The 144,179-nt window shown below is 37.2% G+C and overlaps 1 protein-coding gene and 1 non-coding gene across 3 annotated transcripts; one reads left to right on the top strand and one right to left on the bottom strand.

Moving 5' to 3' along the window:
- The first annotated feature begins 82,908 nt into the window (after nt 1–82,908).
- LOC119511041 lies at nt 82,909–83,012 on the top strand. The gene has a single exon (XR_005212129.1). It is a non-coding gene; the product is annotated as a U6 spliceosomal RNA (small nuclear RNA).
- Nucleotides 83,013–86,391: 3,379 nt separating this feature from the next.
- On the bottom strand, nt 86,392–135,112 carry RAB11FIP2 (RAB11 family interacting protein 2). 2 transcript variants are annotated; one of them, XM_037805012.1, is made up of 6 exons: nt 134,309–135,112; nt 127,503–127,560; nt 127,118–127,253; nt 125,896–126,364; nt 96,714–96,759; nt 86,392–90,913 (listed from the first exon to the last, which is right to left on the bottom strand). In XM_037805012.1, the coding sequence occupies exons 1-6, from the start codon at nt 134,656–134,658 to the stop codon at nt 90,686–90,688; spliced, it is 1,287 nt and encodes a 428-aa protein (XP_037660940.1). In that variant the 5' UTR covers nt 134,659–135,112; the 3' UTR covers nt 86,392–90,685. The 2 variants fall into 2 exon arrangements, with proteins under 2 accessions (XP_037660940.1, XP_037660939.1); XM_037805011.1 differs by having other exon boundaries at nt 127,118–127,560; nt 134,309–135,109.
- Nucleotides 135,113–144,179: the final 9,067 nt, after the last annotated feature.

The following is a 144,179-nucleotide window of genomic DNA, read 5'->3' as shown; positions in this document are numbered from 1 at the left end:
TAGAAGTTCCCCTCTTTACAGGAATTTTAATGCCCCCTTGACTCCTTAGGAAACACAACTTCTCCCTCTCCCAGGTGCTCCCCCACTGGACTTAGAGCAGATAAGCCTCTGCCCCAGGGCATCTGATTCAATTGTTTCTTACACTGCTTTCACTGTCTGAAGATGCTTTTGCCTGGAGGACAAATTTGGGGGGTGGGGGGACCAACCAGAGGAGAGTTTCCTGGGTCATTCTTTCTCAGCTAGAAGGAGTCCAGGAACCCATGAAAGGGGTGCTGGTCAGCCCCACACTGTCCTGGGGAGGGCTGTGGAAAGGGCCAGCAAGGGTACCAGGAGCTTCTCCTATGGCTCTTTGAAACTGTGTTTTCTTGACTTAGCACTTGCCCAATAAATGAAGCCCTTTAACTGTTTTCATAGCTTTGAGGAAGGGTACAATCTTTAAGACTGTTCTGCCACTTTTGCTCAAGGTGTAGCTGTCCTCAGAGCCAGGCCTCCAGCGATCTGAAGTAGCTGATCAAATGCAGGTGTCAGTGACCAGAATGAACACCCCTGGATCTTTGAGAATAGGTCTTTATATCCCAGTGTGGCACCAGCAAGCTGCACCAGGGCTGGGTTTCAGGACTTGAGGACCCTACTGCTGCTGGTCATGAGACTGGGGGATAGGCAAGAGTAGCTGCTGCATGGAGAATGAAATTCACTGCTATTTATCATAATTCACCAGCCTCCTACGCCCTCTCTTCCCTGGATGCTGCACAGTGTTGTACTAGACTCTGGAGTTTTTAAATAGTTGACTCAGACAGGTTCTTTCCTGTTTAATAGTCATTCAGGTGGAGGGACCAATTCCTGGAGCTTCCTACTCTGCCATCTTTCCACAATCTTCTGAGTCTTTTGACTCTTAAATACACGTAGTATGCTGGACACTGTGGAAGAGATGTTAGCTGTGCTCTAAAGATTCGTTACCTCTTCCTTAGGTGTAGACTGGCTTCTGGGAATTATTTGATCATCCAGATATGATATGTCTCAGCCTCCCTTGCTACTAGGTAGGGCAACATGACTGATTTTCACCAGTGGAATGTGAGTGTGACACATTTCTTTGGACCAAGATAGTGAAGAAGTAGGTGTGTCTTCTCCTCCGTCTTTCCCCATCCACTGGCCGGACATAAAGTACTCCAAGGCCTAAGGGAAGGGCAGAGTCACAAGATGGAAGGTGTGTAGGCTGAATCATTATGTGGAATGTCAGCTGCCAACCACTTGCATTGGATTGTAATATAAGGAAGAAATTGACTTATGTTGAATTAAGCCACTGAAATTCAGAGCTTTGTTAGTTATAGCTGCTGATGTTTACTTTAACAAATATAACTACTTTTGTAGTTTCATAGCTGATAAAACAAATACTGTTTGATGGGTTGGTTAACAGCAAGAATTTATTGGCTCATGGTTTCAGAGGCTAGAAGGCTTACTCTCTCCTGGGGTGGTATCTTCTTACAGACCAGCAATCTTTGGGGTTCCTTAGCTTTTCCGTCACATGGCAGTGTATACAGCGGCATCTTCTCCTTTCTCTTCCAGGTTCTGTTGACTTCCAGTTGTTGGCTGCTTCCCCTGGGTTCTTCTTTCCATGTCCAATTCCTTTGCTTTTGAGAAATTCAGGCATATTGGATTAAGGACCACCCTCATTCAGTTTGGGCACGCCTTAATTAATAATGTCTTCAAACATTCTATTTACAAATGGGTTCATACCCACAAGACCATGAGTTGGGACCTGAACATGCCTTTTGTGGGGGACATGACTCAATTCCCAACAACCAACAGGAAAGCTCAGGTTGGGCCTCATCAACTCAGGTCCAGTTTCTTTTCATGATCATTCTATCACCATGATGACCAACCCACACATCATTCCTGCAGTTGTCCAAGTCTTCAGCCCTGAAAGCCTGTGAGCTTGCCCAAAGATGCATGCTTCTCCCCAAGAACAAGCACTAAGCTAAAAGCACACCCATTCTGTGAAAAGAAACACATCTCTGTGCAGAAGTTCTTAGGTCCACTTTAGAAACAGTGAGTTTTCACTACACCAGTTGTAATCACATTTAGCATATACCTCTGAGGAAAATTAACCTACTTCTAGAGTTAAATAACTGTTTTATTTTGTTTTGATTTTCAATTTTTTATCAAACTTTCAGAAACCCTAAGATGGAAACTGGGCAGGACTCTGATTCATTCTGTCTTTGGCAGAGACATTCTCATCTTGGCTGCCTACTCTGTCCACAAGCTTGGTAAGTATATTAGTTTCCTATTGCTGCTGTAATCAGTTACAACAAACTTAGTGGCTTAAACAACACAAATTAATTGTCTTACAGCTCTGGAGGTCATATGTCCAAAATGTGTCTCACTGGACTAAAATCAAAGAGCCTGCAGAACTGTGTTCCTTCTGTAGGCTCTAGGAGAGAATCCATCCTTTTTCCTTCTCCAGATTCTAGATGCCACATGCATTCCTTGGCTCATAGCCCCCTCCCTCCATCTTCAAAGCCAACAACAGTGGGTGGAGTCCTCAGGCCGCCATCCCTCTTGTTCCCTGAAGGACTGTTCATCTGCTTTTAAGGACTAATGTGAATAGATTGGACCCACCTGAATTATCCAGGATAATCTCTCTACTTCAAGGTCCTTAATTTAATCACATCTGCAAAGTACATTTTGCCATATTAGGTACCATATTAATAAGTTCCAAGTAGTAAGACATCTTTGGGAGGCTATTATTCTGCTTAACACAGTGAGTTTCTACACTCTCACATGCCTTCCTAAGCCAGTTTGTAAAACCCAAACCAAACCAAACCAAAACAAAACCAAACCTCTTCTATCTGTTTCAGAAGATGTGGCTCTTCCTTCAATCAGTCGTTTGTGCCTTAATGTTTCACAGGACCTCACCTCATTTACATTTTGTGGACCAGTAATATGTCACACAGCCCCTAGCATATGCATAGAGAGAATCGGGCTGGGGTCATGGGAAGCATGGCCTGGTGAAATAAAAGCAGATGTAGGGAAATGAGTCTTGGGTGGACTTTCAGGATTGATAGTTGGGTTTCCTTGTTTTTAAGATGAGGAGGCAGAAAGGGTTTACTCAAGACCTCCAAGGCCTCCTTCTGCTTTAGCATCCTACAGAGTCTGTGATGTGAGTGTTTCGGCTCTGTTTTCTTCTAATTACTCTATTCTTTCTACTCTCTCTCATCCTAAATGGCTGCTGCCATGGACGCGCATTCTTGGGGCCTGCCTCTGTCATTCTACTCTCATCTTTCACTTCTCAATTCTTTCTTAAACTCGCCTCCTGCCATGGATTTCAATATCATCCCCTGGAGTCATTCCTTACATTTTTGTTTTCAGAATCCCTTCTGGGATTTAGACAGTCACTCATTTCAGGTGCCTGGGTCATTTGAGACATGATCCCTGTATAATTATAATATGCCTGGGCTTGTGCTTTCTGGTGATTAATCAACTTATGACCTTGGCAACACAGTCCTGTCCCAAACTTTTATAAGATACCTGGGAGTTCCAATGCTATCTGGGGGAAAGGTATAAATAGGAATTGTTCATTTAAAAGTCCCCCCAGGTGTTGAAAAGCAATCACCCAGTAACACCGAGGTACATTATTAATATTTTTTCTGGAAAGACTATATTTCTACTTGCAGATTTACAGATTTCATACTTTGAAAAGCTGGATAGAAGTCTCCATACTCATGTCAATCAACACTTATCTTTCAAACAGCCTTCTGGACCTGGGTCAGTGGAAAATTAATTTCCTAATAGAACCAAGCTTTCTTCTTGGGAATTTGAGATGTTTGTTCATTGCCAAGAGTATGGAGCTATAAAAGATACTCCCTCATGTAACAGATCCTACTTCATAAACATGAGGTCATGGTAATCCTTTAGTATTTGGGGAGATACTTCCAAAGCGGTGGGGCAAAGGGCCACTGCAGAGCCTCTGGGTGATTGCCTTGGGCAGCAGCACGCAACTGTGGCAATGACTCAGCATTTTGATCCATGCTTGCCTATCCCCAACCATCACCAGGCATCCATGTGAATTCCTTCTTTCAATATTTATTGAGAGCCTACTACGTGTTCAAGATAGTCACTGAATTGAGTATTTGGTCACCAAGTCCTGTGGTTTCTACTCTGGGATGTCCCCACTTCTCCACCTCTTGCCTCCTGCCTGGTCTCCTTGATGGACAGCTTTAATTGCTCCAGTAACTTCATCCTCCTGGCTACCACCTGCTCCCAGAGTGGTCTCCCCAAAACACTAATGGGATAAAAGCTGATGCTTCCCCATAGTCTCCCTGACAATGTTCAGATTCCTGAACATGGGCCATACCCCTACCCAGGGGCTCTCACCTGTAGCACAACCTGGCCCCCACCCTTCTTCAGTGCCCTGTAGAACCCTAGGCTTGAGACAGCAGGAAAACCTACTGTTCCTTCCTATGCCCTGCGCCTTTATATCTACCTGATCTTTGTCCACATTATTTACCCTACCCTCTTCTTTACCTGCTATAACCCTGGTATCCTTCAAGACTGCTGCCTCTCTCATGTGGAAGAGGAGAAAGAGCAATAGCTCTTTATATCCAGCTCTTCATATCCAGCTCTGCCACACACTGACTATGTGACTAAGGCAATTCACTTCCCCTCTGTAGGCCTATTTATAGGTTTTGAAAGCGGGATGAAGTGATCTGATTCCTTCTGGGGATAGCATTTATGCTTTTATTTTCCAAGGCCCTTCAATCTATTTGCTACCTCCCCAAATTCTTTACAAAATTAAAAATACATACACTAATCCACAATCCTACTACTAGAAAACTATTCCTAGAAAAAAAGAAAGAACTCCAGGATTCTTATTATGAGATGGTTTACACGTACACAAAGTGAATGCTGATAAGTGGTGGAATAGTGGAATGAATAGTGGAACACAGAATATTATACAGTCCTACTAAATAGAATGAGTTGGGTCTATTACAAGTTGATGTGGAGGGATCTCTAGTTTGTAGTATTACAAACAAAAAACCACACATGCATACTCAGACACAGATAAATGTGGAAAATATGGCCAAAATTTTAGCAAAAGAGCAAAGCCCCCAAGCCCTGATTTACATGTTTGCATAGATTATAGAAACCTAGATAAGGAGGTAGAAAGATACATGCTGGATTGTTAGCATTGATGACTTGGGTGCAGGGATGGGGAGGAGGAGGGAAAAGAGAGAGAAGAAACCAAAAATAAAGGAGCATGCATTATTTATAATCAGAGTAATAATCACGGCTGAAGCCCAGGGTGTACTGTCTCTGTGCTTTAAGTGCTGTATATGGAATGACTCATTGAAGTCTCCCAACTATTACCTGATGACATCAGTACTATTATTGTCCCCAGTGAGAAACTGAGACACAGAAAATGTCATTAACTTGCCTGAGTCACACAGCTCCTATGTGGTATCGTCAGTCTGGCTCCAGGGGCAGAGGTATAAACACTAAGCAAAACTTTCTCCCTAATTATAACAGGACACAAATGTCATCTTCATGATGGGAAAACAAACACCCTCCCTTCTGGGGGTTCCCAGTGGCCCTGGATCTTTCCCTGCCGTCCACTTGCCTGGCGCCTCCTTTGAGTTACTGAAGGGCAGCTTCTGTGGTTTGTTCATTTCCCCCTCCAAGCCTGGGTAACAGATTTGGTTCCAGTGAAAGTTTACTGAAGCAGGATTGTTAATCCCCACTCTCTCCTTCCGACAAAACAACGAAGCTGGGGAAAGAGATTGAAACAAAAAAAAATATCTTTTGGTTATGAATGCTCATTTGCATGAGGAGTAAAAAATTTATTTCTAATATGAACCTTATTCAAGTTATTACTGTACCTTAATTTGCATTGTGAGAATGAAATCCAATGACTAGAAAAAATTATTAAGCCTCTATATAGAGTAGAAGTAGTAATTTTTTTTTATTAGGGAAGTTGTGAGTTTACAGAACAATCCAGCATAAAACACAGGGTTCCCATATACCAACCACCCTATTATTAACACCTTACATTGGTGTAGTACATTTGTTACAATTGTTGAAAGCACATTTGTATAACTGTACTATTAACTGTAGTCCATGGCTTAGTTTAGGGCTCACTGTTTATGTTGTGTAGTTCCATGGATTTTTAAAAATTTTTATTCTAGTAATATATATACAATCTAAAATTTCCCCTTTTAGCCATATTCAAAAACATAATTAAGTGCCAGTAATTAGATTCACAATGTTGTGCTACCATCAACATCATCCGTTACCAACACTTTTCCATCAACTCAAATAGAAACTGTACTTTTTAAGGCTTAACTCCCTATTCCCTACCCCATCCCATCACTGGTAACCTATATTCTAGTTTCTGACTCTATGAGTTTGCTTATTCTAATTATTTCATATCAGTGAGATCATACAATATGTCCTTTTTGTCTGGCTTATTTCATTCAACATGATGTCTTCAAGGTTCATCCATGTTGTCACATGTATCAGAACTTCATTGCTTTTTACAGCTGAATAATATTCCATTGTGGGTATATATCATTTTGTTTATTCATTGGTTGAAGGACACTTGAGTTGCTTTCATCTTTTGGCAGTTGCAAATAATGCTGCTATGAACATTGGTGTGCAAATGTCTGTTTGAGTCCCTCCTTTCAACTCTTTTGGGTATATTCCAGTTCTTTCAGGATTGCTGGGTCATATGCTAATTCTATACTTAACTTTCTGAAGAGCTACCAAACTGTCTTTCATAGCAGCTGCACCATTTTACATTCCCACCAGCAATGAATGAGTGTTCCTATTTCTCCACATCCTCTCCAACACTTGTAAGTTGTTATTTTTAATGCACCCTCTCTGTATAATATACATCCCAAATTAGACCTGCCAGAGAAACTGACTGCTTTACAGTTATTATTTGGGCTGACTTTAAGGAAAAGCCAACTTTGCAGTTCCTGCTTGTGTAGAGGCTGTCTTCCACAGGGCAAACTGTTAGCTGCTCTCTTACAAGTCGTAATTAATATTAAAAAGAGTCTAAAATTATCACAATTTATATGATAATGAATTAGTAGGGAAACCCATGAGTAGCTTCACCACAAGCATTATGTGGAACCATATTTTGTATTAGTCACTGAATAATGTGCCCATTAGAAAGATGCTTGGGATAAATCAGAATTGACTGCATCCATGAGTTGCAGCAAACTGAAACCAGTCTGGTCAACTTACAGGTTGAGCTGCTTGAGAAGTTATTTTAATACTGTGTTGGAACCTTAAGCAATGGGTGCTTTTGATTGCTCATTTTTAATTACAGGCATATCAACAATGATTTAGAAACTGCAATTGAGGTTTCTGGTTCACTTTTCATCTCTTTGGTGGGTTTTCTCTTTTTTTCTCAAGGACTCCCTGCATTTCCTGCTATTTTCATATGTTGGTTCAAGTAGGATTGTCCCAGGTCATCTCTTTTTGGTGCCCCTCCATTCATTCTAACTCAGAGCCTAAAATCCTTGGTACTTCTGGGGCTCTCTTCCCTTCCCCTCAGGCCCCATAACCAATCCATCACCAAGTCATCCTCTCTTCATCACATTCTTCTCCATTGTGTTCTCATGGCCACACACACACCCAGGCTCCTTTTACTGTATAACCGGGTTATAGTAACCTCTTCCCAGCTCCTCTCATTCCTGCCTTCCTGCTGGATTCAATTTCAAGACACAGGATCACCCCTTTCCCACCCCATCTTACCAGTCAAAATTCTACAGTGAGTCAACTGACAGCTTCACCAAGACACATGTCTGTGTCCCATTTAAAGCCCTGCATCGCCTGGCCTCAAGCTGCCCAGCTAGTCTTGCCAGCCCTCCTTCCCTCCTTCCCTGGTCATCTCATATCCTCTTCTTCCACCACCCCACTATTTCCATTCTAACCTCAATGCCTTTAATTATTTAGATTCCATTTTCTTGGAGCACCATCCTATTTCCCTCTGCTTTCCCAACTCCTGTCCAGCATGGTCTAATGGAAAGCATGCTAAATTAGGAACTGAAAAACTCTGACTCAAGTCCCAGAACCACTACTGTAGCAATTACCTATTGCCTAAAACAATAGCTATTTCATTGTCTCATGGGTGTGTGTAGGTCAGGATTTGGGGGCGTGGCTCAGCTGGGCAATTCTTTTACTCACCTGGCATTGACTGAGATTACTTAGTATATTCAGCTGGTGACTGGTCTGGTGTGACACGTTCAAGACAACTTCAGCTCATACAACTGGCATCCTAGGGGAAGAGTTGGAAGGCTGATCTCAGCTGGGATTGTCAGCTGGAGCTCTACAACTAGTCTCTCCAGCACGGTGGTCTCAGTGTAGTCCAACTACTTATGTGGGGTCCCAGAAGTCTCAGAACATCACGTTTACCATTCTATTGGTCTAAGGCCAACTCAGGCTCAACGGGAGGGGAGTTAGGCTCTATCCCTCAGTTGGAGGAGAAGCACAAAATTTGAGGCCATCTTTAGTTTACCACAGTCACTAGTTATATCATGTTAACAAGTCTCAGCCTCTCTGTAGCTAAATGTTCTCACATAGGAAGCAGAATAAAGGAACGCCATATTAACTGAGAAGCATCCCAATTTCAGAAATATTAAAATGCAAAATACGCATCTGGGGGTTGAGGTTTTTGGTAATAATAACGCAAATTAATTGAGCACTTATTGCATATTATGTCCTGTTTAAGCTGTTCCCCTACAGCCTTTCACTGGCTCTTCACAATTACTGTAATGGACAGGCATCATCATTTCTCCATTCCACAGATAAGGTAATAGGCTCCAACAGCCTGAAGATTTGTCTAAGGTCGCTGTGTTCATTTTCTATTGTTATGTAACCACTTGCCACATACTTAGTGACCCAAAACAGCACACATTTAGTATCCCATAGTTTCTGAGAGCCAGAACCCCAGGTATGAGTTAGCAGAGTTCTCTGCTTAGGACTCATCAGGCTGAAATCAATGTGTCTGCCAGGGCTGCCATCTCAACTGAGGCTTGATCCTCTTCCAAGCTCACTGATTGTTGGAAGAATTCAGTTCCTTGTGGCTGAAGGCCTGAGGTCCCCATTGTCTAGCCTCTAGTCTCCTAGAGTCTGTGCCCAGGTTTTAGCCACTGGCCCCTCCTTAGGAAGTTCATGGCATGGTTGGGTGTTTCATCAAAGCCAGCAGGAGAATCTGTCTCACTTCAAATTCCTCTTTCAAAGAAGGCCTGGACTATCTTTAAAAGGGCTCACCAGATTAGGTCACCCTTACCCATGAGGATCTCGCTTTTCATATACTCAAAGTCAACTGATTAGGGACCTTAATTATATCTGCAAAAATCCCCTCATTACTGTAACCTAATCAAGGGAGTGAAATCCCTTCATATTCACAAGCCCTGCCCGCACTGAAGGGAAGGAAATTATACCAAGATGTACACCAGGGAACAGGAATCCTGCCTACCACAGTCACCCATTAGGAAGAAGCACTGCTGTGATGTGAACCCTGGCCCACTAGGCGTCTAGGTCTGGATTCATAAAGACTCTGGGAATCTAAAGAATAAAGGAATGTTTATGAATGTATACTGCTCACAAAAAGAGCTGGGGTCTGGAGGCTGGGACTACCATTTCTCATCCATCAGGACTCAGCTTGAGGCCCCTCCACCACCTACCACATAAAGACCTTGCTGATCTCTGGAATCCCCCTTACCCCAGCCTTCCCTGAATCTTTCCCCTTAGTTAGTTACCTTGGTACCATCTGGTACCAAGCAGTTCACTTTGTCCTGTGTTGGTTTTGTCTCCTCATATGTCTCCATAGTAGGCTGAATGATGACCCCTAAAGATACCAGACTGTAATCCCTGGGACCCATAAATGTCACCTTATCTGGAAAAAGCGTCTTTGTAGGTGTGATTAAGTTAATGATTTTGATACAGGAGATTATGCCTGATTATCCAGGTGGACCCTAAAAGAGAGAGAGGCAGAGGGAGATTTGACACAGACACACAGAGGAGAAGGTGATGTGACGATGGACCAGAGAGAGGTTTGAAGATTCTAGCCTTGAAGATAGGAATGATGCGGCCACAAGCCAAGGAACACTGGCAGCCACCAGAAGCTGGAAGAGGCCAGGAACAGATTGAGGGATGGCAACTCTCCCAACACCTTGCCTGTAACCCAGTGATAGTGATTTCAGACTGCCAGTCTCCAGAAGTGTGAGAAATATATTTCTGTCATTTTAATCCACCAAGTTTGCAGCAATTCATTATAGCAACCACAGTAAACTCATAGTCTTTTAGAGTCTTGAGAGACTTGCCAGAATATTGTGTAGTCATTAAAAATATTCATCAAGACTTTGTAACCACATAAAAGAAAGACCTTGTTCCTGTTACAATGTTCTCCAAAAAGCAGAGTTAAAAAAAAAAGTTGTTTGTATTATGAACACAGTTATGTAAAAATACATAGAAAAGGTATTGGAGAGAATGAGAGGTAGTAGTCTAGCTGATTATTTTTCTTTCTACCTTATTTTTTCAAAAATTCTATAGTACAATATTCTTTTATTATGGGAAAAATTTTAATTTTTTTAAAAGGAGATGCTCCTAGTAGCTTATTCCAGTGCTGCTCTTTGCCTGGTTATCATATTGGGCAATATCAAAGATTGAGGAGGCCTGGACTTTTAACTATGGACTATGAGTTAGACTGTAACAGGAACTGTCTATCTTGTTTACTTCTGTGCCCTCTGTACTTAGGATAGTGCTGGGCACATTCGTTGATTCACAATTGACCACAGAACAAGCGTTCAAGACCCTGAGTGCAGCACTAACTTCCCTGAACAACAGGGCTGAGCGGCAGAATGCCTTGCACCGAGATGGCCTGCCTTCAGAAGGTGTCCATGTTGGCAACGGCAGGGAATGGGCACACGCGCAAAGTTGCCACGTAGGAAAAATGACCTGGGGGAGAGAGGGGATCCTTTCCCGACATGTAAAGCTCATCCCAGTGCTGGAGGGAAGTATATATGTGAAAATATAAATGCATCTCCTCCTTCCTTCAGTTCTCTTTGGAAATCAAAGGCTTGATGCTCACGGAGTGATAGGGAGTAAACTACATGACTGGAATTAATGAAAGAATAAATGACCAAAATTCTGAGAGGAGTTTTATAAAACACATGAGGGTAACAAACATGTCTGCCTGTTCCCCTATTATATCCCCAGCACACCACAGTGGCTTGTACGTGGAAATGCTCTGCAAACGCTTATTAAATGGATTAATGAAAAGTCCAGGAAGTCCCCTGAGCTGTGAGGGAAAGGGATATACGTCTCCAGCCACTTTCCTACCTGCCGGGGAGCAGGCATATCTTGGGTGTACAAAGAGATTTTGGGCAGGGGAGAGTCCACGTGCAGCAGCAAAGGGCTGAGCCCCATGTCCCCCCTCAGCCTCCTCCTCCTCGGCCCTTCATTCCTGCAGGGCTGTAGGAGGGGGATGTTCACCTCAAGAGCTCCCAAGCCCAGGGCCCCAGTCACCCAATGACCCCAGGAAACCACTTAACCTTTCAGCTTTTTGGCTTCCTCACTCAAGGAGTAAAATGGGGAAATTAACAGTGAGCTCCATCCACAGCTATTACGGGGATTAACTAAACAAGACTTGCAAAGTGCTTTTAAAATTCAATTTTCAGGGCTGAGAAGGTGGGCTGCTGTAGAGGGGACGTGCTTTACTGCCTTGGGCAGTGGGGTCACACATGGGGATTTTGCCAGTGAGGACAGCTCCCAAAAGTACTTCAATTTTGAGATAGAGATCAGGAAGGGTCAGACAAAGGGCATCACAAATCAAAGCTAGGGAAAGCAAGGAGTACAGTCCTGGAATGGACAGAGGAAGCTGAGGACCTTATTTTGATGAGAGGGAGGCAGGACACCCAGGTCCTAGTTCTGCTTTGATGCCGACTCAGTCAGGGACCTTGAACCTCAGCTTCCCATGTGGGTGAAATGAAGTGGTTGGATCACATACGGCTAAGAGCCTTTTCAGGTTTACATAAAGCATCTCTAGCTTCTGGGGTGTACATTTTCCCAAAGTAAAGGGGAGCACACTTTTGAGCCATGCCACATCCTAAATTGACAGATCTCTTCTTTGGCTGGATAATTTAGATTTTCCAAAACTATGATTTGGAAATATGAATAGTTTTGAAAGCAATTATTTCTTTTAAAACAAAGACCCTGGAATTAATATAATTCTCAAATTCATTATCCTTATCTTTCTGCTTAAAACAGAACAAAAACCCAGCAGAATGGGAACAGACAGCTTGATAGCCTTTATTGAGCCATGAACTTGAGGGTTACCTGGATGATGAAACTTTGTCAAATTCTCAAAATTCACCCTTGGTAGCATTCTAGCATCAAAGAGTGTGGCTTTAGAACTGTGTTCATAGCCATTGATGAGCTGTGTCACCTTGGACAGATCACCACTCTTTCCTGCCTCTTACTTTCTTCCCCTTTGACATGTTGGACCAACACGAGGATGCAGGTAAGTACTCAATCCATTATTCTTAGCATTATGATATTCTTATTAATAACAGCACAACAAAAGTACATGGTTCTCAAAGTGCAACAAATGTAAAAGGGTGAAATTTCTAATGTAGAGACTTCTAACTCTTAACTCCTCGAACTCCAAGCAAGACAAAGGCATTAAAACAACAACAAAAGGATTTAATCCTGGATGTCCACGTAAGGTTCTGAGTACCCAAAAAGTCCATATTGCAAAAAGATTTTTTCCCATCTTCAGTAGAATTCAGCTCCAAGTGTGGTAGAATTCTCAGAAAATTCATAGCAGGGTGGAAAAGAGAAAAGAACCATGGGCTGGCAGTTGCCCAGATGTCACCCCCACGCGTCAAAATCCATGATACCGTAACACTGAGTTGGTAAAAAAAAAAAAAAAAAAAAAGAGGCCAAATGCTTTTAGTTGTTATTGGATTGTGTGTGTGTGTGTGTGTGTGTGTGTGCACGCGTGTGTTTCTTTTGCCCCTAGTTCACATTAACAACAGAACGGAATAACCATTTAAATTACCTGAAGGCCTTTTCTCCTCCCAGGAAACTCAGAGCAGGTCACTGAGGGGGAAGGGAAATGAGAGTGTGGGCAACAGGGAGAAAGGAGAGAGGGCAAGCCACACCGGTGCAGTCAGCTTCAGATTAGCCTAAATTAAGTCGGGTGGCCTGCCTAGGGGTCTCTGCCTGCAGGGCAACCTGATAGCGAAGCTAGAATCTCAGTCTATCTATGCACTAAATTGATGGCAGTGAAAAGAATCCTCCCCAGGCACAAAAGTACACTTGTTTTCAGATTAATGTACCCTGAATGTAAGCTTTTCAGCCCCTTCTCTGAAGGAGTTAACGCGTGCTTGCCTCAGGCAGAGGCAAGGCCTCGGTGGTATTATTTTAAAAAGGATTTGCTCACAGGGGTGACCTGAGCAGTGGCTCAGGAAGACACTGAAGGGCTATTCTTTCCCAGCATCTCGTGATGCAAATTCACAAGAACACCAGAGAGTTTGTTTAAATTGGTGACGACCCAAGGACAGCTCAGAATGTAGGCTGGATGGACGTGACATGTGTCCCCCTGGCAAAGTCTAAAATCTTCTTTCCAAGGTCCCCCATTTCCTCACTCCACTTGCTACAGAGCAGCTCAGTTACTTCTGTTAAGCATCTTGCTCTTATCGTTGTGTAACCAATGCCTGTTTCTCTTTTTAAAAATGACTAACAGGAATTCAGGGTATTGTAGCGAATTTTAATGGATTATTTTGTTTCTCTTGTACTGGTTTTCTAAAAGCCCCAATAGTGGTTTTCTCTCTCCTGCTCCTTTAAAAATAAGATCTGCGGGAACTCTCTTCTCTGATGACATTGAGAGTCAGCATCTTTCAAACAGCCAGGGAGGCTCAGTGGTATAAATTTTGGAAAAAAAAAAAAAAACACACACACACACACACTGGAACCAATATTTTAGGTTCCCCTCTATTTGAAAGTAAATTAACATATAAAATGTGAAATTAATATATGGGGTTTGCTTGACGTCAGAAAGCATACACGGCCAGGGAGTCCAGCCCCTCCCCTCTGATTGTGTTCTAGCCTCTTCCCTGGCAAATGGTAAGCCCTGCTAGGTGTCCCCTTGGCGGGAAATGGCACTGCGTGAGTAACAAGATGAATGACTACATACTTTTCATTGAAGCCTTCTCTAGGCTTTTGAAACTGGTGGAGGGCAAATGCAGTTTATGGAAACATATGAGCCTAAAGGTTTTCCTTTTCTTCTCTTTCTCTCTGTCTCCTTCCTTCTTCCTTCCCTTCCTCCTTCCTTCCCTCCCTCCCTTTCTTCCTCTCTTCCTTTCTTTCTTGAGGAATTAAGTTCAGAACTTTTGTCTTTTTCTTTTTTAACTTGACGATTCATTTTATTGAAGGTTAGCACAGAGAAGTCACCATCTTGGGGACCTGAACTTAAAGCTAGGAGTTTTTACATGGGCTGTTACTTATGAAACAATGGTATGCCCTGCAAAGCACATTGGAAAAAATCCCTTTTATGCAACTGACTGATTATGGAATAGCTGCTCCAACTCAGCCCCCATGGTGGAGCCAGGAGCTTCAGAAACGTCCTGCCAAGTTCCCTTTGCTCTGAGTTAGCCATGAAGACCCAGTTGTCCATTTCTAAATACCAATACCAGATGCTGCACATTTGTGGAGCCCTCGTTATAAGCATAGATAGTATCTAAACTCTCATCATCCCTCTTGTTTAATTTTGACTGTTTAAACCAAATGCTATTTTCTAGTTTAATTTCCCAATGACCTAGTGTGAAAGGCTTTATAGTACTGGTATTAGGTATCAGGACTATTGTCTTCTACTTTTTTTTTTTAATTCAATTGTGTTGAGATTGTTCACATACCATACAATCATCCAATGTGCACAACTGCCCATGGTACCATCATACAGCTGTGCATCCATTAATCCAGAAAAGAAACAAAAACAATAAAGAAAACGCAAATCCTCCCGTATGCCTAACCCCACCCGCTTCATTATTGACTCATGATATTGTATGGTACATTTGTTACTGTTGATGAAAGAATGTTAAAATATTACTAACTGTAGCACATAGTTTGCAATGGGTATATTTTTCCTTATATACCCCTCTATTATTAACTTCTAGTTATAGTGTCATACATTTGTTCTAGTTCATGAGAGATTTCTAATATTTGTACAGCTAATCATGGACATTGTCCACCATGAGATTCATTGTTTTATACATTCCCATATTTTAACCTCCAGCTTTCCTTCTGGGGACATACAAGACTCTAAGCTTCGCCTTTCCACCACATTCACACACCATTCAGCACTGTTAGTTATTCTCACAGTAATGTGCTACCATCACCTCTGCCCATTTCCAAACACTTAAGTTCAACCTAGTTAAACATTCTGCTCATAATAAGCAACCGCTCTCATTCTTTAGCCTCATTCTATATCCTGGTAACTTATATTTCATGTCTATCAGTTTATATATTATAATTAGTTCATATCAGTGAGATCATACAATATTTGTCCTTTTGTGTCTGACTTATTTCACTCAATATAGTGCCCTCAAGATTTCTTCATCTCGTTTTTTGTTTTTATTTTTTTAAGATGGTTTTGTTCACCCACCATACATTCTGTCCTTAGTAAACAGTCAATGGCTCCCTGTATAACCGTGTATTTATGCATTCACTACCATCACCACTATCTATATAAGGACATCTCCATTTCTTCTACAAGGGAGGAGGAAGAGTCAAAGAAGGTAGAGAGACAAAAGAAAAAGAAACAGAAACATTAAAAAAAAATGACAGCTAAAAAGCAACAAAAGGAAAGATAGAATTAAACTAAAGTACAATAAAAGAGTCAGACAACATAACCAATGCCAAGAGTCCCATACCCCTCCCTAATATCCCCCTCTTATAGGCATTTAGCTTTGGTATATGGCCTTTGTTACATTAAAGGAAGCATAGTACAATGTTTCTGTTAACTATAGTCTCTAGTTTGCAGTGATTGTATTTTTTCCCCAATACCACCCCATTTTTAATACCTTGCAGGGTTAACATTCATTTGTTCTCCCTCATGTAAAAACATATTTGTACATTTTATCACAATTGTTGAGCACTCTAGGTTTCTTTCCTCTTCTGGTGCCCCACATGCTCCTAACCTTCCTCTTTCAACCATACTCACAGTCTTCTTTGTTCAGTGTACTTACATTGTTGTGCTACCATAACCCAAAATTGTGTTCCAAACCTCTCACTCCGTCTTTTCCTATCTGTCTGTATTGCTCCCTGTAAAGCAGGTATCTTGATAACAAGCTCTATCATTGTCTGTTTGTCAGAGAATATTTTAAACTCTTCCTCATATTTGAAGGACGGTTTTGCCGGACATTGGAGTCTTGGTTGGCAGTTTTTCTCTTTCAGTATCTTAAGTATATCACCCCACTTCCTTCTTGCCTCCATGGTTTCTACTGAGAAATCAGCACATAGTCTTATTAAGCTTCCTTTGTATGTAATGGATCGCTTTTCTCTTGCTGCTTTCAGGATTCTATCTTTGTCTTTGATGTTTGATAATCTGATTATTAAGTGTCTTAGTGTTAGGCCTATTCACGTCTATTCTGTTTGGGTTATGCTGCACTTCTTGGATCTGTAATTTTATGTCTTTTATAAGAGATGGGAAATTTTCATTGATTATTTCCTTTATTGTTGCTTCTGCCCCTTTTTCCTTCTGTTCTTCTTCTGGGACACCCATGACACATACACTCATGTGCTTCAAGTTGTCATTCAATCACCTGAGACATTGCTCATATTTTTCCATTCTTTTCCCTAGCTGTTCTTTTGTGTGTAGGATTTCAGGTGTCTTGTTCTCTAGTTCCTGAGTGTTTTCTTCTGCCTCTTGAACTCTGCCGTTGTATGTCTCCAATGTGTTTTTCATCTCTTGTGTTGTGCCTTTCATTTCCTTGGATTCTGCCAGTAGTTTTTTCAAACTTTTGATTTCTATCTTATGTTTGTCCAATGTTTTCTTTATATCCTCCATCTCTTTTGCTATATCTTCCCTGAACTCATTGACTTGGTATTGGTATGATTTAGCATATTTCTTTGAAACTCTTTAATTGATTGTTTCACTAAAGTGAAACAATATCTCAACTCTATCTTAATTGAGGTGTAAGTTTGTTCCTTTGAATGAGCCATATCTTCATTTTTCCTAATGAAATTTGTAGTTTTCTGTTGTCTAGGCATCTGGTTTCCTTGGTTACCCCAATCAGATTTTCCAAGTGTATTAGTTAGGGTTCTCCTTGGAAACAGAATCAATGAGAGATGTCTCTTATTATCAAATTGTAAAAGTGACTCATGCAACTGCGGGAGCGCACGAGTCCAAATTCTGCAGAGCCGTCAACAAGCTGTTAACTCCAAGGAAGACGTCCGACGAACTCCTCGGGAAACGAACCGGCAACTTTGAAGAACTCCTCAGGAAACGAACCGACAACTTTGACGAACTCCTCAGGAAACGAACTGGCAACTTCGACGAGCTCCCCAGGAAAAGCTTCACTGAGCAGCTGAAGAAGAAGTGAAGGTTCTCTAACCGTCCGGCTTATAAGCCTCCAACTGATCACCCGGACCAAATCCAGCCAATTGCATTCTCTCACTGTGGAAGCATGCCCCTTGATGAGTCATCAGTCAGCTGCAGTCAATTGACCAACCAGCCTCAAATAGCCTCACAGGAATCGTCAGGCCAGTGCCCGCTTGACCAGACAGCTAGGCCACCTAGCCAAGTTGACACATGAACCCAACCATCACAGTCCACCCCTTGTCAACTTGGCAGTCGTACACATCACCTAAGATAAATCTGTCCTGTTGGCTAATGCTGCAGAATGCAAAACACCAGAGATGGACAGGCTTTTATAAAACAGGGGTTTATTTCACTACACAGTTACAGTCTTAAGGCCACAAAGCATCCAAGGAAACACCTCAGCAATTGGGTACCTTCACCGGAGGACGGCCAGTGGTGTCCGGAAAACCTCTGTTAGCTAGGAAGGCAGCTGGCGTCTGCTCCAAAGCTCCGGCCTCAAAACGGCTTTCTCCCAGGACGTTCCTTTCTAGCAAGCTTGCTTCTCTTCAAAACATCACTCCCAGCTGCACTCAGTTAGTCTCCTCTCTCTGAGTCAGTTCATTTATATAGCTCCACTGATAAGGGCCCACCCTGAATGTGCGGGGCCACGCCTCCATGAGAACATCTCATCAGAATCATCTCCCACAGCTGGGTGGGGCACATTCCAAGCAAATCCAACCAGCACCAAAAATGTCTGCCCCACACAAGACCACAAAGATAATGGCATTTGGGGGACACAATACATTCAAACTGGCACACCAAGACCAGGCTGCGTTCAGGTCTCAGAATGGGGCTATATTCAGAGTCAAGTTTCCCTGAGGGTGTGTCTTAGAATATTGACAGATTTTCCTGTGATGTCTGTAGCCACTCTGGTGCCTGTCAGCCTGTCACTCCTGACTGGTGTAAAGAGGTGTGCCCCCTTTAATTCTTAACTTAGATTGTTTCTGTTTTGACTGTTTTCCCCCAGGCCCTGGGGTCTGAGTTCCTCTTAGGGAAGATAAATCCCCTAGGGAGTTAGCTTCTACATTTCAATAGTTTCTTTGTCTCTCTGATTCTGTCAACTCCACCCTTGTCTGGGTCAGAGCACTGTGAACTAAAAATAGCTGAGGCTCCACTGAGCCATTCAGGTTGAGAGAGAGAAAAAGGGAAATAAAACCCCCCTTCAGAGCCAGTCCACAGCCCCCCAGTTTCGCCTGTTGGTCAGATAGAGCACCTGGTCTTCTGGGCTCCCCCTCCTGGGGCACAGGTATTTTCTGGCTTTCTAAGGTTAGTCTCTAAAAGTCTCTGTATTTTTTTTCTTTTTTTAATTAATTTTTTTCCTCTTTGTCAGCCCCACCTCCTTGCCACTGGGAGTGACCTGAGGGTATTTTGCTGCTTGTGTATGTTTGTAGCTTGTAGCAGTCCATATTTGTTAGTTAAAACCCCAGTTGGAACTGGACTGAGCTATATTCACTTGCTCTGAGAATGCTGCTTTCTACCACAGTGAGGTCCTGCAGCTCAGCCTGCTGTTGGGCGAGGGGGCTCCCGGCATGTTTCCGCCATTTTTACTTACAGATTTTATGCTGCAATCTGAGCCTTTGCACCCAATCCAGGTTGGTGTATGATGTGTGGACAGTCACAGTTGTCCCCCAGCAGTTGTTCCAGATTATTTACTAGTTGTTCCTGGTTGCTTATTAGTTATTCCAGGGGACTAACTAAATTCCACACCTCTCTATGCCACCATTTTAGCTCAGACCCAGGACTTTTCTCTTTAGATTTCAATAACTTTCCAGATTCTATATCACAAGAAGGAGTCTATGTCCAATGGCCTTGACTTCGATTGAACTTGGTGTGAACCACGCTGAGGTTCCCATGGACAATTATCACATTTGCCAAGACCACCAGGAGGGATTGTGCTCTTTATGGCACACATGAAGCATAATTTTACTCTGGACAGAATTCGGTCTTATCCTGCGTACAAACTTCTTCAATTTTTAAAGAAGCCATGTGATCCTTCTGTTTTTAAAAGTTGGGGGCAGTAGAATTAGCTCTTCAAAAGGCAATTCTTTAAGGCTTTTACATAGTTGGAATATACTCTACAATGATGGTTTTAGGTGGTGAACCAGCCAGTCTCTTTGTGCTTTCATTGCAAACCATTGTATTGCTGCTAGGTAAGCTATCACACCACTTTAACACCTGCATAATTTTTCTTGTTGCTCAGAAATTGGATAACTGATATTTTGGACAAAAAGCAGTTTGTTTCCAGAAACACATCCTTCATTCATTGAACAAATAATTATGAGGAGCATTCAATTCTCAGGTTCTATTTAGAATTCTTTCTATTTTCCATGAACTTGTATTGAGTCAGCACCCATCCCGCACAAGTGGTAAGGAAAAGGTTGCTGATCGAACTCTTGCCTGGACTATTGTAGTAGCCGACATTCTCTCTGCCCCAATCTGAGACTCATTCCACACACCACATCAGCTACATATTCCCAAGTCATGAGTCAGATCTAATTCATTTTCTGGCCAAAAATTTGCATTGGATTCATCCACTGCTAGAAAATAAGTAGAAAGACTTCTGCCTGGTTTTTAAAGCTTTTGCAACATGGTCCCAAACCACCTTTCCACCGTCTACCCCCTCTTCCTCAATTCTAGTATTGTATACTCTGAAACTGGACTCTTTCTTCCTTGAAAATGCCCTGTACTTTCTATCTGCATGTTTCTGTTTACATTGCCCTTTCTAATAGAAGTCTCCTCTCTACTCATAGCCTCTGCCTGCTGAAATCTTCCTACCCATTCTTTAAATTCCTTTGGTCTATGGAAGACTCTCTCATTCTCCTCATGGATGTGACTTTTCCTTACTTTTCCAGTACACTCCTTCCTTGATCCTGCCCTTATAGCCATTTGTCCACTGGAGGGGCCACCCCTACTAATTATACATTTGAAAAGGCAAAGTCACTGTCATTTTTGCAGGCCAACAATGCTTTGCATTGAGTAGGCACTCCTTATTTGTCACATTGAACTAAAGGACTGTTAGTGCCACCTTTGAACACCAAAGCTAGAATCACAGATTTATCAGCACATGAAAGGGCCCTAATTTTGCCCAGTGCTTCATGCTTTTATTGTATCAGAATCACTGGGGGATTTTTCAAAACACCACCATCCAGGACTTACTCAGATGTCTTAAATGCAACTTTACAAAACAAAACAAAACAAAACAAACAAACAAACAAACAAAAAATGTGAGGGGGTAGGTGAGAGAAGGAGAAAAATGTAGGTAATGGGTGACAGAGCCCTGATTATGACCAGTGGGTTATAATGGAAAGAACATGGCTTTGAAATAAAAGAGACCTTGATTCAAATCTTGATCCTGAGGAAGTTAATCTCTCTAAACCTTAGGTTGTTACCTTATACATTTCGGGAACCTTAAGAGTTGTTATAAGAAATAAGTGAGGTGATACATGTAAAAGCATCTAGTGTGTTAGGTGGTACATACTAGGCACTCTAATAAATTATAGTTCTTTCTTCTTCCCTCCCTCATGACTCCAAGTCCAGTGTGTGACCACAACACGATGCTATAAGACCTAACTGAACAAAACCAGCATTCATTCATTCACCAGAATACATTGGGAGTGTCTATGTATCCTGCACTCTATTCACTGTACTCAGTATATCCCATTTAAATTCAACCATTCTAACATAGTTTAACAATGGATCTGAAATTATAAAAAAATATGTCATTTTTCGAAAACAAGTATCAGATGACTTCTATCATAAACCACTCCACAAAGGATACTTGTCAGAATATCACAAATTATTACTGTTGGTTATTTCTTGCTCTTGTTAATCTATGTTAAATTATAGTGACATAGACAAATGGCTTTTACAGTAGAATTAAGGGCATGATATAAATTCTAATATTCCAGGGAAATAGGAATTTGTTTTACCAATTGCAATTTAATTATTAGCTTTGCATGCAGGCTTCCATCTTCTTTTCTTAGTGTGGTATTTAATAAAAGATTCTAAAGTTTATGGGTTTCTGTTCTCAGTTGGGAGAGCGGAATAAAACTGAAATTGCCATTTTGGTCAATCCAATATGCATATGTAAATAGATTGCATGCATTATGACATTACAGTGTGTTTTACAATTAATATCTATTTTCTTTCATTGCTCTATTTTCCTGTTCACATTCAATCTGTTTCCCTGGAACTTAGTTTTCAAGAATGTATTGTTTCAAGAATATATTTTACACTATGGTTGTAAGTAACTTGTAAAATCAATAAAATGTTCTCTGTTAAATGTTCCACTTAACTGGCTGTTGAGAATTACTCCCACGGTTGTCAGATACAGTCATAAAATAACTCTAAGTGAGACAAGTAAAACATTTTTGCAAAGACAATGTGGAGGAAAGAAATGTCTATTGGGTTGAGTCATCGCCACACATACCAGGAATTAAGTGAACATGATGAGCCTCAGTCCTAGGCCACCTCCCTTCTCTGAAATACCAACTGGCCTGCAGGAGTGGCCACAATAACAGTGATGACGGATGGATAGGGCTCTTTGCATTTTTCAAATGCTTTTATGTCTGTTAACTCAATTGGTTATCCAGTGACTCCACAAATACTTGAGCACATATCTGTGTTTCAGTTCTGTGCTAGATGCTGGGGATTCAATGGTAAGAGGGAGAAAATTAGAATGATCCCTCCCTTCATGGAACTTGGTCAAAAGGAGGAGAAAGAAACGTATTAAAAGATCACTTAAGCCCCACACGAGAACAGTCTATTGATGTTTGACAAAAGTACAAAAGCAATTTAATGGAGGAGAGAGAGTCTTTTCAACAAATGGTTGGAGCTATTGGACAGTCATAGGCAAAAAACAACAACAACAGAAACTTGACCTAAACATCATACCTTACACAAAAATTAACTCAAAATGGATCAAAGATCTGAAACTATAAAATTTTTAGGGGAACACTTAGGAGAAAATCTTTGTGACCTAGGGTTGGGCCAAGAGTTCTTAGACATTATATCAAAGGCATGATCCATAAAAGAAAATACAGAAAAATTGGACAGTCAAAATTAAGAACTTCTGTTCTGCAAAACATTCTGTCAAGAGGATAAAAAAACAAGCCTTGGACTGGAATAAAATAAAGATATTTGCAAATTACGTATCTGACGAAGGACTTGTATCCACAATATATAAAAAACACTCTAAATTCAACAGCAAGAAAACACACAGCCCAGTTAGAAAATTCGTAAGATTTGAACAGACACTTCTCCAAAGAGGATATACAGATGGCAAATAAGCACGTGAAAAGATGTTCATTTAGGATAGACAATTTAAAGCTATGATGAGATGCCACTACACACGTATTAGAATTTCTAGAATTAAAAGCACTGACAATACCAAGTTCTGGTGAGGGTGCAGAACATTGCTGGTGGGAATGTAAAGTGGTACAGCCACTCTAGAGAGCAGTGTGGCAGTTTCTTATAAAGTTAAACATACATTTACCATATGACCCAGGAATGGCACCCCCGAGTATTTTCCAGAGAAAATAAATGGTATGTTCACACAAAAACTTGTACACAAATATTTATAGAAGGTGATTTTTAATAGCTAAAAACTGGAGACAACCCAAGTGACCTTGAACAGTTGAATGGATAAGCAAACTGTGGTACTCCCATACAATGGAATACCACAAAAAGAGAATGAGCTATTGATACACCCAACAATTTCTATGGTTCTCAAGATGATTTTAAGTGGGGGAAAAAAGCCATTCTTAAGGGGTTACCTATCATATGATTTCATTTACATAAACTGAAAAAGTTATGGAACTATAGTGATGGAAAATAATCAGGTTGTTCATGGGTTAGAGCTGGGAAAAGTGTGCAACTATTAAGTAGTAACACAAGGAAGAGTCTTGGGGGTGAAGGAACAGTTCTGCATCCTGATTGTGGTGGTGGTTTCTAGAATCTAAAGTTTTATAAAACTATACACCAAAAAAAAGAAAAAAAAAAAAAAGTCATTTCAAAACTGTTGACATCCAAATAAGCTTTGTATCTGAGTGAATAGCATTGTACCAGCGTCAGTTTCCTGGTTTTGACAATAGACTGCGGTTCTGGGAGATGACCTCACTGGGACAAGCTGGGTGAAGTGTACACAGGAATCCTCAGCTCTAATTTTGCAACTTCTTGCAAGTCTTAACTATTTCAAACTAAAAAGTTATATTAAAAATAGCACATAAGTACATATAAATTACAATTACATTAACTGCTACAAAGGAGCAACACATGATGCAATGAAAGCCTGTGATACAGGGCTTGCCCTGGCCCTGAAGGTCAGGAAAGGCTTGAAAATGAGCCGAGATCTAAAGGAAGGGTAGAGGTTAATGAGGTGAAAAGGGCTGGGAGGTTGAATCCAACTCCCTTGTCTTCAGAAAAGTTCAGTAAGGTTCATACAAAACACAAATGAAAATGAAGCAAAGCAGTGATTGGCTCATCAAAGATGGGAGGGAATGAAGAGTCCTGGGGCCTAGAACAACCCTAGACTACTGGGCAAATGAGAAGGGCAGGGGGAAGGAAAGTGAGACAGCTGAGAGAGGGCATGGGGGCATATCCCAACGAGTAGACTCAGGAGCCCTGGAGCCAGGCCCAGAAGTCACTGCAGGGCTTTGGGGGTATGTGCAGACCCATAAATCCCCAACCACCACTGCTGGAGGAATTTCCCATCCATAGGTGTCTGCGGCAGGTAGAGTGGATCTCTGGGGAGCAGTGTGTGTCAGTGACTTTCCTCCAACTTTGTCGAATGCTAGGGGAAGAAAGATGTCACTTCTTCATCAGCCTTCCCTTTCTCACATCCCCCAGCCTGTGCCATCCACCCCGGGAGTCCCAGGCTCTGGGTTTCCCATCCAGCAAATCACTGTTTCTCTGTGGACTACAGATTGCTCATCTAGACCAAGAGACCTCTCAGCCTAGCAGTTGATGATTCTCTGACGTTTTGACACCCACATTCAAATTGCACTTTAATTTTTACCTAATAGCTCACCTTTATGAGCATCTAGCTGAAAAGTGGGGGAAATCAGGCATATTACAATGGGAAGCTTCTTTTTAAAGCCACCCTTTGGCTTGAGAGAATTAAACAGTAATCTGGAAACTCAGCCTGTGTCTGTGGATCCCTGGAAATGATCTCGTAAGGTCAGATACAAAGAACCATTTCACTCAGTTCCAATGAAAACAAGAAACTGGATGTACTATTACACAGCCTTCCCACTAAGGGAGAATTTAAATGCTCTCTTAATAGTTATTTGACTGAGCCAATATTTATACGTTTAATAAAAATGTCAACATTTTAGTTAAAATGCTATTTTTACAGTAGTCCTCTAATCAGAATGATTTAAATTATGTTCATTAGTGATGTCATATTCTATGTCTGAAGCCATAATATCTGAGTGAGTCCAACTGATAGAAATATATTTGCTTAAAAAAGGAGCACATGAGAAAAAGTTGGGCATGAATAGGAAGGTTTTTTTTTTTTTTTGAAGGCTGACATTTTTCTGCTGATCTTCCTTCCAAGCAAATTATTATGTACCTTTCCACCCAGTCTGATAAAATAATCACAAATATTATGAATGATGCATTGAAAGGTGGATTTAGAGCATTCAGTCCTCACAATAGCCAGGTCTAGGGGTGCAGAATGATTATGTGTAGTTGCATTTTAACTCTCAACCAACCAAAACATGGGTGTTTTATCTTTAAGCCTGTGGAGCAGAAGCATCTAATTGAGCCCACTTGGGAGACAGACTGTGAATAATGGGCCATTATATTTTGACGAGACACACAATTGCCTTGAACTTGTCGGGAGTTCAGGTATGGGGATCCAGCTACCTGGGGCCGTGGCTGGAATGTGATGGTTTGTGCGTTCCTGATCACGCATCTGCCCGCTGCAGCCCTTGTAGGGCCCGGCTCCATTTCACTGGAATAACTCACCTATTCATGAACAATGAGGTTCAAATTGTACTTTTCTTTAACACAACATTAACTCTCAAAGAGCTGGAAATTCAGTATTCGGTTCCGTGAGCTTAGATTGCAGATCAGTCGCTGAGAACATTATATGAGCAGTAATCCCATTAAATATATCATCTTGCAAATATCTAAATCCAGTTAATTAACTTGTATTGCAAAAGAGCTGGGAGATAGAGTTTTCAGAGAGCAACCATACATTTTAGGGCCCTAATTATACCTAAAGCAAATTTCAAGCTCCACTTTTTATACAAAATAGGTGGGAAATTGCCTTCTCAGGAAAAAAAAAAAAAAAACTGATTGGTAGAGGGCTACATTTATAAGATTTGAACAGAAAAGATATCAAACATCTCAAAAATTAACTGCTTTTTTACATAAACTTTTCATTTGCATTGTAGGGAGCTTTTTAAATAAAAGGATTAAACAAAGTCTGCCACTTAATTAAAATTCATGGCAATACGTCACCTTTACAATGGTTGTAAAAATTAACTAGCTCATGGATTTAGTTATCTTTCAGAGTTCATAATAATTTGACTTGAGCATTATACCAAAACGCACAAAATGTGTAGATTTAAAAATCACAGCAAAGAATTAAAAATAAATAAAATTAAAATTAAAACATAATTAATTCTACCTAATGAAAAGCCCATTTCTGAGTTAGAAATATATGACAACAATGGCTTAATATTTTTTCAATGGTCAACAATTTCCTGGGATGTGTATGAAACTATACCACTATCTGAGATGAAGCAAATCTATACTCCCCCCCACACACATACACACACATACACACACAGGCATATATGTATATCCATACATATATGTATCTACATATACATTTGTGTATGTAACCACTTCCATTCAGAGTCAGCATAGAAAAACTAAAGTTATCAAGAAGGAAGAAACTGGGGAGGTTTGTAGGCAAGAGTCAAAAGCAGCTATTTTCTGATGATTTCCTCTCCCATCCAGCTTGCCTTGGACTAATACTATACCACACACCACAGTGCATCTTCTGTGGTATTTGTCAGTAAAATAAATCCTCCCAATATATGCTTTTCATTATGCTTCATGAAAAATCCACTCCCTCTAAGTGTGAAATTCAAGACTGGCTTATTTTGAAATATTTTAAGTTATGGTTTCTCTAGACTATTATTCATATACATACATATATGTGTTTGCTATTCTAAAAAGAATAACAATAAAGTATAGGAATACTTTAAATACAAATAGTCCTTTTCTTCCAAATAGCTCAAATTCTCATCCTATGTGTAAATCCACGTAAAATGTATGAAAAATATGACAGAAAATCTTTTTTTTTTTTTAAATCTCAGTGCCAATTGAAATCTGGGGCAGAGACAGTTTTTAAAAGATGGCAACAGAATTGGATTTATTCATGCTAAAATCCATGACTCCATTTGGGGCATCACAGTTCATTGTCCTGAAAAATAAAGTCCTGAAACTATTCAGAGAATCTTTCTAACAATATTAAGAAAATGTGCCTGTATCAGGTACTTATACCAAAACAGCTTTGAGGAGGAGCTTGTTGTAGTCAGAGGCAGACTTAGAAAATAAAGAATTTAGTTCATCAACCAACCTTTTTTAGTCACTTTCCAATTGGAATCTACAGATAGTGACTTAGCATCCTACCCCAGAAGTAGGGAATCAATTAGGCAGGTTAATGTAACACAGGCAGGCATTTCTGATTGGTTGGTGATTACAGGAAAATATAGACTGGCGCTAAGAAAACTTAGAGAGACCACCACTAACAAGCATTTCCAAGTGTTTGCTATATATCTCTCAAGCAGTTTTTGGCACTGCACATGAATCATCTCATTTATTCTCTCTAACATCCCTGTGAGGTAGCTGCTATTACTACCCGCAGCTTACAGATGAGGTAACCTAGGCTTAGAAACTTCAAGTAATTTACCCAAGACACAAGATCCAGCAAATTATGAAGTTGAGAGGAGGCAAACCCAAACCCACCAAACACCAAAGCCCGTACTTTCACACGCACAGCTGCCCTGCCCCATGGACACACTGCCCTACATAGATACATGCTTAATTCCGCAGCCCCCAATTTTGACGTTGTAAACACACACTGGAATTAGGAATACTGAAGTACCGTTGTCTGGTTATTTGTTACTCAGTGGCAGAATGATACACACCACAGGGACGATGGTTGGGGCACTGAGTCCTTCCCTGAAAAGTTTTCCCACGGCAACACACACATTGCTTGTGTTAACACTTTAAACGTGCCCGGTGGGAAGAATGTTGCAAAACAAGTGAAGGACTCTTGGGTTCGACTTTGAGGTCTCAAGCTGCATTATGACTAGCGAAAGGGTTAAATGCCTCCCAGGCCTCCCTGCTTTCCCTGTCTCCTGGATCATGTTGTCTAAAAGCAAAGCTTCCTGCGCCCCAGCAAACCGAAGACGTATCCTAATGACAGTATAATTAGAAGTATCATGGTGGTAATGACTCTTTTCATCTGGAGCACAGGCTGCACAGAAAAAGCCTCTCATTCAGCTGATTCCACCTGCCTGTCCTGTTGCCTCTCCCTGACTTTTTCCCCTAGGTCAGCAGCACAGGGTTAATACCAGGTGTTTGACAAGTGCTCAGACTTGGAGCTCATCAAACTAATTAAAGAGAAACACATCCAAATTCTAGTGAATTATTTTACTTTAAAAAATGCTTCCCATTCGTCTGGCTCAGTAGGTTTGATTAATGGGAACGACAAAGGGGCCCTTGTTCCTGCAACCCACATCCACTTGGTTCGGGTTCAGTGGGTCCAGGGAGAAGCACCCATGCCTAAATCTGGTCTTTTCTTTTCTACTTAAAAATCCAAGGGGTAGAGGAGTTTCTGATTTTATCAGACCCCGCCAAGGCAGGAAAGGAAAAACAAAAAAACTCTTGATCCACTAACCTGAAGCAGCCAGAATTCGTTTGTTTAACTTAAATACCCCTTAGAAGTCTTTCATTGTTTATCTGCCACACACAGAATAATCTAAGACATTAGGAAAATACTAGATTCATCAATATATTTTAATATCCCTATAACTAATAAATTCCAGAAGGATGCCCTTTGGAGAAACCTTTACAATACCTATCTCCACCCCCACTCAACACTCTCCTACACCCCCAACGCCCACCTCCATCCCCACCCCAGCACTCTCCTGTGCTGTCACCGTCCCTCTGAGCATATCCCCCATCAGCGGTATTTATAGTGATCAAGGACATTTTAGGGTCTGAATTTGGAAAAAGAAAATAGAGTTTCTGATTCTTAATGGGAATGATTTTTTTAATCAAAGGATTTTTAATTCTTTTGGATAATTAGGCATCAAAAGTACATCTTGGATGGAGTTGTTTGCTGCATTAACGAGACATCTCTGCATAATTAACTAAGTAAAGCATTTGAAGATAAATTTGAGCATTTAGATTAAATTTAGATTAAAATGCATATGCTCCTGTCAGGTTAAAAATAAAATCCAACAGACAACTGTACTAATAAATTTAATATATTAAACAAAGCACAGATATTTGAGATGTAGCTTTTAATAAACGTTAACCAAATTCATCATGAGATTATGGTTTTAAAACTCCATAAGCCATAAATACCGTAAGTTTCCAAACCCTAAAATGCCAAATTATCCAATTTGATATCTACCCATTTGGTGTTGAGCAATTAAATGACTTTTTAGCATATCCTTAAAATAATTATTTAGGCATTTTGAACATCACTTTTTTAATTCCTTCATTTATTTGAACCTAAGTTTTAAAAGAGACATTTTATATCAGTAAATATCTCTTAAAAATGGGGATCATATTTTCTAAAACTTAAGCATATTGCTAATTAAAATTGTTTAATGAAAAACATCCCTTCCCTTTCAGGGCTGAATGCAAATCCAGTCTTGTCAATACCATTTCACCAGCTTTAACTAACAATAAAAAGTGCTTATCTGAGAAATGAATTCATACCTATGATGCTCAATCATTTCCAAGTTTTGGAGTTTCCATATTTCATCAGTAAGTATATATTCATATGATTCTCTTGTTTATCTAAAACGAAGAGAAACTCAGCAAATACATGGTAAAGGGGTAGGAGTGGGGTCACTTACAGCAATGTTTCCTATGGGGTTTTGAGGAATGTTTACTCTGTAGGAGGTTAATAGTATTATGCAACAAAAAAAATTGAAACATAAAATTGTTTTGCTTTGACCCATTATTATAAACATTTTTAAATATATACAGAAATGCTAAAATAGTAAACAGCTTTTTGAAAAAAACCTCCAGTATAAATAAAGTTAAGTTCCTTCACTACAGGACTTCTTAGGGCCTTTATGCCAACAAGCAATGGCAACTTCTAAGATGAGAACAAACTTATTTGCAGCATCTTGCACATTTAGTGACCTTTCTAACATACTTGGGAAATGCTGGTTGAGGACAAGTTTACTCTACTCAAAAAAATAGGAAGGCTGGTACAAAACAGTTACTCTGTAATATGAAAGATGCTTTGGAAAATCATGGTTTGAAAAATTCACAAACAGTTGAAAGGGCCACAGAGTAAAATTTACAAGGGTTTAGAAGCAGATTATCTTGCAGTTAATTTAAATATACTACTTTGTTCTGATTTGCTAACCTCTCCTCTCTCAAATGGACTCATGTTGTTGTAAAACCTAGGCAAGGATTTGAAACTGGCAAGAAAATAATCCAAATGAAGAAAGGTCATGTTTGTCTTTAATCCTGCCATTACCTTATAAAGTCCTTTAAAATGTGAGAAGTAGCAAGTTTTGTTTTTTTTTTTTTCCAATATAATGTGAACACTAAAAGTAGAATTGTTGATGTTAAGTTAGCTAGAGGTTTTTTGCAAAAATTATTCTGAAATCCTCATTTGATTCTGGTTCAAGAATATGAATTGCAATCAGTGCAAAATGACAAGTCCTGTGTTACATTTCCCTGCTTCCTTTTTAATGTTAAAAATTGGATTTTTGGTATGCATGGGTTTTTACATGTTAATGTTGAAATCAAATTCATTGGCGAGTTCGTTGTAAGACACAAAAAGAAAATTATTATCAAAAGGCAGTTGTGGAATTAAGAAGACCAAGATGGCAGCGTAAGACACTCCAGAGTGCTTGTTCCCCCAAAGAATCTTTGAACAACTAGCAAAAGCCAGCAAAGCCATCTTCCTCAGAACTCTGGAAAATAGTTGAAGCATTGCAGCAACTGACCAAGTGCTGAATCAAAAATGCAGACTTAAAAACAGTGGGAGAAACTTCTGGTGCCCTTGCTAACGTCTCCCTCTGCCCCTTTCCCTAGCAGTGTGGAGCTCATTGTGGGTCTCTGACCCTGTTCCGGAGGGAGCAGAGTAACCCCTGTGCACTGAGGTGCCTGTATGTCAGTGCCAAGCTCTAAGTTTGGTAGCCTTAAAGACTGAAACAGGAACTTCATCTTTGGATTGCCCTCTCAGAACTTCCCCTGCAGGCAGAAGCAGCTTGTGGACAAATAAAACAGTGTAAGAAACAATTAAGCTAAAGCGTCCTGTGGCGAATGATTACCTGCTTTAAGTCATAGAATAGGGCACTCAGGAGGGGGAGAAAGTCAATTTAATAGGGAGTAGAGGGGGCATTTGAATTCCTATAAACAGGAAATTCCTAAGACCAGGAATAAGTACAAACCCAAGACAAGGCACAGCCTCAGAAAAGACACAGAGGATCCTGCACTTCACATTTGCTGATCTTCTTAATCAGAGGACTAAATACTGAATGAGAGCACCAACCAATGCAGAGCCAATTTGCAAAGGCTATGACAGGGTTTTTTTTTTTTTTTTTTTGCTGGTTTCTTCGTTTTTTTAGGTCCTGGCTCTCAAGGAAATCTCTGTCATATCTCTAGTTGGATGCAAACTTATACAATAGACAGCTCAGTGACTAAATCCCAGAGTTAACACTTTAAAATATTAAAATGTACAGTGCGCAGCAAAAAAATTACAAGATAAACAAAGAAATGAGAGATGATGGCCCATCCAAAAGAATAAGATAAAAATCCAGAAACCATCAATGAAGGAGACTAGACATATGGGACAAAGACTTAAAAAAAAAAAGATCCTCAATATGCAGAAGCAGATAAAATAAAAAACACAAAGAAAGAATTAAAGAGTGTCAGGAAAACTATGAGTGAACAAAATGAGAATCTCAGTAAAGAGACAGAAATTATAAAAAGGAACCAAATAGAAATACTGGAGATGAAAACACAATCAATGAAATGAAAAATGCCATAGAGGGTTGCAACAGTGGATTGGAGCTGGAAGAGGAAAGAATCAGTAAGCTCATAAAGGCAAGGCAATTGAAATGATTCAGGCTGAGGAGCAGAAAGAAAAAAGAATGACAGAAAGTGAGTAGGGGCTAAGAGACCTGTGGGACACTGGCAAGCATACCAAAGGTGCATTATGGGAGTCCGAGGAGAAGAAAGAGAGTAAGAGGCAGAAGGAATATTCAAGTAAAAATTGGCAGAAATCCACAATATAATGAAAGATATGAATATGCACATTAAAGAAGCCCAATGAACCCTAAGCAGGATAAACTTGAAGGATAAACAGCTAGGCACATAGTTGTCAAACTGTCAAATCCCAAGGACAAGCAGGGTTCTGAAAGCTGCAAGAGAAAAGCATCATGTTATGTACAAGGCAGTCCCAATAAGATTAAATGCCAATTTCTCATCAGAATCTATGGAGGCAAGAAGGTACCAGGACAAAATATTTAAAGCATTGAAAGAAAATAACTGCCACCCAAGAATCTTACATCTGGTGAAGTTGTCTCTCAAAATGAGGGACAGATTAAGACATTCCCAGATAAACAAGAGCTGAGGGAGTTCATCACCACCATACCTACACAACAAGCAATGCCTAAAGGAGTTCTTCAGACCAAAATGTAAGGACAAGAGTGGATTGAACTAGCCTTTATGCTACTCTGGTAAATGCTCTAAAATGCAAATGCATGAAAAGTAATGACAAATCTGATTTTGGACCTGCAATGTATACAGATGTAATTTGTAACAAGTATAACAAAATGTTGGAGTAATGGAAGGGCATAGGAACAGTGTATTTGTATGCTATTGAATTTAAATTGGCATCAAATAAAATATGATTGTTATGGATATAGGATGTTAAATTTAAGCCCCATGGTAACCACAAAGAAAATATATGTATACAGAAAGAAAATGAGTAGGGACTCAAAATGGCACACTACAAATAATCAAATAAGTATGAAAGAAGGCATTAACAGAAGAATTGAGTGAATTAAAAAGGTATAAGACTTACTAACACCAAATAGCAAAATGACAGAAGAAAGACCTATACTATCAGTAATTATATTAAATGTAAATGGATTAAACTCTCCAGTCAAAAGGCAGACACTGGCAGAATGGTTAAATGGCACAACCCAACTATATGCTGTTAACAAGAGACTCACCTTAAATTCAAAGACACAAATAGGTTGAAAGTGAAAGGATGGGAAAAAAATAAACTATGCAGATACTAACCAAAATAGAGCTGGGGTAGCTATACTAATAATAGATAAAATAGACTTTAAGTCAAAAACTTTTATGAGGAACAAAGAAAGTAACTATATACTGATCAATTCAACAAGAAGACATTACAATTACAAATATATATGCACCTGATGTCAAAGCCTCAAAATATATGAAGCAAACACTGACAGATTTGAAGGGAGAAACAGACAGTTCTACATTAGTAGCAGGAAACTTCAATACAACACTTTGAATAACAGACAGAACATCTAGAGAGAATATCAACAAGGAAATGGAAAGCTTGAAGGATACTGCAAATCAATTAGACATAAAAGACATATGTAAGATTTCACCTGACAACAGCAGAATATACATTCTTCTCTAGTGCACATGGATCATTCTCCAGAATAGATCATATGCTGGGTCACAAAACAAGTCTCAATAAATTCAAAAACACTGAAATAATACAATGTGTCTTCTGTGACTATAGTGGATGAAGCTAGAAATCAATAACAGAGAGAGAAATGGAAAATGCACATGAATGTGGAAATTAAACAATAGACTCAAACAACTAATGGATCAAAGAAGAAATCACAAGGGAAATTAGGAAATACCTTGAGGTGAATGAAAATGAAAACACAACATACCAAAACTTATGGGATGCAGCATGGGCAGTGCTGTGAGGGGAATTTATAGCTCTAAATGCTTATGTTAAGAAAGAAGAAAGATCTCAAATCAGAAACTTAATCTCAACTGGAAGAGACAGTAAAAGAAGAGCAAACTAAGCCCAGAGCAAGCATAAGGAAGGAAATAAAAAGATAAATGAAATAGAGAATAAAACACAATAATGAGAATCAATGAAATCAAAAGTTTGTTCTTCTAAAAGATCAATAATATGACGAAATTTAGCTAGACTGACAGAGAAAAAAAGGAGGATGCAAATAACTAAATTCAGAAATGGGGGGCATTACTACCAACCTCACAAAAATAAAAAGGAACAACTGTATGCCATCAAATTAGATAACCTAGATGAAATAAATTCCAAGAAACACAAAAACTACCTCTCCGACTCAAGAAGAAATAGCAGTTCTCAACAGACTAATAACAGGTAAAGAGATGGAGTCAGTAATCAAATATCCTCCCAACAAAGAAAAAAACCCAGGACCAGATGGCTTCACAAGGAACTTTACCAAACATTCCAAGAGAATTAACAGCAATCCTGCTCAAACTCGTCCAAAACATTGAAGAGGAGGAAACACTGTCTAATTCATTCTATGAGGCCAACATCAATTAATAGCAAAGCCTGAAAAAGATACCACAAGAAAAGTAAATTACAGACCAATATTCCTTATGAGTGTAGATGCAAAAACCCTCAACAAAATGCTAGCAAACTCAAAATCCAACAGCACATTAAAAGAATTTTACACCACCATCAACTAGGATTTGTCCCAGGTATGCAAGGGTGGTTCAACATAAGAAAATCAATTAATGTTATAACATATTAGGTAGAATGAAGGAAAAAACAACAAAATCATCTCAATTTCTGCAGAAAAGGTATTTGACAAAATCTATCACCCCTTTTGATTAAAAAAAAAAACTTAGAAAAATGGGAATATGAGGGAACTTTCTCAACTTAATAAAGGACATATATGAAAAACCCACAGCGAACATCATGGTCAATAGTGAAAGGCTGAAAGCCTTCCCTCTAACATCAGGAACAAGACAAGGACACCCACTGTGCCAGTTTGAATGTATTATGTCCCCCAAACACCATTATCTTTGATGTAATCTTGTGTGGGCAGACCTATCAGTGTTAATTAGATTGAAATTCTTTGAGTTTTTCCATGGAGATGTGCCCCACCCAACTGTGGGTGATGACTCTGATTGGATAATTTCCATGGAGGTGTTGGCCCGTCCATTGGGTGGGTCTGAATTAAATTACTGGAGCACTATATAAGATCAGACAGAAGGAGCAAGCTGCTACAGCCAAGAGGGACACTTGAGGAAAGCACAGGAGCTGCAGATGAGAGACAGTTTGAGGACGGCTGTTGATAGCAGACTTTTGCTCCAGAGAAGCTAAGAGAGGAAAAACACTCCAAGAGCAACTAAGAGTGACATGTTTGAGGAAATGCAGCCTAGAGAGGAATGTCCTGGGAGAAAGACATTTAGAAACCAGAACTTCAGAGCAGACGCAAGCCACGTGCCTTCCCAGCTAACAGAGGTTTTCCGGACACCATTGGCCATCCTCCAGTGAAGGTACCCGACTGTTATGTGTTACCTTGGACACTTTATGGCCTTAAGACTGTAACTGTGTAACCAAATAAACCCCCTTTATAAAAGCCAATCCATCTCCGGTGTTTTGCATTCCGGCAGCATTAGCAAACTAGAACACCCACTGCCACTATTTTTATTCAACATTATACTGGAAGTTCTTGTCAGGGCAATTGGCAAGAAAAAGAAATAAAAGGCATCCAAATTGGAAAGGGATTTGCAGATGACATGTTCCTTATACAGAAAATCCAGAAAAATGCATAACGCTACTAGAGCTAATAAACAAATTCAGCAAAGTGCCAGGGTACAAGATCAACATGAAAAATCAGCAGTGTTTCTATACAATAGTAACGAACAATCTGAAGAGAAAAGCAAGAGAAAAAATCCATTTAGAATAGCAACTAAAAGATTCAAATATCTGGGAATAAATTTAAGCAGGGTTATAAAGGACCTGTAGATGGAAAATTACAAAATATTGCTAAAAAGAAATCAAAGAAGACCTAAATAAGTGGAAGGACATTCCACATTCATGGATTAGAAGAGAACATTTTGTTAAGATATCAATTCTACCCACAATAGGGAGTTAAGGCTTAAAATGTTCAGAGTTTCTCTTTGGGATGATGGAAAAGTTTTGGTAATGGATGGTAGTGATGGTAGCACAACATTGTGAATATAATTAACACTAATTAAATTATATATTTGAATGTGTCTAAAAGAGGAAATTTTAGGTTGTATAAATGTTACTAGAATAAAAAAGAATTTTAAAAACCCACAGGACTGCACAAAAGAAACAGTGTTCTCTAAAGTAAATTATAGAGGATAGTTAATAATATAATTATAATAATATTGTTTCATCAATTGTAACAAACAATGCAAAATGTTAATAGGGAAAACTTCATGTTTGAGGATGGTATACGGGAAGTATATTTTCTGCACAGTTTTTCTGTAAACCTACAACTTCTCTAATAAAAAAAGAGGCAGCTATAAACCTTTAAAAAATTTTATCATTATTTTGTTTCACTTCTTGCTATAATTCAAACAGGCACAAACTCAACCCTCTTAACCAGCCTCCTAAAGAAATTACTAATATCTAAAAAAACAAATCTTATCTTGCACTCTTTTTTTTTCCTGTACCAAAATAGTTCATTATTTTTTTTTCCAGAGTCTTATTTTACCACCTAGGGAACAAAATCCCAACTATGGATTCAAAATGACAGATTTTGTGGGTTTTACTTTTCAGAGATGATGTCATTTGTGGGGAATTGTTGGGTAAACCATACACTCTTTTCAGAAACCTGCAATTACCTCTCTGAATAAAGACATCAATGTCATGTTTCTAGAAATAATGGCTAATGATATGTCTCCCAAAAGGAAGTGGCGTTATTAATTACCTCACTGTGAACACACAGTTTATAGACAGCTCAGAGGGCCACTCGCCCAATTAAGTATAATGACTAAAGCTTCGGTTGGTCCATCTGTACAGCCTTCTAGATTAACAAGCCTGCAGCTTTACAAGACTTGTAAGGCTGATACACTCGGTGAGGAGAGCTCAGAGGCAATACCTGGGCTGCCTTGGAGATTTCACGTTATTACACAGCAGGAGGGGAAGACCTACACCTCTTATTTTTTAATCACCCAGCTTTGTTTCAGTGTGAGCTGGGGTGGTATTGACCCCCCAATTTCCATGCCAAGTTGTGTTAATTTAGTATTACACATTTAAATACGTAAGTGTGTATTAAATATTTATTTAAATATATATGAATATATAAAAATTTAATACTCTACTTATATAAACTATATAAGTATATACAATATAATTTATACATAATTTATATTATACATTTATAAATAAATTAAGGGGTACTTATATAAGTATATATTTACATACTTATTTTTAATTCGGTAAATAAAATATATTAATCCCCATTAACATATGAAGGTGAGAAGGACAACACACCATAATCCAAGGGGGCCATTGATAAAAACCAGAATTTACCTCTGTCAAGAATAAAGGCCTGAATATTTTAAAATAATATATTAAAAAGCAAATCCATACACACATACATACATATAAACACACATACATTATTATTAATGCTTTTGTTCTTTCCAGTACTAACACAGGCTGATTACAGAGCACTTACACATGAATCAGTATTTTAAAATTAGTTGTAAGTTTTTTGAAGGACATAACGTTCCTTTCTATCACTGCATCAACATAAGCTATTGTGACAGCCGTGGTTTGCTGGTTTCTCTCCTAATTGGTTACAGGGGTTGCATGCTGAGCTCTGCGGAAGGAGACATGATCCTTAGGGGTGGACTGGGAGGCACCCAAAGGGCCGGGACACCTGGGTGCTGAGACCTGGGTCTGGTTCCCATGCGTCCCATGGCCTTAGGTGAGTCCCAGAATCACGCTCCGATCGGCTGCAGCTGGACTCCGGGCCCACAGTTTGGGCTCTGAAGCACTGAAGATTTCTCAGCTGCCCTCGGCTACACAGCCCCACAATTTATGGCTTCCACCATGAATCAGCCCAACCCTCCATCCCCAACCTGGAGATAATACCACCTCTTCCCCAGGGCTTGGGTGGATTAGGATTCCTCTTTGTAAGTCTCTTTGAAATCCTGCAAGGAAGAACAGAGGGACGGCCTGATGTCTGGGAGCTTCCTGAGCAAGCACAGAATGGCCGGTGCTGTGACCCACCTGCAGGGAGCCACATCTGCCCTGCCAGCTGTTGCTTCGCTTAAGGCCACTCAGAAGGTCAGAAAATGTGATGATTCACCCAAGACAGGTGACTGTGCAGAGCCCAGTTCATTCTCTGTGGCAAAGACACCTCAACTATGTCCAACCTGCTCTCCAGCTCTGCTGCCCAGATCCCGTCCAGGGTACAATGTGGCAAGCACAGCTTTTGGCTAATTAAAACCGGATACTTGATCCTGCCAGAGTTTTCATTTTATTAAGGCCTAGTTGCCCATTCTGGTTTTTTATTTCTCCATTCACTCAACAAATGTTCACTGAGCACCAAAATGTGCCAAGCATTATTGCCTAAGAAATGATGCAGCAAGATTGGAATCCCACCCTCACCACCTACTCACAGTGACCTTGAGCAAATGACTCAAACTCTATGGGCCTCAATTTACCCACCTGTGAAGTGGCAAAACAATACTTCCGATATCAACGGGTAGCTGTGATGATTACATAACAAAATACTACATATGAAATACCTGACATTTTTCTTGATATACGTCAGGTACTCAATAAATGCTTGTTGCCTTCATCCAGCATCAATGCAGTGTGGCTATTTTGTTACCAAAGAAGCAGATATCACACGCCACAGCTCAGGAAATAATGGATTCTCCATGGCTCCAGCCTGGGTCAGAAGGGACACCTTCCTTACAGGTAGGGAGGTAGCTGGTGTTACAGAGGAGGAATTAAGAATATTATATGTCTGGGTGTCAAATGTGTTGTTAACCCCAACTTGACTGCCAAGGAATCCATGAAACTTTAAAGCATTTTAAAATGCTTTAAACATTTATATGCCTTCATTATAGAACATGTGGATTTAAATGATCTAGTGCATTTGAGCATGTATAACATGAACATGACCAAACTAATTTCACTAGAGAGGTCCTTGTAGGTGTACACCAGAAGCAGGGACAAAATGCTCATAGCAGCATTGTTTGTGCAGCAAAATTAGAAACAACTGAAATCCCATCAATAATATAATTGATAAAAAAACTGGTATCATTATTCCAAGGAACACTATACAGCAGTAAAAAGTAACGATGTGCCCCATGTATAAATCTTAGAAACATAATATTTGAATAAAAGCATGTCACAAAAGAATACATAGGGTATGATTCCATTTATATACAGGTCAAAACATGCAAAATGAAAATATGCATAAATGTTTTTAGAGAATAAATGCACAAATGGTTAAACTATAAGAAAAGCTAAGGGATGCCAATCACAAAATTCAGAATAGTGATTATCTCTGGAGGGAGAGATCAGAACAAAATCAGTTGTGGATGGAGGGCGTGGGATACAGCAGGGGAGAAGTTTCACATAATTATTCCCTAATTCGTACTTAAGTGTGTTAGATATACTTATGTGTGTGCTGTATTTCATAATAAAATATTTTGTTTCCCATTATATTTGGTTCTTAGAAATCAAGAATTTCCTAGAAGAACAAATATGTACACAAAGATATACATAGAAGGATATTTGTTACAGCAAAATTTATTGGAGCAAAAGTGGAAGCAACCAGAACATTCCAATATGGAAACAAATAAATTACTATCATTTTTGGAAACGGTTTGTAAGAATAGAAAGTTAGAAAACTAATGAAGCTGCCACCTTCCAAATATCACACAGGAGAGAGACTAGACTAGAAAGTAGGACGTGGGATTCCTCTTGCTTTTTTGGGCTATTTAATGATCAGAGATGTTCATTTAAATTGGCTTCCTGCCATGACCTCTAGCCACATAAGCACAATGGCAAATAACACTAAGTTCACATTTTCTAAAAATGTGAGTAATTGCTGGAAGAGACTTTTTAAAGGCTTTCTTGCAAAACTTATGTAAACAAGGGATGTAGACTTTGAATCAAGAGTCTTCTGTAAGACATACGGCAGCTGCATCTCCCACCAAGATGCAAGTTGTTGGGAGCACAGGAAACCCTAAGCGAAAGAGAGAATCAGTGAATCTCCTTCCAGATCTTCCACCCAGAGTGCCCTCCTTGGGTACTAGGTCAAGTAGTGATTCTCCAGGGTCTTGTCCTCCACATGGCCCTTTGTTTTCTACACTGCTGCCAAGTGTCCACTGAGGCCAGGCTGGGAACTGGGACTGTGTAGGTGTTCATCATTTTGACCCTTTCTGGTTCAAGCATCTTTACATCACTCAGCAAGGATCATCAAATCTTTCTTCAAACTGTCAAGCCTAACCCCCCATTTCCCCTTTCTACTCCCAAATTGGCAGTGGACCCTTGATTATGCAGTCCAACAGCCACCTGCTGGCCAGCAGGCGAGACGAACAGCACCTCCTCAGTGTCCCTCGCTTCCCCTTTGAGGTCTAAGGCCGGTAGTAAGCTCTTCCAGATGGTGTGGAATGTCTCAGACTCAATAAGACCACAATCACCATGAGCAGAAGGAAGCAACTTTGGCTTGGAGTGTGGCAAGGCCAGGCCCTTGGAGATTGGCCCTGACTTAGGAAACACAACAGTGGTTCATCACAGGTCCAGGCATTCACTCACCCACTCACTCAACAAATCTGTATGGAGCCCCTACCACATGGCATGCACTGGTATACAATAGTGAGCGGGGCTTAGTCTCTGACCTCATGAAGCTTTTCAATCTAGCAGAGAAGAGAGAGAAAAAGCAGAGAAGCAAGAGTAAACAAAAATGACACTTGACGTGGCACAGAACTTGGAAAGGAACAAATTAGAAGTTGAAATACAGAATAACCTGGTTGGAGAACACACTTTGTATAGGAGGATAGAGAAATTCCTTCCGTCAGTGGTTCTTTAAATTAAGAAGGATGAAAAGAAGCAGGCCATGCAGAAAAGGAAGGAAGGATGGTTTTCCCAGAATTAGAAAGGGAATGGAATCATCTCGAGACGGGAAAGTATCTGGCATGTTGGATAAATTGTGCGAAGTCCAGTGGGAAAGAGTGAGCAAGGGGCAGAGTGGGAAGGCAGCCATGAGCCAGATCCATGGTATCAGGTGATGTGGACTCACATCTGAGAACCAGTTCTCTATTTAGACTCAGAGAGAAGCTGCTGGAGATCCATGGCAGGCTCTGCTGCAGAAGGGATGTGCCTGGTGCTCGCTGTCTTACAGGTTGATGGGGGCCCTGCCAGCACACTCACAGACCCCACGTCATTCCAGAAATGTCATCTGATTTGATGAGCTGATGTTCAAGTAAGACAGGTAGATCAGCCAATACCTGTGGTCAGCAATCCTCCATGCTCCTAATAACTCACATAAATTCCTGCTACGGAAACTGAATGGTCAGAAATCGTCCAATAATCTCAGGCCATTCAAATAGCCTTTCTCTTTGTGAAATCGGACTGAGGCCCAGTCCGACTTCTGATTCATCTGGCCAGCTGGGGATTAGATAATTCCAAGAATGCAGAGCTGTGAACAGAGGGGAAATGAAGGCTGGCTTGCAGGGCAGATGGAGAAAGTCATGCTTTTTCAATCATACTCAGACCCTCCTGCTCTCTGGACTTGGGGCTGAAATCCAGCGGTCAACTGAGATGAAGTTTCCTGGAGCTAAAGTTCTGGATGAGGAGAAGCTAATAAAAGCTTAATGGCAGCTTCAACTCTTCTGATTTTTAATTACAAAAATAATTACCACGTAAGATAAGCTTTTAAAACACCTGTAATTTCACTACCCCAACACAAATAGTTCTTTCTTTCTATAGTCTTTTCCCTTAACTTTTTTACATAATTGCAAGTATGCACACACATCTTTTTAAAATGTTATGATATCATTAATGCTCATCCATATTCTGTATAACCTAAGAGTTAACATTTTAATAACTGCATTATTATACTATCAAGTAAATGTTCTACAGTCTAGCAAAGCAATACCTTTCTTTTAGACATTTATATGATTTCAGTATTTTACTATTATTGGATAACCCTGCAATCAATATTTTTACACATATAATTTATTTCTTTAAAATTTTGTTGGAAATTAGAAATTATTGAATTTTTAATATATTTGTTCACGCCTCTGTTACCTTCTTTCCTTTTCAACTGTCAATTACTTTTCCTAGAGACATTTCCAAGTGCAAGCAATTTAGTGTAAAGCGGCTCCATTGATGGACAACAGTGTCTCATAAGGAACTGGTGATGCTAAAGATATGGATGTTGTTTCCAGCAAACTTCCCATTCAGACTCATCTTGGATGCCCTGTGCTTTTGCTTTGTGGAAGAGAATTTGGGGTAAAAGGTAATCTCTAGTCTCAGTTCTTACAGTGATCTTTTTTCCCCCTTCCATCCATCTTCTCTTCCTAGGCAGCTCCACAGAGTGAAGCTCATGACCCTCCCTTGAGAGGGACAGAGTAGAAAAGGGACCTGTCATTGGATAGCAGTGGCCTGGTTCCTGGAAAGGAGCACTGGCTCAGGGCAGAATGATGGACCATGCAAGGTGGAAGTCCCTCCAGCCAGCATGGTGCAGCCTGTGAGCTCTGCCTGCCAGGGGACACCCTGCAGGTACCCTTTCTTAATCTGCTGAGCTAGAGGCATTCACCCATTATGTGAGCTCAGACAATTATGAGCAAACGTCACTACTTTTAAATCTCACCCTTACCATGTGCAAACAAGGGCACAAAAACAGAAGTATTCCTAGCAGTGTTGCTTAGAGAGTTTTCCCTTCAGATTATTTTTTTTTGTTTGAAGTTTAAAAAAATAGGGCAGAGGAGATTAAGGGACACAAAACACAGTTCTCAAAAGTTTTGAGAACTGTGTTAAGATTACCTACTACTATTTCTAGTTATCCTAAACAAATGGGGTAAGAAATTGCAGCTGTGGCAACTTTTATAAATCTAAAGAATGACACTTCTGAGAATGACTTTTATTAATCTATCCGTAGCTATCAATGGAGAATTCATGTTACTATAAGATGAAAATGCCAAAGAATCCACTTCTTTACTGTCAAGTTGAGATTTGATGGAAGAAACAGCCAGGCAATTAATTATATTTAGGAACCATGCATCTTGGCTTTGAAGTTAAATGTATTTCCCTGTGGCTTTATATTGAGAACAGCTTTTATTAAATTCAATTACTTTTCCCTCTGGCCTGCTCTATAAAGGTGTACTCATAGAGGAGGATGGCTCTTAACAGAATTATTTCCACTGGAAAAGAAGGTGATCAAGAGGGTTTGGTCATTGACAAGGGCTGGTCCTTTATAAGCAAAATAACAGATGATAGGGTTGGGTTTCTGGTGGCCTTCAGGTTTTACCATTTTCTCACCAGCAGCAAAACAAATATAGGAAAGGTAAAAAATAGAAGGACGGCCTTGTTCTCCATTTTGCTTTCTTTCTTGCATACCTCCTAATCTAACATCCTACTCCTCCCCAGAAGGGGACAATTCAACTTATCTACGAACTCTTGGACCAAATGACTCACCTCAGAGTTACAGCTGTTTGGCATTGACGCAAGTCAAGGTCACATGGTCTGAAAGGATCTTTGGAATAAAAGTCATCAATTCTAGACCCACTTCTGACTCTAGCCGTAGGAGACTTGATCCTTTCTGGTCCATGAACCTCATTATCCTCATCTGACCAGCAGGCAATATTTTGACCTCCATCTGACAGAGCTGTTTTGAGGATCAAACATGATACTGAGATAATAAAGAAGGTCTAAACTGTAAGGCATTGGTACTAGTGTTAATAATAATTTATGAACTAGCAAGTTTCCATTTTCAATGTCATTTAAATAAACTGTGGCTTTGTTTAATAATTTTCTCATATCTTATTATACACAAAGAATTGTTTTCTCTCCCTTTAGTCACACAAGCAAAGATGCTTTAAAAACCCAATATGTTATTTGGTTAGAAAGTGACAGCAAAAGTCGACTGCATCACCAACCAATCAGGTGGCAACGCCCAAGCAGAGGATTTTCTAACTAAAAGTGTAATGTATTTCTGTAATAAAATAACCAATTTTACAAGTCCTGGGCATTGCTTAAAGAATATTGTATCAGGATCAAAAGCTTCAGTGCCATCTGGGACCAATAAGGTGGTCTGTTTCCTTCAGAAACATCACCTATTTCAGCCCCAATTCTATAGTTCTGGCTTAGTGAAATTAAGAAGCATAAAAAACACAAGGCAAGCCCAATGAGCTCGTAGAAGATTTATGTAGGTAAAATTCAATATTATGGGCAGGTTAATTTTCCTTCAAGTTTGTCACAGAAAGGAGCCAAGGTTATAACTAAAATGAGCATGCATTTCGCCAATAAGGCACTTCCAAAGTTGGATTCAAAAGCAATGCATCACAATCTATTAGTGACCTGCCTCTGTAGACTTGCTAAATACCACTGAATTTGGTTATTCTGAGCCTATGTTGTTCTCCGTCATTTTTCATCACTGATGCTGTTTGAGACATGAGTTTCAGGGAGAATCAGTTTGATTGATATATCACTACCATCATTTACAGAGAACCTCCTTGACAACAGAAGGTCATTAAACTGCCACATCAGGTCTTCAAAGTGGATAGCACATATTTTCTGGCACTTTCTTTGGATTCACTGGGCTCAGATATTGTCTAAAATATCTTTTAGATACTCTCTAAAAGAAATGAAAAACTCAGACATCCAGATGTATTAGTATAACAGCACATTAATTAAATCACTGACAAGTACTGTGCAGTGGTTGAGACAACAGGATCAAAATGGAGCATAGTAGAAGATTCTGAACTTAATTGGCTTACAGTATGTCTGACATGAAAGGATAAAAAGACATGCAAGGTGGTCTTTCAATATTATCAAATGATTATATTGATTGCCTACTATATGAAATGAGTTTATCTAGTTTATCTAGGACTCTGAGGAAGGATATAAAGAATCTGCTGACTTGTAAGTAGCTTTAGGGTAAAGGCCATGTCTGTCATGTTATTTATCAGTACAGAGAAGCACAGGGTCCAGCATGTAGTAAATGCTCAATAAATGCTTTTAAAAACAAGAATTAGCAAACTCCTGGTGTTCAAGATGTGAGGTATGGGTACTCAGTAAGATGGTGACATAATTACAGGTGTTTAACCATGCCTTCTCAACTCCAAATATCAAAAAATACTAAAAATGGTACACTTGCTTTGGTTCTGGAAATGAGGAAGTCTGCTGTTCCTTTACCAAAATTGTCAAGGTTTCTCTTGCATGGAGAATACTAATAAGATTGGACAGAAGGAGCAAGAAAGTTGCAACCTCTAATTCCACTTCATGTGAGAAAACACCATGACCAGAAAGGAATTTGACAGGCCTTAATACATCCCTATTGATATTCCACAATGTGAAGGGTCAAGAGCTCATCTTGGTTTCACAAGAGCACTAAGCCCAACAAGAAGATAAATGTCACTCCACAAAGGATGCTGGTTAGAGGAGACTGACCCTAAAAAAATCTGATAAAATATCTCTCTCTAATTGAGATTTTCTGCAAGAAACAGGAAGACGCTTGAGAAAAGTTCATATTAAATGAAGATTCAAGGGGACACTGAATCCATGAAACTAAAACATTAATGATGAAGTAACAAGCCAAGATCAGCAAAGAGTGTAGGGACATGAAAAACATTAAAGTCTCATTGCAAACTTTAATAGAAACATTGAAGCAGCACAGAATATAAACTCTATTAGAAGCCTCAAGAAAATCCAAACTACCCTCCACCTTCTTTTAACTTAAAACTAGCTTGATTTAATTTCTGCTATTGCATACAAAAGATTCATGGGAAAAATCACCTACAAAGAAACAAAAATCAAGCAGGTGGTAGAGTTTTCCTCTGTATCACTAAATTCAAAAAGGAAATGGAACAATGCCTACAGATATTTGATGGAAGATTATCAACTAAGGATTCTACATGAAGCAAAGTTGTTCACTTATTTTTTAGATCATCAGAAAGATATTTGAAATACATGAGGATTCCAAAAATATATTGCCCTAAATGAAATGTGGTATCCTACATTGGATCTTGGAATAGAAAAAGTACATTAGTGGAAAAACTGGTGAAATACAAAAATGGTCTGGAGTTTAATTAATAGTAATGTACCAATGTTGGTTTCTTAGTTTTGACAAACATACCATGATAATGTGAGATGTTAACATTAGGGGAAAATTGGTGAGGGGGTATATGGGAACTCGCTGTATTACCTTTGCAACTTTAAGTAAATCTAAAATTGTTTAAAAAAAAGTTTATAATAAAAAGTATATTATCCACATGACTTTCCAGAAATGATTACTCTATGATGTACACCAAGAATTGAATTAAGACAAAGAATGCAAAAACAGGAAAGCACGATATAAAGAACTATCAGTGAACAATGAAACCAAATAGAATTAAGATCAAATAATTGTTTTTAAGGTGGTTACAAAGTGATCTCACACACACATACATAATTCTTAAAATGGAAGCTATACAATTTTAAAAGAACAATAATAATTTAGTAATATTTTGGATATAAACATTCCATATTATATTGAAAAACCTGGAAAGTAACAGTGAAGGAAATGAGAAACATACTAAATTTCTTAAGTTATCTAGCAGAAATATCACAGATGTTGCTTCATTCTTGACATCAACACTTAGAGAAAAATAGGTCAGATATTTAAAAAATATATATTATGAAGGCTTAACACATTTTTCATTACAAAATCAAAACATTCATTTGTAAACATTTATATATAAAACTAAGTAAAACAAAAATTAGCAGCACCCCTTTTACTCCCTAAAACCTCACCCCTTACGCTCACCTTCTGAGATAACCACTTCTAATAGTTTAGTCTATTTTTTCCATAATTTTTCTTATTGTGATTTTATACAAATGAGATCATTCTAACATAATTCTAACATTCTAATACATTAATACTTGCATTTTCACTTAATAGAATATCATTACCATCTTCCTAAATTAAAAAATATGTATATATTTTTATTTCTAATTGTTGCATAGTATTCTACGGTATTTGTAATTTACTCAACCATTCCCCTATAATGGACACCTAGGACTTTCTAATGTTTTTCTATTGCAAATAATACAGCAAAGAACATGTATTAAACCCATGGTAAAGATTTCTAGAAGTGGGATTTCTAGAATTAAAAACATGTGCATTTTTTAATTTTAATAGCTACTGGCCAATTACACTCTTACTACCAAAGTATTAAAGTCCTTGATTACTGAACAATCATCTCAAAATTTATTAATAGCCATAATCATTAATCGAATACAAATCACTTTAAAATTCAGCAGAGCATATATGTAAAAAGATTGAAAAGTATTAAAAAATATAAAAACATGATACTAAAAGAACCAAGTATGTCAGTTTTACCAGTAACAGTGAATAGGCTCAACTTCTCTATCAAAAACTAAAGGCTCCCGAGAAATCCCAGAGTAATTCAGGCAGCGAACAAGAAAGTATTTACACAGCCCCCTTAAGGATCTGGGGAAAAAAATGTGGAAATATTAAACTTACCCACCTGGGGAATTCCTTATATTTTCACAAGCATTGGGGACTACAATTTAGTAGGCCAATCCCTCGATCTTAGGGCTTGCCCTTATGAAGCTTGTTGCTACAAAGGAGAGGATAAACCTCTTTAAAATTGTGCCTATGAGTCACCTCCAGAGGACCTCTTTTTTTTTGCTCAGATGTGGCATCTCTAAGCCAACTTGGCAGGTGAACTCACCGCCCTCCCTCCCCTATGTGGGACATGACTTCCATGGGTGTAAATCTCCCTGGCAACGTGGGACATGACTCCCGGGGATGAGACTGGACCTGGCAACATGGGATTGAGAATGCCTTCTTGACCTAAAGCAGGGGAGGAGAAATGAAACAAAATACAATTTCAGTGGCTGAGAGATTTCAAATGGAGTTGAGAGGTCATTCTGGAGGTTATTTTTATATGCTATATAGATATTTCTTTTTAGTTTTTAGTGTATTAGAATAGCTAGAAGGAAATATCTGAAGCTGTTGAACTGCAATCCAGTAGCCTTGATTCTTGAAGATGATTGTATAACTACATAGCTTATGCAGTGTGACTGTGTGATGGTGAAAACCTTGTGGCTCATACTCCCCTTATCCAGTACATGGACAGGTGAGTAGAAAAATGGGGACAAAAAGCAAATGAATAATAGGGGGATGAGATGTTTTGGGTGTTCTTTTTTACTTTTATTTTTATTCTTTTTTTTTTTTTAAGTAGTGAATGTGTTCAAGGGCTGATTGTGGTGATGAATGCACAACTATATGATGGTACTGTGAACAACTGAGTGTATACTGTGGATGATTGTATCTTATGTGAATATATCTCAATAAAATTGCATGGGTAAAAAAAATAATAAAGGAGAATGAGAGTTCTAAAGAAAAAAAACAAAACAAAACAAAGGTTCTCAGATTGAGTGAAAAGTAACCAAACGCCAACTATACCTTGTTTAGAAGGGTGACACCTTACCATACCTTGTTTATAGGAGATTACCTTGTCATTTCAGAGATCAATTTCTTTTAAATTGGTCAATCATGTTGTTCAAATCTCCTGTATGTTTACTTATTTCTTGGGGTGGTTTTTCCCTTACTTCAAAGTTGTCAGTTAATATCTCCAACTGTGGATTATCTATGTCCCCTTTTAGTTCTGTCAACATTTCCCTTACATATTTTGGAGACATGTTATTAGGTGCATACAAATGAAAGGTTATCATAGCTTCCTACTGAACTCCTTTTAAATCTCTATTATATTTTATCTTAAAGTATACTTTAATATTAACATAAGCACACAATAACTTTTGGGCTATTTTTTAAAATATCTTTTCTATTCTTCCAATCTATCTGTGTCCTTATAATTAAATTGTGCTTCCAGTAAACATCATATATTTTGGCTTTTTAAAAATCCAGGCTCCAATAATTTTCCAACTTATTCCATATTATCACCTCTATTTCATTTTATTATTTATTTCATTATCAAAAATTTCAAGCATACAGAGTTGAAAGAATTATACAGCGAGCACACAAATACCTCTGACCTACACCTCACAACTAACATTTTGTTTTATTTGTCTCATCTCATAGCTATCCATCTAGCCATCTGCCTATCCATTCATCAATTCATCTTATTTGAAAATGGATTTTTAATTAACTTGCAAACATCAATACACTTCACCCCTAATCACTTCAGGATGCACAAAATTAACTAGAATTTAACATTTGTTTACAGTTCTTTTGGTTAGGTAAAAATGCACATACAATGAAATGAACAAATATTGAATGAACCATTCAACAAGCTTTGACAAATTCTGCACCTGTGTAACCCAAACTCCTAACCAAAGAGAACATGTATCATTATCCAGAAAGTTTCCTCATGACCCTTACCCTTCCCAATCAATTCCCACTCTAACCTTCCCAGAGACAACCACTATTCTAATTTTGTTTCTACCAGATTGGTAGAAATTGGTTTTGCTTATTCTAGAATTTCAAATAAAGGGGATTATACAATAAGTAACCTTTTGTAAAGGCTTATTTCAGTTGGCACAACATTTTTGAGGTTCAACTATGTTGCTGCATCTATCAGTATTTGTTACTTTTCACCTCTTAGTTATATTTAGTTGACTATGCCTTCTATTAGTTTTGTAGTTATATATTTTGCATTATTATTTTAATGATTACCCTAGACATTTTTAAATTAACTTGTTTATTTTGAGATAATTGTAGATTCACCTGTGGTTGTAATAAATAACACAGAGAGACTCTGTGTACCATTTACCCGGTTTCCCCAAATGGTAACATCTTTTAAACCTAGAGTACACTATCACAGTATCAATATTGATATTGATACTGTCGAGATATAGAATATTTCCATCACCAGAAGCATCCTCATGTTGCTTTTATAGCCACATCCACCTACCCCCTACCCCTCCTTGAACCCTGGCAGCTACTAACCTGTTCTCCATTTCTATCATCAAGAATGTTCTGTAAATGAAGTTATACAGTACATAACCTTTTGGTATTGGCTTTTTGCACTCAGCATAATTCCTTTGAGATCCATCCAGGTTGTTGTGTGTTTCAATAGTCCATTCCTTTTTATTGTTGAGTAGTAGTCCATAGTATAGATGTACCATAGTTTGTTTCAACTTTCACTTGCTGAAGGAAATCTGGGTTGTTCCCAGTTTGTTATGGGACATTTTGAATAAAGCCACTATAAACATTCATGCACAGATTTTTGTGTGAACACAAATTTTCAGTTCTCTGAGATAAATGCCCAGGAGTACACTTGCATATTTGGTCTGTGAAGAAACTGCCAAAGTGTTTTTCAGCGTATTTGTAACATTTTACATTACCACTGGAAATGTATGAATGACCCAGTTTCTCTACATCCTCACCAGCATTTGGTGGTGTCACTACTTTTTATCATAACCATCTGACATCAGTGTGGTAATAGCTCATTCTGGTTTTAATGTGCATTTTCCTAATGGCTAATAAAGTTGAACAACTTTTCATGTGCTTATTTGCTTTCTGTATATCCCCTGTGGTAAAATGTCTCCTTGTACTTTTGTTTGCTTTCCAATTTTCTAATTGGATTGTTGCATTGCTTTTGTTTTAGTTTTTTATGTTGAATTTTAAGACTTCTTTATATATTCCAAATTCTAGTTATTTATTGGTTATGTAGTTTGCAAATATTTTCTTCTAGACTGTTGTGCTGGTTTGGATATATTGTGTCCCCCAAAAGGCTATTATTTTTGATGCAGTCTTGTGTGGGCAGAAAACACATTGGGGTTGACTGGGTTGGAGACTTTTGATTGGATGTTTCCGTGGAGATGTGATCACTCAACTGTGGGCGAGATCTTTCATTGGATAATTTCCATGAAGGCGTGGCCCCGCCCATTCTGCCTGGGCCTTGACTGGTTTACTGGAGCACTGTATAAGCTCAGACAGAAGGAGCATCCTTGCTACAGCCAAGAGGGACACTTTGAAGAATGCATAGGAGCTGAGAGAGGAGCTGCATGTGAGAGACAGTTTGAAGATGGCTGTTGAATGCACACTTTTGCTCTGGAGAAGCTAAGAGGACAAATGCCCCAAGAGCAACTAAGAGTGACATTTTTAAGGAACTGCAGCCTAGAGAGGAATGTCCTGGGAGAAAGCCATTTTGAAACCAGAACTCTGGAACAGATACCAGCCACGTGCCTTCCCAGCTGCCAGAGGTTTTCCAGACACCATTGGCCATCCTCCAGTGAAGGTACCTGATTGTTGATGACTTACCTTGGACACTTTATGGGCTTAAGACTGTAACCGTGTAATCAAATAAACCCCCTTTATACAAGCCAGTCCCTTTCTGGTATTTTGCATTCCGGCAGCATTAGCAAACCAGAAAAACTGTATTTTGTGTTTTAATCATCTGAACTGGATACTTGGCAGAATAAGAGTTTTTAATTTTGATGAAGTCCAATTTATCCATTTGTCCTTTTATGGACTGTGCTTTTGTTGTCGAGCGTACTCTTATCTAGTACTAGTTTGGAATATTTTCTCCTAGGCATTTTTTCTGAAACTCTTATAATTCTACATTTTACATTTAAGTTAGTTAAATTTGAGCTAATCTATGTATAAGGTGTGAGACTTAGTTCAAAGTTCATTTCTTTTTGCCCATGGCTGTTCAATTGCTCTAGCACCATTTGTTGTAAAGGCTATTTTTCCTCCAATGAATTGCTTTTACATCTTTGTCAAAATCTCCTGGGCATATCTGTGTCAGTCAGTTTCTGGGGTTCTTTGCTCTGTTTCATTAATTTATGCACCAATACCACCCAGGATTGATTACTATAGCCATGCAATGTCTTGAAATCAGGTAGATTGACTCCTCCCAATTAATTTTTTCAAAATTGTTTAAGCTATAATAGTTCCTTTGCCTTTGCATATAAATTTTAGCATTTCTATTAAATTTAGAATCTATGTATACATAAAAAACCATGCTGAGATTTTTATAGGAATTGCATATATCAACTTGAAGAAGAGACATTTTTATTATATTGAATATTCCAATCCATGAACACAGGATGTCTCTCCATTTAGTTTGAGTCTCACCACTGAGTATAATGTTAGCTGTAGGTTTTTGTAGATGCTCTTTTTCAAGTTGATGAAGTTCCTCTCTATTCCTGTTTTGCTGAGAGTTTTTATCATGAACGGGTGTTGAATTTCCTCAAATACTTTTCTGTATAAATTGATATGATCATGTGATTTTTCTTCTTTAGTCTGTTAATATGGTAGATTACACTGATTGATTTTTGAATATTGTACCAGCCTTGCATCCCTGGAATAAACTCCTTTGGCCATGTTGTATAATTCTTTTTATGTATTTCTGAATTCTATCTGGTAACATTTTGCTAAGGATTTCTCCATCTATATTCATAAGGGTTATTGATCTGTAGTAATTTTGTACACGTCTTTGTTTAGCTTTGGTATCAGGGTAATGCTAGCATCATGAAATGAATTGGGAAGTGATATGTCTGGTTCTATTTTCTGGAAGAGATTGTATAGAATTGATGTTAATTCTTCTTTAAACTCTTGATAGAATTTTTGTGAAATCATCTGTGCCTGGAAATTTCTCTTTAGGGAGTTTTTAAATTACAAATTCTATTTCCTTAGTAGTTATAGAACTATTCAAATTATTTCATATTGGGTGAGTTGTGGTAGTTTGTGCTTTCCAGGGAAGTGACTCATTTCCTCTAAGTTGTCAAATTTACGTGTGTAGAGTTGTTTGTAGTATTTTTATTAAAGATATCTTTTTTGGTACCTGCAGGGCCTGTAGTGATAGCCCATGTTTCATTCCTGATACTGGTAATTTGTGTCTTTTTTCCTTCGTCATTCTTGTTAGGGGTTTGTCAATTTTACTGATCTTTTCAAAGAACCAGATCTTTGTTTCAATTATTTTCTCCGTTGTTTCTATTTTTAATTTTATTGATTTTCTGCTCTTATCTTTATTATTTTCTTTCTACTCCATAATTTGGGATAACTTTTTTAGTGTAAATAGAGTCAAATATTGGCTCAAAATGTATCCAAAATTCAAGTTTAACTCGGAGTTTTGTATTTTTATTTGCTAAATCTGGCCACCCCACTAATTACCTAGGAGGTTCCCTGAATCTCAAACACTGCATCTTGCTTGTTTTCTTCATGCACTTACCACAGTGTTAAAGTATATACTGATGTGTTTACTTTATTGTCTGTCTCCCCACATAGGCTCTAAGCTTTTTCAGGGCAGGGCTTGTGTCTTATTTTTTAAAATTTGTTCCTAAGTAATGTCATGAGTTTTCCCTTTCTAAAAATACACTTCACAGACCAAAGCAGTAGAGTATGCAATCATAATCCATTAAACTCAGTAATTAGAACTTAATGCAACTAAGTTCAGCTGATGGTGAATTGAGGCGTTTGGGTGTTGTGTAATGCTAACACTACCTTGACATCTTTCCAAATGATGAAACCTCTGGGAAAAAAATAATGGGAGGAAAACAAGGAGAAAGAGATTCATAAAGGAGAACTCGTAAGAGGAGAAAGTTCAGCTGCAGCAGGTCAGCAGTTCAGAAGCAAAGAAAAGCAAATAGTGATGCCAGTAAAATAGAAAACAGTGTAATCCAGGCAAGGAGATATCTGAAAAGAAGCTTAAAACACTGGGACAAAGCAAAGATTACAGAGAAACTTTGCAGAGGCAAAGGTTGATAAGAAAAGCAAAAGTCCAAACATAAATGAAAACTGCATGGGGGTCCTGATAAATATAAATTGTCACATCCAAAGGGGAGGTTGGCAAAGGAGCTAGGGGGTTGCTAACAAAGAGAATCTTTCCTGTCTAAGCTAGGTGAAGAGTTTGGTTTTCAGAATTTGACTTGCTTACTTGTTTATAAAAGGAAGGTGAGCACAGATGTTCAATGACATCAATTTCCCAGGTGCCTGTTTGCATAAGCCATAAATAAAAATAAAGAAGACTCGCTAAATTCCTGCCCTATTTTATTGTACCTTTCAAGACGGGGGAAAAATGCTCCAATAGAATTAATGCATCAAATGCTGTGAAATTTGTTTTTGAAATGTTATTCTCACACTCTATTATCTGATTAATGTGGAATTGTTTTTGTGGTCTGGAGTTTATCTACTGTGTGCTTATAAGAACTTACCTCTAAGAAGGAGTGTGTCCAAAGTCACCTGGAAGGAGGAGTTCATTGCCAAATGTGTTGCAATCTTATGACTCACCAATGAGGCATGGCACATACAAATTTGGTATCTCTGTTGCTTTGAGGAGGCTTTTGAATCACTTTGATAAATTGAAAAGCAATCAACAACATTGTAACCCCATCAGAAAAAAAAAGGATCTGTCATTATAGGAGTGATATTTTAAAGTAAGCTATTCCCTAGTAAAGTGTGGGGCAACATCAAACCCTACCATGAGCTCAGACCACACCTTTGCCCTCACCCTCCTGGGATTACAGAGATGAAATTAAGCTAGAATGAAGATCAAGAATGGCTTTGCCATAGCCAACTGATTTTTGACAAGGGTGCCAAGTACCTTAACTGGGGAAAGAATGGTCTCTTCAACAAATGGTGCTGGGAAAACTGGATATCCACATGCAAAAGAAAGAAGTTGGATCCTACCTCACACGATATACAAAAATTAATTCTAAATGGATCAAGGACCTAAACATCAAGGACCTTAAAACTCTTAGAAGAAAACAGGAGGAGAAACCATCATAGCTCTGGATTTGGTAGTGATTTCTTAGATATGACACCAATAGCACAAGCAACAAAACAAAAGATAGATGAAATGGACTTCACCAAAGTGGAAAATTTTTGTATGTCAAAGGAATTACTAAAAAGTGAAAAGACAACCTACAGAATGACAGAAAATAATTGCTGATTATATATATATATGATAAAAATTTAATATCGAGAATAAAGAACTCCTAAACTCAACAATAAAAAGATAATGACTTCCCCAATAAATTAAGGTATTTTGAAAATTCATTTTTAATTTTACTGAAGTGTTTCATTTTAAATAGATAAATCACAAATTACCCAATCAATTATTCTAAATTTAGAGGAAATACAAAAGAATCCAAGATCTCCACAACATAGTATTCACAATGTCCAGAACACAATATAGAATTACTTGACATACAAAGATCCAGGAAAATGTCATCCATTCTCAAAGTAAAATATAATCAGCAGAGACCAAACCTTAGATGACCTAGATATTGGAATAAACAAAGACTTGAAAATAGCTATTGGAACTATGCTTAGTGAGGAAAAGGATATCCTTGTAATGAATGAAAATATAGGAAATCTCAGTAGAGAAATAAAAATATGAAAGAGAATCAAATGAAATAAAAATACCCTGTTTGAAATTAAAATGTCATTTGGATGGGCTTAATAGCTGAATGGAAATAGTGGATAAAAGAATCAGAGAACTTGAAGATATTTCAAGAGAAGTTATCCAAGCTGAAGACTAAAAAGGAAAAGGATTGAAAAAATTAAGTGTCATCAACCTGTGAGACAATATAAAAATGTCTCATATTATGTAATTTAAATTCTAAGAGATGAAGAAACAGAGAACCAGACTGAAAAATATTTGAAGAAATAGTAGACAAATTCGTCTTAAATTTGGTGAAAGATTTATATTGAAAGATTCGAGAAACACAGCAAAACTAAAACAGGATAAACAAGTATAAAACCAGATCTAGGTACTTTATCATCCAACTGATGAAAAGTAAAGATAAAACAAAAATCTTGAAGTTGGCCAGAGAAAAATGACAAATTTCATAGAAGAAACCAATAATTCAAATGAGTGCAGATGTCTCATAAAAAATTATGGTGATAAGTAGAACAATGTCTTTAAAGTTCTAATGGAGAAAAACAGTTCAACATCAAATTCCATATCAAGTGAAGATATCCTTCAGGAATGAAGATGAAATAAAGATATTTTTGGATAAAATACAACTTACAGAATTTGTTGCCAGAATTGCTGCTACAAGTAATGCTACAAAGAAGTATTCAAGGTAAATGGAAATGACACTACAGAGAAAGTTGGATAATCAGGAAGGAAAGAAAAGCATCAGAAATAGTTAATATTTGGGTAAATATATAAGATTTTTTTCTCTTAATTACTTTAAAATACATGACTGTTTAAAATGCAAATTATAATCCTGTGGAGTTTATAATGCATGAATATGTAAGCATGAAAATTATGGCAAAGTGAATGGCAGTTAGGTGGCAAATTAACCAACTGCTTCAAGATTTCCACCTTTTACATGAAATTGTATCATTGTAACTCCACGTAGACTATAAAAAGTAAAAAATGATTTCATAATCTATAGAGCAATCACCATTAAAATGAAAAGGGTTATAGCTAAATACCCAATAGATAAGTTAAAATGGAATTCTACAAATACTTTAATTCAAAAGAAGGCAGAAGAGGGGAAACAGAAGTTAAAAAGGGGAAGGCGGTGACCATTAGAAAACAAATAATAAAATGGTACACTAATTTCAGTTATATTGATAATTACATTAAACTTTAATGCACAAACACTGTACTTAAAGGCAGATATTACCAAGAAGAATAAAAAAAGAAAACCCAATTATATGCCGTCTACAAGTTACTCACTTTAAATACAAAAACATGAGTGGGTTAAAAATTGAAGAATGTAAAAAATATGTATAGCACACAAACAGTTAAGTATAAGAAAATTGGAGTGATTATATTGACAGCAGACAAAATCAATTTCAAGACCAAAGAGTATTTCCAGAGATAAAGAGGGACATCTCATAACGCTAAAAGGGCCAATTCATTAGGAAGACATAATGATCATAAACATGTTCTCACCTTATGATTAAGCCTCCAACATACAAGAAGCAAAAATTGATGTAATGAATTAAAAGGAGAAATTGCAATGCCACAATCATACTAAACTTTCAACACCTCTCTCCTAGCAATTGCTAGAACTAGGCAAAAATATCAGAAATATGCAGACAGTATAATCAACATCATCACACACCTTAACTTAACATTTACAAAAAGCTACACCCAACAACTGCATAGCACACCTGCCTTCCAAGTGCACGTGCTACTTTCACCAGGGTAAACATAGGTCATAAACCAAGACTCAAGTCAATTTATAAGGACTGGAACCAAACAGAGTATGTTCTCAAACCTCAATGGAATTAAAACTAAAAATCAATAACAATAACAATAGGAAAACACCAAATATTTAGAAATTAAACAACACACTTCTAAACACCCCATGGGTCAAAGAAGAAATGACAAGGAAAATAAGAAAACATTTTAAACTAAATGAAAATAAATATAAAACATTTCAACCTATGTGGGAGAGCTTAGAGGACAACTTATGTCTTTGAATATTTACAAAAGAAGAAAGGTCTAAAATCAATGGCATAGGGTCAATCTTAATAAGCTAAACAAAGAAGAGCAAAGTAAATCCAAAGTAAGTAGAAGGAAAAAATAAATATAAAAGCAGAAAACAACAACAAAGTAGAAAATAGAAAGTAAAGTAATAAAAATAAAGGTTGTTTCATTGAAAATATCAACAAAATTGTTAAACCTTTAGCTAGATTGATTAAGAAAAAAGAGGAAAAAACTACAAATTACCAATATGAGGAATAAAAGAGGAGTTATAATTACAGACCTGATAGATATTAAAAAGATAATAAGACAATATTATGAAAAATTTTAAGCCAACACATTTGAATATTAGATGGAATAGAAAAATATCTTGAAATATACAATTTATCTAAACCAACATAAGAGAAAACAAAAAATCTAAAAAATGCTGTATCAATCAAAGAAATGGAAGTTCTTATCAAAAACTATCACACAAAGAAAACACCTGGCCCAAATGGTTTCACTGATTAATTCTATCAAACACTAAAGGAAAAAAAAGTAACATCAATCTTCTATAAATATATTTAAAAAATACAGGAGGAGGGAACACTTCCCAACTTGCTTTGTGAGGTCAGCATAACCGGAAAGCCAAAATCTGAGAAAGGCATTATTCAAATAGAAACACAGATGCAAAACTTTAAACAAAATGTTAGCAAATTGAATCTGACAATATTTAAAAGGAAATGTAATCCTAATGTTCTACTTGACTCAGTAGTGAACACTAGTTATATAATCATATTAATTAAAAGATTAAATATGAATTTAACCTAAAATTTGGTGTACTTATTTTGTGAGGATGGGAGGGAGGAAAATGGAAGTATAAGATAAATTTGACCTTATCTTCCATGACAGGAACCAAATAGAAAATGTCTAAAATAGATTACGCAACACTGTGCACTATAAATGGAACTGAGAGAAATGGAAATGAATACCAGAAAAAATAAATAAAAGAGGGCTTCTTGAGAGCTAGAATAAGGGGGTAGAGAGGGCATAGAACTTCTATTTTTTTTACATGTTGCCTTTAGCTACTTTTGACATTTTATATTATATGCATTTATTACTTTGATGGAAATTCACTGGGGGAATAAATAAAAGACATTTTGAGTGACTGCTCAGTTCGTTGAGAAGAAAATCAAAGACGATAAATTTGTTGTATGCTCTCACATGCATATTTTACACACATATTTCCCTATTCTAACTACTATATAGATTTCCAGTATTTCCATCTGCATTTTCACTGAACCTGTTCATTGTCATTGTTACTGATTTTTAAAAATCTGCCTATTTTTGAAAATAATAAATATAAAAGAGTATGGATGGTTGCAGTCTTGATGGTCCCCTCCCCATCTACACTTCTCTTTCCCTGCCAAGAGGCTATCCAAGCCCTACATGCTCATGAAAAATATCTTGTATTGTTTTGCATATTCTTCTCAATAGTTATCAATGCTACTAAAATATAATACCGTTCTGTAGCATGCATTTTGCACTTAATATTATGTTTTTTAGATTCTCTCTATTTGTCTATTGCTCTAGAGCCCACATAAAAATAGGCTTCCTGGTCTCATTTCAAATTTATGGTCACAAATCTCCAGTGGCCATTCATCATTGCCCGGGAATTCTCCTAAATTTCATGATTCGTTCACATTCCTCCTCTCAACAGAGACTATTTCACACCTTCCCCTTCTTCAATCCTCCTTCTCTTCTCTATTTCCACACTTTCCTTGGGGGATCTCATCCAGGTCCATAACTTTAAATACCACATTCATGTCAATGACATCCAGTTGTTTACCTCCAACCTTGACCTCTCTCTAGCACACTCACATAAGCCCTGTCTATTTAACTTCGCTACCTGGATGTCTGACAGGCATCTGAAACATTCATGAGGAAAGAGGACTCTTGAATTTCCCCCAAAGGCTGCTTCCAACCCAGTCTCCAGCATTTCAGCAAAAGGCCCAAACATCCACCCAGCCTGCATTCACCAAAATTGTAGGAGTTAGCCTTGCTCCTCCCTTTCCTTCAGTGGATCTGGTTTAACCAAATCTCTGGGTGGATGGGGGTGGTGGTGGTGGTGGAGGGGTGGTCAGGGGGAGGCACTGACTTCTGTGTCAGTCAGAACCAGATCAGGAGTCATCAACTCAACTGCCCATTGGAGCCAGGTAGGAAGCAGAAGAGGGAAGGCATCTGGTTTAACCCAGGGTGCAATGGCAAGCAGCAGCTGAACTTCTGCTTCCATCCAGGATGGACTGGGGTGGGGACTTTGCAACTGAGCATTGATGTCTACAGCCCAAGTTTGTTGGGACTTCCAGATTTTTATTAGTAGCTGCAGACCTGGATTTTTATATGAAAGCTCCTGATTTTAAATGTTGGCAAATGATTGAAACCATTTTTGTGTACTGCACTAGCTGAAAAAAACAGATGAAGACCTGATTTGACCCAGGTGCACCAGTTTGCAATCTCTTCTGTGCATGTGAGTGTATCTATTTAGGGGAAGGAAGTTTCTTTAAATGCCAAGATTTGAGTTTATCGTACTCAGTTCACAATATACTATTATCATTGTTCCATGCAAGGCTCCTTTTTCTCCTTTTTTGTATTTTTAAAATTACACAATTTATTCCCTTTTATTCTCATTCCATGCTCCCACTGGCCAACCCCACCATAGGCGACCACTCCAAATGACCAGTACTTTTTGTTTGTAGGCATTGTTGTAAAATGCTGTCTTAGTTTGTCAGATCTGCTATCACACGTACCACAAACTGGTTTTGGCGTAACAGCAGGAATTTATTGGCTCATGATTTTGAGGCCAGAAAAAGTCCAAAATCAAGATGGTGGCAAAGCTTCCTTTCTCCCGGAATCTGTAGCATTTTGGTTCTGGCTGCCGGCGATCCTTGGGGTTCCGTGGCTTGTAGCTCTGTCTACCATGACATGGTGATGTTCTCTGCTTTCTGGCTTCTGTGCTCTTTATAGGACCGCCAATAATATGGATTGAGGCCCAGGCTGATTCATTTGGCCACATCTTAACTAAAAATAACATCTTCAAAAGCTCCTATTTATAAACAGGTTCACACCCACAGGGATGTGGGTTGAGATGAAGAATGTGTTTTGCTGGGATACATAATTGAATCTACCACAAATGAATATTGTTTTGTGTGCGAGTTTTTTAATGTTACATAAATGGTGCTGTTATGTAGATCTTATTCTATTTCTTCCTTTTTTAAAGTCAGGACTATGTTTATTCATGTCAATCTGTTTATTCTGTCACTTGCAGTTGCTGCATGGTAGTGCCCACCATGTGTTATGTGTCCACTCTCCCTGGTTGCTTCCAGGTCCCACTATGAAAAACAATGCTGTGATGAACATCCAGTACCAGTCCCTTTAGGAAACCTTATGAGCATCCCTGTGGGATAAACCCTGAAAGGCAGAACTGCTTAGTCCTGGGGTATGCATGCTTAACGTGCACAGCCCTGCCTTCCACCATCTCACTGGCCGTGCTGGACAGTCCCATATTCCCACATCCCCACCAGTGCTTGAGCATCATCCAGCTTCCTACTTTTTTTCCAGCCAAACAGAAAGCAGTATTTCATTGCTCTGTGAATCTAATGTCTACTTTCAGAATTAACACAATAAATTTTCTTGGAAACATCAAAAGACTTTTAAGTCTTTGCACTCATTCTCAGACCTAGAAGGCAGGCAATTCTCCCATATTATAGTTGATTCATTATGGGCTGAAAGGCAAGGCCAAAATCTTTTCCTACCCAGTGCCGAATGCTTTGGGACCTTTCCCTGTTAAATCTTGTGCCTTCTGCCTACTGACAGGGAGGGAAGGATGAGGATTGCCTTTCTAGCCATCTTATTCCTCCACCTCTTCAGCTCAGCATTCTAATCACTAGAACATACTTCTTAGAAAGGGAGGGGAAAATAAGACATGTTTTCTTCTATGGTATTTTGTCAACTTCAGAAATGAAAGTTGCATAAAGAGAAATTCAGAGCATAGTCTGTAGAGCAAACCTTCTCAACTGACTTTTTTTTTTTTTTTTTGCATTTTTTTATTGTGATTTTTCACATACCATACAATTATCTAAAGATCCAAAATATACAATCAATTGCTTCCGGTACCATCATACAGCTGTGTATCCATCAGCACAATTAATTTTTTTTTCAATTTTTAGAACATTTTCATTACTCCAGAAAAGAAATGAAAACAAAAAAAGGAAACTCAAATCATATCACTAACCACCCCCCACTGCCCATATTGTTGACTCATGGTATTTGTATAGCACATTTGTTACTGTTGATGAAAGAACGTTAAAATACTACTAACTGTAGTATATAGTTTGCAATAGGTATATTTCCCCTAATGCCCCTCTATTATTAACTTCTAGTTATAGTGTCATATATTTGTTCTGGTTCATGAAAGAGATTTCTAATATTTGTACAGTTAATCACAGACACTGCCTACCACAAAGTTCACTGCTTTATATGTTCCCATCTTTTAATGTCCAACTTTCCTTCTGGGGACATGCGTGACTCTGAGCTTCCCCTTTCCACCACATTCATGCACCATTCAGCACTGTTAGTTATTCTCACAGTAATGTGCTACGATCACCTCTGTCCATTTCCAAACACTTGAGTTCAGCCTAGTTGAACACTCTGCTCATCATAAGCAACCGCTCCCCATTCTTTAGCCTCGTTCTATATCCTTGTAACTTATATTTCATGTCTATGGGTTTACATATTATAATCAGTTCATATGAGTGAGACCCTGCAATATTTGTCCTTATGTGCCTGACTTATTTCATTCAATATAGTGCCCTCAAGGTTTCTCCATCAACCCATTTTTTTAAGATGGTTTTGTTCACACACCATACATTCTGTCCTTAGTAAACAATCGATGGTTCCCTGTGTAGTCACGTATTTATGTATTCACCACCCTCACCACTGTCTATATAAGGACATCTCCATTTCTTCCACAAAGCAGGAGGAAGAGTCAAAGAAGGTAGAGAGACAAAAGAAAAAGAATGAGAAAGAGAGAAAAAAAAACGTGATCGCTAGGAAGCAAAAAAAAGGAAAGATAACATTAAACTAAAGTAGAATAAAGTCAGACAACATTACGCATGCCAAGAGTCCCATACCCCTCCCTTATGCCCCCCTTTTATATGCTTTTAGCCTTGGTATATTGACTTTGTTACATTAAAGGATTATGTTACATAAAATACAGTGTGTCTGTTAATTATAGTCTCTAGTTTATATTGATTGTATTTTCCCCCCAATACCTCCCTATTTTTAACACCTTGCAATGTTGACATTAATTTGTTTTCCCTCATGTAAAAATATTTTTGTACATTTTATCACAATTGTTGAATACTCTAGGTTTCACTGAGTTATACAGTCCTAGTCTTCATCTTTCCTTTTTCCTTCTGGTGTCCCACATGCTCCTAACCTTCCTCTTTCAACCATATTCATAGTTATCTTTGTTCAGAGTACTTACATTGCTGTGATACCAGCACCCAAAATTGTGTTTCAGACCTCTCACTCCTGTCATTTCCTATCTGTCTGCAGTGTTCCCTTTAGAATTTCCTGCAGAGCAGGTATCTCATTCACAAACTCTGTCAGAAAATATTTTAAACTCTCCCTTACATTTGAAGGACAGTTTTGCCAGATATAGGATTCTTGACTGGCGGTTTTTCTCTTTCAGTAACTTAAGTATATCACACCACTTCCTTCTTGCCTCCATGGTTTCTGCTGAGAAATCTGCACATAGTCTTATCAAGCTTCCTTTGTATGTGATGGATCACTTTTTTTCTTGCTGCTTTCAGGATTCCCTCTTTGTCTTTGCCATTTGATAATCTGATTATTAAGTGTCTTGATGTAGACCTCTTCAGATCTATTCTGTTTGGGGTATGCTGTGCTTCTCGGATCTGTAATTTTATGTCTTTCATAAAAGATGGGAAATTTTCATTGATTATTTCCTCTATTATTCTTTCTGCCCCCTTTCCCTTCTCTTCCCTTTCTGGGACACCCATGACACATACATTCTTGTGTTTCATGTTGTCATTCAATTCCCTGAGACGTTGCTCATATTTTTCCATTCTTTTCCCTACCTGTTGTTTTGTGTGTAGGCTTTCAGGTGTCTTGTTCTCCAGTTCCTGAGTGTTTTCTTCTGCCTCTTGAGATCTGCTGTGGTATGCTTCCGTTGTGTCTTTCGTCTCGGATTGTGCCTTTCATTTCCATAGATTCTGCCAGTTGTTTTTCCAAACTTTTGATTTCTACCTTATGTATGCTCAGTGTTTTCTTTATAGACTTCATCTCTTTTGCCATATCTTCCCCAAACTTTTTGAATTGATTTAGCACTAGATGTTTAAATTCCTGTACCTTAAGTGTAAGTTTGTTCCTTTGACTTGGCCATAAATTTGTTTTTCTTAGTGTAGGTTGTAGTTTTCTGTTGTCTAGGCATCTGGTTTCCTTGGTTACCCCAATCAGGTTTTCCCAGACCAGAACAGGCTCAGGTCCCAGAAGGAAGAAATATTCAGTATCTGGTTTCCCCGAGGGTGTGTCTTAGAGGACTGACACACACTGTGAGGCCTCAAGCTGCTGTGCTTTTCTGCCTAGCAGGTGGCACCTGTCAGTCTGTTACTCTGGACTGGTGTAAGGAGGTGTGGCCCATGGCTATTTTCCCCCAGGCTCTGGGGTCTGGTTCTGAATGGAAGGCAGGCAGTAGATCTGGGCACCACTTCTTTCCTCTTAGGGAAGATATGCCCTCTAAGGAGTTTTTATTTGCATATAAATAGGTTTTTTGTCTCTCTGACTCTGCTGTCTCTTCCTTGTCTGGGTCAGAGTGCTGCGAGCTGAAAATGGCTGATGCTTTCTCTACTACAGAGCACTGAGAGCTGAAAATGGCTGAGGTTTTCTTCACTGAGCTGCTCAGTTTGAGAAAGAAACAAAGGGACAGAAAGCCCCCTTTCAGGGTCATTCCACAGCCCCCAGTTTCACCTGTCTGCCAGAGAGAGCACCCGGTCCTCTGGGCTCCGCCTCCCAAGACAGAGAAATCCCCTGGCTCTTCAAGGTGAGTTGTCACTAAAAGCCTTTGTCTACTTGTTGGGGATTTGTAGCTTGCATTGATCAGTCCATATTTGCCAATTAAAACCCCAGCTGGAGCTGGACTGAGGTATATTCACTTGTTCAGAGAGTGCTGTTCTCTATCACAGTGAAGTTTTGCTGTTTGGGCTGCCATGGTGGAGGAGGGGGGACTCCCAGCTCGGATCTGCAGTTTCTACTCACAGATACCATGCTCTCATCTCAGGCAATCCTTCCAATCCAGGTTGGTGCACAATGTGTGGACAGTCATGCCTGTCCCCCAGGAGTTATTCTAGATATTTACTAGTTGTTCCTGTTTGTTTATTAGTTGTTCCAGGGGGACTAACTAACTTCCACTCCTCTCTATGCTGCCATCTTCTTCCATCTCCCTCAACTGACTTTTAAAAAAGAAAAAGTCACTGTCCTGGTTTGAGATGAAGTACACTCTGGGAATCGAGAAGTTATTCTAATAAGAGATTCATACAATTATCCGGTCCACAGTCTTGACTGATGGTGCCTTGTCATTATATGTTATTTTCTTCCTTTTTAGTATGGCATAATGTAATCCCCAAATATTTAGGTGCCTAAAATCTCTTTTCTGCCCTAAAGCAAGAGTGATTATCCTGAATGATAAGTAATTTGTCAGGATTAATGCTCCCAAGAAACTTCCATCAACTTACTTGGAGATCTGGCTGCAGGCTAGCCAGGCACCACTGACATACAGCTGCAGGGCTCTGCAGAGTGGTGGTTGGATGTGTGGTGTATTTTCTTTTCCATGCTGACTTTGCAAGAATACAGTGTGTAATTTAATATTTGCTAAAATATTGAAAATCCTTTTAACTGAATAAATTTACTGAAAAGCTTCATAGTTTTAAATGGTTTTACAAGTCATTTACTAGAAAAAAATGATTTCTTCAAAAGGCTCCAGCTGCAACTTGCCCAGAGCATTGTAGAAATACTTTTAGGAGAACTGATGACTTTATTTTTCTGTCAGTCTAGTCAAAAATGATACTCGATAGTTTTATTTATCAGTGGGGAAAGCTTGTTTAAACACATTCGGAATGCTGCTCCTGTTTTTATTGAATTTAAGCCTTCTGTTTCCCATGTTAAGAAGGTTTAAATATAAACACAATCAAATTTGTTCTGGATGAGCTGCTAACGTCCTACAGTAAAACAAAATGGACCAAAATAGGACAGGATGATAATGCCTAAAGAGATCAAAACAAACGTGAGGGAGAAGTCTGCTCACAATTAAGACTAATGAAATTGAATTTCATAATTCTAGACTGCCAGTCCTCAGGACTGACATCAAGTCTTCAACTTCTTTATAGACTCAGTTCAGTGCGATAGAGCCTGGCCTACTGTAGGCAAATGTTGATTGGCAGTTGGAGTTGCAGTGGCTGAAAAATAATAACCCTTTCCTCCCAACCTGAGAGACACACAGATGTCAAACAACTGAAGACCAAAAATACCTGATTTATTCAAGATAAAACTAAATTAGAGGGCATGGATGCACTGTGCATGCACAGTGGGCTTCTTAACCCTCCATCCTGAATTAGATGGAGCTGGCCCCCTGAGTCAGGGACAGCTCTGGCCAGCTACAGGGCCAGCTACCGAGATGTCCCAGAATGCATGCTTCCTGCGGAGAGGCTGGTTCTGAACCAAGGATGCCAAGTTCCCATCCCAGACCCACCAATCTGGTAAACCACACCCCTCCTGGTGAGGGAGGGGGCAGAGAGAAGCTGGAAGTGTTCCACACGCATTTCCCTTCTGGGGCATAGAATGGAAATTGTTGCCCCTCTATGGGAACATACAGTCACGGAAATGAAGATTTAGTAAAATGGGGGGAATGTGGCTTAAAAATCATACACTTTATTATTCTATATATTTTACTGGGGCAAGAATTCTTAACTCTCTTCTTTCAGTGAACTGTAAAACTCTTGGCAAATGTCCCTCTGACTAACTTTAATATCCATGCCATTGCTTAGATCTGTTTTAAAGCAGCCTTTTATTTAGATTAAATTTTATGATTGTCAAAGGAATAATTTGATTCATACTTTCGTTTGTATGTGTGCATTTTCCTTCAGTTCTCTGCCATTATTTTGTATGCTCTTTTTGTAACCTGTTGCTGGGGAAACAGTGATTCTGAGTTTAGGCAATTCTTTAAAATCAGGAAACGGTTCTTTAATGACCTTAATTGGCAGGAAATAAAAATCCTTGTTATAGTGTACTTTGAGTTTTAGCATTTCCGGATGTGTGACAAATATTAAACAAATGATCACTTTGATTTGGGGATTCAGACTCAGATCAAAGGTACCCACCATCAAACACTTTATCGAGAGGTAATGACATCAACCTGGCTCTGCAGTGGAGAACGCAGCCGCTCAGGCATGGCGCCCCAAGTCGCTTGCAGAGTGGCCTCTCCAAGACTGAGATCACGAAGGAGGACACATCGGTGTGGACATATTGCAGGTGTCTCCACATGCTCAGGTCTTTGATTGCCACAGGGTTCTTTTTATATTATCCTAGCCCTGGGTTCGGATCAGGCTTGAGTGTTCCAAACTGAGTTATTAGAATTATGAAAATACAAAGACCTCTCAATGTTTAAAAGGTGTTTCCTAAACAATATAGGGGAAAAGTATAATAAACCCCAGACCACTGTATTTTACAGTCATGGATTATTAGGGTTAGGGGAGACTTTAGAGATCATAAATTCAACCCCTTTCCCAAACCCACTTCCCCATTTTACAAAATGAGGAAGAGAAGCAAACAGAGGTTTAGTAACTTGAGCACAGTCACTAAGTGCATCACTTTTGAAAGTCAGGGCTAAATTCAGTTTTTATGACCCTCCATCTCTCTTTAGTAATCTGTACTCCTCAAATGTTGGATAAGGAAAAAAAAAAAAAACCCAAGGAAAGTAGGCATACTCTTATAGTGGGAATGCTACCTAGTGACCTGTATTCTGTGTATAGTGCTCATTTATTGAAGCATTAACTAAGGTCACAATAACCTGTACATCTCATGCTCTAGTCCAAAATATGACTGCCCCTTGGTTCACGCAAGTTTTCAGTGCTCAGCAGCTTTAATTTCTCTTCTCAATATGTTTTATACTGCAGTCACTGAACTAATAGGGCAACTCCATTGACAGATGATAGCTTGAATCTGGGAATTCAGGTAAGGACTAATCCATGGGGTTACTTCTTGCTTGAGAAGGCCCAGAACCTAAATAATGAAATTGGTCTCAACTGTCTAGGATTTATTTGTTTTGGGAGTGTGTATTGTTTGGGGAGCTTGGGGGATCCAGGTGGAATGGCAGGACCAGTTTGAGCATCACTTTTTAAAGTGTGAAAGAGTCAAAACAAAGGTGAGGAAAGGCCACCACTAAGGAAGAGACCAATAGCAGCTCTTCCCGCCACTCAGGCCACTGAGAACTGAGGAACACAACCCCAGGACAGTGTCCCGGCTAGAGAAAACACTCGTGAATGATTAAAAACACCTACCCGGTCATCCAGGTTTGGATCTGAGTCTGGAAAGGCATCAGGGCAGTCTCTGCTGGGCTTTCCTCGTTTCTTAAAAGGCCATGAGCAACTCACATCACAGCCAAGAACTGGACACCTGGGGAAACCGCAGACCCAGTTCACGGAAAAGGAGGGCAGGAAAGGCCAAAGATGCCGACAAGAAACTCATGACAGCCCCAGAGGGGGGAAAGGAAAAAAGACCCTCCCAAAGAGGCCCAGGAAGGAAGACTGCCAGGTGGCACCACTTCAGTTTAATTAGACAAAGGCTTGGGGGGAGGGGGTGGGGGAGGCCCAAAAGCAGAGACACCTGGGAAGCAAAAGAGACTGGCGATGGGGGCAAAGGTTGAGAAAAACAAGCCACCTGGGACCACTGATGGAAACACTACCCTGGGACGGAGTTGTAAAGGAGGCAGGTCAAGGAGACTCATAGAAACTGAAGCGGAGACTGCCCGCGAGGCGGCCTGCTGGTAGTCAGAAGAGTTCAAATGAGCTAGGAAGAAATGACAACACTGACAGGATGTCACCGAGAGAATGTCTTCGCCTGGGTACAATAAGGGATAAATGTCAAATCAGGAGGTATGGCAAAAAAAATGTAGGGATCTAAGAAGTCTTTTTTTGCTTCTTTTAGAATTTTTTGCTAAAAGTATCTGTTTACTAACAGCATGATTTTGCACAAGTCAAATTAGATTTTTCTTTTGTCTCCCTATCTTTTCTCTTTGAAAGTTTAAAACTTTATAGAAAAGTTGAAAGAAAAATGCACTCTACACCTATATACCTAGACACAGATTAACATTTTGCTGCCTTTGCTAGTTTTCTAGCTATATACTTTTCTTTTTCTGAATCATTTGAAAAAAAAAAAAAATGCAAACATCAACACATTTCACTCCTAAGTACATTAACATGCACTTCCTAAGAAAAAGGATTTCTTCTTCTGCCTGTCTGTTAATTATTTTCCTAATGGTTTGTCTTTTTCTTATGGGGGTTGACATAATAGTCAACATAACTTGGAAAATTAACATTGTTATCTAATATATAGTTTTCAATTTTCTAAATTGTCCCACAAATGTCTTTTTTTTTCCCTAATCCAGAACCAATAATCATTTTGCAATGCATTAGGTTATATATTTTTAGGCTGTTTTCATCTGGGACAAAACCACTGTTTTTCATGACACTGGAGTGTCTGAAGAAAATTGGCTAGACTGTACCACATTCCAGATTTGTCTGATTGCTTTCTCTAGATTCAAATTAAATATCTTTAGCAAGAATGCCACATAGGTGATATCTTCTTTCCTAGAGGGAAAGCATACCCTAAGGGTATCTGTCTCACCTACAAAACAAAAAGTTCTCACCAGAGAGGCATTGAGCCTTTACGTTTCTTTACAATTTATGGTTGATGGTTACTCCCCCCCAAAATTTGTCTTGGTCACAACCAGATTACTAAAATAAAGTTATTAGCCAAACAATTATGTACTCAACACTGAATTTGCTGCTAAGATTCCAGGCAAATAATATGGTCAAGACAATGACTCTAGAACTTAACTGTCCAATTTATACAGAAATTTCAAAAAAATTATCTTGAGAAACCTTGAAAAACGTGACGGACAGCACCTTGCACTGTGGCTCTCCAGCAGAGGCAGTATCAATCTTTTGGTAGAGCCCAAGTCACAGGGATTCTGTGCTCTCATGGGAAGGGCCCCACAGGTTCTGGATGCCAGATGTGCAGCAGGAAGCTGACAGTTTTGAACATGGAGCAGCCTGACTCCTATTGTTGACCAGATGGTGAACCACTCACCTCAGCAGGGTGGAGATTTTACTTAAGACTTTATGCTTATTACTTTCCAGATATAGACCCAAGATTATGCAAAGAAAGAGCAGATCAAAATATCTAAAACCAGATCAAAATATTAGCCAAATATTCCTGAAATTGACCAAAAGATATATCTATTTCTGAAAATGGCACATTCATATGAAGAAATTTTAAAAAAAGACCAAAAGGGATTTATGAAACTTTAATCTGTCTCCTATGCAAATACCTATTCCTATTCTTCAGAAATAACCACCATTAGTCTCTTACATGTTCTTCCAAGAAATGTTCCATGCAAACACATACATACATTTATGTATTTTAATATACAAATAACTGGAGCACACCAATATACTTTCTGTTGCCTTTTTCTTTTCCCTTAACGTATCTTGGATATTATAACATATCAGCTTTTACAGATCAATTAAACAACTTTAACTTGCTGCATAGTGTTCTATAATTGGATTACCAAAAAATTCGTTTGCCTATTTCCAGTTTTTTTTGTTATTATCAATGCTAAAACCAACATCCTGGCAAAAAGCACATATGTATACATGTCTCAGAATATTTATAAGTCAAATTCTCGGTCAAACTGCTGGGTTAAAAGGGGTCTGTTTTTAAGATATTAGTAGATGCTGTGAAATTACCCTCTGAAGAGCTTGTCTCCATTTATGCTCCAAATCAGCCATGCAAGCACCTGTTTCCCTTCCCCATTGCAAGCCCAGAGCATAACAAGCTTGACCAATCTAATGCGTAAAACATGGCATCTTCTTTGTTTTTTCTAATTTGCAAATGTTTATAAGGCTACTTGGATTTCTTCTTCTGCCTGTCTGTTGACTATTTTCCTAATGGTTTGTCTTTTTCTTATGGGTGCATAAAGGCTCTCTGTGTAAGAGAAAAATAAGATCTTGTCTGTCATATGTGTTACAGTCTTTTCCCCATTTTGTCATTTGTCTTTTGGCTTTGTGTGTAGTATTTTTTGTTGTCCAACATATAAAAAATTGTACATAGTCAAATAGTTCTAGCTTCTCATTTAGAGTACTTAGGTTTTGTGACTTGAATAGAAAGGCTTTCTCTGCTCTGCGGTTATTAAAAAACAGAACAAAACAGAACATAATCTCCTGTGTTTTATTTGGTACTTCCCATATTTTATGCTTAAACTTTTAATTCACACAACATTTATTTTGGAAAAAAGAGTGAGGTATGGATCTGAATTTATATTTTTTTTCCAGATGGCCATTCAGTTGCATCAAGACAACTTATTGATTGATCTTTTCACACCGATCTGAAATAATGATAACAAAACTACAACTACTACTTACTCCAACAGTAAAAGCTCGAGTTCTTACTGTGTCAAGGCACAGTTCATATAATGGGTTACATGGTTTGTCTTATTTAATTCTCACAACCACCCTTTGAGGTAAGTACAGGTTAGGAAACTAACTTAATAACTTGTAACATTCCCATAGGACCTTGAATTCTCTTCTGGATTCCCTAGTATGTTCCACTAATCTCACTGTCAATTCCTGTGCCAATTACAAACTTCTTTATGCTCTAATAATGGGTAGGCTTCTCCCTCCCTGCCCTCCCTCCCAACATTTTGTTTCTTAAGACAATTCTTGGTATGTGAATTTTTCCATATGAATTTTAGAATGAGCTTGTCAAAAATTTTGATTTTTAAAATTAGGATTACATTGCATCTCTAGGCCAATTTATGAAAGAAAAATGACATCTTTATAATAGTAAATTTTCCTATCTAATAATGAGTATGTCTTTTCAATAATATTCCTCAATAAAATTTTAAAGTCTTTATATAGACCATATTCTTTCTAGTTAAGTTTATTTCTAGGCATTGTAGTTTTGTAGTTGTTGTACTGGAACTGAAATCTTTCTCTCACTAGAGTTTCTAACTGGTAATGTTTAAATACAGGAACTCTACAGATTTTTTTAATACTATTTTCATTACCTGCCACCTTATGAAATTCTCTCATTGTTTCTAGAATATTTCAGTTGGTTGTTTTTAGTTTTTCATGCCCTCTTCAAATAGTGATACATTTATTTCTTCCTTTCCTATTTTTATTACTCTTTTTCCTCTATTAATTATATTAGATTTCAGAAAAAGTAAACAAAATTGGTGATAATGATCTTACTTGTGTTTTTTCCTAACTTTAAGCAGAGATCGTTTAAGGTTTCACTATTCTCATCATGAATATGAGTTGTATATTTTATGTTAAAAGAATAATTCATATATTTCTACTGCTGCCAGTATTGTGGAATAGAGGTCAAAATGACAGAATGTTTCTATACGCTAGTAAAATAACAATGTGACATGACAGAAATGTTTCCATATACTAGTAATGAATAAGCTGAAGAGGAAATCAAGAAAAAATTATCTAGAAATGAATTTAACCAAGAATGTAAAATATTGTAAGGAAAACTACAAAACATTGTTGAAAGAAATCAAAGAAAAACTAAATAAATGGAAAGGCTTCCATGTTCATGGATTGGAAGACAAAATATTAAGATGTCAATTCAACCCAAAACAATTTACAGATTCAATGCAATTCCAGTCAAAATTCTAACAGCATTCTTTGCAGAAATGGAAAAGTCAATCATCATATTTATATTGAAGGGTAGCGGGACCCCAAATAGCCAAAACCATCTTGTAAAAAACAAATGAAGTTGGAGGACTCATACTTGCTGATTTTAAAACTTACTATAAGGCTTTAATAATCAAAACAGCATGGTACTGGCATAAGGACAGACATATAAATTGGTGAAGCCAGGCAGAAGCTAAGTCTATCTGGCTCCAAGGCTGCTCTTTTCCTAAGCCCCATATTATCAAATAATCACTCCCCCAACACTTGAATATTCTTCCAGAAGAAAACGGGATATTTATTGGGGAAGGAAACAGAGTGACTAGGAGGGAGATGTCTTCTGGGAAGCAAAACGTGATTCAAGGATACTGCACAACATTCCCATTTATGGCTGTAGGAAGCTCTTTGAGATGGAGGTGGGTGGGAGATAGCTCTAGGATCAGGGATGGCAAACCCTACCAGGCCCACAGGGCTGGACAGTGGTATAAATGAGTGAAGCACCAAAGGCAAGGCCTTTGCAAAGGAGCAGTGACACACCTATCTACGGGAGCAGTTGCTTCTTGACTCTCACATTTTTACAAGGTGGATATGGGTGCCCAAAGGGCCACATCTATCAATTTCTCAAGATAAGCTATGTGACATATGGCAAAAATGGCCACAAATTCCTGCCCTCCCACCCAGAAGTGGAGTCTATTTCTTAACACCTTGAATCTGGGCTGGCTCTATGACTTGCTCTGGTTTACAGAATGCAGTGGAAGTGACAATGTGTGATTTCTGAGCCCAGGCCTCAAGAGCCCTTGCATGCTTCTTCTCTTGCTCTTAGCACCCAGGACCGTGATGTAAGCAAGCCCAGGCGAGCCTGCTGGAGAATGAGACCAAGCAGAGCAGAGTGAGTCAACCCAGTCAAGGCATCCTAGACCACCTAGCCCCCAGCTGATCAGGCAGCTGCCCACAAACACGTGAGCAGGCCCAGCCAAGGTCAGCAGGACTGTCTGACTGAGCCCAGCCCAAGCTGCTGAACCAGATAATCGTGAACTAGTAGATGGTGGTTACACAGAAACTGTTAGCTGATCCAAGCTGGATATCTGGATTTAAAGAACATAATATCTCCTGATTTTAAAATTTTGGCAGTGTATTTTTAAGAAAGAACAAAAACACCTTTGCAGGAGGAACCAAATGTTTCTGAGTTCTGGATGGGGCCCCAGGAATCATCAGTTTGGAAACAATGCTGTTAATCATTGGTTTGCTGCTTACAACAATCTTGGCACATGGAAATCTTAGCCAACTTAAATATTAACTGAATGTTAGGCTTTAGAGATGATTTATTGTGACTACTGTCAAAAGGCTTCAGTATATTTGGGTTTCCTCCTGGGATATGGAGTTTCAACTTTTGTATCTGTGGGATTTTTGTTCAAGATTAGCTCTGGTCCTGATGAAAAATAGAACCTTTAAGCTTCAGTAAATGTATTAAACAAAACAAAACAATACAATTGAGCACGGTACTGGCACAAGGCAGACATACAGACTAGTGGAATCAAATTGAGAGTACAGAAATTTATGGCCAACTGATTTTTGACAAGAGCACCAAATCCACTGAATGGGGAAAGAATGGTCTCTTCAACAAATGGTGCTGGGAAAATTGCATATCCATATGTAAAAGAATGAAGGTAGCTCCCTACCACACACTGTATACAAAAATGAATTCAAAAGGGACCAAAGACCTAAATATAAGAACCAAAAACTATAAAACTCCTAGAAGAAAACATGGAGAAACATCTTAAATACTTGTGACAGGCAATGGTTTCTTAGACTTTACATCAAAAGCACAAGCAACTAAAAAACAATAAATGGGACTTCATCAAAATTAAAACCTATCATTTGTTAAGTATACTAAAGAGTTGGATTTGTCCTGGGAAGGTTGAAATCAAATTTCTCTATCAGAGTTTCCAATTATGGTGTGTTACGCTCAAAGGTAGGATGTGGTTCAGTTTGTTACTGATATAAGTAACAAAGTTTGCAAGAGATTTTTCTTTAGAAATTAGAATGGAGTAAAAATTATTGCTAATACAGTGTTTCTTACATTCTGTTAGGCTATTCTGAATGACAGAAAAGTATATTAGAGAGTGCAAGTTATTTGCAGTTCTCAGCAAACTTTCTTAATTGTAGTATAGCTGTTAAGACAGGACTTGCAAATCAGACATTTACAGAGCTAGGCAGCTAAGGTAAATAATAAGGCAGGCTAGGCATACAAGAGAAGAAGTCACTGGAGACAGTAGTGTTCTAGAGAACACATTTTCCCCACTAAAAGGGGGCAGCAGCTGTTCAGTTCCAGCTCATTGTTGCCAAATGGGAATGACTGCAAAGGCCAGGGTTGCTAAACCTGATCTTTCTAGAGAAACTGAGAATATGGATTTTTATTTGAAATCTGATTTCTGCATGTTAGCAAGAATTCAATATTTTTTTCCAGCAACGCAGGCCAAACAGTCTGAGGGCCACCCGTTTGCGGTCTCTTCTTTAGTCACTATTTTTGATGTGCCATCAATAAAAATAATAATAATGGTAAGAACAATTTAGATTATATTTATTTTTCACTTTCTCCACAAATGATTTTGTGTTTAATCAGAAAACTGGGTTGGCTGAGGAGCCATGTGGGTTATGTGTGCAATGTAAGGCTGTGAACCACAGCTCAAGACTTCATCCAGCATGCCTGTCACTAAGCCTGTGTAATCGCTTTTAAAAGGAAAAACAGTATATAGCCTGACTTACAGTCTGAGGGCCACTGCTTTCATGTTTTAAGCATTTTAGAATGTTATCTCAGGGTCTTTTACATTGCCTTTCTGAGGTAGCTGTGAATTTCCAATATTTTATTTTTGACACTTTTGCTTTTTGGTAAAAATTGTGTAAAAACCATTAATGTCCCAAAGATCAGCTTAGCACATAATACTGTCTTGTGTTAAGGTGAAATCACAAATGGTATATGAGTTTTGAGTACTTTAAAGTTAATGTGTATTTTCAAAGTTAATATGTATTTTTAAGGCATTAAATACATAATTCTATTAAGATATAATGGTCATTTAAGTCGATATTTTGATTTTGTACATCAGTCATATAAAATTCTACCATACTTTTTGATCCCAGCCAGATCAGGAAAAATGGATTCTTCTCAGAGGTTCTCAAAATGTTGTCCCCAGAGCAACAGTATCAGCATCATGTGGATACTTGTAGGAAATGCAAATTTTCAGGCTCTATCCTAGACACACTGAATGAGAAACTCTGAGGGTTGGACCCAGAAATCTGATTTAGCAAGCCTTCCAGGTGATTCCTATACACACTTAAATTCTCTCCTTTTATTAATTTAATGTAGTTTAGAGAACACATTTCTTGGCTGACTGTAATTTACCTTGCCATTTTCTAATTTAATTTCTGAATATATTTTTTTAATGAAATGAATATTTTATATTTTTAAGAGACTTTATCTTCAAGTATGATGAAGCTTCACATAGGAAGATGATCATGAGATATATGCAATACATTATGCACAGTAGATACATCGTGAGTACTTGTAGATTCATTGGTGTGATGTATTTTGTTTGTGTGATAAAATTTTGTATTGTGATTGAGAAGAAAAAATACTTATGGGCCTTAATGTAAAACTACCAGAATGTTCTAGTTGGTCTGATTTGGTTGGCTTTGCCACATTTGGCCTTTGAGGTAAAAGATACTAGCATGCAAAAGGAAACATTAAGTCTAGCCACATATGAAATTTGGTAGAATAAATGTCTGAAATTGTGTAATGGACATTAATATAACAAGTGAAGCAGCCTGGTGACATTGGGTGAGAGGTTTCACTTAACGGCCACTTTGTAACTTGGCTACAGTGTTACTCATTTAGTCAAATAATGTATTGGATTATAAAAAGCTTACATTCTTCTTGCAATCAAAAGTGGGTCAAGTTCTTATTTTAATTTGCATTGAGACCTTTGGCCAGGTAATGGCAACCTAGGGAAATTTAGAATGAAATTAGAAGTCTTGTTAGGACTTGCATCAAAGATCAGAAATATTAAATGATTAGGAAAAGGTCATTATGTATTAGGTTAAATAACAGAATTCAAAATAAGGGTGGTATGAGAGAGAACATCCAATAGGAGAGTTTTTATTCCTCAGTGGAATAATGCCTGGCACATTAATACATTAATAATATGAAATGGGTTCAAAGACATTTGAAACACTGTCAAAAGTTGAGTTTGGATGTTTTTGTTTTTTTAAGTCATCATACAACACTCAATGAAAATGTCAATGCCAAACATTAGATTAGCCTGTCATAGAAACCTAATATTAGGGAGCTAGAGAAAACAGATTATTAAAATCACAGTTAATTGAGAATCTTCAATTTGATCCTGTAGTTTCAAATGCTTTCACCAAAATTTTGCTAAAGATAGTTTGAAGAGTAGCGAAAGTGTCATATGAGTTTCATTTCCTTTCCTGGTTATGAGGAGGAATTAATGAGGGGAAAAAAAAAGCAGGAAAGCCACAGGAGTTGGCTGGAGAAAGGAAGCATGAGGCCAGGCTAGCTGGCAACCAAGATGTCAGCCTTGGGTTAATTTAGGTTTTATTTTGTGAGACCATACAGGACAAACAGTTCTTTTAAGAAATAGCACTTATTCAATAGAGTCATATAATGTTTTATGTTTACTTTTAAAGATTTTTTATTAACATGCTATTATTGAACATCTTTCATGATTTATAAGCTGTAAAATATTTTAATCCTTGACTCATTTGTTTTGCAAGCTATTTATTTAATGCTATATTATATGTAGCACTTGAGCCATCTGTTGAGAGTATTTGAATAATATGCACACTATGAAGATATGTACAGCAAATAAAGCACAAAATACATGAAATATTCAGGAAGAGTTTGTGATGAAGACAATCCATGTATTTTAATTAAAAAATAAAAGGTCTGAAATCTAGTAAGTCTTTCCAAAAATGAAGCTCTCTTCTTCTGGGCAAATTGCTGTGCTGCGATGGCATTAAAATGTCATTTTGACTTTAAGTGGGACAATTTTAAATTAAAATATTTGAATTAATGCTAATTAAATTGTGCTTTATTCGAACTATTTCATCAGTGTGAGAAATTATTGCAGAGTAACTGCAGCAGTTGCATGGGAACAGTGATAAGAGCATGTTTTGAGAAGCAGGCCAAGGAGGGAGGCTGTGACTAGGGGACAGTTTGGGTGTCTTGGAGTCATCCCTGGAGGCAGCAGTTTGGGGAGAGCACCAGGTTTAATTTGGTAGTCTTGGAAACAGATCTGTGTGCACTGACTCACTACTGAGTTCTAGGCCTTGAAGGATACTTTAATCCTATTGGTGACTGAGGCTGTTTATTTCTTTCTCTGAATTGGTAGTGGTGGTGGTGGTATGGAGAGTGACACCATGTGTGGTCTCCCAACTACGTCTTCCTGCTCCCAGAGCAAGGGACCTTGGTGTGAAAGATTGAAAATTAAGGTTTCCTAGGTCACTCAGCTGCCTATAGACTCCTGGATTCTTAGATCCATCTACGTTTTAGCTGTGAGTGATCCTAAGGAGCTTCACCCACTCCTGGTAAAGATGTCCTTCAGGGTTACAGAACTACATGTTCATCATAATGCCTCCTCTAAGAATATGCCAGAATGGTGTACACACGGAGGAAAATCTGGTTCCTGCTAGACTTACGGAATGCCTGACCCATTGTAAGTCTTACTCCTCGTACTTATTCTTCAGTTGTGCCTTCCCTAACTACTTTCAGTTTCTGTGTTTGATTCCTATACCAGAACCTCTTTGGAATTAAATGTGTCCTATTTTTTTAGTGCCTGTTTTTTATTGGTCTCACAATATGTAAGACTTGTGGCTGTCCCTCAGACTCCCAAAGTACATCTTGTCAAAAGCCATAAGAAGATCACACTTAATTTTTGATCGGCTATTTCATATACATCCCTGTATTGGGATATTAGCTTATCATCCCAACCTTTTGCCCCATCCTTACTCTTTCAACATTATTACAGACTGCGTAAGTGTTTATTGTTATTCTCCTAAAAGAATCTGGGACTCTTCTGTCTATTGATTCCCACAGACTAGTCAATCATTTTATAAATGCCTTTCAGTTGTCTTTACACTGAGCTCGTCCTATTTGTTGAGTGAATCAGTGTATTTAACAGGGTTCACCTAAGTTACTCTTCAGTTTTGTGTTTGGCATTCTCTAGTAACTATAAATGAATTTCAGTAGGCGTCTCTAAATGGTAAATTTACTCCTATTATTTGCATAGCCATACTTCTCTATCCTGGCTCCATCAATTATTTATTTCATCATTTTGAATTGTATATATTTTTATAAACCACCTCAGATCTTTTGTGGGATGGGGCATCATACAGATAAATTTTTCATCTGGCATTTCTTACAATCCTGCTCATTCCACTCTAAGCAGAGTTCCCCATCTGATCTTTGTTGACCTCTAGCAAACTCTCACCTTTCCCACTTATTTGTCCTTGTTTCTATGTCTAATAGCAATTTTTAAAAAATACACCAAGAATTTCTGGCAAAGCGTTTGAACCTCTAGTCATGGTAGCACTAACAGCAACCCCTAGCACAGTACCTGGATCTCAATAAATATTTCTAGAATGAGTGATCAAACTATTTTTTATTAGACCCATAGGATTGTTATGAAAACCTTTTATAAACAGTGATGTTATATCTAAAGGAACCCCCTTTGAAATGAATAAAAATAGGTTTTTAAATAGGCAGTAGGAGTTGGATATAGAGGAGAAAGAAGTACCACAAAAACATTGCCAGAGTAACTGGGACCAGGCAGAAATAAATGTTTATCTCAAATTACAGGCAGTCTTCCAAAATTTGAGGAGCATGATTCCTTTATTTTAATGAGAGCTTGTCATATTCTATAGTTGTTTACTTGTCTTTGTGCCCTTCTCATCTGTATGCATATTGAACGGAACAAATTATTTGTTCACCTTTTCTTCCCCACGGTGTACAGGTGATATGTCACATTCCAGAGCCTCAGTAAAGGCATATTAGAGAAAGGAAGGAGGGGAGGAAGTTTAGTGGCTGGTTCTTTGAAATAAGGTGTAAGGTTTTACTTTTTTGTTGTTGGATGGCAGCATGCTGAGATTTTTAATTATCTGCACTTTAAAATATTACAGCATGGTTGTTACAACACACTTTCTGTTGTCCTTAATGAAGGGAGGAGCTCCCATTTTAATTTGACTTATATTTGTAATTAATGAGAAAGAAAGAAATCTTGAGTGGTCCCTAATTGAAACAGAGAGTACATTGATTTCCTTTCTTTTTTTAGGAGTCTTATAGAAACTTAGATATAAAAAACTGGTTTCCCAATTATATCACAATGCAAAAATAAATCATTTTGGTGAGAACACTGAGCAAGATAGGCCACTTTGATGAAAGTGCTTTGTTTAATACACGTCTTCCACTGGTTAGTCAAAAAGAATGAGTCCAGAATAAAACTTTAGTCCAGGTAGGTAAATAGAGTTCATCTTGATGCTAATTGACACATCAGCAGTTGCTGCTGTTTTGTAGAGGTTGGTGAGGCCTCATTTGGACTCTCCCATCCACCCATTGATCCCATCCAATATATATCCATTCATCCTTTCTTCCACTAAGCAAATATGTACTGGAGACCTGCTGTGTAGAAAGCACTATTCTACGCACTAATGATACAAAGTTGAACAAGATGGACAAAGGGAAATAGTGTCATGTTCAGTTAGTGTTGTCACCTACAGCTAATGAAGTACTTGCTGTTTCTTCCATTTTTAGAGGTATGTATTTTAATCTTTTAAGGCCTACCCAAGATAAAGTAACAAGTTAAGAACTCTTGAGTTAATCACAACTCAACTCACAAAACTTGAGTGTTATCTTCTTGTGAGGATGGAACTTCATGTCACTTAATCCAAGGCAATGAGTTTATGATAGATGTACCTCATAGCATAAAGAACTGATTCTGAGCTCACATGGAATTCATTAGTTAACCTGTGAGTTTAATTTTGAACAAATACAGTTGAAACCTGGTAAATGTTTCCAAGCAAGACTGAAAAAAAATACTGAATTATCTCCAGTATAGGAACAATTCTTGAATAAAAAGTAATGATGCAAGTGAACTACTGAGATCGCTTTCCTGCATTACAGAGAATTCACTATCATTCTCCAGTTGGAATTGCAGCAATAGCATTTAGAAATGAAAGGTGAAAGAAAGTGAATTTTAAGAAACAAACCATCTGCTGACCTCTGTGTATAACTTGGTCAGTCTCTGGAACTTTGGGTATCTGCGTGACAGCTGAAACTCAGAGCTAGACTTCGGCAGCTATGAATGTCAGTATTACCTCACACAGCAAATGTTAAAAAAAAAAGCTGAAAAAGAGTCCAGACTTCAATTAGAGATATGAATGAAGGAGATCTAGTTAGGACTAAGGCAAATCAGGCCAAAGGGTAAAGGATGTTATTGACTGTGTTTTAAAACTTCAATTTCTGTGAGAGACCAAGGGAAGAGATGTTTATTTGGTGCAGGATTTATATTTTCTGCAGCACACTAAATAATTTAACTTGTACAGTCAGTTCATTCAAACAGAATAATTACATGGAACTTTGAATAGGAAGTGAGATCTGGTAGGTTTGTACAGGTTAGTGTGAAATCCCGATACATCTTCCAAAGTAATTTGGGCAGAGAATAAAAATATATTTGCAGGGCCCCCCGTGAGGAACTGGGGAAAAATGCAGAAATGGACTTCCCCACGTGGGTTAGTACTGATATTCTCACAAACATCAAGGACTAACAATTTAGTAGGCTGAGCCCTTTATCTTGGGGCTTGCCCTCATGAAGCTTCTTGTTACTGTAAAGGAGAGGCTAAGTCTACTTACAATTGTGCCTAAGAGTCTTCCCCCAGAGAACCTCTTTGTTGCTCAAATATCCCCCCACCCCCCAAGCCCATGCGGCAGGTGAACTCACTGCACTCTCCCCTAGTTGGGACATGACTCCCAGGGTATAAATCTCCCTGGCAACGCAGGATATGACTCCCAGGGATAAGCCTGGACCTGGCATTGCGGGATTGAGAAAATCTTCTTGACCAAAAGGGGAAAGTGAAATGAAACAAAGTTTCAGTGGCTGAGAGATTTCAAATGGAGTCGAGAGGTGACTCTGGAGGGTATTCTTATGCACTATATAGATACCACTTTTTAGTTTTTAGTGTATTGGAATAGCTAGAAGGAAATACCTGAAACTGTTGAACTGCAACCCAGTAGCCTTGATTCGTGAAGACGACTGCATAACTGTAGCTTTCATGGTGTGACTGTGTAATTGTGAAAACCTGTGGCTCACACTCCCTTTATCTAGTATATGGACAGATGAATAGAAAAACGGGGACAAAAACTAAATGAAAAATAGGGTGAGATGGGGGGGATGGAATGTTTTAGGTGTTCTTTTTTACTTCAATTTATTTATTTATTTTTGGAGTAAGGAAAATGTTCAAAAATTGATTCTGGTGATGAATGCACTACTACATGATGGTACTGTGGACAATTGATTGTATACTGTGGATGACTGTAGGGTATGTGAATATATCTCAATAAAACTGTATTTAAAAAAAAAATCATCAATATTCATGACCCAAGAGTTTGTAGGGTTGAAGAAAATAAATTCCAAACAGCTGTGTGGATTAAGAGTTGTACATAAAAGGAATTTTTTTTCAGTAGCTTCTAAATTGAATAAAACTAGTTGAAAACTTTTCATGCCCAGTATCTAATAATGACTAGTTTGGCCATTTTGTTGAAAATAGGAAACTTCAAAAGATGAAATAGAAACATCTTCTGTAGTACACAAGGCCATGCTCAGAGCCCTGTTGGCCTATCTGAATTCTTACTTACTATCACTAGTAAACATTATATTTAAATGTGGTTTTTATTGGTGAGATTTTATATGATGATTGATTCTTGAAAGGCATGGTGGGAAATAACTTCTAAACACTTGAATAACTTAATTGCATTTGGGATGAAATTTAATACTTCAGTGAATTTCTGAATAGACGTACAGCTTCTCTTAACCCTTGAAAGAGATATCATTAAAGCTCTAGATACAAATAGATTGGATTAAACTATAAATACCTCGTTTTTCCTCTTTTAAGAGAACAAATAATAACACTCCAACTGTGTCTGGAAGACTTGATGTCCTTGACATTTTTCAGTCTGGTTTCTAAAAATAGTAGGCATGAAAGGGAGATATGGTTTTTAAAAGTCAGGAATCTTTCTCCAAATAACATGTACTGGGCATACTTTCTTGATATAAGGAATTGTATTAAGAAAACCCATTGATAGTGCTCACTTCAGCACACACGTTCTAAAATTGGAACAATACATGAGATAAGCATGGTCCCTGCTTAAGGATGACATGCAAATTCATGAAGTGTTCTTATATTTTTTAACTTGATAACTGTACTTAAAGTGGTTATATAAGTGAATATCCTTGCTCTTAGGAAATGTGCATGGAAGTATTACATATTCAAGGAACATGATATATACAAGCTACTCTCAAATGTTTAGAAAATAGACTGGCAGACGGATGGACGGAGGGACAGGTTGAATGGACTGAAAAAGAGACAGAAAGAAAGAAAATGATACGGCATTTGCAGCAACATGGCAGAAGTTGGTGGATCTGGTATCTAGACTGGGTGGAGAGGGAGTTCTGTTTGGGTTTTGTATTATTTTTGCAACTGTCTTAAGTTTGAAAGTATTTCAAAATAAAAAGTTTTTAAAAAACCTATTGAAAAGTTTTTAAAAAAACCCACGTGAAAGTGTTAATAGAATAGTCAAAGAAGTTAAGAATCATGCTTAACATCACAACTTTTAAGATTCATTTAGATGTTTATAGGATGAATGCAAAAAGAAAAATTGAATAATATCTATAAACAAGCCATACTCAAACATCAGGTACTATCCTGCTTTTAGCACATACATGAATATTCAACATATTTTGTTAAATCTATAGTTTGGAGTTTAGATATTGGATGTTTACATCAGCTGCTCAGATGCTGTTTACATTATCTCCTTAAAATTCTGACTGCTCAGATATTGTTTACATTATCTCCTTAAAGTTCTGTACTATGTTTCATTATATTTTGAAGCCAAGGAGAAGAAGCAGGGTGAGCACTGAATCTGTTTGAAAACTAAGCAACTAAAGGAATTGTAGACAGAGTAGTAGAATAGAATGTAATGAATTATACATTGAGGGGTGGAGAGGAAGTGAGAAGGAATGTGCTGATTTATCTTTTTACTGAGGAAATAATTGATAATGTTTAAAACTGATAAACCAAGTAATAGTGGTTAAGCTCTGTTCTTTAAAAGAAAATGCAAAAACTCTAGACCATTCTCACCTAGTATTAACGTAAAAATGCTAAAGCAACTGCAAAAGTAAATAGTCCATTAATATGTTGGCCAAAAGGGATTAATTCCACCAATACAAAGATATTAGGAAATGTATTACTCTGGTCATATTACTAGGTCAATGGAGAAATGTCATAGAATGATCTCCAATGATGGTGAAAGGTATTTGGTGAAATTTAACACCCACTCCTGATAAAACCATTAATAATTGAAAATAGATGGATACTTTTTATAGGGAAGATTATGTAGCACATACAAAAAAGTTTATACAGTATATAAGTATAGTTTGAAGAGTAATAATAAAAACAGATACTTGTGCAGGCACCACTTAAGTAATAGAACATTAGCAGTACCTTAGAAACCCTCTACCATAGGTTTTACCCTTGGGAAGACGGTTGCTGCAAAGGAGAGGCTAGGCCTCTCTATAATTGTGCCAAAGAGCCTCCTCCCGAATGCCTCTTTGTTGCTCAGATGTGGCCCTCTCTCTCTAGCTAAGCCAACTTGAAAGGTGAAATCACTGCCCTCCCCCCTACGTGGGATCAGACACCCAGGGGAGTGAATCTCCCTGGCAACGTGGAATATGACTCCCGGGGAGGAATGTAGACCTGGCATCGTGGGATGGAGAACATCTTCTTGACCAAAAGGGGGATGTGAAAGGAAATGAAACAAGCTTCAGTGGCAGAGAGATTCCAAAAGGAGCCGAGAGGTCACTCTGGTGGGCACTCTTATGCACAACCCTTTTTAGGTTCTAAAGAATTGGGGTAGCTGGTGGTAGATACCTGAAACTATCAAACTACAACCCAGAACCCATGAATCTCGAAGACAACTGTATAAAAATGTAGCTTATGAGGGGTGACAATGGGATTGCGAAAGCCATAAGGACCACACTCCACTTTGTCTAGTTTATGGATGGATGAGTAGAAAAATAGGGGAAGGAAACAAACAAACAAACAGACAAAGGTACCCAGTGTTCTTTTTTACTTCAATTGCTCTTTTTCACTTTAATTATTATTCTTGTTATTTTTGTTTGTGTGCTAATGAAGGTGTCAGGGATTGATTTAGGTGATGAATGTACAACTATGTAATGGTACTGTGAACAACTGAATGTACGATTTGTTTTGTATGACTGTGTGGTGTTTGAATATATCTCAATAAAATGAAGATTAAAAAAGAAAAAAAGAAATTCACCTGGGAACCTAGGGTCTCTTACCCCTTCAGAAAGGCTTCTTGACCAAAGCCACATGTTTCTGCCACATAAAGTAAACCCAGTAGATGTACATTGGTACCTCCGTACTCATCATTAATTGGTTCCAGGAGGCATGATGAGAACCAAAAATGATGACTACCAAACAAATTTTTCTTATACAGAATAATGTAAATAAATTTAATGTGTTCCCCCCCCCAAAAAAAAAAAGAAAAGAAAAGAAAACTAACATCACAAACTAGGGTGTGAGGAGTGTAACAATGACATCAAGAACTCCCAATTCATGTAATTAGAGGCATATAATAATATTGTTATGTGTTAACCCTGTATAATCAAAAAATATGTGAAACTATGAGATTTTTATTGTCATGTAAATTATTTAGGGGGAAAATATAAAATGTTGGGCATCCAGGACACAAGCCTATTACTGTGAAACACTAAACAGAAATATTTCAGAGAAAGGCACTGCACTGAGACAAAACCTATGTGAAAAGTGGCCACTTTAACACAATAATAATAGCTCTCCACTTCCAAATTACTCCTTTTATCTTTTTGTCTCATTAGACTAAGGAAAAATACATATGTGTTGGGGATAGGCAGAAAGGGTAATGATCTGGAGTAGAAAGACTGGGGGAAGTGGAGGGATGGGATAAATGGACCCTTCAATCCGGAGGACTACCAGAGGACAGGGAAGTGTTCTGGCCCACAGAGAAATCTCTTGTTTCAAATGTGTGTGACTTCTGTCCAAGATTACATATGGATGGCATCTCATAATCTAGAATAGTACATCTGCCTAAGACACCGCCAGGGTGCAAACACACACACACACACAGAGTGTGTTCAGAACACCCCAGACCTGTAGCCCTTTTTCCTCTCAGTCTCTCAGGTGGACGGTTGTGTACTTGAATTGCTATGTTGAGAAGACTAGATATAGTGATCAATTAATGAAAAGTGCTGACAAATGCTATGGGTTTGCCAATCCTATTCTATTCTTTCTTGAGATCCACAATGGTTTCTTCATTAGTTGTCTTAAATTTCTTCTGAAAGCTTGTACAATCCTTACCTTACAGGGTTGATGTGAGGAATAAATGAAATAGTGCATAAGTACATTAAAAAGACATAAACCTTAGTCTACATACAAACACTCAGATGTCGTTTTTACCAATTCACAAGCTCCATCCCCACGAGGCGATGTCTGGATTCCTCACTACTTTATTCGCAAGTCCTAAGCAAAGTGCCTTACAAGGGAAGGCATTCACAAATTTGTTGAAAGGACATTCACTACTCTCCAAATGACTTTTCAGAACCATTTTCATAGTGAAATGAGTGTGTACATGTTACAGAATATTTGCAGCAATACATATAATAAAAGGCAGCCTAAGTGTTCATTAAGAGACAATGAGAACTACATTATGGTAACACTGTTGTATCTGCAATAAGAAATGCTGACAACTGAATTAAGATTAAATGCTTTAATCAACTATAAATCAATCATCATATACTATATAAAAATCCTGATTCATGCATCAGATTACATAAATTATACAATTATCACATTATGCAATGATTACTTTGACTTTGTACCTCCAAAATGTATGTAAGTTTCTAGAGCATTTACTTTAAGATAAGTAGAATACTCTTCAGTTATAAATACTATTTACATCTTTCAAATACCTCCTAAATATATACATTTCTAGATCTGCAGCATTGTTTTGTACCTCAAAATACAAACCATCTGGAAGCTTCCAAGATTAATAAATCCAAATGTATCATTTGTCACAGATTTCAATTCCATTGTAGAGATTTTCTAACATAGAATATAAATGAAATAAAATGTCAACTCTACTCTAATGCTTGAAGAGCTTCTATACTTCTTATTTAATACATCAGAGAACCCTTCATATGCAGATTAATTAGTTAAGTTGCTACCTATTGCATATTAAATACTGCTGATTGCACCTGGATTATTAAAGTTATAAATCTGTGAAAATGGGGGCTTTCCATGTGTGCTGACAGACCCTTACATCTACCATGAACCAGCAGCACCACAATGCTTTACCTCCTACTTCAAAGAGATCGAGTGAATGCACATGCTTTATACTTCACTTACACATACACAAGTGGCACTACGGTATATCTAAGACATATGAGTACATGAACATCAAAAAGTTTCAGCTTGATTTACAAATCCAAGGTAGGTTGCTTTTTTTTTTTAAAAAGCTACACAGGAAAATAAAAGTTCTAGTGTAACAATTTCTGTAGATATCTTAAAGACAGCAACTTTTATTTCCTTTAAGATTCTTCTTGTTAAAGAATAAACACCCTTATTCTTTTTTTGGGGTGGGGTGGGGATTGAAGAGGGGGTTTGGGGGTGGGGGAATAGGTGAAGGAAGGACATGAGGAAAGCAAGTTTGTCGGTAATGAGCTTAATTTTACTTAGGTTTCCATTTATGAAACCGTTTTAAATACAAGGCAACATTCTCACAGCTGGAAAATCACAACAAAATCCTGACTTAGTGCCAAAAACAATAGACGTAGTTATGTATAATCTACGGATAATACTATATTCATGGGTGGATGGCAAAACTAGGTTCAATGCAGAATATAGCAGCAAAAAGCAATACTTAAACATTTTTCATGAATGGATGACACATTATTTTATATACAGTTCTAAGAAGTGACTCTGGTATTCAATAAATGAAACTTGAAGCAAAAGTGGGAGGACAGTATATTCAATATTTTTAAAGCTGAATTTTAGAACTGGGAGGGTTAACTGGTCATAAAACAATACTGTTTCTTTAAAATAAGACCAGAAATCTTTTAACTATATAACAGAAGCATGTAGGTGAGACATACATCAATTTTGTGATTTTTTTAAAAACCTCTCTGTGGCTGAAATGTTTTTGAGCACGCATTTTTTTTAAACATAAAAGCAGAAGCAAAATCTGTTTATAAGTCTATCCTGTGCATTATTTAATGAGCATTTATATTTAATTTCCATTTCTAAGCTACTAACAAAATATACCACTGGAGTACTTTTGGAGAAGTAAACTAAGGTGATCTTTTTGGTTTTTTATTCTACAATGCTAGAAATTAAAACTACTCTGTTTACACTTCTACCAAAACACAGAAAATACTGATATCTTTACTTGGGAATTCATTTTTACTTTTTGTTTTTAGTTTATTATATTTACTGATTCTTAAAATACGTACTAAGTTATCCTCTACGTCATGAGTGAAAATCCATTAACATTGGAACAGAAAATTTTCAGGCAGTGGTAAATGTAGATTTGGTTTTCAATACAATACTTGTCTCAGATTTAAAGACAGAAATATTGACTCAGTTATAACCAAATCACTCACTATGGACAAATCTAATCCTTAATAGTTTTTATGTAGGCAAAGAATCTCTCCTTAAAACTGAATTTTCTCATAAAAATAATAGCAATGCTTGAACCATACTTTTTAACGAACCATATTTTTTAATAGAAAACTGACATCTTGGTTCATCTATAAAGAACAAATTTGGTCAAAGCATATCAAAATATCTGAAGATATCTGTCATGATACTGAAAACACATGGATTTTGTATTTTTAAAAGCCTAAGAGCCTCAATTATATGAATGGAAAAACCAAATGCTAAAAATTTTGTAATATTTAATAAACGTTAATTAAAAATGTCACTATGTTAACAAAATACTAATCATCAAAACCTCAAATGGGAAAATAAAATTCTACTCTAGATTTTGAGGTTTAATAAAGAACTTTATAACTGGAAGGAAAAACTGGCAAGTGCTAATTTTCCTTCTCCATTTCTTAATTTTAGAAAATCATTACTTTTTTTACTTGGAAAACATTTTCAGAATTTTAAAACTGCACGTTCCCCCAGGAAAATTAAAGAAATTCAGAAAATACAATTAACCAGGGATTTTAGCTTATGCATATAAGCTGGGCCTAGTATTATCTGATTCAAAACATTGAAATGAGCAGATTATCATTCCACTTTTTATTTTACTTTCAGTGAAGTTTTATTAGAGATAAATGTTGGAAAATATGCAGTTTGTTAAAAGATTGGGAGACTTCGAAAGTCTCCATTTACAGACTAATTTTTCATTTTAAATTCAGAAAGATACAGGTACTCTCAGTGTTTCATACTTCAGGTGTTTAGAGTTGAAAAACAAGCACTAGATGATTAGTCACATTTTCATACCATTGTTTCTCACTCTAAACTTCAGACTAATTTTGTACAAATATATAAAGATACCCATGGAAGTAATCAACATTTTGGGGGAGTGGACTTAAGAAAAAAAGAAATACAATTTCAAGATAAATCAATTCTTAAAGGGTCGATGTAGAGTAATGTATAATGTTACGCCTGTAATATCTGCTTTAAAACCTTAATTTCACAACTCTTATTTGGTTCAAGACCCAAAGGCAACCATCTGTTCTATTATTTATGTAACTTGAAACCAAGCCTAATTCTTCATTCCTAGAATTTGCACACTGCTCTGAGTTATCAGGCATCAGACAATCACCTACATTTTTTTTTCCCCTCAAAATTGTCTTCAGATTAAACTTGCTAATATTTTCTCTCTAGTGATTTAAACGCATGCAGAATCCCTACAAAACAAATTATCTTATTTTTCTGCTTACAGCTTAAACAAAACTAAAAATGTTAAGACAAAAAAAATAATTCAAAGAACTACATGCTGATGTGAAGTTAATAGGTTCCTATAGTATGTCATTCTTTAGAGGATTTGGGGCCATTACTTTAGGGGAAAAGAGCAAAAATTTGATGCTGGAATGAGATATAGCAGCTCACTTTGAAACCAAGCTTTACATAGTCAAGAGTGATTTGAAGCAGCTTCTGTAAAACAAACCGTAATAGTAGTTAACGATGATTTGTTTGTGTTGATAGAGCACACAAATATTTTCAAATTAAGAAATTGGTATCCCAACCTTAGAGGCAATCAGTCTTTTTATATGTTCCCTAACTCATGTATATATGAGGTATATGCATGTATTTTATATGCAAAGACACATGAACTTATATTCATGTATATATGTATATAAAAGACGAAGTTTTTTCAGTAGTGTTTATAATGAGCAGTGTTCCTGCAGCTAAATATGTGTACAAATTGACTTTTGAGAAACCAACATTATCAATTATGCTTTCTGAGAAATGTATTCCTGAGGAATAAGTCACATACTTCTGAAGATTTTTCTAGGCCTCTAATAGATTAGTGGGCTGGCACCAGCACCTAAGTAAATCCTAAGGAACTGCTAATTCACCAAGAATCTGGCCCATTTTCACTTTAAAATTTTATTTAGCTCACTTCAAAAATCACTCTTTTGATAGTCTTTGCTAATATTTACAGGTAAAATAATTTTTCACAATGACACAGGAGAGTATGTAATGAAACCTGATAATATAATCTCTTTTACTAATGAGTTTTCTTTTTTCCCTTTCTTTCTTTCTTAATTATAAATGTAGTACAGTTGGCTTATTAACTATTGGAGAATTTGCCAGCTTTCCTGGACGGTTCGTATGGCACTCTGAGAATACTGGGGGTCTCTTCCATTACCCGTACAAGGAGATTGTCGATGTAGTCCTCAAGTTCCCGGATGTGGGTGTCTTTCCTCCTAAGGATCTCTTTGTGTTTCACAAGCTCCTGGAGCACCTCCTCATAAGTCAGACTACGATAACCCGCAGTGGCATCAAAAGGGTTGCTGTCCTAGAACAGGATAAAGATAGTCATTTTAGTAGACATAATGTCAGGAACAGACATTAGGAATTATATGGGACTTCAACTTCAGGTTTTTCAAACCCTGAATCAAGTTTTTTTTTCAAACTGTGACAATTCACAGATTGGCTAGCCAGTTCTGCAGCAAGGACAAGGACAGATGCACCAAAACCTTGATCATAATCCTAAATTCTTCTAAACCCTTTTTACATTGTGGGCAATTTCCTAATATCAGAGTTTCATATGATTTAAGACTAAATTAAGAGGTAAAATGTGCTATAATAAATATAATTAAAATCGATTAAAACTAAAGATCTCTATGAATTAACTTGGAGGCACTAAAAAAAAAAGCTGTTGAAAACTATAAACTTGGACATTAGTTTAGCCCTTGGAATTGCTTCCACTGAACTGTGGTTTGATGGCTTTTATTGAAGACTGTTAGAAGCAGCAGCAATTTCAAACCTGCTTCTACAGTTTGCTATAAAATGTTGAAAGCACTTGGAATTAAATTATTATCTTTATAAGAAGCCCCATAAGAGTGACTTTTGTTTTAATTTAGAGATAGGAAGAGCTTTCTTCTCTTGAGTACCTGGTCTATTTCCTTCCCCTACTACTAACACCCATCCAATTTATCTTATTTCCCTTTTTGCCCTGGCTATCAGGGAATGCAGAGTTCAACTACAACCATGTTAATACTTAAGGTTAATATATATGCAGTCTCTCCCATTTCACTTATTTACTTATTTTGTTAACCTTATTTTATTAATAATTCTTTTTAGACAAAAGTATAAATATAACCAAAAACAAAATAAAAAGGCATTGATTTATTTTTACTACAAAGCATTATAATATTAATGTCAAACCAAAAGCTAAATAATAATATTTATCAGGAAATTAATCAAGAATGCACTGTAACCTTGTTTTCTACTTACAATGCATAGTATTTAGATTTTTCATTTTATGAAATATAATGCCCAAATAAATTAGCAATTTTTATGTCCGTTAGTTCTATCATTAAACTCAACAACTTAAAATTATTTCCATCACCTTTTTTCAAAACACTTCCACTTTGCTTTAAGGAAAATAAACTAAAATTCTGAGGAAATTGGTTTTCTTGCTTTTAAGGACTATTCAGTGGATGGTGGTAAATGTCAAAAGGACTTGCTTTTATTTAAGCAAGAAATTAAATTTGTTTTTACTCATTTTCAGAGTCTACTTTAATTGTGCTATGCATCTAGTTTTTACCAGTAAAGCCAATGTATAACTTCTTTAACCCCCTAAGGCACTATGACTTTGTTAGCACCAGAGAACAGAAGCAGCTAGAGTTCAGATATCAGCTGGATGCTTGTGTTACCAACACAAACTCCCTTCCTCAAAGATAAAGAAAAATAAAAATTAGGATTGAAAAATTTCTCCAGTTCCACAGAATTTTCCAGGTGTTGTAGAAAAGACAGAATGTGTACTTCAAAGATTTTGTTCGGCAGAAAATGGGAATGGACATTTTAAGTAGTGGACTCTGCTTGCTCAAAGGAAGAAACAAGGTTCAAGGAACAGTGGTCATTAACAGGTAATCAGCTGAGCAGGGCTGAAAAACAAGGTACAGGACAGGGAGCAGGAAGAAGGAGAAAACACTGCAAATGGTAGGCTGGCAATAGAACATCAAGGATGTTGAAGCTATTAAGGATTTTTTGAAATTTTGCTATAGAAAATAGGAAGCCATTGAAACTATCTATACAGAGGAATGATATGATTAAAGCCAGGAGTTCCGATCTAGGAAAATTAAAATGGCAACAGTGGCTAAAATAATTTGGAGGGACTCAGAAAATAAAGTTATAGGCCTATAGAAATACTCAAAACAAGAGTTAAAAAGAATCTCTGTTAACGTTAACAGAATGAATGGAAAGAATACTGAAGGGAAATGAGTTTAACTTCTGCAAGTTATATTTAAAACAACTTGTTTCAACATCAGAAACTTGGGACATATATAAATTTATGAGTTATATTACCTTCATTCCTAAAAACTTTTCAGAATATTGCTTTAAAACAATAAAAGGACAATTCAAGAGACAAGTGTTGGTTTACTTTTTATTCTCTTTTCCCTCAGATCAAATTAATCTTTTATATGAATAAGTCTACATACACTCACAATTTTACTAGTTTATTTAATGGTTCATAAGCAATTTAGATAGACAACATATTAAAAATTTCCAAAATACATTCCTATAAAACATTGATTATATTAAGGTTTTTATAGAAAAGACATACAAGAGATAAGTATATTTTTAAAATCTGTTAAAAATAGGCTAAAATTTCTTACTTCAATCTTCTTACTTAAATTTAAATATTTTTGCATAGATTTGAGTCACACACCAATCTAGGTCACACTTTCCTTAAATGAGATGTTTTCAAGATCCCTGTCAACCCTAAAATTTCTTGATCTACAAAGTGATTTTCCAAAACTGCATTTTTAAAAGTAATAAAGTCCACCTAATGTAATTTCATTTTCCTAAGAGCACATTTACTAAAAAATAGAAGTCCTTGTGAAAATTGCAAAGATTAATGAATTGAATGAAATGGTATTCATTAATGATTAGTTGACTGCTTTGTTTTTTCTTAATATAAAAATAATAGCACCTATGTAAGTTGTTTTAATCTTAGTCAAATTATATGTAAATGACCTGATCCCTCCAAACTACCTGAATGACGATATACAGTCAAAAATCATTTGCACTGTTATATTCAACACTATGCCAGTACTATTGGATAATGTAGTTAAAAAAATTTTTTTTAACATTCTTTAAAGACACAGGATGAAAGACATTTCAAAAAATTCCTGTTTTGACGTGTTTTAATGCTGTGATATTATATTACGCTAACAATTTAACCTCTCAAATTAATCATTATGCCAGAATATTGTTCAACACTTTAGAACCATAATCTAGAATATATAGATCCATTATTTGCTTTATTTTTCCTTCAGAATTATCTAAAACTAATGTATAGACAAATTTCCTGGACATACATTTCTGGCCTCTTCAATAAAATTTCTACATCTTTTTATGTAAAAATTTTACCCTAAATTTCTGCATCAAGTTTCTGAGCAAGGAAACATCTTAGAAACACAGGTACTGTAAACTAGATTCTGGAAAAGAATATAAAATAATTAAAAACAGCTTCATGCTTAGTTCCAGCTCTTATTTTATATTAGAAAACCATGTAAACCGTTTTCAATGAACAGATATACTCAATAAATATATATACCTTCTTTGTTGATATAAATTTTTAAATAAAATAATGAAGATTAATATTAACTAATATATACAGAAAATTAAAATATTTTCTGATTACAAAAATTATCTTGCTTAAAGAGAAAAAATTATAAATTTTAATCGTTTTTTATAGAAGATACTTTTACTATTATTCTTGAAAAAACTTCTAAAATGGAGAAATCCGCAAACCGGCAGACTCAAACGCAGCCAACAATGGGACTCCTGAGTACTCGACATTTTTCCTATAGTACTCCTCCATATAAGATAGCACATATATTTTTAAGATGTTTTTTTATTTTGAAATTTAATGTAAAATCCCTCCCTTCGCCTTCCAAAACCAATTCTTTCTCATTCCTACCCAACCTGTTAAAAATTTTCATATGCAGATATAAGAAAACAGGAATTAGGTGACAGAATAATAGAACGACCTCAGTAAATTTTCTAATCAAAACTTTGAAATAATAGAGTTGTGCAAAAGATTTTGAGAATTATTAGTGATCTATTTTTACATTACACAGTCAAGCCTTTTAAACTGGGAAATGTATATTTTTTTTACAATATTTAAATTTAAACAAAAGCAAATTACCAGGACTCAAAATAACTGAAGATTTAAAGAAAGGTTGTCCTGGTAACCAAATATTGGTGGGGTACTAACTGACATCCAAGGCAACTAGAGGAGAGAGAGAGAGATAAGATGAAGGCTTGGCATTCTCTGATCATCTCATTATTGTTCTAATGAGGAACTTTGCTCTGGGAATATCATCTCAGCTACTTTCACATCTTTTGTCCTACTCCCTTCATCTCCCTTTCAGTTCTTAATTAGGCCTTAAAGAGCTCACACTGCCCTTTCAACTGGCTACTGCTCCTGTTTAAACACTGTGCTTTCACAGACAGGTGTTGGCACTAGCATGTAAGACATACAAACTTAATTACAAAATACTATGTCCAGAAGGGGGAAAAATAACTTGGTGAATGGCTATTATTGGAGAACTTAATGTAAATTACTTCAAACATCTAATAATCTTTAAGAAAAAAATTGTTCAAATACTTTTCCTCAATACCGATCAGAACGAGGATGAGCTTTCTCCTCTTAATTGTACCTTGCAATAAATTAACACCACCTAGTAATCCTTTAACTGTCATTTAGAATAGTTAGTATTCCAGAGAAAAGAAATCACACATCAAGGATTCTTTTATCACCTTTAAATCCTTTAACTAAAACAATTTTCACATTTTATTTCTTTAAAGATTCTAAGGATGCTTTTATAGCAATAAATTACAAGATTTGGAAAAGTGCATTTACAACCACATGGAAATTGTAGTTAAGGTTACTTAAAAAACAATAGCTACACATTAAATCGATTTTTTTGATGTTGCATTTTGTTTGAGATTAAGTAACCGCCTGATAGAATTCATTTTACTATCTGATCAAAGGCTGACTTCATATATTCTGACATTTCTTTCCAGACTGCCGTATTAAAAAGACTTGAGTATTTATGAAACATCAAAACTTACAAATCATTTAAATAAAACAGGAAAAACACAGTACAAAGTCATTTACTTCTATAATGTTTTCTACAATTTGAAAGACAACTACAGTTAGAGTGGTTTATAAAATAAACCCCCACACCACCATGGTTTCTTCTAGGCATATCACATCATAGAGAACTGTGATATGTCATCGCTTAAAAAAATTCTTGTTATACATCTGGATCCCACATATTAAGGACAGATGGTTCAAACAGCAACCACCAGTCTTTGGACTAAAGGTCTTATTCCTGTTGTTCAGCGAGAATTTCGTTTTCTACCATATTTTTGTAAAGTAACTTATTTATAGTTACTTTAAATAAATATAGGTTTAATATATTTAGAATTGACTGCAGATGCAATGGCACTTTGAACAGAGAACCAATACTGGACTTCAAAAAGCAATAAAATGAAATTAAGATATTTGAATCCATGTAAAATATTTGAATTAAGTTAGCTGATCGCTGCCAGTCCCGTTAAAATATCTAGTTTTGTTCTGACTAGGTAGGTTAGTCTCCTGAAGATTCTTTGGAATTCTTTCCTGGTTAACTGGATTTCTTGCCAGGATTCTTTTCCTATTATTGAATGCTAACAAGCAGATTTATTCTTTCTTCAATCCTCGTCTCAACAACAACAAAAAATGTTAAGTCTTCTCCACAAGTTCTCATTTCATAACTATAATGTTGACCTTGACATTCAGCTTTCATATTAATTTCAAAACAGTCTGCAAATAAAATATGTGTATTCTAAACTGGCTTTAATTATAACCACAATGCTTGCCTGAATTATCATAGAACTTACAGAAGTCATATCCCATCACGTGTTAAAGGCAAGTTTAAATTTTCCTTCCCTTCTTTCTGCCCAAACTCCATGCTAGGCTACAAAATTCATGTAACTATAAGGTACTCATGAGGACTGATGCCGCTTTAGAAATGTGCACCAGAGAGAAAACGGGCATGTTGTTTGGGACTTCTCTAACCCCCTCAGGCACTTACCAGTATTTTCCTGAGGTCTTCATTGCTTTCTGGATTCAAATGAAAACTGAGGAGTAAAATACAAACATAAATGTTAAAAGTGTAACACAGTCCACATGGGAGAAAACATATATAAACAGAAATTTTTAAACCAACATTGCAGTAACAATTTCAAACAGTCCTAAGTGACTGAAACAAGTGAATTTTAATCCAAAACACAGAAGAGAAACATACTTAAAACATCTATGATTTTAAATTCTGAAGAAAAACCCTTCAGTTATTATCAGAACTTAAAAACTACATATCTAAATATATAATTTCTAACCATATTTAAAATAAGCAATTTTATCCAACAAGATATTTTATAAAACTGAGTTTTGGATTTTCAAGTATCATTCATTTTATAAACACACACTCACCCACCTTGGGCTCTCTAATATAAAACTATGGAAAATTAAGTAAACTTAGTATGGAAAAACTGTATAATAAAAAAATTCAAATTTGTATTTTTTAAATGCTACAGATATCAGAAAAATAAACTTTCATATATTACCCGATCAATAAGAATGAACTCAAGAGCTGTATGAGCCATTTCTGTAACTAAATTTCTGTCATGATTTCTAAGTATCTATTTTTCAAAATTTAAATACCCAAACTGACCAAAACAAAATGGATTTCTTCCATGCAAAGATTAAGAAAACATCACAGCTGAATGCTATAATCATTTTCTCCTTTGAAACAAGTCCATTAGGAAGGGGGTTGTGACCAAAAAGAAGCTAAACATCAAAGCCATCTGATGAGTAAATATTTCATCATTGCTATTCAGGTTTAATTTTTACCCAGCTCTTAAAAGAGTATCAGCCATTAAAACCTCTACAAAGCATTACTGCCCAAGGAACGTTTTTATTAATCTAAAAAAAAAAAGACAACTGTAATATATATATATATTTCATTTTCAACAAATTATCAAAATGCACTGTGAATGCAAAATGACTGGAATTCTTTGATGATTTAAGAAATTCACTTTTAAAACTTGAGGGTTTGCACAAAAAATACAGACAGGATATAATGTCTGGAAAATATCTATTATTACAGGAACATATCCCAAGCTATAAATCAACAGAGCAGACATGCATGTACAGTTCAACCACCTCAAGAGAATTTGCCACCTAACCAAGGTTTCATTTGTTATGGCTCAGATTCACAGTACTAGTTTGCAAAACTTGTTGCTGATCCTTTCTAGCTAGAACTACTGGATACATCTCGTATTTCAACAGAGTTGAGTGATATGGTAGAGAAGAATGAAAAATGTTTTAAGTACCCACAATGCACCAATTATGGGTCAAGGGGGCTGACACATTTTCTCATTTCTTGTATCTCACTGTCTTTATGGAGTTCTGTATGGTTCTGGACTCCAGGTGCAGAACCAGCAAAGCCTCAAGAGCCTGGTAAGAGAGTAGCTTAACAGGAATCAGTAAAAACAAAGGCCAAAAAAACATCACATAGTAGTCCTCTGCCTAGAGTGCTGTGGTAGCAGCTGCTGGTCCATCCCCGACTTTCTACCCAAGGTAGCCAACATAAAGTTCCCCCAGGAGTAATCTCATCTTGCCCCACTATCTCACAGCAAGTTGTTTTCTAATATATCAACACATTTTGCCACAATCTCTGTCCATCTGCTTGTGAACTTCCAAGGACAAAATGATTCACATTCTGGCCAGAGAGCATACCACAGTGGTTGGTAGTAGAATAGAGGATAAGGGCCCTAGAGCCAGGAGGTATGAATTCAAATCTTAGTCCTGCCTATATTTGCTGTATGAACTAGAGCAAGTTACTTACCTTTTATTGTGTCCGTCTAACTGTTATTGTGTCTCAGTTCCCTCATCCATAAAATTAGGATAACAACATCTACCCCTTAAAGCTGCTGTCAAGATTAAATGAGTCAGCAACATGTAAAACACTTAGTACAGTGACTAACATCTAGAACACATTCAATAAATTATTTTATTTAATAAACATTTACATAGCACTTAGTCCAGGCCAGGCACAACTCTAAGCACTTTACCAACATTAACTCAGTTAATCTTCCTAGCCCTTAAAAGGTAGGAATTATTATTATCCTCATTTTCAAAATAAGAAAACACATTACAGAGCAGTGGGGACTGGCAGTTGGTAAGGGGTAGAGCTGCCCAGCTCTAGAACCTGTTACACCCAGTGCTAGCCCAGTGCTCTGCATATGGGTGGGTCTACTTTGTAAGCCTGGTTGTGCTGCTGATGAAGCCCTGAACACATAGGATACATGGAATAATAAGAGGTTTAATATGTATTGAGGGTGGGGGGCAGGCGTAGGATAGGGGGAAGCACTCTAGATAGGTCTATTTTTAGACCACACAGAGAAAAGACATTCTATCACTGCAATTTGTCAAGGAAAGCCTAATTCCTGGAAAATGTAGGATTTTAAATTACATGAAGGATGGATTTGGAAAGCTAGAGAAAGAGGAGCTTGCAGACATATGGTATGGCCTGGGGCTGCGAAGCCTGATGTCACTGCAAATGCTGAAGAGACTGGAATAGAAGGCAGTAGAGTGGAAAGGAGCTTTTGAAGGTTTTGATGCAAAAGACGAAAATCTTAGACCCAATCCATAGAGCAACGGACAATTTTTGGACAATGTTAATCTTCTTTCATAAATATTATTCAAATGTTTCATGTTCGGGAGTGTAATCCATGTCCTTGAAGAATAAACAATCTTATGATTGTATACATTTCAGTATGTCTCAGAAATTATTAAGAAACAGGAATAATGTTATATTTATTGTAATATGGGTTTTTAAAAAAACAGACATTAATAACAAAGATGTTATCAAAATCACAAAACTAACAATGTGTAGCACCCAACATGTTTAATCTATGGAACTAAAATGACATGCAACGACCACCTGAAAAATGTCTAAGAATTCTTCAGAATGGTTCAATTAAACAGGTCACACTGTAAGGGAACAAGGTGTCCAGTGCAGCAAGTCGCAGCTACTACCCATTATTCTACCTGCCTGTAATAGTGGTCTGAGGCACTCTCTCCAGTTCACCACTGAACAGATAGGAGCACAAGGCTCTCTGCTTGGGTATTGTCTAAAATCTAAAGGCAGAAACCCTCCCTTGTGGTCTGCTTTATATGCACACATTAACGTGTCAAACACATGATGAACTCAGTCATTCATGGCTGCCTTTTTTGATCTGTCCTTAAGTGGAAAAAAAGAGTTAACTGAACTGGATTGAATTAGCTTGGTGAAAAATAAAATGTCTCTATTTATCAAAGTGTGGCACCAATTTGAGATATCTTTCTTTCTGGACTGCTGTCCTCATGTCAGACAAGATACTGAATAATACAGTCCGACTGCTCAACTGAGTTGTTGACAGGTTAAGGAAGAATGGTGTCTTTAATCAGGTATAAAATAAATTTAGACATGCTCACTTTGAAAAAGAACTCTATATAAATTTAACCTCAGAATTTAGAAAACGGAGTGTTAAAAATCAGAACTGAAGGAGTCTGGGTGTGACGAGATTAAGGTAACTCTTAAACTGATACAGTGTTTTACTTTAACATTCTGAAGATTTTAGGTAAAAGCTTGCAAAACTTCACTTAGTGTTATTTACAAATATTAAAAGAATTTTTCCAAGTAAACTCTAATTTTAAAATTTGAAAATAACAACACTCAAAGGCTATATTTCTGGGAATCATTTGTATTTCTTTTATAACATCATTTATTAATTTATCCTGAAGTTAGAAAAAAGAATGAGTAAAGAAATAAGAATTAAATAGATGAGAACTTGAAATTGTCCTTCGACTTGTGCTATGGACTAAGGCATTTATCAGTGATGGAGTTGGTTTTTTGTTTGTTGTTTGTGGGTTTTGTTTGTTCAGTTGGTTATTTTATTTTATTTTTTTTTTTTGCCTTTTTCCCTTCTTTTCTCTTTTTCAAGCATACGCATAGCCTTTTGGAGCAAGAATATCTAAGGGGAAGAGACCATTTAGAATGAAAAAATATAAAGAGCTTGCAAAGACATAAAGAAACACAAAAGAACAAAGAACTATTGAAAGTGCTTAACCATAAGATAGTATAAGACAATGCAAACACAACTGTGTGAATTCCTTGCTGTCTAGGATTTTACATCTTTCAATGAGAAGTCACTAACAACACTTAAAGCTCTTTTGAAGGCATTTAAAAACAAGTACAGAATATTACTCCTTCCATAAAATCTCTTTCCAAACCCCATTACTGCCGAAATTACAAAGTAAAGTCCATACTGGTCTACAACTAGATCCATTTTTGTAATTAATAAGTGAATTCAAGTTATCTACAAAGTCCCGGAGGTGTCCCATCTGTAACCCTCTCCCTGGCTGGGAGGTAGGAGAGGGAGGGAAAGGGGGGACTAAAGGGACAACATTCTCAAACACCATTTAATTCTGTACTGTATATGGGAAATAAGTAGAACTTCAAACTATCACAAAAGAACTTCTGACATTAATTATGTTCAAAAGAGAGTATCCTATTGATCTTATTTAACTAAAGTGTAAGAGAATGAGCTCAAGAGACCTAGGGCTTCATTTTGGAGACAAATGCAAACTGAGAACTGTAACATATTCTAAATAAAACCCTTAATGAGATTGAAAAAAGGAAGAGAGAATGACCCCATTTATAGTGGAGCTCAGGCAGAGAATAATGACACCAGTCCTAAAAACAAGTGGTATTTATTGAACTTTAACCAGGGTACCAAGCACTGAGTACTTTACACATTAACTCACTTAAACCCTGTAACAATCCTATAAGGTGGGTGCTATTTTTATTAACATTTACAGATGAGGAAACAGGCACAGAGAAGTTGGGGAGCTCTCCAAGGTCACAGAGTTATTAAGTGGCAGAGGATTCAAAGAAAGGCAGCCAAACTCCCTATCTAGTCCAAGTTCTTTAGCCATAAACTGCACTGCTGCCACACAGATGCTCTGAACTGCTGAGTACTACTGTGAGCTCAGAAATGGTTGGTTTCAAGGAGTCCAATACAATTTCTAGAGGATTTTTCCAACGAGAAATGACTATGTGAAATCCTAGGCTTAGACAGTCTTAACGAGTTAGAATAATGGCTGAACAGTTTTGAAATAACTGTGCTCATTATGTGCCATGTGCCCCTCCTGCTCCACTCTGCCCCACTTCCTGTACCCAGAGGCTGACCCCTGCAGAGTACACCACCCAGATCTCTTGCCCTTGAGTTTCCAGTTATGCTCTGCCACCGGGGAGAAGGGAAGACAGAAAGGAGAAGCTGGGTATTTAGCCCGCCTCTAGCCCCATCCCACCATTCCCTCAATGTCTCCCTGCTGGGCTGCAGTTTTTAGTTAATTGCTCCTCTCCATACAGCCCCAGCTGCAGCTACAGCTGTTCCTTCACACCTAAGCAAGGTCCCTGCTTCCAGACATTGCTGGTCCCTGGTGCTACACTCTCCCTCCTTGGTGTCCTTAACTCTGACCACTCCTCTGTAAACAGTCTTTACATTAAACGCCTTCAGTTATTTCTTCAGAGCATGTCACCTGTTTCCTACTGGGACTCTGCTACAAGAATATACAATAAATGCCACAAGACATTCACTGAGAGTGGTTTAGGACAAAGGTTCATTATATTTCTCTGTTAGAAAGAAAGTGGAACTGTAACCCATAACAATTTTTGAAATTACTTATATAACTGCTTGTTGAGCTGTACATCAGGAGTTGACACATTTCTATATGTATATTTTACAATAATGGAAATGGCTGAAGTTGTGGAACTGTGACCCATGCCATTCTTTGACATTTGCTCTCTAACAACTTGTGAAATTGTACTTTGAAAGTTATCATTGTTATGTATATATGTTAAAGTTCACGCACACACACACAAAGATGAAGCAAGGGTACAATGAGGACAGAGATGACAAGAGAAGAGAGGAGGTAAAATGTTCTGCGGGGACCAAAATGCATTCAATCAGATGTTCATTAAAAAAAAAAAAAATGAAAGAAAAAAAGAAAGAAGAACCAAAGAAAAACAATATATCATGATTACGCACATGAATTATCTACACTTCCCTTTTCCCTTTAATTTCTGGCTTAGACTCCATGATTACTTATTTTAACACTTTTTTCCTTCCCAAAATAGACAGTCTCCTACTTCGCAAATGCTAACTCACTGTTAGCCACTGGCAGATGATCATCCTGGCCTTCGTTTAGTAACACTTTTCACAATCACAGAGCTAGAGTACTTTATGTTCAAAATTAGTTTCAATTTATGATTACATTATTAAAGATTGATTACTCTGGAATTTTCGAAATGGTATAATTGCTTAAAGTAATTCTGAGTTGAATAATACCACTTCATATTTACATACTGCCTTAGAGTTTACAACACATTTTCACAAACAGAATTTCTCTGGCATGTTTCTAAAGGAACAATAACCAATAAGGTGGGATACAGTTACTCTCAGCAGTACTCAAAATTCCATCTGATCAATCTCCTCACCTTTTGATTCTTCCACTTCCTCACTCCAACCGGACCTGCTTTGTGGACTCCCACTGTCAATCCTACTCCAACTCTTAATCCATTCCTACTGGCTCACCTCTCTTCCCAGAGCACACTTACAACCCATCACCAATTTTATTTTGCCAATCCCAAGTAAACTTTGATGACTGTTATCCTCATTCACTTACCTTCTATAATCTTCAATATATCCCCACCACCAATACTCATTGCTGCTTCTATGAAAGGTCACTAATAAACTACTTTTTACCTAAGGCAATGGCTGCACTCTTCTTAACCTCTTAGCTTCATTTTACACCAATGAGTTTTCTTTCTCTCTTTAGTGATATCTGGTAGCCTAAGTTTTCTCCTATGTTTCCAATTACTCCTTTTCCTTGTCATCTTCCTTCTCTTACCTCAAAGTGGGAAAGAGTGGACAGTTGGTAAGGTTCTGTTTTCAGACCTCTTTTTCTACTTTACCTTGGTGATTCCATATGCTCTTACTACTTCAACCACCATCAATATCTGGATGGATGACTGCTACATCTTTCATCTTCAGCCACAATATCTTTATCCTTTATGACACCACCTTTGAAGATGCCTGTTGAATATCTCAAAGTGGATATCTCACCTGTACCTTAAGGTTGACACGTCCCAAACCAGTCATCACCTTGTCTTTTAGATTAGTTCTGTTTGGTTTTCCACCTTCCGGTACATCAGTCTCCTGGGTCACCCAAGGTGAAACCTCTTTGACTCTAGCCTTCAGCTTGCACCCCTCATAAATAAGCTGCCACAGATTCTCCATCCATATACAGATCTCTCATTGTTTCCTAGCTGCTCATTTTCACTGCTCCCTTTCTGATCACAAGACCACATTACCCCATTCCTAGACTCTTGCACTAGCCTCTTAGCCTCGGCCAATCCAGCCTACACCTCACTCCCAGGTATGGTGTTCTAAAGCTCATGTTTAACCTCAATATTCATGTGTCAGAAACTTCTTGCCTCCATCTTCCTCTTGAATAACAAAATTCCTTAGCCCAGCATTCAAAGCCAATTGCACTTGGCCCATTTTACCTTTCCAGACTTATGGCTCATCACCTAATGACCAGGGGCAACTTATTTAACTGCTAAAAATTTCATATATTTTTTAATTTAAGAAATAATAATGCCACTCATATTTTAAAGAATTAGGATTAAAAGAAATAAATGTGAAAATGTTTTATCTGATGAAGTGCTATTAAAATATAAGGCATAAAGTTTTACCCTTTATGTATCTATCTTAACCTTGTATCCCCACCTCTCCAAGCCAGTTGGAGGAAGACACATTTCATTAAACATTTCAGTCCCAGCAGCTGGTATAGTGCCAAGGGCATGGTGGATGCTTAACAAATGTATGTTGAACAAATTAACAGCCATTGCTTAATGAAAATTTATAAAAATTGGACTAATAGTTGACCAAGTAAATCAATAGCTCAATACACGTTTTACCAACAAAATACCAAGTCCCCAAGAGTGAAGACAATTGTTTGTTCTTTAAATAGCAAAGACTATCTATATCTAGACCTGACCAGTTTATCACTGGAGTGTTTTTCAGTTCTTTCTAAGATAGGAAGAATCGTCCCAATATTTACAACTGCCGACAAGAATTTAAGTAAGTTTTCAAACTGGTGGACTCTAAATAAAATCAATTCAACTAATCAGTTTATCCAGTACAATTTAGGTATTTGACTACAATGTAGATTAATTTGATATTTCTCTGGTAAATCCTGAAGCCAGTTATTTATTCCAGAGAGGTTACATGTCAAAGGAGGTTAAAAAATAAAACCACCACCAAAAAAGATGTTTTTTTAATGATTCTCTTTTTCAAAGGCCCTAAAAAATGAAGTGCCCTAAAGAAATTCCACTACTAAACATCATCTCTGGTACATTCTAATTATGTCTATAACACATGCAAATAGGAATTAAGAAGGTGAAACTCAACATTGCTTTTCTTCCTTCTTTCTTTTTAGAAAAAATAAAGAACTTAGTACCAAGTCAAATTAGCAATATTATAGATTAAAATACCACCTTACCTCTCCCGGGACTGGGCATGCACAATAAACACCTGGATGACAAAACAGAACCTAACACATAAATGTCTATGGGGATTAACAGTGATTTACTTATTTATATTCTCACAGGATATCTTACATGAGATCTCATAGGCAAGACAATTAAAAATTGTGGTCAGTGACATCAAAGATCACGGACAGCAAACTCAGACTAGATGCTTTTCTATCATGAATAGTAGTAAATATGTTGTTGATGGAAGCCCTAAAACATGAGAATTTAAAGACATCTATGAAAATAAGGCATGTTTCATTAAGAATATAATATTCAATCTAGTTTAACTTACTATTTTCTTCTAGCGGTATTCAAAAAGAAACAATGACTGTAACCATAGTCAACAAAGAATTGACAAATTTCCAAACTTTAGCTCTATGGGTTCCAAAAGTTCTCCATTCCTTTAAAACTAAGCTTCTCAGTTGTTGTTGTTGTTGTTGTTTTCCTATATGTCACCCTGAGAAGAATAAATCTGGCAACAAGCATAAAATGTATTTGATATCTCATGTTTTAATTCAGATGGCTCTTCACATTTTACTACATAATATAATCATGTTTGTCTTGAAATAAAAAACATTCTTCTCTCTCTAAATCTTCAGGAAGGGTGTCACTCTGGGAAGCTGCATTGGGTTTATCCTGTTGTTCTGAGTAGACCCTGGCCCACTGTGTGCCAGCTATCCACCAGAGTTTTGGTTCTATACCCCAAGCTTAGAAGGCTAGACTTAAAAACATTCTTGGAGATCAAGAGCTTGCTTTAATAGGACTATGAAATAAAGCACAATATATGCTGAAAAGGACTATATTGTTCAGTATAAAAATACATTCTCCAACCAAAAAAAAAAAAAAAAAGGATAAATATAATGGTTTTTCCAATTAACAATTTTATTGGAAATTGTAGATTATACTATATACCACAGCCAGTTTTTTCTGAATGGTTCTTCATTTAAAAAGAAATACTACTGAAGAACATTAAAATATAGGTAATCCACTGATTAAAAAATATAACCTTATAGTACTTGTAAATGCCTGATACCACAAAATTTGCCCATGGTTCTGTTCTTATAAGCCATATAAAATTACTTTTCATTGCTAAAAGCTTTTGTTCTAAATTAAACTCACACTCAGAAATGAGTCTCACTGGCATCTTCCTTTTATTTTGTGTGTGACTCTTCCTATTCATGTCTGCAATAGCATTGCCACTATTTTCTCTGAGTTTTACTAAAATAGTATTTTCATCACATCACTTAGATATTGAAAATTTTTATGCTTTATACTTTAGCAGCAGGTGCAAATTCTTCATTCTGTTATACTAAGTTTCTAGTAATAAGATCCCATCTCCCCTACTACCTCCAATTTTAACAGTTCCAGGCAGGCTGATTCCCTGAGAGCCACTTAAGACACTCATTTTTACCTCTTCACCTTTCTCATTTTGATCTCCATTCATAAAAGCCCTATCCCCTCACTTCTCACAGATCCATCCTTTAAGACTGTTAATTCTACCTTTTCTATCATGCATAGACTGCCTAACCTTACCCATTTAATCACTTGCTACTTTTATCTCCACCACCACTAACTATACCACCCATTAGAACAATTAATTAAATATTTTTTATCTAATTGCCTATGACCTTAAAGATGCTTTCTTTGCCTCATGTATCTTTTGTATCACAACATTAACAGAATTCTTACGTGAAAAAGAAGAGCAACATAATCAAGTAAGAGCAAAAATGTCCATTCCTGATTGTCAAGCTAAAAAACAAACATCTTTATTTTTAAATGCCACCCCAAAATACTGCCTAGTAGACTAAAGATGGCAGGCACAAGAAAACATTATAAGACCCTACCCATCTCTCTAAGTGCATGAAATATTATTCCCTAAAATAAACTGAAGACAATTCAATAATTTCTTAAATTCAGAATTTGGTTACATTTTTTTTTCTGTTGTATGTATTTTTTTAACCAGAAGAATGAAAGAACATTAAAAATATAATTAATATTATTTCAGGCTTATTAAAGAATGTTGAGTCCAGAGACTAATCAAGTAGAATCTTAAAATCTCAGTGAAAAACAAAGAGAAAAGTGAACACTTTCACTGATCTTGATTAGAAGGAATACACCCTAGTGCCTGTGGGAACTCCATACAGCAGATATCCTTTTCCCAAAAGGGACTCGAAAATGTTCAGAGGAGTTTTCTGTAAGCAACATTTACCCTTCTTACTATGACAGTTTGAACTGCCTTCTTTAACAATCCAATCTAACCTCAACCATCTGAGTTAAGGAAATATTCATCATCTTTACTGTAAAGCCAAGGCTTATATATCTACCCTGTATTGTCCTTATTCATGCTATATAAAAATTTCTGAACACAGGATTTTGCATCAAATATTTATTTATAATACATTTGCCTTGTAAAGTAATAACATTAATTTTCCACTTAATACAGGGAGTACTTTTAGTTTATTTCATCAAAGATTATTACTGAACATACATCTTGAAAGAAACTAGAAAAACTATCTTTTATTGGTCAATGAAAAAAAAATAAGCTCCTACATTCCACTTCTATTTAAGGTTTTCTTCTTTAAGAATGAGAATATATTATTGTTTGGAAATAATTTCATTTAATTTATTTAAAGCAATTTGAATGTATTCTGTAGATGCTGTGTACTACGTTCATAGCAAGAGCTACCATTTTCAGGCTTACTATGTGCCAAGCACTATCCTCAGCTCTTATGTGCACTATTTAATCTCCTCTATGACATAAGGTTGTTATTTTACAGTTGAAGAAATTGAAGCTTAGAAAGGTTATGTAAGGTTATATAGCTATTCAGCTGAGACTCAAACCCAGACCTGATTCCTGAACCTGAAATATTCATACTTATCCTATGGTCTCTTCAGTATATTCTATTATTAGTTATTTATATTTAAGTGTTGTATTGTGAAATCACTGGTTGAGAATAGAATCAAATATATCATCTCAATCAATATTAAATTATGTTCAGTATGATTTTCATTTTTCATTTATTTGGGGCACTTAATTTCTTCGAAAATGAAAAATCTATATGAAACAAATACACTATACCTCTCCAGTAAAAAAAATTTATGATTAACCTGAACACCCCCATTCCCATAACTGTTCCACAACAAAGAGTTTGCTACACTTAATGCAGAGCTGCTACAGGGCACTCAATAACTGGCTCCTTAGCAGCCTAAAATAGCAAACACATTCCTCAGGAACCTACCAGGCAGGGATGACTGATACAGAATATAGCTCCATGATTCCAACTAAAAAAGAAATAGTAAAATGACTAAATCGTTAGTAAAGAGCTGATGGATATAATAGTATATAGTCATTGATTATAAAATATCCCTTCAAAACATATCTGGCAGAATTTTTTAATAAGCTCTCTTGCTATTGACTAAAACAGTTGTCTGTCTACTCACTCACAATTCAACTTATAAAATCATAATCAATGGTCAAGATCAAGGGCAAAGGCCTCCTCCTTGAAGAAGCATTTCTTGATTTCCACTAGGCTGAACTGCTCTTTCCTCTGCCTTTCCACAAACTCCTTATAATACTTCTGTGAGATGCAGTTCATCTGGCTTTGATTACAGGTCATTTCTTACATAGCATTCTCCCTATGAGTGATACCCCAATCTCTCCAACCCCATCCCTAGAAGAGTTTTACACGTTTGTTAAAACAATCAAAAAACAGAGCAAAAAACTGGCAATTTAAACTACATTTTACTCTAAGAAAGCCAAGCTCATTCATGTAATTGCTATTTAAGGGGTATTGGTACTTTTATCAGAAAGATTTCTGAGCTAAAAATGTATAAAACACCATTCTGTATTATATTTTATACATCAAATCAAAAGCAATAATCTATTTTTAACATAAGTTCAAAGAGACAAATGTCAAATATCTGGATCCTAATATTCTTGGTTAAATCCACATACGAAAATCATTTCTGAATCAAATGAACTGCTTTATTTTGTATCACCCTGGCCACAAGGCAACCCAACCACCATAAATCAAATATACAGATACAGTACTTGCATTTCAAAAGTTAAAGCTTTATGATATGAGAAAAAAAAAATGCAATAACAGGTGATGTGGTCATAGTGGCCCAACTGGATGTGATCTAAACATAGAAACAGAAGGCCTGGAAAAAGTGGCATACACAGGAAGTAAGGCTAAATACAAAAGAAGTAGCAGTTATTTTCTTAGTGAAAAACTGATGAAAGGGGTCCAACAGGGACAAGATTAGGTTAAGCCAAAACCATTGGAGAGAAACATATGTAGCAATTACAATACTGAGGTAAAAATACTTTAAATGCATAAATTCATAAAGTTATATAAATCTGCAACCTTATGTTTAAAGAAGACAATGTGTGTTTCAGTGCTCAAAACCACACTTTCAAAAATTGTTACTAATCTGCTAGTCTCAAACAACTCAAAACACATGATTCCCATTCTCTAAAAAAAATTCTAAAATAAAGACAGTTAAAAAAAAAAATTGAAACCTTTCCACCAAAATCACAAATTTGATTGCGACTACAGACTTGATGTTATTTTAAATAAAACATTGTTTTTAAAATGGTGTGTTTCATCAAATTTAAGACACTGATTGAAGACACAACATGAATAATCCTTACTGTTTCAACAAAGAGAATGGATAAGGTCTATTTTAGCCCAGAAATATTTCTCAGAGAGATTCCCGTCTTTTTCAATCTCACTGTCATGTGACCTCCGTCAACTCTCAGCTCAATTATCCTTACTTCCAAACTACTTTTCCTGCCTCAAGTCCATCTCCTCCCTTTTCCTATTCCCTGCCCCTCAAAGATCCTCCGAGCTAGCCCAGGGCTGTCTAAACATTGATTTGATCATATCACAACCAAATTAAAACTCTTTCATGGTTCCTCAATGCCTGTACAATGTCTAGTCCTTATCATGGAATTCAAACCCTTCACAACCTAATATCTACATGCCTGTTTCAATGAGCTCAGAGAACAGGACTTATATTTTAATGAATCTCTGATTTCTTTGTATGTAGTAAACATTCAGAAATTAAATGAAAATGAAAATACAAATGAAAGAATCATCTGACTGTCAGATTAGAAACTTGGAAAACATCATCTTGAAGGACTTGAGTAGCCACATGAAGATGGGAAGCAATGAAATGAATTACCAGATGCACAATGGCCTTTTTTAGGTTCTTTACATTTAGGGTATACATGTTTATAACAAATGTTTCCTGAATGTGGGAGTTTTCTGAACCTAAAATCGAATTTCATATCCCACCAGTTTCAAATTTACACAAGGAATAGCTGGACCAAATATTTGAAATTGGGAATATCTCCAAAATCTCAAACTTAAAAAGTAACACAAGATCTGACTTGAGGAACCCAGACCTAATAAATAAACACCAAACTGGTGCTTTGATGGTGTCCCTCTGGCCTAGATACTGAAGGTTTTAAAGCTAAGGAGAGCAAGGTTAATTTGGAATCGGCGATTTTAGCTTACTGGCCACAGGTGAAAAAACCAAACAATAAATTTTAAAAAATCATTTAGAATCATAGAAATTATGTGTTTCCAATGTATTTTTCTCAATGTATGCATGTTCATTAATGGCAATTAATAAAGATTATTAATCTATATGTATCAAGCTCCCCTGCTTCTTGGTTTTACAAAGAAATGATCCTCTCAAATTCTATCATAAAAATTAAACCAAACAATCCACGTATAGATTTACAAACATTAGTGAACTGGATCGCTGGAATTTAATCTTAATATTTTCCTATCAGGAACCTCTTCAAGAGGACTTACACACTATATCTTGTATTTGATCATATCGTAACAACCTGTTCTCTTTAACTATCGGACTCACCATGTGTTATCCTGTGTCCAGTGCCTAAGAGCTCGTTAATTACCTAAACTATATCTCCATAGGTCTTGTTAATTACCCGTCTCCTGTCTCAGAGGACCTTGTTAATAACTTGTACAGTCTCTCTAAAGAGGTCCTAACAACACATTAAAATTAAAGATGCTTTTCTTTTAGCACCTGTCAAATGCTGTAAATTGAGAAATTTTCACATCAGTTTATTAACCTACAGTAGTTTTTTGTGGATTTTTTTTTTTTTTTTTTTTTTTTTTTGGCTTGTTTTCTTCTCTCTCACAGAATCTCTCTGTATCTCAATCTCTCAGCTTGGAAAAAAAATAATAATTTAGAAAAGTTTGTCTTTTTCGTTACAAAGCTTTTTTTGGTTTCAATTTTGAAGACTATAAATATCAATTACTCACATTAGTGAGCTAGCAAAAGGATGTCATAGCTGGTATCTGCAAATTAACCCATTGGGAGATGCACCAATTAATGAGAGCTATTATAATGAGTATTAGGATGACAAAGGGTACAAAAGTTTCAAGTATTATCTGGGGAGTTAAGCATAAAAGTTCTCGTTACTGTTAAGGAAACTAATCACATTGTATATTTCATGTTTCCAGTCATTGTTCCACTGGATATATTCTGTAAATCCCTGGGCACTAATGGATTAATGGCTCTAAAATTCATTTCAAAAGTTTTTGTTTTGTCTCATAAATGAGGCCACAAATTTCCACCTGTGTAAAAGATTTATAGCCTTCCATGAGTAACAGGCAAATTATCTTTAATATTAGACAAATATGAATAAAAACTAAAGCATACTATTAAAATAAACCTCATGTATGCTAAGATTTATAATGCCAAAGATAAGCTTTAAATTCATACAAGAAAAAAAAGTACCTAAGAGCTATTATAAAAATGCAGGTTTAAAAACTGAATCTTTTCTTCAGGATATCTTAGTTAATATAACTTTTTTTTAATCAAAATTTAAGCCTCTGGTGAAAAGTCAATCATTTTTTTATGGACATGTTAAACAACTTCATAATAATGGTTATATGCTTTATAAGCCTATAGTGATTTTTGATTTGTGAAAATCAGAAACACATAAATATGCATTCTAAGTCAACAATTTTCCGTAACTTCTAAGAAAGGTATTACACAACCATAGACAGGAAGTGACCAGTTAGGAAAGAAGGAAAGAATGCAAGGAGGGAGACAGCGAGAGAGAGAGGGAGAGAGGGAAGAAGGAGCTTAACTTGATCTCAAAAATAAAGGCAAAATTATAAAATAAGTTATAAATCTTGATCTATTGATCTATTTCTGTACCACCCTAAAAAATAACTATTTGGCCTAAATTTATCAGCTAAAAGGTACGCAGGCTCTAGTTTCTACAGCAAATATTTCAAATGGAAATATATGCACGAATATAATCAATAATACCAGAAATAATATAAAACAAGCCATTAAGTTACCAGAGCTACCTCAGAGTTTGCGATACAGTATTCACAACTACAGTAAAGCAGAAAACAATGAACGGACAGTACATTCTTTGTGCAAGTCACAAACAGAAGTATTTCCCAAAGCAAAATTCTGTTAAAAATACCTTCCATAATTTCTTACTCTCCAATGAGCTGCCCCCTTTAACATCAAACAACATCAGTTCATCATACAGAGTATGCTTATATGAGTGACTCAATTTTTCAAAAGAACAAACTTTTAAAATAAGACACACAACCAATTTTCTCTTTTTTTAGTGAATTCTCTTAACTAGATGGAGTTCTTGAATCACAGTTTTTTTTTTTTCATGGAGCCTTAGAAGACTATCCATCACAGTGCCAACGAACATAGGCCTATTTAAATGACATTTATCACTACTGGTGCCCATGTTTTACCTGAATCCTGGGAAACAATTCCTCCACAGAGACCATAAATCTTTTATGGTCAGACATTTCTGTGTGGCCTTCAATGCCTACTATAATGTTTCTTAGCTATTCAATCAAATCTCTTACTCCTCTCCACATCCCTGTTTTAGCCAAGCTGATCTCCTTACTGTGTCCTCTACCCTAGGCCCCTGTATGTAAAGTTAATGAAACTAAGCTGTCTATTCAAATATGAGTTAACTAGCACAACTCCTGATTCCCTGTCATCAATAAGTACTTACTGAACTCCTATAAAACAGGCAATATAATTTAGATCAGCAATTTCCAACTTTCACTGATAATCAGAACCATGTGGAAGTTTTTTAAATTTTAATTTTTCATTTCAGACTCTCACACACTAAAGATTCTAGTTAAGTCTGATATGGCACCCAACAAACCAGAGTTTAAAAAAAAAAACAAAAAAACCTCCCCAGGAGATCTTGATGATCAACAATGAGAGGACATGCATTGTTCTAGTGATGTGAGGCACCCAAGGAAAACAGATTCAGCAGAACTGTTAAGAAGCCTATATAGCTTAGTTATAATCTAGATACAATAAATATCATACAGCAATTATGTTTTTCTGTAACAGGATCAATTTAAAGAAGGGAGATTCCATGCAATTAATCAAAAAAGACTTTCAGAGTTTTTAGCTTTAAGGATAGACTCAGACATTCAGATGAATTAAGAGTGCATTCCAAGACTAGGCCAAGGAATGGAGACAGCATAGTTTATAAGGGCCTCAGGATAAAGAGGTACAGTCAAGAAATTAATTTAGCCAGAATGGAGAGACAAAGAATAGCAAGAGAAAGTTGGATAGGTAAGAAAAACCTAAAATACAATAAGCCTAGAAAGTTAGAAAGAAGTTTTGGATTTGGTGTTGCAAACTAGTGGTTCTTATACTTTTTTGACCTAGGCCTTCTTAAACAGAAAACAAGGTGCTATGGCCCACTTGCCCTGCTTATTAGGATAAATAATGCTAAGTGCTGTACTAAATAAATGCAAAACATCTCAGTAACTTAATATTCTGAGAACATATTGCTCAAATAAAGTCTAATCAGTTATTCCTTGCCCTCCACAGGCATTCTGGAATTCAGGCTGCTCCAATCTTATGGTACCACCCTCCTCTATCTACTCAAAGATCCTCTCCATGCAGCTAGTGCAGGGGTGCAGAAACTTCTCCTGTAAAATAAGAATTTTTGTCTTTGTAAGCCACATGGTTTCTGTTGCAACTACTCAACTCTACCCTATAGTGCAAAAGCAGCTTTTTTAAAAAAAAAAAAAAAAAAAAAGAGTGTGTTCCCATAAAAAGTTATTTACAAAAATGGCAGCAGGATGGATTTGGCCCACAGGTGCAGTTTGCTGACTCCTGATCTGCAGTAGAGAGGAAGAGAAGCAACATGGAGGATTGTGCAGGAGGTTTTCATGGACCAGGCCTGGAAGTGGTGTATGCCTCTTCCATTCTTCCATTCACACTTCCATAAGCCCATAAACTGGTCACATGGCCCTACCTAAATGGAAAGGTCTAGCTGTGTGTCCAATAGAAAACAAACAAACAAAAAAATCAGGTTTGGTGAACACACAGTGGAAAAATAGCCCAATGTTAAAGAACTGGTTGTAAACAAAGTATGAAATGGTATAACATCCAAGCATATTTTTTATTAAACAAATACATACTGCCAGTGCAAAAAAAAAAGCGTACTTAAAAAAATGTGAGATTAACCAAAGAACAAATTAGTTAATAACTATAATGCAAAACTACCTGTGATTTATAATTTAAAAGCAAGAGTGGCAGCAATTTTAAAACACAACTCCATACCAACCAAACTGATAAAACATCATTCCTGAAATTTACAAGAACTCCAACTACATTGTACATGTGTAGTAGGAGTTTGCAGTATGCAAAGTGTAAGACAGCATCCAAACTTCTTAGTAGAAAGATGAACTGGCATCAGTAGCACACAAAATGCTGCATATCTACCAGACCCAATTCATTTTCCTCCCAAGTACACAGCTAAAGCATATTCTCAACCTCTTGCAGTGAGGTTGGGATGTGACTGCATTTTGGGCAACAGAGCATTGGAAGTAATGTACATACTGCCAGACCTGGTACATAAAAATGTCCCACATGTGATCCTCATTCTCTTTCCCTTCTGCAGCACCCTGGGAGATAAGTGTTATAGACGGTGGTATCACAAGGATAGAGCCTGGTTCCAGACTTACTGTGTGGATCTGACCAACTGCACAGAGTGAAGCATCCACTTCCACCATCCCCGTCTGTCTGCACTAGGTTTTGACAAGATTGAGCAATAAACTTTTACTGTGATTAAACTCTTAACATCAATTTTCAGGAAGATGGCAGAGTAGTTGAGGTGGAACAGGCTTTTCCTCCATGAAAATTACTAGAAAGGGGCCAGAGGACACCAGGGACCACAGCTTTGGGGTATGACTGGCCACAGAGGGTCCCCCACAGTATGTGCAGGGGACACCGACAAAAATGGAGGACAGACGGCGGCTGGAGGGACACGGTGAGTGTGTTCCCCTCAGACAGCCTCATGGCCAGCAGCAACAAAACCATCGCCAGGCAAGGGAGTGAGCAGCAGCTCTCCACTCCCGTGCACCTACCTTGACATTTTGCTGGGGGTGATCCTCCATGGTCAGATATCAGAGAGCTCCCGTGAGGGAACCAAGCAGGCAGCATTTGCTCCCCACCAACGGAAGTTGGGGGGGGAGGGGAGTGCAACAAGAAGCAGGGAAGGGTGGGGTGCCATACCGCCAACTGGGAGCCCTTCCCACACCCCGGAGACTCTTGGGTGCATGGCAGGTAGAGAACTGACAGGCAGGGCCCATGTCCCACCTACAGGGTGCCCTTAGTTGGACTCCCTGCCTACCTGCTCAGAGCCCACATAGCAGCCCAGGACAGGCACTCCCCAGTGCACAGAAAATGGGTGCACTGATTGGCTTCCCACTTGGTTTGGACTCTGCCCACCACAGAGGAGAAGTTCAGGGAAGACCTATTTGAGAGCACCACCTGCTGATAGGTTACAGAAACTGCATTCCAGTAAGCTGAACCTCAAGAGCACCACCTGCTGGTAGGTTAGGGGAACTGCACTCCAGCAAACCAAATTATATATAAATGCTTAAATAATTCTGCACTTCCCAAAATAACCCTATCAGGACAAGAAAATGCCCTGAAGCAAACATAAAATTACAAAGCACTTGAAGGATCTAGAAGATATGGACAAGCCAAATGAACAAATTAAAAAGCTGTAAGAGACACAAAATTTGGAGCATTTAGTTTAAGATATTCAAACAAATCTCCAAAACAACTTCAACAATATCACTAAAGACATAAAGGAAATCAAGAAGAATCTATAAGAACATAAAGAAGAATTTGAAAGAGTAAAAAAAATAGCAGACCTTATGGAAATAAAAGATGTGGCTCAAATTAAAAATATACTAGGGATGCACAATAGCATATTTGAAGAGGCAGAAGAAAGGATAAGTGAACTTGAGGACAGATGAATTGAATTCAAGCACACAAAAGAACAAATGGGAAAAAAAATTTGAAATGGATCTCAGAGAAGTGATGGACAATATGAAGCAAACAAATATAAGAATCACTGGTGTCCCAGAAGGAGAAGAGAAGAAGGGTAAAGGGCTAGGAAAAGTGTTTCGAGACATAGTTGAGGAAAAATTCCCAAACCTTCTAAATGACATAAATATGCAAATCAAAGATGTCCAATGAACTCCAAATAGAATAAATCCAAATAAAACTACTCCAAGACATATACTGATTAGACTGTCAAATGCTGAAGAGAAGGAGAAAGTTCTGAAAGCAGTAAGAGAGAAGTGATTTGCCACATACAAGGGAAACAACATAAGAATAAGTACTGACTCCTCAGCGGGCATCACGGAGGTGAGAAGGCAATGGTATGACACATTTAAGGTTCTGAAAGAGAAAAATTGCTAGCCAAGAATTTTTTATCCAACAAAGCTCTCCTTCAAAATTGAAGGAAAGTTTAAAATTTTCAAAGGCAAACAAACACCTAGAGAATTTGTTAACAAGAGACCTGCCCTGCAAGAAATACTAAAGGGAGCTCTACCAGCTGAGAAAAAAAGCAAGAAGAGAGAAGTCTGGAGAAGAGCACAGAATTGAAGAGTTACTAGTAAAGGTAACTTAAAGGAAAAAAAGACAGAGGGGAAAAAAATAGATCTAACAACTAAAAACCAAAGGATAAGATAGCTGGTTCAAGAAACTCCCTTCACAGTAATAACTTTGAATGTGAATGGATTAAACTCTCCAATTAAAAGATACAGATTGGTAGAATGGATTAAAAAATATGAACCATCAATATGCTGTTTATAAGAGACTCATATTAGACCCTGTGACATAAAGAGACTGCCAGTGAAAGTATGGAAAAAAATATTCCACGCTAACTGCAATCAAAAGAAAGCTGGGGGTTAGCTATACTAATATTGGACAAAATAGACTATAAATGCAAACATGTCACAAGAGACAAAGAAGGACACTATATATTAATAAAATGGATAATTCACCAAGAAGAAATAACAATTATAAATATTTATGCACCCAATCAAGGAGCTCCAAAATACATGAAACAAACATTGGCTAAACTGAAGGGAGCAACAGACACATCAACAATAATAGTGGGAGACTTCAGTACACCACCCTTTTCTATGGCTAGAACAACTAGACAGAGGACCAATAAAGAAACTGAGAACTTAAACAATATGATAAATGAATTAGACTTAACAGACATATATAGATCGTTACATCCCAGAGTACCAGGATATACATTCTTCTCTAGTGCCCATGAAACGTTTTCCAGGATAAAGCATATGCTGGGGCACAAAACAAGTTTTAATAAATTTAAAAAAACTGAAATTATTCAAAGCACATTCTCTTACCACAATGGAATGCAACTAGGAATCAACAACCACCAAAGAACAAGATTTTTCACAGAAACATGGAGGTTAAACAACACACTCCTAAACAACCAGTGGGTCAAAGAAGAAATTGCAAAAGAAATTGGTAAACATCTAGAGACAAATAAAAATGAGAACACAACATATCAAAACCTGTGGGATGCAGACGAGAGGGAAATTTATAGCTCTAAATGCATATATCAAAAATCAAGAAAAAGCTAAAACTAAAGACCTAACTGAACAACTGAAGAGGCTAGAGAATGATCAGCAAACTAACCCTAAAGCAAGGAGACAAAAGAAACAACAAAGATTAAAAGAGAAATAAATGAGCTGGAGAACAAAAAAAAACAAGAGAGAATAAAACCAAAAGTTGGTTCTTTGAGAAGATCAACAAGATTGACAGACCCTTAGCTAGACTGACAAAGTTAAAAAGAGAGAAGACCCAAATAAACAGAATCAGAAATGAGACGGGGATAATTACTACAGATTCTGAAGAAATAAAAAAATATATATCATAAGAGAATACAATGAACAACTGTATGTGAACAAGGCAGACAATTTAGAGGAAATGGACAATTTCCTGGAAACACATGAACAACCTACACTGAACAGAGAAGAAACAGAAGGCCTCAACAAATCAATCACAAGCAAAGAGATCCAATCAGTCATCAAAAAGCTACCTACACAGAATGGTATAGCCTTTCTGGAGGACAGTGTGGTGGTTCCACAAGAAGCTAAGTATGTGGGTAACATAATGTCCTGCAACCTCATTATGGGGCATATACTTGGAAGATCCAAGAGCAGGGACATGAATGGACATTTACACACTAGTGTTTATGGAGGCAGTATTTGCAATGGGTGGAGGTGGCCTAAGGGTACATCGACTGAGGAACAGAATGGTGAATTGTGGTGTGTGCGTACAATGGAATACTGAGCGACTGCGAGGAGGAGGGAAGCTGTGAGACACGCAAGGCAACGAGGTGAATGGATCCTGTAGACTGCATTTTGAGTGAACTACGCCAGAAACAAAGGCAAACACTATAATGTCTCACCAATATGGACTAACTACAACATGAAAACTCATAATTGAATCTTAGAGCACAGCTTATTAAGGGAACGCTTACTGTAATGGTCCCTAGATTGTGAACTCTTACAGCAGTCACATCTATTCCTGAATTGTACTGGTTATCTCCAGATCCCTTTGTGTATAACCTGATGATCCCTGGAACTTTGAGTATCTGTCTGACACCTGAAACTCAGAGTTAGAGCTCGGCAGATATGAACGCCAGTATTAGCACATACAGTAACTGTTAAAAAAGCTGAAAAAGAGTCTAGACTTCAATTAGAGATATGAATGAAGCGGACCTAGTTAGGACTAGAGTAAATCGGGCCAAAGGGATGATACTGACTGTGTGTTAAAACTTCAACTTCCATGTGAGACCAAGGGAAGAGATGTTTATTTGGTGCAGGATCTATACTTCCTAAACAATTTAACTCATACAGTTTGTTCAAATACCATAATTACATGGAATTTTGAATAGGAAGTGAGACTTGGTAGGTTTGTACAAGTTAGTGTGAAATAGTAACACATCCCAAAGTAATTTAGGCAGAGAATAAAAATACATATGCAGGATCCCCCTGAGGAGCCAGGGGAAAATGCAGAAGTGTTGGACTTCCTCACCTGGATTGTTGCTGATGTTCTCACAAACATTGAGGACTAGCGGTTTGGTATACCGAGCCCTCTTTCTTGGGATTTGCCCTTATGGAGTGTGTTACTGCAAAGGAGAGGCTAAACCTGCTTATAATTGTGCCTAAGAGTCTTCCCCAAGTATCTCTTTGTTGCTCAGATGTGGCCCTCTCTCTCCAGCTAACCCTACTCGGCAGGTGAACTCACTGCCCTCTCCCCTACATGGGACCTGACTCTATAAATGTACCTGGCAATGCAGAATATGACTCCCGAGGATGAATCTGGATCTGACACCAGGGGATTAAGAACATCTTCTTGACCAAAAGGGGGATGTGAAATGAAACAAAGTAAAATTTCAGTGGCTGAGGGATTCCAAATGGAGTTGAGAGGTCACTCGGGTGGGCACTCCTATGCACTATATAGATAATCCTTTTTAGGTTTTAATGTACTAGAATGGCTAGAAGCAAATACCTGACACTACCAAACTGCATTAGGAGGTTACTTCCTAAACCTTACACCCAAAGCACAAGTAACAAAGGAAAAAATAGATAAATGGGAACTCCTCAAGCTTAGAAGTTTCTGTATCTCAAAGGAATTTGTCAAAAAGGTGAAGAGACAGCCAACTCAATGGGAAAAAGTTTTTGGAAACCATGTATCTGACAAAAGACTGATATCTTGCATACATAAAGAAATCCTACAACTCAATGACAATAGCACAAACAGCCCAATTATAAAATGGGCAAAAGATACGAAAAGACATTTCTCCGAAGAGGAAATACAAATGGCTAAAAAACACATTAAAAAAAAAAAAATGTTCATCTTCACTAGCTATTAGGGGGATTCAAATCAAGACCACAGTGAGATATCATCTCACACCAACAAGAACGTCTGCCATCAAACAAACAGGAAACTACAAATGCTGGAGAGGATGTAGAGAAATTGGAAAGCTTACTCATTGCTGGTGGGACTGTATAATGGTATAGCCACGCTGGAAGACAATTTGGCAGTTTCTCAGAAAACTAGTTATTGAATTAACCTATGATCGGCAATTCCACTTCTTGGCATATACCCAGAAGATTTGAAAGCAGTGACATGAACAGACATTTGTACACTGATGTTCACAGCAGCATTGTTCACAACTGCCAAGAAATGGAAACAATCCAAGTGTCCTGCAACAGACAAGTGGATAAACAAAATGTGGTATATACATATGATGGAATACTATGCAGCAGTATGAAGCAGCAAGGTCCTGAAACACATGGCAACATGGATGAACCCTGAAGACACAATTCTGAGAGAAATAAGTCGGACATAGGAGAGATATTATATCTTACCACTTCTATGAACCATCTGAACAATGTAAAATCAATGTCTTATAATGTAGAATATTGGGAACCTAGAGATAGACAGTAGCTGGTGACAGGGAATGATAATCTAACATGACCATACATGTTAATGACGGTGAATTCAAAGGTATGGTAATGGATAGGGGTAACGATTGTTTGTTAATGGGATTATAAGTATCAGAGCTGTACTAAAGGTGAATAGGATTGAAAGGGGTTGTTTAAAGGCATGTTTCCCACAGATCAGCACCACAAATATAGATAGGTGCTTGCATGATATACTTCTAAGATATGACACTAGCGCAGAGAGTTGACAACAGAAGTGTACATGGGAAAAATCTACATATTGCATACTACAGACTATAATTAATAGGAATACCATACTAGTTTTACACAAATACTAGGGACAAATAATTGAGGGCTGACAGGAGCCACGAGATGTTCTGAGTCATGAGAACTGTTTAAAATGCAGAGTGATGAGGATTATACAGCTGAGTGATGATAATGTGAGATATGGATGGATTATTGTGGACATAACACATGCCATGTGAACTTAGAAACCCCCTGCTTTGTAAGTCAAGTCCTTGATATTGAGATTGCTTGGGTGAAACTTATGGTTGTAAAGAAGAGGCTAAGCCTACCTATAATTATGCCTAGGAGTCACCTCCAGAGAATCCCTTTTGTTGCTCAAATGTGGACTTTGTCTCTCTAAACCTAACTCTGCAAATAAATTCATCACATCATTACCCTCCCCCCAATGTGGGACAGGACCCCCAAGATATTGAATAAGCCTTCCTGGCAATGTGGAACATGGATTACAGGAATGAGCCTGACCCTAGCATTGAAGGACTGAAGAGTGCCTTGACCAAAAGGGGGAAAAGAAAGGCAACAAAATAAGGTTTTGGTGGCTAAGAGACTTCAAGAGTCAAGAGGCTGTCCTGGAGGTTACTCCTATGCAAACTTCACCTAGATATGCCAAATGACCACACTATGATTAGCCCAAGTTAATAGTCCCCAAAACTTTAAAGAATACCTAGATCCCTATCTGAGACTCTATAAAAAGTTTTACTCACTAAGTTTATTCTTTAGAGACTCAAATCCTTACGAGTGCTCCTATGCCAGCTAAGTGCCAAAACCTAGAGTCAAGAACATCAACTAGATGTGTCCCCTTTGCTCATAAAGTTGACACCCCTGTTCAACATGAACAGGTTAGGGTGGTCACTGCCTAGACATCCCTGAAGATCAGGAGAGTGATTCAACTAGTGGAAGGGGTAGCAATAGACAAGATAGAATTTAACAGAGGATTATGAATAATGAATCTTTATATAATTTTCTTTCTCTTAGTTGCTAGGGTATTAGAATAGCTAGAAAGAAAGAATTGAAATGGTGCAACTGTTAACACATAGCATCCTTTGAAAATTGTTCTATAGCTGCTTGTTAAATTGTAATCTGAAAGCTATACCTTTTTGCATATTTGTTATATTTCACAATAAGGAAATAACTGAAACTATGGTACTATAACTTATAACAACTTTGGAAATTTCCTATATATCTGCTTGTTACATCATACTTTGAAAGATAGTACCTTTTTGTATATATGTTACATTTCATAAAAAGGAAATAACTGAAACTGTGGAACTGTAATCTACAATATTCTTTCAAATTTGCTAATTACTTGTTAAATTGCACTTGGAAAGTTATCACTTCTATGTATATATGTTATATTCGACAAAAAAAAAAATGATAAAAAATAGAAAGAAAAACCTCTAACATCTGGGGTTGTGCATTATAACTAATAACCAACCCTAACTAATACAGAGTTCTTCATAAACAACAGAAATGTGCTATTTAGATTATGAATATTAAATTTTAGTCATCCTTTAAAACACGGTAGATTTTTAATCAAGGGCAAAAAGAAGAATGAAATGCAGGCCCTGCCTGCATTGTTGGAGCTGCGAGAGAAAAAACTGACTAAACTGTTAATGAACAATGTGATGCCCACTAGATAATGCTGAAACTCAGGGAACAACTACCTCTCCCCAGAAAAGGTAAAGGCTTCAAAGAAGAGGTTACATGCAAGAGAAAAGAGACTGAGAATTAGTAACTAAAGGTTAAAAAGGCTCTTTGTTGAAGTAACCCAACATACAGTCTAACTAATTTTCTCTAACACTTTTATGCAAGGCTTTGGGACCTATTCCAAGAAAAGAAGCAAAACATAGTATACATATGTGTATATATATGTATATATGTGTATCTATATATATGATTTCCAAGATAATTTTTTCAGGTAGACTTTATAACATGAAAAAGTAAGAACTCTAACTTCTAAAATGTGTTCCTTAGTACATTTTCAATTTTTTGGCATAAAGGAAATTCTCCAGTTTTAATCATAAACATTATTCACCTCCACCTGCTACCACAGTGAGCCAGTTCACTCACGAAGAACAAAATCCAGTTCTACAGCTGCATATTTTACCCTTAACTTTGATCAGCATTCCTACAAACTTTGGCCACAAGAGTCCAGCAGGCTCTGTATATAGATCTATTTAGCACTACTGGGAAAATAATTAACAGTAATTACACAGTCTTTAAAGAAGACTGAGCAATACTTTCTAAAACCACAGCAAATACCCCATTTACGGATTAAAGAAAACAAAATAAAATGTACCCTTCCCTTTGAAAGTTTTAAATGATATGTTTTAGCATGTCATTAGAATATATGAGAGAGAGGTGCGAGGGTACAGCCTAAAAGGATGATTGTTAATATCATATTTTCCATTTACAGTGGGGCAAAGCAACTGTGAGTCTATAGCTTTAAAGTACATTAGGTTTGAATTTCAATGTGAGAATTCTAAAACTCCCCATAGTAACTGAGGGAAGGTATTGGGAAGATAATAGGAATACGCTGCTATGTAAAGACAAAACTAGCTTGACTACATTCTCCCAAATTTCACTCAAAACAAGCTGCTTTCCAAAAACCTAAAGTGTACACTATTTCTAGGTCTATTTGTATTCTACCTCTTTTTCATACCATTAATTAGAGCTAGTCCTTTATTGAAAATGTTTTACATTTACCACAAAGATGGTTTGTGATTCAAAAGGAACAGTACCTTCCAGGGAATCTACCAATGCTTCTGTCCTCATTTGTGGCATCTCATGAATATGAAGGAGAGAAAGTCTTTCAAATTAAAAAATCTATTTTTCACAGACTTGTAATCATTTTATACACAGATCATGAAATAGCTCCATTTTTTATAAAAACAGCATTAATACTGAAGTAATCCAAAACAAAGCCTAAACCTGGCAAAATACCATGCTCACACTTTATAAATCCATGATGTTCCACATAAATATAAACAGCCCAAGTATAGGGCAATTGAAGATTTGAATATACTTATTTTCCATATGCTACCATAATTTAAAAACATTATTTTTCCTATGATTTCCCATTTTTATTGATTTTCTTGGACTCTAAAATTACCTAAATTACCCAATTCTAAGTTGTCTCAAATAGTTGCTTTTACCAATCTTATACAAAAAAAGTTCAGTAAAGGGTGGCGGTGGAGCTAGAAATAAAAATATATTGCAAGGCATTTCTATTTCCCTCTGTAAACATTTTAGAATAGCTGATCAAAACTATAGACTCTTAGTAAAGTGTTAATACCATGTGATAAAAATATATTTATTTTACATAGTCTTTAAAGAAGACTGAGCAATACTTTCTAAAACCACAGCAAATACCCTATTTACAGATTAAAGAAAACAAAATAAAATGTACCCTTCCCTTTGAAAGTTTTAAATGATATGTTTTAGCATGTCATTAGAATAAATGAGAGAGAGGTGGGAGGGTACAGCCTAAAAGGATGATTGCTAATATCATATTTTCCATTTACAGTGGGGCAAAGCAACATGCTATTTTTGAAAAAAATATGACATGACAGTACACGAACCGTAATTGCAGTCACCGTTTATAGATTTCCTCTTTGAGGCCTGGCTCCATACTAGGCACCTCCTTACCCAATCCTATCAGATAGATATATTATTTTTCTCATTTAAAAGATGGAGATGCTGAGGTTTATAGAGATCACAGCACTACTGAACCAAGATTCCCATTTAGGTCTGTATAGGATACATTATCACTACAAGGAAAAGCCTCTGTGTTACACAGCAAATCTTCTACCAAGCTTTCTCATGGTAATTACTTATAATTCCAGTAAGTTCATTTTATTTTTTGCTTGAGATTTCTTTAATCAGCTATTCCGCTGCTCCCTTCTACAAAATCCATTATCATATTCATATACATATAGTTCCAACCTTTACCAAGGAATAAGAAAAGCACCACTGTACACACAGTTGAGGACCCTGAGTTTGAAAACCTAATCTTTATCTTGATGATGATCATCTCGATGACTATAAATCATCATACAGATACCCTTTGGTGTGTTTATAGTAATGAGAGGATAATGATTCCAATAAATATTCACAAATAAAAACTATTTCTTATTAGCCATTTTATAAGGATAGTTAACACCTATTATAAAAATCATTCATATTTAATTTAAGCCAGTATTTTTTAAAGAGCAGCCCATGGGCTGCTATTAGTCCACTAATCCTCTCCAGATAGCCCATGAGTTAATCCCTCCCTAGAAAATAGTATTTAAAGATACAACATAACACCTAAATTTCTGGCTTGAATTAAAACCCACTGGTGATTCACTCTATGTCTGACATTTGATACTTTCAAAAGTACAATTACTTCCCAAAATAGCACAACCTCCTCACAGTAAGCTTACCTTGAAGATGGCATTATATTTGAAACCCTGAATTTTGTTGTAAACGGATTAGTTGACTCATAATCGAAATAGTCCTGACGATTTTCACTAAACGCATTAGGCGATTTCAAGTCACAAGGGCTATCCACGCCCTCACTGTTAAGTTTATCAGATCTTCTGCTATCTTTTTTTCCAGTCACTCTTTCAAACAGGCTAACTTTCTCCCTTTTCTCTCTCTTATTTTCTTTTCTTACTTCATTTGATTTTGAGAATAAATTCATGCTGCTGTCCCATAATTCACTGCTTTCTTCAAATGGATTTTTCTTCCTTGGCAGTGTTGCAAATTTTTGGGGTAATGAAGCAGTCACATTTCTAAATGGGTCATTTTGTCTTCCAAAAGACGATTCACCTTCGTCCACACTGTTGTCAGGTTGGTTCATTTTAGAAGTATCAAAACTTAATGTTCTTCTGTGTGGAGATTTGAGACTTTCTGCAAACAATTTGGTAGTTAGTATATCATCAGTGACACATTACATCACACTATTTGACACATTCAGTGTGCCTACTGGTTCTGCTTTTAGAAGGAGAGCAATTAGCTACTTCACAATATTAACCTTAAAAATAATCAAGGAAAACAATTTTTAAATGCTAAAGTGCAGCAGTCTGAAGAATGTAGGCTAGTAACAATTAGTGTATTTACAGTACACTAATTGTTACAGTACACTAATTGTAAATAGACAGTAATTTACTCAGCTCAGAAAGAAACAATCACATACATAAACTATTTTGCAAAAACAAGACGTTCTTCTTGGAAGGATGATGCTATAAATTGACAAAGATTTTTTTTCCTCCTCATTTAGCATTAAATTTACATTCTTACTTCTGAACATGAAAGCTTTTTTCTAGGTACTTTCTGATGAAATGGCATATTCATTTATGCTTCAAGCTTTTGAGATAGAAGAAATAGACAGAAACAGGAGAAAAGAAGCCAGGCCATGAAAGGTGACCAAGGCTCATTTTACTATCATCTAGTCATATAAATATGAATTAGACAAATTCTGCCTCCAATAACATCAATTTTGGATATGGTAAGTACTCGATAAATAGTTGATGAATTACTAAACTTAACAAAATACTCTATAGAAACAGAATTTTTATTTTCTAACTTTAGAAGTTAAACTTTAAAAATTAAAAGTGAGGTTCAGATTACTGAGGATACAATTGAAAAGAACATGTCACTTACCACTTTCTGGAACTGCTCCAAAGGAATCTATCTGGCGCCCAAGATGATGTGTTTGACTAATGGTACCAGACTTGGATTTCTCAGAAGACAAGTGGGATCCAGTTAAATCAGACATTGAATGAGCTGAAGAGAGTCGCTGAGGACCCAAAAGAAAAGGCTTTTTTGGTTTGGATTTCATCTGTATTTCACCACTCGAAAATTCAGTATTGGCATCAGGCATGTGAGTACTTGGAATGATTGCAGAAGACGTATCAGAAAATGTCCCATCATTTTTTCTACCTTTCATCTTATCTTTTAATTTTGCAAAAGGAGATCTTGTTTTGTCCTTCACTGATAAGTCAAACATACTTGCTGTCATATTATTCCTCATAAATTGAATACTGACCTTTATCTCACCCCTGTTTTTGGCTCTTTTTCCTTGTTTGGATTCTAATCTAAACCACCTTAAAGAGAAGAAAAAAAAGGGTTGTAACATCTAATCAAGAGAAGATACCTAGCTTTGTTATATACCAATAGCTTTATAGGTAAAGCTATTATACATCAAGGCAAACCTAAGCACTAAATGAGAAGCTATCAGATAGAATATTTCTGGTTTTACTCATTGTTTAATTTAAAGAACTGGTCATCATTTCTGTATTGTGACAGGTACACAGGTCTTGAGTGAAGTTTGAAAAGGTTTCAGATAACCTTTCTTTTATGATTTGAAAATCACTCATCATCAAAAATTCTTATCAATGATAGCTAATATGTTTCCACCAGGGTTAAGTATTGCTAATGTCCTAAGAATATTTTTTAACATTAAAAGACATTGAGGTAAAAATTTAGAAAGCATTCACCAATTCAAATCATCTTTGAATACAATAAAATGATAAATGACCACATTTTAAACAAAATCATAAATGCTTTAGTTCGCACCCCAAAATATCACTTAGGTAAAAGCAATAATTTTGTTAATGTTGGACATTACTACATATAGTTTACTAATCATGCAAATTGCATATGATGTAATTCACATAAGATTCACATAAAATAGGTCAAGGCCTTTTCTTGAATAAAATATGCAAAATAAGTAAAATCCAAGAAGTGACAAGTAGTAATAAATCTTGCGAAGAATTTTTTTTGGTGGTGGTGGTGGGGCTTAAATGCCTAAATGCTTCCTCCTGCTATAACCTATTTGCTTCATTTACTATTGCTACTATGACAATACTGAACAAGAATTATTTTGAATGGAGCCAAATCTTATTCTATCACTCCACTGTATTACACTGCCCATTTTTCAGTGAGGTATGGTTTTGTTTACAGTATTTTTATCCATGAGAAATTCTCCAGTTGTCAGTGTCACAAGTGGTCGTTGTACAGGGCAAACAGCCAAAAAATTGCAAAATCTAGTCTAGAAGAGTTTCTATAATGTTTCACATTACTTAACAATGAAGCATAATCCTTCCTGCACACAGGTCATTATTTAAATATAGCTCTAATCAATTGTAACAGATTTTCTTAGCTACAAAGGAATTCTCATCTAATTTTACATTAATTCTCTCTCTCATCGTTACCAACTGGTTATGCCAGAAGATTACATTTACTTAAACATCAAGTGTAAGACTGGCTCACAGGTCTTTCAGGCAGGAGAGAGATCCTGCCCATAATATATAAAATTCATCAGCCACATCTTAGCAAACGGACTATAACATTAATGGTCTACGGATATTTAAGGTGAACTGTGCCCTACTACGTAAATAATTACACAAATTTTCAGTTACTTCTGAATAGAACACAACTGTATATTTTGAGAATTATTTTCGGATGAGAAAATATAAACACACTGACCTATATTATCATCAGTCTATCTCATTTTTAAAAAATATGATTACTTTCCAAATTCTTGGCCATTATTCAAGGAAATAAAAGCAATTAAGAAACAATGAGCATATGCATCTGGGCATGGACACTTATAAGAAGAAATATTTGAAAAAGACTTTCATTACTAAAATTCTAAAAGCACTCTTCCATGATCCAGGAAGCCTGACTCCAACAAATTCAACTCCGAAGCAGCAGTTACATAGGTCCTATGTCTAAGTGGTCAAAGGTCCAAGAATGTGCTATCAGCCAAGCAACTGCCCCATCCCAGAGCTGAGAAAAGTCAGAATGTGAAGCATCGTTAACATTTTCAATATATCCATACAATCATCAGTCTGATAAATCTACATTATGGTATTTTTATGTATCTTCTTTTTATTCTACTAGCTCTATCTCCAAATTCCATACACATATTCAGAAGTTCCTTAATTAAGGTTACTACATAATAAAAAGTATTATTAAACAATTAAAATTTAAAACCTAAACAGTTTTGAAAGAAAAATACAACCAAAGACATCATTTGTTTTGATATACAGGCCAGTCAATGATCTTAACTTTAAATAAAATATTTTAACATATTCCAGGAGTCTTCCCTCGTATTTAACAAAGATGGTCAAGTGACTATGTATATTCTTCCAAGAGAATTTCCCAAACAACCTTCAAAACCTACAAGTATCTTAAATTAGCTTAGCTGAGAATCATGCTGATGAGGCCCTAGTTAACATTAATTTCACAAATATGAGCTACCAATCACTAAATGAGAACCAAGTGAAACAATGGGAACAAAGAAAATCCATCCCTACCAACAACTCAAAACCATCACAGCACATTATGAACAACATAAATAAACAAAAAGTCCAAAACTTGTGACGTTTCAGAGTTTGGAGCTAGAAGGAAAACTGTCGTTCCTTTCAGTGTGATCTTCTGAGAAAATTCAGGTTTATAAGTTAGGTTCTTCACATTTATAATTCTTCCTCATGGACAGAAATACAGGTGCCTTACAGACCTTCATTATCAGTAAATTCAAGCAGTGGGAAGCTTTAATACTTCCACTGCAATTCAGAACTAGAAGATACCTCTGAATTCATCCTAATTCAAAGCTCTTTTCATTGTCCTTCCAAATGACCCTGGGATACTGATATCCCATTCCCTAAAATAAAAAAATCTTGAGGCCTAGCTGGGTACCAGACACATTTCATCCTCATAATGAACTTCAACTCTACTAGAGTCTCTTGTAGACTGACAATTCCCATAAATTGAGAATTAATTCTCATAAATTAAGTAACACGCAAGAAAATGATTTGCTTGACTAAACTGGAGCAAGTCAGCTAATTAAGATCCAGGTGATTCAAAGCAAACAACTTTTTTTTTTTTTAGAATAGAAGATTTTATAATAGAAAGCATTAATTAAACTGAAACCCTAAACTGAAAAAAATCCCTAATCTGAGGCAAATGGTGAAATTTGAAAACCTGCGGATTAGAAATCAGAAATCACAGCAATAGACTCTGGAATAGAGAACCTTGAGCAACACAAGATTGAGTACTCAAAAAGCGCTGAAATGAAACCACACTGGGTACCGAGTTATTAACTGACAGTTCTGAAAACAAAGCCATTTTCAACGGTGGGAGTGGGGAGGAATACTTCTGAAGGATGGTACCTCAGAAACACTCTGTAACATTATCAGGCTATAGAGAAAATAGGTGAAAACACTTAACAAGAAATGTACCAAAACAACAACAGCGGCAGCAAAGAAGCAGGTAGGATTTCCATGTGTACAATAAATCAAAGCAGATTTGAGAAGAAAATAAACCAATAACCAAGGTACAGGAAGCAGGTTGAAGGTCCTCAAAATTAATAGAATTTTAGAAATAAGACCAAATAAGTCATCTATCTTAACAACTTTATCCCATAGATGAGGAGAACAAAGGCACAGAGAATGCTAAGTAACTTCTCAATGTCAGGCTAAAGTCAATATGGAAAAAAAATCTAAAGTTGATGAGTAACATCTGCAGGAAAATAGAAATTCTTTCTATATAATGAACCACATATGTTAAGGTTAAACACAAAGCTGGTCACATATTTCAGGACACTGTATTTATTCAGGAAACATGATGGCCAGAAAGGAAAGCAATACAGATTTTCTATTGCTAGAGTGTAAGCTCCTTGAAGCCAGTTTGTCTTCACTAAATAAATGTTTACTGAATTTTTGTTTCTAGAACCATATTTCTCAACCAATCAAGCCACAACTCTGATACTCTGTGTATCGTACTGTTGTGGTTTTTTGGTAGGGAACTCTAAAGACTTAAGTAAGCCTTAAAGAAGGAAATCAGAGTTTGAATACAAACTGTAAATACAGTATATTTTCTATCCCTTCCCCCAAGACAAGACTGCAAAGAATTTTAACAAATATATTAAAAAATGCAGGCATGACAAGTAACTTGAGCTGCTTTGTAATGAAATTGATATAATGGGTAAGTCTTAATGAGACCTTCAAGAATCATTCCAGAGATAGCTCTTGTTTTCCCAGGCTTCAAAAAGATAAAATGAAGACATAGCATCTGGGGCTTAGTGGATTAATGCTTTTTTTTTTTCTTTTTTTTAACCTCTGAAGTGCTGGATTTAAACTGTATATGGCCTCAGTTCAATTTCTAGTGGGTATAGAGTTTTCAAAAACCACCACACCTGTGGCAACTATTTCCAAGCAATTGGTGCTGTGTGGTCAGAAATGGGACAAGATGGGCAGTAAGGGTACCAGAGGCCAGGACGCAGGTGCAGCATAGAGATACACACAAAAGTCCTGAAATCTCCATGTGTTTGAGCCATACCTAACTCTAGGGACACAGATCATTATTACTTTTCATGAACTTTAAAAGAAAATCAATATCGCCCATGTCTGTTGTAAAAAATCAGGAGATATTACATAACAGCACGAACTATTTTACCATTCTATTATTAAACATTGCATTATTTCCTTAAATCTCATGTCAGGATCAACCCAGATACCCATTAAAGTAGAAGATACAGAAGTTCTCTTTCTAAGTCCCAAAGTATTCTTACTTAAGCCCCTTCTCCTCTCTCGTTAAAAGAAAAGGCATTTATTTTGAAGGTATAAAAATAAAGAACGGGTAATAGTTTCAGCCATCACACTTCTTTGCCTATCATAACACAAATGGAAGACAGGCTGTAAATACTTGTCTCCAGTGTCAAAAAGTAAAAAGTGTCACATCCCACAGTTTCATGGGACTTCTAAATCAGCTGGTGGCCTTCATCACTCATACTGGTTTTCTAAAAAAGCACTTGGAAATATGCTGACAAGGTTTGGCAATGTGCAGAATATTAAATATTTTTCTTGCAATACACCGGTGACTCAAGTCCATCTCTTACTGTGCCACAAGCACAGCTGTGCTGGAAAAAGGAAACTATTAAATATATTAAAAAACTGGAAATACTACCAATAAAGATACCTCATCGAATATGTGGTCCCTATTTATCCACAAAGAAATAAAATATTAAGGGTACAGTAACAAATGAAATCACTTTGAAAGCAGTAACATCACAAGCCCTGCTGATAAAATTTAAAAGCACTTTACCCGCAAAAGTTCCAATCAATTTTATTTAGTAGTCAGTACAGAATTTCTGTAGGGAGAGACAAAAATAATGGAGTATCATGGGAACTGATGGGAACTATGATGCTGCCAAAGATGAGAAGCAAAACAAGAAGGTTCACACTTGGGCCTACTTCCACTTGGAAAATTTATATTTCAGAAAAGGCCTGTAATACATCATTCATTAATATTAAAAATACTGTAAATGCAGTAAGAAATTTAAAGTTACAACATATTTTAAAATTCACATTCAAAACACTTTAAAATATACTGTCACCTCAAATTGGCAATTTGAAAAAACTCATCTGGTGATTATTCACTTTTCATTTTAAATTTGATGAACTCCCCAGAGGAAACTAAAATACCACTTTTTAGGTATCAAATAGTTTTGTTATTAAAGTCATTCATAAATACTCAACTTCACACTTTTTCTTTTTCTCTTTTTCTTAAAATAATTTCATGTCCTCAATTAGTTTAAATATTTAACATTTTCCTCTTACATTCCTAGTATTTTTTATATCTCTACTCATTTACTCTGCATATATTAAATCTTAGGTAAAGATCTGATAAAGCAAACTTAAATCAAGAGAAGCATACAGGTAGGTATGTCTAGAAAAGAACAAGAGATAACTATTTTAAAATATAAGAAATTAACATACACTTTAAGAAATTATCATTATAAATATGATTTTAAAGGGGTAAATAAAATTCAGTTATGCTGAAGAAATACCAAAGCAATTTCAGAAATTTAAAGACTTCAGTTTAAACTATACTTTCTCCCATTGATTCCATTAATTTTAATGTTTTCTCAAAATAGAAAAAGTTCAAGTTTAAGGAAGCAGTGAGTACAGCTATCTCTGAAAACATACTACTTTTTATTTTCAGATACAGTGTTCTAATGTTAATTTATATTTTTTCAAAAAACAAAAATTATCTAACCCAAGCTTGAGAGTCAGACTAAGATGACCATGTTCTCATTGTCAATGTCATTAAATCATTTCATCACAAGAATTTAGTCCTTGTTGCCAATCTTACAGCATCTAATATGGTTTAAATACACTGGCTTTGCAGAACTAATTCTGAATACACTAGCTCCAATTTATTGCAAATTCCAAGGAAAACGCTGTTAATATGTTCAGGGTTGAGGATATTTGTACATACCTTTAAAACTTTTTTTTTCTATCAACATAAATGGACCCTGAAAAATGGCTGAGCTAAAATGAAGGCCAATTGTGTTTATAATTCTGAATCGAAATACTGAGTTCTAAATTTGGTTATTTATCTTTTGATAACTTCAGAGTACAACATTCATATTAAAACATTACATTGGCAGATTTAATTTTCTGATGTTACATTTCACAAAAAATTCCAGTCTTTAAACATAATTTGCAAGCATGTTAAGCTATAGTTGGTTAACACTGATCCAGTCTTCTTACAAGTAGCGAAACAATGTTAATTTACTTAAAATCCTGTGCAAAATATTCAATTATTTAACAGCTGTTTATCTCAAACAGAAATGAGACAATAATGGACCATTAATGGCTCTGTGCAAAAAATGTTTCTTCACAGAAGCTATTTTTACTTCAGAATCATGCAAATATGGTGTTTAAAACTGGGTCATATTTCAATCCCAAAACCAATTCCCCAAGTATACAAATAATTTCCCAAAATAGAAAATCCATAAGTCATACTTAAGCTCCCCAAAATTTAGAATAAATTGCAACTTACTCTGTTTTCCTTCTTTGTTTGTCCTCAAAGATGTCATTGAGATTGACTGCCACCTGCCCTAAGAATTTATCCAGCCCCACTAGGGACCTGTGCATAACTATGAGGAAAAGAATGTATTTCTCTGGATTCCCCTGCATTAGCAATCCGGGTAGCTCAAAAGAGGCCTCTTCCTTCCAGACTGGCTCAAGGGTTTTCTCAGCTACAGACGTGGAGTACTTTTCCTTGCCCAGTTGAATTATAGTGTATGTGTCATTGGTGCCACTTTTGCCTTTTGGTTTAAGATCTTTGGCTTGGAGCACTGTGACCTGCACGTGGGTTGGAAACCACTTTGGGGCTTGCTCTGACAGCATCGTTCTGCCTTTTTTCTCTGCACTGAGTCCACAAGCGCTGGCAGTGTCCCTCGCGGAAGGAGACCCTAATTCTTTAATCGCTGCATGCTAAGGACACTTAACCGAGAGCTGCCCAGTTTCCCTAAGGCTAAATGTCAAAACGCCCGTCGGACTGGAGCAGTCCGGCGACACGGCTGTTCTGGGGGTCGCCTTCCCTCTGGAGACGCACAGGGGCCCACCATCACCTGGCCACGCTGTCCAGGCCTCCGTGTGGACCCCGCGCCTCGAGACTCCACCTTCACGCTCCGCGGCTCCCAGGGACCGGCCCCCGGCGGCGGGGGGGGGGGACCTGCGGGCAGGTAAGGCCCGGCCACCTGGGCCCGGGCCGAGGGCTCGGAGGTGGGAGAGAGGCCTCTTTTTAAAAAGGGACTGCCGAGCCCTCCGCCCTGCAGCCGACAGCTCACCCGCCCGGATTCTGCAGCCCCCCCGGCCTCCCGCACGCCTCCTCGCAGCCGCGGCGCCCCAGCCTCCTGCGCGCCTCCCGCCCACCCCGCGCTCGTCCGCTGGCCCGGTCGGGCTCCTCCTCTCGACCCGGGTAATACGAACCGCCCGCGGCTCGCGCGGCCTGGCTCCCTCTCACAAACCGCTCCCTCCTCCTCCTCCCAGTCTCGCCTCAGCTCCTCCTCTCGGGCGGGGGCGGGTCGCCTGGGGAAGGAGGGGAGCGGGGGGCGCGGCCGCCCCGGCGCCGGCAGGACGCGGGGCGGGCCGCAGGCTGCCGGGCAGCGGCCGCGGGGCTCGGCCTCGCTGGGCCGACGGCTCCTAGTAGCCGGCGGGCGGCTACGGCACTTCCGGGTTGTCCTTCTCCATGTTGATCTCGGGAACGCGAAGGGGCGGGGCGGGGAGGGGCCGCGGGGTCAAGGGTCAGCACCTCCCTGGTTGCCGTGGTGACCGAGGGCGCGAGGCGCGGGCTGCGGCGAGCTTAGGGGCGTCTGCTGCACAGTACCCGGCCGGGTGCTTGCGCTCGGAAGGATGCTTCGCCCGCTACCCGCTACCTCACGGCGCTGGGCGGTGGAGACGCGGGAACCTACAAAGGCAGACTGGGGGGGGGCGCTCCCGAGAGGAGAAATCAAGGCCCCGGCCCGGCCTGCCTGAAACTAGACACACCCAATTTGAGTCTTTGAGGGCAGGGAATTTCCCTTGCTGTATCTCCTGGGTGCCCAGCGCCTCTATGGAGCCGGCGTTCGATAAATGGTGGTGGAATGAACTGGTCCCCTTCACTGACCTAAAGTACGCTTTCCCCATGCTCCTTCATCCACCCCTCTCTTGTTGAAAGGAGAGAAGACTGTCAATCAACTGGAAATGACGTCTCCAGAAGAAGGGAGAAAGGGAAGCTGTAAGAAAAAATTACAAAACTAACGCGTAGATTAATAAAGATCGCGAGGGGCACCGGGTTGGAGTCAGAAGACCTGGTTCAGGCCCCACCTCCGCCACCACTGGTCAGGCTGTGCGATCTTGGTCAAGTCATTTCACCTCCTTGGGCCTCAGTGTCTTCACGAGTCAGCTGAGGTCTCCATGGTGTCTAAGACCCCATGGTGTCTAAGGCCTCAAAAGAAACTTCCACACCAGCAACTTCACCTTCATCTGGAGACCGTTCCCCAACTTCGGAAGCCAAACTCAAAAAATTACTCAGGTTCAACCCAGAAAGACAAAGGGCCTAGTTAGTTTACCACCAGGGACAATTGCCATACCTTTGCCTTGTGTCCTGGCTCTGTCAGAAATTCATTTAGCTGAGGGAGACAAGGATTCATTATAGGATTGGGAATATCATGAGATAATAGATGTGCATTTCCTAGCACAATGTGGTACATAATTCTGTCTCCCTTGGCCTACTTCTCACCTACAAGGGGCACTTTCGTACTTTCTCTCTTGCATATATTTATGTTCATGTCTTCTCATTTCAGGAAGATTCTAAGCTCTCAAACTGCTGTGCTTATCATGGAATCCCCTCATAACATGCCGTCTGCACTCAGTTTATTGAATGTTTTAATACCTTTTCTCCTTTACAAGGCTATTTTGAGAATAAAATAACATGATGCATGTGAATGCACTTTGCCAACTTAAAATGCCTGTATAAGTGTAAAGTATTGTGTTTATAATTTTCAAGTAACCTTCAAAACTTCTCCATCTGCAAAGGACTTTCTGTGCTCCCTGTTTTCACAGCGTCTCCACGTTTACAGGATCCTATTTGCAGCACTCAAAACTCTAGGAAACAAGTGAAGTTAAGGGTTTTTACTCTCCATTAAATGTTTTTTTTAAGGGGGGGCACGCGAGGACCTCGCATACTGGTGTCAGAATAGTAACCACGTAGTTGACGAGTCTTGGGGTGAGAGTGGGGGGGGGTGACTATGCATTCATTTAATCTTACAGCCTCTGTAAGAGACTTGACTCTGAAGGATAACACCACAAACCTGGAGCCTACTCAGACTCCAGCACATTCTTTCAGAGGTCCACTTACCTGCTCGTGTCTATAGATTCCCCTTCATTTATTATAAACTTCAGTGTTTTAGTCTGTTTATACTCTGTGGTTAGCCTGAGTTCTGCATTAACTAAGTCCTCCAAAAAAGAGATACTGGGTTAATTTACCACCAAGATCTTCAGAGAGCCTAGCTACAGATGTATCTTGAAGAAGTAAAGCTAGATACCATCTAGGATGAAAAGACCTGAGTTTTAGGTCATCCTAATGAAAGTTTACCATGAAATGGAAAGTTAACTATAAACAGGAAAAAGAGGCAGAATTTTCCACCTCTGGGAAATAGTACATGTAAAGGACATGTGTGAAAAGCAGAACAAAATCATAGTACTGTGAATATAGCATCTGCATCCCAGAATGGGCAACTGTCAACTTTAAAGAAAAATATTCCTAGGGATTTTTGAAGAGTACATTGGAACGGTCAATGGTGAAATTTCACCAGCATCCCGAGGGAGAAATAATTTGATACCTGAAATTTTAAAAACAAAATAAGCATCATGAAATCAAATTTAATTAAGTTTAGAATTTTTATAAATTGCATTTTCAAGTATTCATGTCTCTATTAAAGGTTATAATTAAATAAACAATAGGCAATTAATTATAATACTGGGTGTGTGTTTCTAAAGAGCGTAAATTGTTTGGTAAGCTTTATTAAAGATTATAAAGTTGTTTGCAAGTATCATCTCACTCATCTCTGAAATATAGTCATCTCTAGGGTGGAAGTTGGCAGCAGTAGTTCACAGCAACCCAATAACATACTCCAACACAATTCAGAGAATACTCTGAAGTATTCGACCTGAGTATTTAACTCAAGAGCTGAGCAACTGGAATCACTAAATCTCTTCCTGTAGTACCTAAATTGCTTTTTAGTTTTCCCAAAACCCAGTTACAGCCAAAATTGTTTAGTTTTACTATTTGGCAAGATCAGAAGTTATGCCTTTATTTTTGTAAGTCAGAATAAGAAAACAGCATATTTTTGTCCATGAGGGGAAAGAAACAAACAAACAAAATAGGCTAAATAGAATCTGGAATTACGTTATAAAAATGAAGTCGTTTCCTTTTTGAAAGTGTGTTTTTGTATTGTTTTGGTTTGTTTGGTTTTGATTGTATTAAGGGAATTAAAGCATAATAGTTGGGTCAACTATGTAGTTGGCTCAGAGTGAAAAGTAACGGCAATTACATAAGATCTGGGATCAAAGTGGTTCTGCCAAAATGCTTATTGTCTTACCGTTTTAAAATTTCTTTTTACTAATTCTACAATATACTTGGACAGTAATTTTAAAGGGAGAAGGAGTGCATGCATAAGGAAGACATGCCAGAATCGAAGAGAGTCATTTTTTTTTAATTATCCTGTGACAAATGATCTGTCCGGAAACATTTGGTACAATTCCAAAGTCAAGCACTTGGGAAAATAATATATCTTAAAGGCAGAAATTGTTGAAAATTCTAATTTTAAACTGTTAAAATTCCTGCTGCAATGAATAAGAATGATTGGACCAGAAAGTAAAAATAGTCAATACTTATTCCTCAGTAGTGGAGGATTTCACAGATGAAAATATTTACTAAATGTTGTAAAGTCCCATGAGGGGACTTAATATTATGGAAGATTTTCTCTTTGGACATCATCCCTATAATGACATCTTTCAAATCTGTTGTAGGACTATTATAATGCTCTCAGTGTTTAAATATTCCACTTGGTCAAGACTGTCAATGCTGCCTTATACATTTTGTAACGGATGGTGATTATTTTCCAGATGGAGATTCAGAGATTTGAGGGCAGCATGAATCTTTCCCAAAACTTCATTACAGTCTTGAGACTTTATACTTGTGTGTGTGCGTGTGTGTGTGTGTACAGTTCAAAATCTATGACATTTATATACATATGGCAAAGCTCCAGAGTTATTTTGGAGCCACATCAATATAACTAGTTTTAAAGTAAAAGTTATTGGCAAATTGATTTGAAATTATAATAACAATTTTTTGTGCTTTGGGGGTTTTTTTGGGTAATTTTTTGGTTATTGTTTTCATCACTAAACTGATCAGTTTGTCTTCTGGGATTGAGCGGTGTATGGCCGGTTTGTGTGGTAGGAGAAGCAGTGTGGTAAGTAGGGGAATGAGCCCTAGTTAGCAAGGGGGTCTTAATCTCAGCTTTACCTTTACTAGCTATGCATCTTTACAGAAGTAAATTTCCCTCATTGGGCCTCATCAAGAGCCATGAAATCATCCCCTAATATTTAATAATTTTAAGTAGTACATCCACAACACAAAGAAGCAAATTACATTGTAATTACCTAATTGAATTTGGTCAATATACTAAAGCAGATTCCCTTTTTATGTAAGTTATTAATAAAGTTCCTCGGATTTGGAAGAGAAAAAAAATCTTCAAGATGTCCTGAGCACTCTCTCTACCAAATGAAAGTAATTAATGATCACAGTAAGGAAGGAAATATAACTTTCATTAATAGGCTCTGCATGAGGAAATCCACACCATCACCTCAAGGTTTGGAAGAAATTACATTCAAGTATGAGTGGTTTTGCAAAACCTTAAACTTTTTGCTTGTAGTAAACATAACTACTCTTCATATTGTTTGTAGCTCTTTCGAACTGCAAATGCATGCTGAGGAGAGTAAGAACAAAAGCAGAATAAATGTTTGCACCCGGGAAAGTTCTTGTGGATGTCTTTTAATTTTCTTTTCATGATATTGTGCTATTTTGTTGACAGTTTTTGTTCCCTCAAGAAAATCAAAGTGTGTGAGTGCAACAGAACTCAAATCCATTCACTTTAAAAGTTATATGGTATTGGGAAAATGAACGAGTCCCATCTGATCTTTTCTCTTTCCCAAGAACATTTAAGTTGTTCTACTTTTTCACTGTTATAAACAATGCCACAGAGACATCCATAGATGTCTCCTTATGTACATGTGTGGGGAATTTTATTTTTAATAATACCTCTTTTTGACAATTGACAATGAAATGAATGGAAATGTGTAAGTGATGGTATGAAAGACTCAGTGGCCTAAGCAATAGAAGACCTGAGTTCTAATCCTGGCTCTGCAAATAAAGAGGTGGGGACTCGGCAAGCCACAATATTTGTGTGCCTCTGAGGGTCCTTCCAACTCCAGAACTCTCAAAGTCCATGTATACATACTTGTATTTTTATATAAATTGCTGAAAACAGAGATTATTGCTATTGGAAGAAGGCTTCACAAATAGGCATGTATTTGTCTTCAAGTTTCAATTGTCTTATCATCACGAGGCTTTCTGAAATCCTCCAGAATGTTGCTACTTGTATGGATTTAGGTGAAGGTTAACAGCAACTGGAGAACTTTGATTATTACTGAAAGAAATGTTTACCAGAGGTACAATAATATATTCTTATACTTTGTAAACATCTGTTAATATTTTTTGATGTTCAATCCAAGATATGGGATTTTCTTAAAAACAAATAATAAGGTATTAACATTACAACATTTCTGTAATTAATATATATGTTCATTTGGAGAACATTAAACTCGTGGGCAGCTGGCAAAAGCTTTTGGTGGTGATTTTTTTCCCTCTACATAAGATCTAGTGCTCTTTCCGTTTCTACTTACTAGATCTATGCTAAACAAAGTAAAGGACTTTTAAATAATGTATTTTATTTTTTGATGCCTGATATAAAACCCAAGCAGAAAAAGGGCATTTTGAGGAATAGATCCAACTCTTCTTATTTCAGAGCCAGGTTTTAAATCATTTCTCCTAAGCAGTTTTTACCTGACCTAAACAATGTTTTAGTCCATCTGAACATCTGATAATATAAATATTTTTGGCTGAGAACTAAGTACTTATCTTTTTTTACATGTTCTGGATTAGGTCACCTTCAAAGCACCTATAGGCTATGATATAGGGATGAAGTGTTGCAAATTTGCATTATAATGATTTTCTAATTATTGGAATAATCATGAATGACCTGCATAGCCAAAATTAAGCTTAGGGTTTAGTTTAGCAATGTAGACATAAAAGAAATTTCTTCTTCCAGGAAGAAACAATGAACTGAGAAAAGTAATCAGTTTCACCCAACTAATAGTGTTTATGACCTTAAGCAACTACAACTCGCCCTCGGTAAAATAGTGGCTTTAAAGCTTCTTCCATCTCCAAACTTCAATCTCAGATTATCCAGAAGAGCTTCCCAATAGATCCAAATCAATTTGTAATGGTGCTTTACTTTGGTCAAATTTATGCAGGAGGATAAAGTTGATAGATTGGGTAATTTTTGCCTGTAACCTGAGGTCTTGAGAAAAATTAAGGAAGTTTTAAAAACATCCCCTTCTCCAAAGTTTGAAATGTATTGCATGGATTTTTAAGTTGTTTTGCCTAAATCACCTTTGTAATTTCAAGGGGTTTGTGGAGTTCTTTTTATTCCTCCTCTATATACACATGACATTTGAAAAGAAAGGAGAAATCTAGCTTTGGAAAAGCAAAGCCTGATGTGTTAGGTATCTCAGGAATCAAGGTTTTGCAAAATTTTCTAAACCAGATTTTCTCCCAAGTTCCTTGGATAGAGACATGTCTTTAGGGCTATTTATTGAAAGCTTATCTCAGGAAAGGTTTTGTTCCCTGCACAATGCCTACCAGCGTGACCTTAGGCAGATTATGCAACCTCTCTGAATTTAGGAATCATCATCTGCAGACTGGGTTGTTTGGGAGGATTAAATGAGGGGATCCAGTGGAAGCACAGGGAGAGCCTAGTTACGTAGGAAGTACAAACTATTTGTTGATGTTGGTTTGATGTTTGGTTGATGATGTGATCTCCCTTCTCTTTGCGACTGCTCTCCTCCCATCTGAAGGTAAAGGCTAGACAGCCTGGTGTCCTGTGCTCTTCCTCAGCAAGAAATTAGGATCTGAGGCTGCAAGAGCTGCCTCTCCAGCCCCAAGGATAAGAGCCAGGAACTGGAATCCTGGAGTTGTTTTTGTTTCAAGCCAAACCGAACATTACTGGACACTCTTTTTCTAAACAAAAACAAAAACAAAATAATCCCTTAATAAAACCCCAAACCATCCTTTCAAGTTTGATAGTAACTCTTTAAGTATCATTTTAACAACTTTATGAAAATTAATCAAGTTTTTGATTTACAGAAAAATGAGGCTAAATTATATGCTTTCTATCTCTGAAAGGAGCTGAAATAGAAATTTAAATTATAGATCATATGTCAGATAATATTTTAATATACTGGACTTTTACTTAGGAGAGAATTGTGATGAATTTAAAAACAAAATTATGACATCTTTTGGTACGCCTAGTAACATAAACATTCTGCTTATCAGTGTTTTCCAATTCCCACTTACCAATCTTTGAAATGTTATCTCCATTTTAATAATAATAATAGCTAACATTTGCTTAGTATTCACCACGTGTGATTCTTTAGCATCACAATCTCACTTAATTTGAAAGAAATAAAGCTGCCGCCAACATAAACATTACCCTTGTTTTTTCTTAGCCCATTACAAAGAATAAAGTACGGTTTGTGTGGCAGACTTTCCTCTTTAGACATTGCTCACATCAGGATGTGGCAGGAAACTTGGAAACCAAATCCTTCATATCCTTTGAACAACTCTTGTACTTCAATTGGCTTTAAGCATTATCAGAGCATCCTCGACACAATCCTAAGGCCTAACAATGCCTTAGTGAAAGCTCAGAGAGAAGCAAAAGACAATCGATCTATTCATGGCATACTCAGCGTTTTAAGCAGTTTGCGGTACTGTGGTTTTGGGCATCCACAAACTGCAGTGGTGATTGAAATGTGGTAGTGAGCCCTATACATCGAAACAATGTCACCTTGGACATCACTGGATTCTTCTGCTTTCATAACCAAAGGACAAAATGCTAATACTCTGTTGCTTGTGGGAAAATGTTGGGTTTTCAGTCAAGAGACCAAGGCTCACACAAGGCTTCAACCCACATTAGCTATTTGCTGGAGAGAAAAACTCAGTAATGTATGTAAAGCATTTTAAAAAGTGCAAATAATTTTACCCATATGAAATTTTATCATGAATTTTCAATTTGTATCTAAAATGTATACCTATTAGCAGTCACACTTTTTCCTCCAGCCTCAATGGCTGCTTAAAATGATGAGTTGAACAGATTTAAGAGCATGAAAATCCTAATCTATCATCATTTCAGCCATGTTAAAATGCTGCTCAACTTTACAAGGTAAGGAACATGTGAGGGATAAATAATAACATCGTAGTGAAGCAGATAAATATATGTGATGGGCTCAAATTGATTGACTATTGAAGAACAGACATAATATGCAATATTAAGAAAAATTTAAATTAATTGTGGAATGGCAAACCCAGTGCCCTCTTGGAAAAACACACCTTAACAAGTTCATGTGGTTGACAGTTGATAATATTTTGATAATAACTTACATATTTCTCATTCCTAGTAATCCCTGTTCCCCTCCTGACCTTTTTCTCAGTTTTGGGCAGCAGCTAGGGGAATCCAGACTCACTGCTCCAGAAAAGGGAGGACAAGGCATACAAAAGGGCCAATTCTCAGCTTTCCCTTTTCAAAGTAAATGGTAGGGGAAGAGGTAACAAAAGCCAAAGTTTATGCAATAAACAAAGAATTTAGGAAAATGCAATTGATGAAGAGCTAGACCTGACAAAGATGTCACTGGTCAGAGAGAAGGAAAATAGAGACTGGTAGAGAAGATCAAGAGGGTTGGACATACCAAACGTCTCCAAGACTTCCCACTACCCTCCCCCATCACTGAGCAGAGGAATTGGGCAAGTTGATGATGGTGCCCCCAGATAAATCTGGGCATCCAAAAGCAAATGTCACTTGTATCTTGTTTCCCAGGAAGGACCTTAAAAGTGAGTAAGGTCCTAGAGCTCTCCAATCTCATGCACCATGTCAGCTGGGTGAGCAAGAGTAGCAGTAGAATAACAGAGCAGGGCATCTCAAGACAGAGAGTTCTGAGATAACCTCCTGAGCCTCCCATGCATCCGGAAGGCACCAGAGAACCTCTGG

The sequence above is a fragment of the Choloepus didactylus genome, chromosome 15 (assembly GCF_015220235.1).
Source record: "Choloepus didactylus isolate mChoDid1 chromosome 15, mChoDid1.pri, whole genome shotgun sequence".
NCBI lineage: Eukaryota > Metazoa > Chordata > Mammalia > Pilosa > Megalonychidae > Choloepus > Choloepus didactylus.
The sequence above is the reverse complement of the archived record's forward strand: the minus strand, read 5'-3'. Positions and strand labels throughout refer to the sequence as shown.

Coding starts and splice junctions, on each gene's coding strand:
- RAB11FIP2 (XM_037805011.1), bottom strand. CDS start 134,658: ATGCTGTCAGAGCAAGCCCCAAAGTGGTTTCCAACCCACGTGCAGGTC. Junction 126,365..127,117: donor TGGAGCAGTTCCAGAAAGTG/GTAAGTGACATG, acceptor AATTGTTTGCAG/AAAGTCTCAAATCTCCACAC. Junction 90,914..96,713: donor AAGACCTCAGGAAAATACTG/GTAAGTGCCTGA, acceptor ATCCTGTTCTAG/GACAGCAACCCTTTTGATGC.